Source organism: Manis javanica, chromosome 3, assembly GCF_040802235.1.
Source record: "Manis javanica isolate MJ-LG chromosome 3, MJ_LKY, whole genome shotgun sequence".
NCBI lineage: Eukaryota > Metazoa > Chordata > Mammalia > Pholidota > Manidae > Manis > Manis javanica.
Genome location: NC_133158.1, coordinates 188,311,766 through 188,455,944, shown reverse-complemented (window position 1 = coordinate 188,455,944; position 144,179 = coordinate 188,311,766).

Here is a 144,179-nt window from a genome sequence, read left to right as displayed (position 1 = left end):
TCCAGAGGAGATCACATATTAGGACAGAAAAATGTCCCCATGAATTTAAGAAGACTGAAAGTGTATGAAGCACCTTTTCCCATCAAAATGGTATGAAACAAGGAATTAAGGACATGAAGAAAACCTTAGAAAACACACAGATGGAAGCTACACAACGTGCTTGTCAATAATCAGTGATTCAATGCAGAAACCGAAGAGGAAAAGAGACAATGCATGGAAGCAAATAAAACAGAAACCCAATGGATCAAAGTATGTGCAATGGACCTAGAGTGGTTCTAAGAGGGACGTACATAGCAGTGGAAGCCTCCCTTAAGAAAGAAGGACAATCCCAAACGAACAACATCCTGTCACAGGGAAAGGAACTAGAAAAAGAGGTACAGACCGGTATAGGTTCCCATTTTTGTGTCACCATAGCACAGGGAGGAAGAGCAGAGTCTGTCCAGTCAGACTGTCTCAGCTTGTTTCCATCATCTCTCTGAATTTGGGCAAAGTCACCTGTGAGGATGTCCCTTTCTCCGTCTGTGTCATGGTGGGGATACTAAATATGCTACCTCAGAGATTGTGGGGAGTGCAAAGTGCTTGTAAAGGACCTTGCGCATAGGGTTTAACCAATCTCTGGATGAATGTTTCTACAGGCCTACCTGTGTTACATATGTAACTCAGGAGAATACACTAAAACGTATTTCACATATTAAACCAAGAAAGAATAACGAATCCATTTGTTTCACATGCTGTAGGGAAAGGGAGTTGTCATGGCCAGGCTGCACGCCTGACCGCGACCTTCTTGCCCAGGGCTCAAACGCAGTGCTGTCTCCTGACAGCCTGCATTGTGATCTCAGCCCCGTTTACTGCGCATGCGCAGCTCGGGGAATGCTTGACAGAGGGTCCCTACCATCTGAGTTGCTGAGAAGGGACCTCTAAAGCTGCTCTATGCCGCTTGGGGATCTCAGAGCCGTTGCGTGCAGCGGCAGCGGATGTAATCTCAGCACTCGATCGACCTGCTGCCACGAAAGTAAAGCTGGGTGGGAAAATCGGAGCCTCGCCGTTTTCCACTCTCACCGAACCCGGTAGGAAATACGCAGGGACTCCTGTGCTACAGCGTCTTCTCAAGTTCATAGTAGGTGTTAAGGTAGCAGAGATGTAAAATTTGAATTGTCCTGACATTTTGGCTTCTCATGCCGATTGAAAACACCCCCACTGCCATGGCCTCCTAAAGGACTAGCAAGAGAGGTAAGCGCTTGGATCTATGTCCGGGTCACGGACACAGTGGAATGAATTCAGGGAATTGGTTACTTATCCACTTTTAATGAAGGATATGGCTAACTGAGAAAAGTCAGACTGAGTGATATTTTTTTCCATATCAAGTACTGGATTTCATACCATTTAAAACGGTTGACATACATTTTAATATGGAATATATTCTGGAATTTTCATAGAGCAGACATTTTGTAGATTTTAAACGTCAGTTTTGTTCCCATTTCACTTCCTCACCAGGAATAACTCATTATAATTATATATATATATATATATATATATATATATATATGTATATATATATATATATATATATATATATGTATATATATATATGTTCATATATGTAAGGAAAGAACAAAGCTGAAGAATAAGTTTATGGTCTCTGGATTTCACGTTCATTTTCACAGACGTGCTTCCTGAAAATGAGCCGTGTTCTAAACACATCAGATGTAGTCTGGAATTCCCAGAAAACATAACTGTCTGAACTGTCTAGTTATTCTAGTTATTTCTGATACCCTTACGGGCACATGAGGTATGTTTAAAAGTATCTGGACGATTCTACCCAGTCTGGCTTACATGTGGAAAAGATAAATTCAACTGTAACCTGAGGTCTAGAGCAGATACCGGACAAGCGGAGAGAAGCAGGTTCTTGCGGGAGTAAGAGGTATGGAATTTGATGGCTTGTCTGATTTGCAAGGAGGAAGTAGATATTGTTCAGGTCCAATTTTTTTTGTCAAAATAGGTTATCTGCACATGAAAAGGTGGAAATACTACAATATACAAGGATGCTATGTCCATGGGAGAACGCATGGGATCTTTTGTTCCCTGTAATCGTTCAAGGTAGTACTCTGTGATTATGCATGAGAATAATTTCATTATTTCAGCCATTCACAGGGCCTCACTTTCATACTTTTGAAAGTTATATGAGTAATTGCTTTCAATTTAAAGGGACTAGAATTGGGGTGGCTGAAGGGATTAAGAGGCGATACCCACCATTATGTTGACTCTGGTAGTCTCATTTTAGACCAAAAGTCACACAGAAACTGAAAGGGAAGGGATGTTAAAAGATATTTTATGCAAGTTAAAGAGAGCAAAGAGCAGGATGAACAAATCTTGTGTGAAACAAATTGGACATGGAACAATGTAATGAGAACATCAAGGACATTACGTCAATATGAAGGAATTAGTCCGAGGAGAAGGCAATAACAATTGGGTAAGTGACTGTGCACCCAACACAGATGGACTTTCATAGGCAAAGAACCATTTATACATAAGTATGTTAGTATTTGGCACTTACTAACAGAAATAAAGGGAGCAGTAGAGAGCAGAACAATAATACTATGAGATTTTAACACTCATTTCATCAATGGTTAGAACACCAAGAGAGAAAATAAATGAGGAAACTGTGGCGTTTTATGACACAGCAGACCAGACAGATCACAGAACATTGCAGCCCAAAGCAGCATTATACACATTCTTTCCAGGTACACTTGGAATGCTCTCCAGAGGAGATCACATATTAGGACAGAAATATGTCCCCATGAATTTAAGAAGACTGAAAGTGTATGAAGCACCTTTTCCCATCAAAATGGTATGAAACTAGGAATTAAGGACATGAAGAAAACCTGAGAAAACACACAGATGGAAGCTACACAACGTGCTTGTCAATAATGAGTGATTCAATGCAGAAACCGAAGTGGAAATGAGACAATGCATGGAAGCAAATAAAACAGAAACCCAATGGATCAAAGTATGTGCAATGGACCTAGAGTGGTTCTAAGAGGGCTGTACATAGCAGTGGAAGCCTCCCTTAAGAAAGAAGGACAATCCCAAACGAACAATATCCTGTCACAGGGAAAGTAACTAGAAAAAGAGGTACAGACCGGTATAGGTTCCCATTTTTGTGTCACCATAGCACAGGGAGGAAGAGCAGAGTCTGTCCAGTCAGACTGTCTCAGCTTGTTTCCATCATGTCTCTGAATTTGGGCAAAGTCACCTGTGAGGATGTCCCTTTCTCCGTCTGTGTCAGGGTGGGGATACTAAATAAGCTAGCTCAGTGATTGTGGGGAGAGCAAAGTGCTTGTAAAGGACCTTGCGCATAGGGTTTAACCAATCTCTGGATGAATGTTTCTACAGGCCTACCTGTGTTATATATGTAACTCAGGAGAATACACTAAAACGTATTTCACATATTAAACCAAGAAAGAATAACGAATCCATTTGTTTCACATGCTGTAGGAAAGGGAGTAGCCATGGCCAGGCTGCACGCCTGACCGCGACCTTCTTGCCCAGGGCTCAAACGCAGTGCTGTCTCCTGACAGCCTGCATTGTGATCTCAGCCCCGTTTACTGCGCATGCGCAGCTCGAGGAATGCTTGACAGAGGGTCCCGACCGTCTGATTTGCTGAGAAGGGACCTCTAAAGCGTGCTCTATGCAGCTTGGGGATCTCAGAGCTGTTGCGTGCAGCGGCAGCGGATGTAATCTCAGCACTCGATCGACCTGCTGCCACGAAAGTAAAGCTGGGTATGAAAAGCGGAGCCTCGCCGTTTTCCACTCTCACCGAACCCGGTAGGAAATACGCAGGGACTCCTGTGCTACATGTCTTCTCAAGTTCATAGTAGGTGTTAAGGTAGCAGAGATGCAAAATTTGAATTGTCCTGACATTTTGGCTTCTCATGCCGATTGAAAACACCCCCACTGCCATGGCCTCCTAAAGGACTAGCAAGAGAGGTAAGCGCTTGGATCTAAGTCCGGGTCACGGACACAGTGGAATGCATTCAGTGAAGGCGTTACTTATCCACTTTTAATGAAAGATATGTCTAAATGAGTAAAGTCAGACTGAGTGATATTTTTTTCCATATCAAGTACTGGATTTCATACCATTTAAAACAGTTGACATACATTTTAATATGGAATATATTCTGGAATTTTCATAGAGCAGACATTTTCTGGATTTTAAACGTCAGTTTTGTTCCCATTTCACTTCCTCACCAGGAATAACTCATTATAATTATATATGTATATATATATATATATATATATATATATATATATATATATTCATATATGTAAGGAAATAGCAAAGCTGAAGAATAAGCTTATGGTCTCTGGATTTCACGTTCATTTTCACAGACGTGCTTCCTGAAAATGAGCCGTGCTCTAAACACATCAGGTGTAGTCTGGAATTCCCAGAAAACATAACTGTCTGAACTGTCTAGTTATTCTTGTTATTTTTGATTCCCTTACGGGCACATGAGGTATGTTTAAAAGTATCTGGACGATCCTACCCAGTCTGGCTTACATGTGGAAAAGATAAATTCAACTGTAACCTGAGGTCTAGAGCAGATACCGGACAAGCGGAGAGAAGCAGGTTCTTGCGGGAGTAAGAGGTATGGATTTTGATGGCTTGTCTGATTTGCAAGGATGAAGTAGATATTGTTCAGGTCCAATTTTTTTTGTCAAAATAGGTTATCTGCACATGAAAAGGTGGAAATACTACGATATACAAGGATGCTATGTCCATGGGAGAACACATGGGATCTTTTGTTCCGTGTAATCATTCAAGGTAGTACTCTGTGAGTATGCATGAGAATAATTTCATTATTTCAGCCATTCACAGGGCCTCACTTTCATACTTTTGAAAGTTATATGAGTAATTGCTTTCAATTTAAATGGACTAGAATTGGGGTGGCTGAAGGTATTAAGAGGCGAGACCCACCATTATGTTGCCTCTGGTAGTCTCATTTTAGACCTAAAGTCACACAGAAACTGAAAGGGAAGGGATGTGAAAACATATTTTATGCAAGTTAAAGAGAGCAAAGAGCAGGATGAACAAATCTTGTGTGAAACAAATTGGACATGGAACAATGTAATGAGAACATCAAGGACATTACGTCAATATGAAGGAATCAGTCCGAGGAGAAGGCAATAACAATTGGGTAAGTGACTGTGCACCCAACACAGATGGACTTTCATAGGCAAAGAACCATTTATACATAAGTATGTTAGTATTTGGCACTTACTAACAGAACTAAAGGCAGCAGTAGAGAGCAGAACTATAATACTATGAGATTTTAACACTCATTTCATCAATGGTTAGAACACCAAGAGAGAAAATAAATGAGGAAACTGTGGCGTTTTATGACACAGCAGACCTGACAGATCACAGAACATTGCAGCCCAAAGCACCCTTATACACATTCTTTCCAGGTACACTTGGAATGCTCTCCAGAGGAGATCACATATTAGGACAGAAAAATGTCCCCATGAATTTAAGAAGACTGAAAGTGTATGAAGCACCTTTTCCCATCAAAATGGTATGAAACTAGGAATTAAGGACATGAAGAAAACCAGAGAAAACACACAGATGGAAGCTACACAACGTGCTTGTCAATAATCAGTGATTCAATGCAGAAACCGAAGAGGAAAAGAGACAATGCATGGAAGCAAATAAAACAGAAACCCAATGGATCAAAGTATGTGAAATGGACCTAGAGTGGTTCTAAGAGGGACATACATAGCAGTGGAAGCCTCCCTTAAGAAAGAAGGACAATCCCAAACGAACAACCTCCTGTCACAGGGAAAGGAACTAGAAAAAGAGGTACAGACCGGTATAGGTTCCCATTTTTGTGTCACCATAGCACAGGGAGGAAGAGCAGAGTCTGTCCAGTCAGACTGTCTCAGCTTGTTTCCATCATCTCTCTGAATTTGGGCAAAGTCACCTGTGAGGATGTCCCTTTCTCCGTCTGTGTCATGGTGGGGATACTAAATAAGCTAGCTCAGTGATTGTGGGGAGTGCAAAGTGCTTGTAAAGGACCTTGCGCATAGGGTTTAACCAATCTCTGGATGAATGTTTCTGCAGGCCTACCTGTGTTACATATGTAACTCAGGAGAATACACTAAAACGTATTTCACATATTAAACCAAGAAAGAATAACGAATCCATTTGTTTCACATGCTGTAGGGAAAGGGAGTTGCCATGGCCAGGCTGCACGCCTGACCGCGACCTTCTTGCCCAGGGCTCAAACGCAGTGCTGTCTCCTGACAGCCTGCATTGTGATCTCAGCCCCGTTTACTGCGCATGCGCAGCTCGGGGAATGCTTGACAGAGGGTCCCGACCGTCTGAGTTGCTGAGACGGGACCTCTAAAGCGTGCTCTATGCCGCTTGGGGATCTCAGAGCCGTTGCGTGCAGCGGCAGCGGATGTAATCTCAGCACTCGATCGACCTGCTGCCACGAAAGTAAAGCTGGGTAGGAAAAGCGGAGCCTCGCCGTTTTCCACTCTCACCGAACCCGGTAGGAAATACGCTGGGACTCCTGTGCCACAGCGTCTTCTCAAGTTCATAGTAGGTGTTAAGGTAGCAGAGATGTAAAATTTGAATTGTCCTGACATTTTGGCTTCTCATGCCGATTGAAAACACCCCCACTGCCATGTCCTTCTAAAGGACTAGCAAGAGAGGTAAGCGCTTGGATCTAAGTCCGGGTCACGGACACAGTGGAATGCATTCAGGGAAGGGGTTACTTATCCATTTTTAATGAAGGATATATCTAACTGAGAAAAGTCAGACTGAGTGATATTTTTTTCCATATCAAGTACTGGATTTCATACCATTTAAAACGGTTGACATACATTTTAATACGGAATATATTCTGGAATTTTCATAGAGCAGACATTTTGTAGATTTTAAACGTCAGTTTTGTTCCCATTTCACTTCCTCACCAGGAATAACTCATTATTATTATATATATGAATATATATATATATTCATATATGTAAGGAAAGAGCAAAGCTGAAGAATAAGCTTATGGTCTCTGGATTTCACGTTCATTTTCACAGACGTGCTTCCTGAAAATGAGCCGTGCTCTAAACACATCAGGTGTAGTCTGGAATTCCCAGAAAACATAACTGTCTGAACTGTCTAGTTATTCCTGTTATTTTTGATACCCTTACGGGCACATGAGATATGTTTAAAAGTATCTGGACGATCCTACCCAGTCTGGCTTACATGTGGAAAAGATAAATTCAACTGTAACCTGGGGTCTAGAGCAGATACCGGACAAGCGGAGAGAAGCAGGTTCTTGCGGGAGTAAGAGGTATGGAATTTGATGGCTTGTCTGATTTGCAAGGAGGAAGTAGATATTGTTCAGGTCCATTTTTTTTGTCAAAATAGGTTATCTGCACATGAAAAGGTGGAAATACCACAATATACAAGGATGCTATGTCCATGGGAGAACACATGGGATCTTTTGTTCCCTGTAATCGTTCAAGGTAGTACTCTGTGAGTATGCATGAGAATAATTTCATTATTTCAGCCATTCACAGGGCCTCACTTTCATACTTTTGAAAGTTATATGAGTAATTGCTTTCAATTTAAATGGACTAGAATTGGGGTGGCTGAAGGGATTAAGAGGCGAGACCCACCATTATGTTGCCTCTGGTAGTCTCATTTTAGACCTAAAGTCACACAGAAACTGAAAGGGAAGGGATGTTAAAAGATATTTTATGCAAGTTAAAGAGAGCAAAGAGCAGGATGAACAAATCTTGTGTGAAACAAATTGGACATGGCACAATGTAATGAGAACATCAAGGACATTACGTCAATATGAAGGAGTCAGTCCGAGGAGAAGGCAATAACAATTGGGTAAGTGACTGTGCACCCAACACAGATGGACTTTCATAGGCAAAGAACCATTTATACATAAGTATGTTAGGATTTGGCACTTACTAACAGAACTGAAGGGAGCAGTAGAGAGCAGAACAATAATACTATGAGATTTTAACACTCATTTCATCAATGGTTAGAACATCAAGAGAGAAAATAAATGAGGAAACTGTGGCGTTTTATGACACAGCAGACCAGACAGATCACAGAACATTGCAGCCCAAAGCAGCATTATACACATTCTTTCCAGGTACACTTGGAATGTTCTCCAGAGGAGATCACATATTAGGACAGAAAAATGTCCCCATGAATTTAAGAAGAGTGAAAGTGTATCAAGCACCTTTTCCCATCAAAATGGTATGAAACTAGGAATTAAGGACATGAAGAAAACCAGAGAAAACACACAGATGTAAGCTACACAACGTGCTTGTCAATAATCAGTGATTCAATGCAGAAACCGAAGAGGAAAAGAGACAATGCATGGAAGCAAATAAAACAGAAACCCAATGGATCAAAGTATGTGCAATGGACCTAGAGTGGTTCTAAGAGGGACGTACATAGCAGTGGAAGCCTCCCTAAAGAAAGAAGGACAATCCCAAACGAACAACCTCCTGTCACAGGAAAAGGAACTAGAAAAAGAGGTACAGACCGGTATAGGTTCCCATTTTTGTGTCACCATAGCACAGGGAGGAAGAGCAGAGTCTGTCCAGTCAGACTGTCTCAGCTTGTTTCCATCATCTCTCTGAATTTGGTCAAAGTCACCTGGGAGGATGTCCCTTTCTCCGTCTGTGTCATGGTGGGGATACTAAATAAGCTACCTCAGAGATTGTGTGGAGTGCAAAGTGCTTGTAAAGGACCTTGCGCATAGGGTTTAACCAATCTCTGGATGAATGTTTCTACAGGCCTACCTGTGTTACATATGTAACTCAGGAGAATACACTAAAACGTATTTCACATATTAAACCAAGAAAGAATAACGAATCCATTTGTTTCACATGCTGTAGGGAAAGGGAGTTGCCATGGCCAGGCTGCACGCCTGACCGCGACCTTCTTGCCCAGGGCTCAAACGCAGTGCTGTCTCCTGACAGCCTGCATTGTGATCTCAGCCCCGTTTACTGCGCATGCGCAGCTAGGGGAATGCTTGACAGAGGGTCCAGACCGTCTGAGTTGCTGAGAAGGGACCTCTAAAGCGTGCTCTATGCCGCTTGGGGATCTCAGAGCCGTTGCGTGCAGCGGCAGCGGATGTAATCTCAGCACTCGATCGACCTGCTGCCACGAAAGTAAAGCTGGGTAGGAAAAGCGGAGCCTCGCCGTTTTCCACTCTCACCGAACCCGCTAGGAAATACGCAGGGACTCCTGTGCTACAGCGTCTTCTCAAGTTCATAGTAGGTGTTAAGGTAGCAGAGATGTAAAATTTGAATTGTCCTGACATTTTGGCTTCTCATGCCGATTGAAAACACCCCCACTGCCATGGCCTCCTAAAGGACTAGCAAGAGAGGTAAGCGCTTGGATCTAAGTCCGGGTCATGGACACAGTGGAATGCATTCAGGGAAGGGGTTACGTATCCACTTTTAATGAAGGATATGTCTAACTGAGAAAAGTCAGACTGAGTGATATTTTTTTCCATATCAAGTACTGGATTTCATACCATTTAAAACGGTTTCATACATTTTAATACGGAATATATTCTGGAATTTTCATAGAGCAGACATTTTGTAGATTTTAAACGTCAGTTTTGTTCCCATTTCACTTCCTCACCAGGAATAACTCATTATTATTATATATATGAATACATATATATATATATATATATATATATATATTCATATAAGTAAGGAAAGAGCAAAGCTGAAGAATAAGCTTATGGTCTCTGGATTTCACGTTCATTTTCACAGACGTGCTTCCTGAAAATGAGCCGTGCTCTAAACACATCAGGTGTAGTCTGGAATTCCCAGAAAACATAACTGTCTGAACTGTGTAGTCATTCCTGTTATTTTTGATACCCTTACGGGCACATGAGGTATGTTTAAAAGTATCTGGACGATCCTACCCAGTCTGGCTTACATGTGGAAAAGATAAATTCAACTGTAACCTGAGTTCTAGAGCAGATACCGGACAAGCGGAGAGAAGCAGGTTCTTGCGGGAGTAAGAGGTATGGAATTTGATGGCTTGTCTGATTTGCAAGGAGGATGTAGATATTGTTCAGGTCCATTTTTTTTGTCAAAATAGTTTATCTGCACATGAAAAGGTGGAAATACCACAATATACAAGGATGCTATGTCCATGGGAGAACACATGGGATCTTTTGTTCCCTGTAATCGTTCAAGGTAGTACTCTGTGAGTATGCATGAGAATAATTTCATTATTTCAGCCATTCACAGGGCCTCACTTTCATACTTTTGAAAGTTATATGAGTAATTGCTTTCAATTTAAATGGACTAGAATTGGGGTGGCTGAAGGGTTTAAGAGGCGAGACCCACCATTATGTTGCCTCTGGTAGTCTCATTTTAGACCTAAAGTCACACAGAAACTGAAAGGGAAGGGATGTTAAAAGATATTTTATGCAAGTTAAAGAGAGCAAAGAGCAGGATGAACAAATCTTGTGTGAAACAAATTGGACATGGAACAATGTAAAGAGAACATCAAGGACATTACGTCAATATGAAGGAATCAGTCCGAGGAGAAGGCAATAACAATTGGGTAAGTGACTGTGCACCCAACACAGATGGAATTTCATAGGCAAAGAACCATTTATACATAAGTATGTTAGGATTTGGCACTTACTAACAGAACTGAAGGGAGCAGTAGAGAGCAGAACAATAATACTATGAGATTTTATCACTCATTTCATCAATGGTTAGAACTTCAAGAGAGAAAATAAATGAGGAAACTGTGGCGTTTTATGACACAGCAGACCAGACAGATCACAGAACATTGCAGCCCAAAGCAGCATTATACACATTCTTTCCAGGTACACTTGGAATATTCTCCAGAGGAGATCACATATTAGGACAGAAAAATGTCCCCATGAATTTAAGAAGACTGAAAGTGTATCAAGCACCTTTTCCCATCAAAATGGTATGAATCTAGGAATAAAGGACATGAAGAAAACCAGAGAAAACACACAGATGGAAGCTACACAACGTGCTTTGTCAATAATCAGTGATTCAGTGCAGAAACCGAAGAGGAAAAGAGACAATGCATGGAAGCAAATAAAACAGAAACCCAATGGATCAAAGTATGTGCAATGGACCTAGAGTGGTTCTAAGAGGGACGTACATAGCAGTGGAAGCCTCCCTTAAGAAGGAAGGACAATAACAAACGAACAACCTCCTGTCACAGGGAAAGGAACTAGAAAAAGAGGTACAGACCGGTATAGGTTCCCATTTTTGTGTCACCATAGCACAGGGAGGAAGAGCAGAGTCTGTCCAGTCAGACTGTCTCAGCTTGTTTCCATCATCTCTCTGAATTTGGGCAAAGTCACCTGTGAGGATGTCCCTTTCACCGTCTGTGTCATGGTGGGGATACTAAATAAGCTAGCTCAGTGATTGTGGGGAGTGCAAAGTGCTTGTAAAGGACCTTGCGCATAGGGTTTAACCAATCTCTGGATGAATGTTTCTACAGGCTTACCAGTGTTACATATGTAACTCAGGAGAATACACTAAAACGTATTTCACATATTAAACCAAGAAAGAATAACGAATCCATTTGTTACACATGCTGTAGGGAAAGGGAGTTGCCATGGCCAGGCTGCACGCCTGACCGCGACCTTCTTGCCCAGGGCTCAAAGGCAGTGCTGTCTCCTGACAGCCTGCATTGTGATCTCAGCCCCGTTTACTGCACATGCGCAGCTCGGGGAATGCTTGACAGAGGGCCCCGACCGTCTGAGTTGCTGAGAAGGGACCTCTAAAGCGTGCTCTATGCCGCTTGGGGATCTCAGAGCCGTTGCGTGCAGCGGCAGCGGATGTAATCTCAGCACTCGATCGACCTGCTGCCACGAAAGTAAAGCTGGGTAGGAAAAGCGGAGCCTCGCCGTTTTCCACTCTCACCGAACCCGGTAGGAAATACGCAGGGACTCCTGTGGTACAGCGTCTTCTCAAGTTCATAGTAGGTGTTAAGGTAGCAGAGATGTAAAATTTGAATTGTCCTGACATTTTGGCTTCTCATGCCGATTGAAAACACCCCCACTGCCATGGCCTCCTAAAGGTCTAGCAAGAGAGGTAAGCGCTTGGATCTAAGTCCGGGTCACGGACACAGTGGAATGCATTCTGCGAAGGGGTTATTTATCCACTTTTAATGAAGGATATTCTAACTGAGAAAAGTCAGACTGAGTGATATTTTCTTCCATATCAAGTACTGGATTTCATACAATTTAAAACGGTTAACATACATTTTAATACGGAATATATTCTGGAATTTTCATAGAGCAGACATTTTGTAGATTTTAAACGTCAGTTTTGTTCCCATTTCACTTCCTCACCAGGAATAACTCATTATTATTATATATATGAATATATATATATATATATATATTCATATATGTAAGGAAAGAGCAAAGCTGAAGAATAAGCTTATGGTCTCTAGATTTCACGTTCATTTTCACAGACGTGCTTCCTGAAAATGAGCCGTGCTCTAAACACATCAGGTGTAGTCTGGAATTACCAGAAAACATAACTGTCTGAACTGTCTAGTTATTCCTGTTATTTTTGATACCCTTACGGGCACATGAGGTATGTTTAAAAGTATCTGGACGATTCTACCCAGTCTGGCTTACATGTGGAAAAGATAAATTCAACTGTAACCTGAGTTCTAGAGCCGATACCGGACAAGCGGAGAGAAGCAGGTTCTTACGGGAGTAAGAGGTATGGAATTTGATGGCTTGTCTGATTTGCAAGGAGGATGTAGATATTGTTGAGGTCCATTTTCTTTTTCAAAATAGGTTATCTGCACATTAAAAGGTGGAAATACCACAATATACAAGGATGCTATGTCCATGGGAGAACACATGGGATCTTTAGTTCGCTGTAATCGTTCAAGGTAGTACTCTGTGAGTATGCATGAGAATAATTTCATTATTTCAGCCATTCACAGGGCCTCACTTTCATACTTTTGAAAGTTATATGAGTAATTGCTTTCAATTTAAATGGACTAGAATTGGGGTGGCTGAAGGGATTAAGAGGCGAGACCCACCATTATGTTGCCTCTGGTAGTCTCATTTTAGACCTAAAGTCACACAGAAACTGAAAGGGAAGGGATGTTAAAAGATATTTTATGCAAGTTAAAGAGAGCAAAGAGCAGGATGAACAAATCTTGTGTGAAACAAATTGGACATGGAACAATGTAATGAGAACATCAAGGACATTACGTCAATATGAAGGAATCAGTCCGAGGAGAAGGTAATAACAATTGGGTAAGTGACTGTGCACCCAACACAGATGGACTTTCATAGGCAAAGAACCATTTATACATAAGTATGTTAGTATTTGGCACTTACTAACAGAACCGAAGGGAGCAGTAGAGAGCAGAACAATAATACTATGAGATTTTAACACTCATTTCGTCAATGGTTAGAACATCAAGAGAGAAAATAAATGAGGAAACTGTGGCGTTTTATGACACAGCAGACCAGACAGATCACAGAACATTGCAGCCCAAAGCAGCATTATACACATTCTTTCCAGGTACACTTGGAATGTTCTCCAGAGGAGATCACATATTAGGACAGAAAAATGTCCCCATGAATTTAAGAAGACTGAAAGTGTATCAAGCACCTTTTCCCATCAAAATGGTGTGAAACTAGGAATTAAGGACATGAAGAAAACCAGAGAAAACACAAAGATAGAAGCTACACAACGTGCTTTGTCAATAATCAGTGATTCAATGCAGAAACCGAAGAGGAAAAGAGACAATGCATGGAAGCAAATAAAACAGAAACCCAATGGATCAAAGCATGTGCAATGGACCTAGAGTGGTTCTAAGAGGGACGTACATAGCAGTGGAAGCCTCCCTTAAGAAAGAAGGACAATCCCAAACGAACAACCTCCTGTCACAGGGAAGGGAACTAGAAAAAGAGGTACAGACCGGTATAGGTTCCCATTTTTGTGTCACCATAGCACAGTGAGGAAGAGCAGAGTCTGTCCAGTCAGACTGTCTCAGCTTGTTTCCATAATCTCTCTGAATTTGGGCAAAGTCACCTGTGAGGATGTCCCTTTCTCCGTCTGTGTCATGGTGGGGATACTAAATAAGCTAGCTCAGTGATTGTGGAGAGTGCAAAGTGCTTGTAAAGGACCTTGCGCATAGGGTTTAACCAATCTCTGGATGAATGTTTCTACAGGCCTACCTGTGTTACATATGTAACTCAGGAGAATACACTAAAACGTATTTCACATATTAAACCAAGAAAGAATAACGAATCCATTTGTTTCACATGCTGTAGGGAAAGGGAGTTGCCATGGCCAGGCTGCACGCCTGACCGCGACCTTCTTGCCCAGGGCTCAAACGCAGTGCTGTCTCCTGACAGCCTGCATTGTGATCTCAGCCCCGTTTACTGCGCATGCGCAGCTCGGGGAATGCTTGACACAGGGTCCCGACCGTCTGAGTTGCTGAGAAGGGACCTCTAAAGCGTGCTCTATGCCGCTTGGGGATCTCAGAGCCGTTGCACGCAGCGGCAGCGGATGTAATCTCAGCACTCGATCGACCTGCTGCCACGAAAGTAAAGCTGGGTAGGAAAAGCGGAGCCTCGCCGTTTTCCACTCTCACCGAACCCGGTAGGAAATACGCAGGGACTCCTGTGCTACAGCGTCTTCTCAAGTTCATAGTAGGTGTTAAGGTAGCAGAGATGTAAAATTTGAATTGTCCTGACATTTTGGCTTCTCATGCCGATTGAAAACACCCCCACTGCCATGGCCTCCTAAAGGACTAGCAAGAGAGGTAAGCGCTTGGATCTAAGTCCGGGTCACGGACACAGTGGAATGCATTCAGGGAAGGGGTTACTTATCCACTTTTAATGAAGGATATGTCTAACTGAGAAAAGTCAGACTGAGTGATATTTTTTTCCATATCAAGTACTGGATTTCATACAATTTAAAACGGTTGACATACATTTTAATACGGAATATATTCTGGAATTTTCATAGAGCAGACATTTTGTAGATTTTAAACGTCAGTTTTGTTCCCATTTCACTTCCTCACCAGGAATAACTCATTATTATTATATATATGAATATATATATATATATATATATATATATATATATATATTCATATATGTAAGGAAAGAGCAAAGCTGAAGAATAAGCTTATGGTCTCTGGATTTCACGTTCATTTTCACAGACGTGCTTCCTGAAAATGAGCCGTGCTCTAAACACATCAGGTGTAGTCTGGAATTCCCAGAAAACATAACTGTCTGAACTGTCTAGTTATTCCTGTTATTTTTGATTCCCTTACGGGCACATGAGGTATGTTTAAAAGTATCTGGACGATCCTACCCAGTCTGGCTTACATGTGGAAAAGATAAATTCAACTGTAACCTGAGGTCCAGAGCAGATACCGGACAAGCGGAGAGAAGCAGGTTCTTGCGGGAGTAAGAGGTATGGAATTTGATGGCTTGTCTGATTTGCAAGGAGGAAGTAGATATTGTGCAGGTCCATTTTTTTGGTCAAAATAGGTTATCTGCACATGAAAAGGTGGAAATACCACAATATACAAGGATGCTATGGCCATGGGAGAACACATGGGATCTTTTGTTCCCTGTAATCGTTCAAGGTAGTACTCTGTGAGTACGCATGAGAATAATTTCATTATTTCAGCCATTCACAGGGCCTCACTTTCATACTTTTGAAAGTTATATGAGTAATTGCTTTCAATTTAAATGGACTAGAATTGGGGTGGCTGAAGGGATTAAGAGGCGAGACCCACCATTATGTTGCCTCTGGTAGTCTCATTTTAGACCTAAAGTCACACAGAAACTGAAAGGGAAGGGATGTTAAAAGATATTTTATGCAAGTTAAAGAGAGCAAAGAGCAGGATGAACAAATCTTGTGTGAAACAAATTGGACATGGAACAATGTAATGAGAACATCAAGGACATTACGTCAATATGAAGGAATCAGTCCGAGGAGAAGGTAATAACAATTGGGTAAGTGACTGTGCACCCAACACAGATGGACTTTCATAGGCAAAGAACCATTTATACATAAGTATGTTAGTATTTGGCACTTACTAACAGAACCGAAGGGAGCAGTAGAGAGCAGAACAATAATACTATGAGATTTTAACACTCATTTCGTCAATGGTTAGAACATCAAGAGAGAAAATAAATGAGGAAACTGTGGCGTTTTATGACACAGCAGACCAGACAGATCACAGAACATTGCAGCCCAAAGCAGCATTATACACATTCTTTCCAGGTACACTTGGAATGTTCTCCAGAGGAGATCACATATTAGGACAGAAAAATGTCCCCATGAATTTAAGAAGACTGAAAGTGTATCAAGCACCTTTTCCCATCAAAATGGTGTGAAACTAGGAATTAAGGACATGAAGAAAACCAGAGAAAACACAAAGATAGAAGCTACACAACGTGCTTTGTCAATAATCAGTGATTCAATGCAGAAACCGAAGAGGAAAAGAGACAATGCATGGAAGCAAATAAAACAGAAACCCAATGGATCAAAGCATGTGCAATGGACCTAGAGTGGTTCTAAGAGGGACGTACATAGGAGTGGAAGCCTCCCTTAAGAAAGAAGGACAATCCCAAACGAACAACCTCCTGTCACAGGGAAGGGAACTAGAAAAAGAGGTACAGACCGGTATAGGTTCCCATTTTTGTGTCACCATAGCACAGTGAGGAAGAGCAGAGTCTGTCCAGTCAGACTGTCTCAGCTTGTTTCCATCATCTCTCTGAATTTGGGCAAAGTCACCTGTGAGGATGTCCCTTTCTCCGTCTGTGTCATGGTGGGGATACTAAATAAGCTAGCTCAGTGATTGTGGAGAGTGCAAAGTGCTTGTAAAGGACCTTGCGCATAGGGTTTAACCAATCTCTGGATGAATGTTTCTACAGGCCTACCTGTGTTACATATGTAACTCAGGAGAATACACTAAAACGTATTTCACATATTAAACCAAGAAAGAATAACGAATCCATTTGTTTCACATGCTGTAGGGAAAGGGAGTTGCCATGGCCAGGCTGCACGCCTGACCGCGACCTTCTTGCCCAGGGCTCAAACGCAGTGCTGTCTCCTGACAGCCTGCATTGTGATCTCAGCCCCGTTTACTGCGCATGCGCAGCTCGGGGAATGCTTGACAGAGGGTCCCGACCGTCTGAGTTGCTGAGAAGGGACCTCTAAAGCGTGCTCTATGCCGCTTGGGGATCTCAGATCCGTTGCGTGCAGCGGCAGCGGATGTAATCTCAGCACTCGATCGACCTGCTGCCACGAAAGTAAAGCTGGGTAGGAAAAGCGGAGCCTCGCCGTTTTCCACTCTCACCGAACCCGGTAGGAAATACGCAGGGACTCCTGTGCCACAGCGTCTTCTCAAGTTCATAGTAGGTGTTAAGGTAGCATAGATGTAAAATTTGAATTGTCCTGACATTTTGGCTTCTCATGCCGTTTGCAAACACCCCCACTGCCATGGCCTCCTAATGGACTAGCAAGAGAGGTAAGCGCTTGGATCTAAGTCCGGGTCACGGACACAGTGGAATGCATTCAGGGAAGGGGTTACTTATCCATTTTTAATGAAGGATATATCTAACTGAGAAAAGTCAGACTGAGTGATATTTTTTTCCATATCAAGTACTGGATTTCATACCATTTAAAACGGTTGACATACATTTTAATACGGAATATATTCTGGAATTTTCATAGAGCAGACATTTTGTAGATTTTAAACGTCAGTTTTGTTCCCATTTCACTTCCTCACCAGGAATAACTCATTATTATTATATATATGAATATATATATATATATATATATATATATATATTCATATATGTAAGGAAAGAGCAAAGCTGAAGAATAAGCTTATGGTCTCTTGGATTTCACGTTCATTTTCACAGACGTGCTTCCTGAAAATGAGCCGTGCTCTAAACACATCAGGTGTAGTCTGGAATTCCCAGAAAACATAACTGTCTGAACTGTCTAGTTATTCCTCTTATTTTTGATGCCCTTACGGGCACATGAGGTATGTTTAAAAGTATCTGTACGATCCTACCCAGTCTGGCTTACATGTGGAAAAGATAAATTCAACTGTAACCTGAGGTCCAGAGCAGATACCGGACAAGCGGAGAGAAGCAGGTTCTTGCGGGAGTAAGAGGTATGGAATTTGATGGCTTGTCTGATTTGCAAGGAGGAAGTAGATATTGTGCAGGTCCATTTTTTTGGTCAAAATAGGTTATCTGCACATGAAAAGGTGGAAATACCACAATATACAAGGATGCTATGGCCATGGGAGAACACATGGGATCTTTTGTTCCCTGTAATCGTTCAAGGTAGTACTCTGTGAGTACGCATGAGAATAATTTCATTATTTCAGCCATTCACAGGGCCTCACTTTCATACTTTTGAAAGTTATATGAGTAATTGCTTTCAATTTAAATGGACTAGAATTGGGGTGGCTGAAGGGATTAAGAGGCGAGACCCACCATTATGTTGCCTCTGGTAATCTCATTTTAGACCTAAAGTCACACAGAAACTGAAAGGGAAGGGATGTTAAAAGATATTTTATGCAAGTTAAAGAGAGCAAAGAGCAGGATGAACAAATCTTGTGTGAAACAAATTGGACATGGAACAATGTAATGAGAACATCAAGGACATTACGTCAATATGAAGGAATCAGTCCGAGGAGAAGGCAATAACAATTGGGTAAGTGACTGTGCACCCAACACAGATGGACTTTCAAAGGCAAAGAACCATTTATACATAAGTATGTTAGTATTTGGCACTTACTAACAGAACTAAAGGGAGCAGTAGAGAACAGAACAATAATACTATGAGATTTTAACACTCATTTCATCAATGGTTAGAACATCAAGAGAGAAAATAAATGAGGAAACTGTGGCGTTTTATGACACAGCAGACCAGACAGATCACAGAACATTGCAGCCCAAAGCAGCATTATACACATTCTTTCCAGGTACACTTGGAATGTTCTCCAGAGGAGATCACATATTAGGACAGAAAAATGTCCCCATGAATTTAAGAAGACTGAAAGTGTATCAAGCACCTTTTCCCATCAAAATGGTATGAAACTAGGAATTAAGGACATGAAGAAAAACAGAGAAAACACACAGATGGAAGCTACACAACGTGCTTGTCAATAATCAGTGATTCAATGCAGAAACCGAAGAGGAAAAGAGACAATGCATGGAAGCAAATAAAACAGAAACCCAATGGATCAAAGCATGTGCAATGGACCTAGAGTGCTTCTAAGAGTGACGTACATAGCAGTGGAAGCCTCCCTTAAGAAAGAAGGACAATCCCAATCGAACAACCTCCTGTCACAGGGAAAGGAACTAGAAAAAGAGGTACAGACCGGTATAGGTTCCCATTTTTGGTCACCATAGCACAGGGAGGAAGAGCAGAGTCTCTCCAGTCAGACTGTCTCAGCTTGTTTCCATCATCTCTCTGAATTTGGGCAAAGTCACCTGTGAGGATGTCCCTTTCTCCGTCTGTGTCATGGTGGGGATACTAAATAAGCTAGCTCAGTGATTGTGGGGAGTGCAAAGTGCTTGTAAAGGACCTTGCGCATAGGGTTTAACCAATCTCTGGATGAATGTTTCTACAGGCCTACCTGTGTTACATATGTAACTCAGGAGAATACACTACAACGTATTTCACATATTAAACCAAGAAAGAATAACGAATCCATTTGTTTCACATGCTGTAGGGAAAGGGAGTTGCCATGGCCAGGCTGCACGCCTGACCGCGACCTTCTTGCCCAGGACTCAAACGCAGTGCTGTCTCCTGACAGCCTGCATTGTGATCTCAGCCCCGTTTACTGCGCATGCGCAGCTCGGGGAATGCTTGACAGAGGGTCCCGACCGTCTGAGTTGCTGAGAAGGGACCTCTAAAGCGTGCTCTATGCCGCTTGGTGATCTCAGAGCCGTTGCGTGCAGCGGCAGCGGATGTAATCTCAGCACTCGATCGACCTGCTGCCACGAAAGTAAAGCTGGGTAGGAAAAGCGGAGCCTCGCCGTTTTCCACTCTCACCGAACCCGGTAGGAAATACGCAGGGACTCCTGTGCTACAGCGTCTTCTCAAGTTCATAGTAGGTGTTAAGGTAGCAGAGATGTAAAATTTGAATTGTCCTGACATTTTGGCTTCTCATGCCGATTGAAAACACCTCCACTGCCATGGCCTCCTAAAGGACTAGCAAGAGAGGTAAGCGCTTGTATCTAAGTCCGGGTCACGGACACAGTGGAATGCATTCAGGGAAGGGGTTACTTATCCACTTTTAATGAAGGATATGTCTAACTGAGAAAAGTCAGACTGAGTGATATTTTCTTCCATATCAAGTACTGGATTTCATACCATTTAAAACGGTTGACATACATTTTAATATGGAATATATTCTGGAATATTCATAGAGCAGCATTTTGTAGATTTTAAATGTCAGTTTTGTTCCCATTTCACTTCCTCACCAGGAATAACTCATTATAATTATATATATATATATATATATATATATATATATATATATATATATATATATATATATATATATATATATATGTTCATATATGTAAGGAAAGAGCAAAGCTGAAGAATAAGCTTATGGTCTCTGGATTTCACGTTCATTTTCACAGACGTGCTTCCTGAAAATGAGCCGTGCTCTAAACACATCAGGTGTAGTCTGGAATTCCCAGAAAACATAACTGTCGGAACTGTCTAGTTATTCTTGTTATTTTTGATACCCTTACGGGCACATGAGCTATGTTTAAAAGTATCTGGACGATCCTACCCAGTCTGGCTTACATGTGGAAAAGATAAATTCAACTGTAACCTGAGGTCTAGAGCAGATACCGGACAAGCGGAGAGAAGCAGGTTCTTGCGGGAGTAAGAGGTATGGAATTTGATGGCTTGTCTGATTTGCAAGGAGGAAGTAGATATTGTTCAGGTCCAATTTTTTTTGTCAAAATAGGTTATCTGCACATGAAAAGGTGGAAATACCACAATATACAAGGATGCTATGTCCATGGGAGAACACATGGGATCTTTTGTTCCCTGTAATCGTTCAAGGTAGTACTCTGTGAGTATGCATGAGAATAATTTCATTATTTCAGCCATTCACAGGGCCCCACTTTTATACTTTTGAAAGTGTATATGAGTAATTGCTTTCAATTTAAATGGACTAGAATTGGGGTGGCTGAAGGTATTAAGAGGCGAGACCCACCATTATGTTGCCTCTGGTAGTCTCATTTTAGACCTAAAGTCACACAGAAACTGAAAGGGAAGGGATGTTAAAAGATATTTTATGCAAGTTAAAGAGAGCAAAGAGCAGGATGAACAAATCTTGTGTGAAACAAATTGGACATGGAACAATGTAATGAGAACATCAAGGACATTACGTCAATATGAAGGAATCAGTCCGAGGAGAAGGCAATAACAATTGGGTAAGTGACTGTGCACCCAACACAGATGGACTTTCATAGGCAAAGAACCATTTATACCTAAGTATGTTAGTATTTGGCACTTACTAACAGAACTAAAGGGAGCAGTAGAGAGCAGAACAATAATACTATGAGATTTTAACACTCATTTCATCAATGGTTAGAACATCAAGAGAGAAAATAAATGAGGAAACTGTGGCGTTTTATGACACAGCAGACCAGACAGATCACAGAACATTGCAGCCCAAAGCAGCATTATACACATTCTTTCCAGGTACACTTGGAATGTTCTCCAGAGGAGATCACATATTAGGACAGAAAAATGTCCCCATGAATTTAAGAAGACTGAAAGTGTATCAAGCACCTTTTCCCATCAAAATGGTATGAAACTAGGAATTAAGGACATGAAGAAAACCAGAGAAAACACACAGATGGAAGCTACACAACGTGCTTGTCAATAATCAGTGATTCAATGCAGAAACCGAAGAGGAAAAGAGACAATGCATGGAAGCAAATAAAACAGAAACCCAATGGATCAAAGTATGTGCAATGGACCTAGAGTGGTTCTAAGAGGGACGTACATAGCAGTGGAAGCCTCCCTTAAGAAAGAAGGACAATCCCAAACGAACAACCTCCTGTCACAGGGAAAGGAACTAGAAAAAGAGGTACAGACCGGTATAGGTTCCCATTTTTGTGTCACCATAGCACAGGGAGGAAGAGCAGAGTCTGTCCAGTCAGACTGTCTCAGCTTGTTTCCATCATCTCTCTGAATTTGGGCAAAGTCACCTGTGAGGATGTCCCTTTCTCCGTCTGTGTCATGGTGGGGATACTAAATAAGCTAGCTCAGTGATTGTGGGGAGTGCAAAGTGCTTGTAAAGGACCTTGCGCATAGGGTTTAACCAATCTCTGGATGAATGTTTCTACAGGCCTACCTGTGTTACATATGTAACTCAGGAGAATACACTAAAACGTATTTCACATATTAAACCAAGAAAGAATAACGAATCCATTTGTTTCACATGCTGTAGGGAAAGGGAGTTGCCATGGCCAGGCTGCACGCCTGACCGCGACCTTCTTGCCCAGGGCTCAAACGCAGTGCTGTCTCCTGACAGCCTGCATTGTGATCTCAGCCCCGTTTACTGCGCATGCGCAGCTCGGGGAATGCTTGACAGAGGGTCCCGACCGTCTGAGTTGCTGAGAAGGGACCTCTAAAGCGTGCTCTATGCCGCTTGGGGATCTCAGAGCCGTTGCGTGCAGCGGCAGCGGATGTAATCTCAGCACTCGATCGACCTGCTGCCACGAAAGTAAAGCTGGGTAGGAAAAGCGGAGCCTCGCCGTTTTCCACTCTCACCGAACCCGGTAGGAAATACGCAGGGACTCCTGTGCTACAGCGTCTTCTCAAGTTCATAGTAGGTGTTAAGGTAGCAGAGATGTAAAATTTGAATTGTCCTGACATTTTGGCTTCTCATGCCGATTGAAAACACCCCCACTGCCATGGCCTCCTAAAGGACTAGCAAGAGAGGTAAGCGCTTGGATCTAAGTCCGGGTCACGGACACAGTGGAATGCATTCAGGGAAGGGGTTACTTATCCACTTTTAATGAAGGATATGTCTAACTGAGAAAAGTCAGACTGAGTGATATTTTTTTCCATATCAAGTACTGGATTTCATACCATTTAAAACGGTTGACATACATTTTAATATGGAATATATTCTGGAATTTTCATAGAGCAGACATTTTGTAGATTTTAAACGTCAGTTTTGTTCCCATTTCACTTCCTCACCAGGAATAACTCATTATTATTATATATATGATTATTATATATATGAATATATATATATATATATTCATATATGTAAGGAAAGAGCAAAGCTGAAGAATAAGCTTATGGTCTCTGGATTTCACGTTCATTTTCACAGACGTGCTTCCTGAAAATGAGCCGTGCTCTAAACACATCAGGTGTAGTCTGGAATTCCCAGAAAACATAACTGTCTGAACTGTCTAGTTATTCTCATTATTTTTGATTCCCTTACGGGCACATGAGGTATGTTTAAAAGTATCTGGACGATCCTACCCAGTCTGGCTTACATGTGGAAAAGATAAATTCAACTGTAACCTGAGGTCTAGAGCAGATACCGGACAAGCGGAGAGAAGCAGGTTCTTGCGGGAGTAAGAGGTATGGAATTTGATGGCTTGTCTGATTTGCAAGGAGGAAGTAGATATTGTTCAGGTCCAATTTTTTTTTGTCAAAATAGGTTATCTGCACATGAAAAGGTGGAAATACCACAATATACAAGGATGCTATGACCATGGGAGAACACATGGGATCTTTTGTTCCCTGTAATCGTTCAAGGTAGTACTCTGTGAGTATGCATGAGAATAATTTCATTATTTCAGCCATTCACAGGGCCTCACTTTCATACTTTTGAAAGTTATATGAGTAATTGCTTTCAATTTAAATGGACTAGAATTGGGGTGGCTGAAGGGATTAAGAGGCGAGACCCACCATTATGTTGCCTCTGGTAGTCTCATTTTAGACCTAAAGTCACACAGAAACTGAAAGGGAAGGGATGTTAAAAGATATTTTATGCAAGTTAAAGAGAGCAAAGAGCAGGATGAACAAATCTTGTGTGAAACAAATTGGACATGGAACAATGTAATGAGAACATCAAGGACATTACGTCAATATGAAGGAATCAGTCCGAGGAGAAGGCAATAACAATTGGGTAAGTGACTGTGCACCCAACACAGATGGACTTTCAAAGGCAAAGAACCATTTATACATAAGTATGTTAGTATTTGGCACTTACTAACAGAACTAAAGGGAGCAGTAGAGAGCAGAACAATAATACTATGAGATTTTAACACTCATTTCATCAATGGTTAGAACATCAAGAGAGAAAATAAATGAGGAAACTGTGGCGTTTTATGACACAGCAGACCAGACAGATCACAGAACATTGCAGCCCAAAGCAGCATTATACACATTCTTTCCAGGTACACTTGGAATGTTCTCCAGAGGAGATCACATATTAGGACAGAAAAATGTCCCCATGAATTTAAGAAGACTGAAAGTGTATCAAGCACCTTTTCCCATCAAAATGGTATGAAACTAGGAATTAAGGACATGAAGAAAACCAGAGAAAACACACAGATGGAAGCTACACAACGTGCTTGTCAATAATCAGTGATTCAATGCAGAAACCGAAGAGGAAAAGAGACAATGCATGGAAGCAAATAAAACAGAAACCCAATGGATCAAAGTATGTGCAATGGACCTAGAGTGGTTCTAAGAGGGACGTACATAGCAGTGGAAGCCTCCCTTAAGAAAGAAGGACAATCCCAAACGAACAACCTCCTGTCACAGGGAAAGGAACTAGAAAAAGAGGTACAGACCGGTAGAGGTTCCCATTTTTGCGTCACCATAGCACAGGGAGGAAGAGCAGAGTCTGTCCAGTCAGACTGTCTCAGCTTGTTTCCATCATCTCTCTGAATTTGGGCAAAGTCACCTGTGAGGATGTCCCTTTCTCCGTCTGTGTCATGGTGGGGATACTAAATAAGCTAGCTCAGTGATTGTGGGGAGTGCAAAGTGCTTGTAAAGGACCTTGCGCATAGGGTTTAACCAATCTCTGGATGAATGTTTCTACAGGCCTACCTGTGTTACATATGTAACTCAGGAGAATACACTAAAACGTATTTCACATATTAAACCAAGAAAGAATAACGAATCCATTTGTTTCACATGCTGTAGGGAAAGGGAGTTGCCATGGCCAGGCTGCACGCCTGACCGCGACCTTCTTGCCCAGGGCTCAAACGCAGTGCTGTCTCCTGACAGCCTGCATTGTGATCTCAGCCCCGTTTACTGCGCATGCGCAGCTCGGGGAATGCTTGACAGAGGGTCCCGACCGTCTGAGTTGCTGAGAAGGGACCTCTAAAGCGTGCTCTATGCCGCTTGGGGATCTCAGAGCCGTTGCGTGCAGCGGCAGCGGATGTAATCTCAGCACTCGATCGACCTGCTGCCACGAAAGTAAAGCTGGGTAGGAAAAGCGGAGCCTCGCCGTTTTCCACTCTCACCGAACCCGGTAGGAAATACGCAGGGACTCCTGTGCTACAGTGTCTTCTCAAGTTCATAGTAGGTGTTAAGGTAGCAGAGATGTAAAATTTGAATTGTCCTGACATTTTGGCTTCTCATGCCGATTGAAAACACCCCCACTGCCATGGCCTCCTAAAGGACTAGCAAGAGAGGTAAGCGCTTGGATCTAAGTCCGGGTCACGGACACAGTGGAATGCATTCAGGGAAGGGGTTACTTATCCACTTTTAATGAAGGATATGTCTAACTGAGAAAAGTCAGACTGAGTGATATTTTTTTCCATATCAAGTACTGTATTTCATACCATTTAAAATGGTTGACATACATTTTAATATGGAATATATTCTGGAATTTTCATTGAGCAGACATTTTGTAGATTTTAAATGTCAGTTTTGTTCCCATTTCACTTCCTCACCAGGAATAACTCATTATATATATATATATATATATATATATATATATATATATATATATATATATATATATATATATATATATATATATATGTTCATATATGTAAGGAAAGAGCAAAGCTGAAGAATAAGCTTATGGTCTCTGGATTTCACGTTCATTTTCACAGACGTGCTTCCTGAAAATGAGCCGTGCTCTAAACACATCAGGTGTAGTCTGGAATTCCCAGAAAACATAACTGTCTGAACTGTCTAGTTATTCTTGTTATTTTTGATACCCTTACGGGCACATGAGCTATGTTTAAAAGTATCTGGACGATCCTACCCAGTCTGGCTTACATGTGGAAAAGATAAATTCAACTGTAACCTGAGGTCTAGAGCAGATACCGGACAAGCGGAGAGAAGCAGGTTCTTGCGGGAGTAAGAGGTATGGAATTTGATGGCTTGTCTGATTTGCAAGGAGGAAGTAGATATTGTTCAGGTCCAATTTTTTTTGTCAAAATAGGTTATCTGCACATGAAAAGGTGGAAATACCACAATATACAAGGATGCTATGTCCATGGGAGAACACATGGGATCTTTTGTTCCCTGTAATCGTTCAAGGTAGTACTCTGTGAGTATGCATGAGAATAATTTCATTATTTCAGCCATTCACAGGGCCTCACTTTCATACTTTTGAAAGTTATATGAGTAATTGCTTTCAATTTAAATGGACTAGAATTGGGGTGGCTGAAGGGATTAAGAGGCGAGACCCACCATTATGTTGCCTCTGGTAGTCTCATTTTAGACCTAAAGTCACACAGAAACTGAAAGGGAAGGGATGTTAAAAGATATTTTATGCAAGTTAAAGAGAGCAAAGAGCAGGATGAACAAATCTTGTGTGAAACAAATTGGACATGGAACAATGTAATGAGAACATCAAGGACATTACGTCAATATGAAGGAATCAGTCCGAGGAGAAGGCAATAACAATTGGGTAAGTGACTGTGCACCCAACACAGATGGACTTTCATAGGCAAAGAACCATTTATACCTAAGTATGTTAGTATTTGGCACTTACTAACAGAACTAAAGGGAGCAGTAGAGAGCAGAACAATAATACTATGAGATTTTAACACTCATTTCATCAATGGTTAGAACATCAAGAGAGAAAATAAATGAGGAAACTGTGGCGTTTTATGACACAGCAGACCAGACAGATCACAGAACATTGCAGCCCAAAGCAGCATTATACACATTCTTTCCAGGTACACTTGGAATGTTCTCCAGAGGAGATCACATATTAGGACAGAAAAATGTCCCCATGAATTTAAGAAGACTGAAAGTGTATCAAGCACCTTTTCCCATCAAAATGGTATGAAACTAGGAATTAAGGACATGAAGAAAACCAGAGAAAACACACAGATGGAAGCTACACAACGTGCTTGTCAATAATGAGTGATTCAATGCAGAAACCGAAGAGGAAAAGAGACAATGCATGGAAGCAAATAAAACAGAAACCCAATGGATCAAAGTATGTGCAATGGACCTAGAGTGGTTCTAAGAGGGACGTACATAGCAGTGGAAGCCTCCCTTAAGAAAGAAGGACAATCCCAAACGAACAACCTCCTGTCACAGGGAAAGGAACTAGAAAAAGAGGTACAGACCGGTATAGGTTCCCATTTTTGTGTCACCATAGCACAGGGAGGAAGAGCAGAGTCTGTCCAGTCAGACTGTCTCGGCTTGTTTCCATCATCTCTCTGAATTTGGGCAAAGTCACCTGTGAGGATGTCCCTTTCTCCATCTGTGTCATGGTGGGGATACTAAATAAGCTAGCTCAGTGATTGTGGGGAGTGCAAAGTGCTTGTAAAGGACCTTGCGCATAGGGTTTAACCAATCTCTGGATGAATGTTTCTACAGGCCTACCTGTGTTACATATGTAACTCAGGAGAATACACTAAAACGTATTTCACATATTAAACCAAGAAAGAATAACGAATCCATTTGTTTCACATGCTGTAGGGAAAGGGAGTTGCCATGGCCAGGCTGCACGCCTGACCGCGACCTTCTTGCCCAGGGCTCAAACGCAGTGCTGTCTCCTGACAGCCTGCATTGTGATCTCAGCCCCGTTTACTGCGCATGCGCAGCTCGGGGAATGCTTGACAGAGGGTCCCGACCGTCTGAGTTGCTGAGAAGGGACCTCTAAAGCGTGCTCTATGCCGCTTGGGGATCTCAGAGCCGTTGCGTGCAGCGGCAGCGGATGTAATCTCAGCACTCGATCGACCTGCTGCCACGAAAGTAAAGCTGGGTAGGAAAAGCGGAGCCTCGCCGTTTTCCACTCTCACCGAACCCGGTAGGAAATACGCAGGGACTCCTGTTCTACAGCGTCTTCTGAAGTTCATAGTAGGTGTTAAGGTAGCAGAGATGTAAAATTTGAATTGTCCTGACATTTTGGCTTCTCATGCCGATTGAAAACACCCCCACTGCCATGGCCTCCTAAAGGACTAGCAAGAGAGGTAAGCGCTTGGATCTAAGTTCGGGTCACGGACACAGTGGAATGCATTCAGGGAAGGCGTTACTTATCCACTTTTAATGAAGGATATGTCTAACTGAGAAAAGTCAGACTGAGTGATATTTTTTTCCATACCAAGTACTGGATTTCATACCATTTAAAACGGTTGATATACATTTTAATATGGAATATATTCTGGAATTTTCATAGAGCAGACATTTTGTAGATTTTAAACGTCAGTTTTGTTCCCATTTCACTTCCTCACCAGGAATAACTCATTATAATTATATATATATGTATGTATATATATATATATATATGTTCATATATGTAAGGAAAGAGCAAAGCTGAAGAATAAGTTTATGGTCTCTGGATTTTACGTTCATTTTCACAGACGTGCTTCCTGAAAATGAGCCGTGCTCTAAACACATCAGGTGTAGTCTGGAATTCCCAGAAAACATAACTGTCTGAACTGTCTAGTTATTCTTGTTATTTTTGATACCCTTACGGGCACATGAGCTATGTTTAAAAGTATCTCGACGATCCTACCCAGTCTGGCTTACATGTGGAAAAGATAAATTCAACTGTAACCTGAGGTCTAGAGCAGATACCGGACAAGCGTAGAGAAGCAGGTTCTTGCGGGAGTAAGAGGTATGGAATTTGATGGCTTCTCTGATTTGCGAGGAGGAAGTAGATATTGTTCAGGTCCAATTTTTTTTGTCAAAATAGGTTATCTGCACATGAAAAGGTGGAAATACTACAATATACAAGGATGCTATGTACATGGGAGAACACATGGGATCTTTTGTTCCCTGTAATCGTTCAAGGTAGTACTCTGTGAGTATGCATGAGATTAATTTCATTATTTCAGCCATTCACAGGGCCTCACTTTCATACTTTTGAAAGTTATATGAGTAATTGCTTTCAATTTAAATGGACTAGAATTGGGGTGGCTGAAGGGATTAAGAGGCGAGACCCACCATTATGTTGCCTCTGGTTGTCTCATTTTAGACCTAAAGTCACACAGAAACTGAAAGGGAAGGGATGTTAAAAGATATTTTATGCAAGTTAAAGAGAGCAAAGAGCAGGATGAACAAATCTTGTGTGAAACAAATTGGACATGGAACAATGTAATGAGAACATCAAGGACATTACGTCAATATGAAGGAATCAGTCCGAGGAGAAGGCAATAACAATTGGGTAAGTGACTATGCACCCAACACAGATGGACTTTCATAGGCAAAGAACCATTTATACCTAAGTATGTTAGTATTTGGCACTTACTAACAGAACTAAAGGGAGCAGTAGAGAGCTGAACAATAATACTATGAGATTTTAACACTCATTTCATCAATGGTTAGAACATCAAGAGAGAAAATAAATGAGGAAACTGTGACGTTTTATGACACAGCAGACCAGACAGATCACAGAACATTGCAGGCCAAAGCAGCATTATACACATTCTTTCCAGGTACACTTGGAATGTTCTCCAGAGGAGATCACATATTAGGACAGAAAAATGTCCCCATGAATTTAAGAAGACTGAAAGTGTATAAAGCACCTTTTCCCATCAAAATGGTATGAAACTAGGAATTAAGGACATGAAGAAAACCAGAGAAAACACACAGATGGAAGCTACACAACGTGCTTGTCAATAATCAGTGATTCAATGCAGAAACCGAAGAGGAAAAGAGACAATGCATGGAAGCAAATAAAACAGAAACCCAATGGATCAAAATATGTGCAATGGACCTAGAGTGGTTCTAAGGGGGACGTACATAGCAGTGGAAGCCTCCCTTAAGATAGAAGGACAATCCCAAACGAACAACCTCCTGTCACAGGGAAAGGAACTAGAAAAAGAGGTACAGACCGGTATAGGTTCCCATTTTTGTGTCACCATAGCACAGGGAGGAAGAGCAGAGTCTGTCCAGTCAGACTGTCTCAGATTGTTTCCATCATCTCTCTGAATTTGGGCAAAGTCACCTGTGAGGATGTCCCTTTCTCCGTCTGTGTCATGGTGGGGATACTAAATAAGCTAGCTCAGTGATTGTGGGGAGTGCAAAGTGCTTGTAAAGGACCTTGCGCATAGGGTTTAACCAGTCTCTGGATGAATGTTTCTACAGGCCTACCTGTGTTACATATGTAACTCAGGAGAATACACTAAAACGTATTTCACATATTAAACCAAGAAAGAATAACGAATCCATTTGTTTCACATGCTGTAGGGAAAGGGAGTTGCCATGGCCAGGCTGCACGCCTGACCGCGACCTTCTTGCCCAGGGCTCAAACGCAGTGCTGTCTCCTGACAGCCTGCATTGTGATCTCAGCCCCGTTTACTGCACATGCGCAGCTCGGGGAATGCTTGACAGAGGGTCCCGACCGTCTGAGTTGCTGAGAAGGGACCTCTAAAGCGTGCTCTATGCCGCTTGGCGATCTCAGAGCCGTTGCGTGCAGCGGCAGCGGATGTAATCTCAGCACTCGATCGACCTGCTGCCACGAAAGTAAAGCTGGGTAGGAAAAGCGGAGCCTCGCCGTTTTCCACTCTCACCGAACCCGGTAGGAAATACGCAGGGACTCCTGTGCTACAGCGTCTTCTCAAGGTCATAGTAGGTGTTAAGGTAGCAGAGATGTAAAATTTGAATTGTCCTGATATTTTGGCTTCTCATGCCGATTGAAAACACCCCCACTGCCATGGCCTACTAAAGGACTAGCAAGAGAGGTAAGCGCTTGGATCTAAGTCCGGGTCACGGACACAGTGGAATGCATTCAGGGAAGAGGTTACTTATCAACTTTAAATGAAGGATATGTCTAACTGAGAAAAGTCAGACTGAGTGATATTTTTTTCCATATCAAGTACTGGATTTCATACCATTTAAAACGGTTGACATACATTTTAATATGGAATATATTCTGGAATTTTCATAGAGCAGACATTTTGTAGATTTTAAACGTCAGTTTTGTTCCCATTTCACTTCCTCACCAGGAATAACTCATTATAATTATATATATATGTATGTATAAATATATATATATATGTTCATATATGTAAGGAAAGAGCAAAGCTGAAGAATAAGTTTATGGTCTCTGGATTTCACGTTCATTTTCACAGACGTGCTTCCTGAAAATGAGCCGTGCTCTAAACACATCAGGTGTAGTCTGGAATTCGCAGAAAATATAACTGTCTGAACTGTCTAGTTATTCTTGTTATTTTTGATATCTTTACGGGCACATGAGGTATGTTTAAAAGTATCTGGACGATCCTACCCAGTCTGGCTTACATGTGAAAAAGATAAATTCAACTGTAACCTGAGGTCTAGAGCAGATACCGGACAAGCGGAGAGAAGCAGGTTCTTGCGGGAGTAAGAGGTATGGATTTTGATGGCTTGTCTGATTTGCAAGGAGGAAGTAGATATTGTTCAGGTCCAATTTTTTTTGTCAAAATAGGTTATCTGCAAATGAAAAGGTGTAAATACTACAATATACAAGGATGCTATGTCCATGGGAGGACACATGGGATCTTTTGTTCCCTGTAATCGTTCAAGGTAGTACTCTGTGAGTATGCATGAGAATAATTTCATTATTTCAGCCATTCACAGGGCCTCACTTTCATACTTTTGAAAGTTATATGAGTAATTGCTTTCAATTTAAAGTGACTAGAATTGGGGTGGCTGAAGGGATTAAGAGGCAATACCCACCATTATGTTGACTCTGGTAGTCTCATTTTAGACCTAAAGTCACACAGAAACTGAAAGGGAAGGGATGTTAAAAGATATTTTATGCAAGTTAAAGAGAGCAAAGAGCAGGATGAACAAATCTTGTGTGAAACAAATTGGACATGGAACAATGTAATGAGAACATCAAGGACATTACGTCAATATGAAGGAATCAGTCCGAGGAGAAGGCAATAACAATTGGGTAAGTGACTGTGCACCCAACACAGATGGACTTTCATAGGCAAAGAACCATTTATACCTAAGTATGTTAGTATTTGGCACTTACTAACAGAACTAAAGGGAGCAGTAGAGAGCAGAACAATAATACTATGAGATTTTAACACTCATTTCATCAATGGTTAGAACATCAAGAGAGAAAATAAATGAGGAAACTGTGGCGTTTTATGACACAGCAGACCAGACAGATCACAGAACTTTGCAGCCCAAAGCAGCATTATACACATTCTTTCCAGGTACACTTGGAATGCTCTCCAGAGGAGATCACATATTAGGACAGAAAAATGTCCCCATGAATTTAAGAAGACTGAAAGTGTATCAAGCACCTTTTCCCATCAAAATGGTATGAAACTAGGAATTAAGGACATGAAGAAAACCAGAGAAAACACACAGATGGAAGCTACACAACGTGCTTGTCAATAATGAGTGATTCAATGCAGAAACCGAAGAGGAAAAGAGACAATGCATGGAAGCAAATAAAACAGAAACCCAATGGATCAAAGTATGTGCAATGGACCTAGAGTGGTTCTAAGAGGGACGTACATAGCAGTGGAAGCCTCCCTTAAGAAAGAAGGACAATCCCAAACGAACAACCTCCTGTCACAGGGAAAGGAACTAGAAAAAGAGGTACAGACCGGTATAGGTTCCCATTTTTGTGTCACCATAGCACAGGGAGGAAGAGCAGAGTCTGTCCAGTCAGACTGTCTCAGATTGTTTCCATCATCTCTCTGAATTTGGGCAAAGTCACCTGTGAGGATGTCCCTTTCTCCGTCTGTGTCATGGTGGGGATACTAAATAAGCTAGCTCAGTGATTGTGGGGAGTGCAAAGTGCTTGTAAAGGACCTTGCGCTTAGGGTTTAACCAGTCTCTGGATGAATGTTTCTACAGGCCTACCTGTGTTACATATGTAACTCAGGAGAATACACTAAAACGTATTTCACATATTAAACCAAGAAAGAATAACGAATCCATTTGTTTCACATGCTGTAGGGAAAGGGAGTTGCCATGGCCAGGCTGCACGCCTGACCGCGACCTTCTTGCCCAGGGCTCAAACGCAGTGCTGTCTCCTGACAGCCTGCATTGTGATCTCAGCCCCGTTTACTGCGCATGCGCAGCTCGGGGAATGCTTGGCAGAGGGTCCCGACCGTCTGAGTTGCTGAGAAGGGACCTCTAAAGCGTGCTCTATGCTGCTTGGGGATCTCAGAGCCGTTGCGTGCAGCGGCAGCGGATGTAATATCAGCACTCGATCGACCTGCTGCCATGAAAGTAAAGCTGGGTAGGAAAAGCGGAGCCTCGCCGTTTTCCACTCTCACCGAACCCGGTAGGAAATACGCAGGGACTCCTGTGCTACAGCGTTTTCTCAAGTTCATAGTAGGTGTTAAGGTAGCAGAGATGTAAAATTTGAATTGTCCTGACATTTTGGCTTCTCATGCCGATTGAAATCACCCCCACTGCCATGGCCTCCTAAAGGACTAGCAAGAGAGGTAAGCGCTTGGATCTAAGTTCGGGTCACGGACACAGTGGAATGCATTCAGGGAAGGCGTTACTTATCCACTTTTAATGAAGGATATGTCTAACTGAGAAAAGTCAGACTGAGTGATATTTTTTTCCATACCAAGTACTGGATTTCATACCATTTAAAACGGTTGATATACATTTTAATATGGAATATATTCTGGAATTTTCATAGAGCAGACATTTTGTAGATTTTAAACGTCAGTTTTGTTCCCATTTCACTTCCTCACCAGGAATAACTCATTATAATTATATATATATGTATGTATATATATATATATATGTTCATATATGTAAGGAAAGAGCAAAGCTGAAGAATAAGTTTATGGTCTCTGGATTTCACGTTCATTTTCACAGACGTGCTTCCTGAAAATGAGCCGTGCTCTAAACACATCAGGTGTAGTCTGGAATTCCCAGAAAACGTAACTGTCTGAACTGTCTAGTTATTCTTGTTATTTTTGATACCCTTACGGGCACATGAGCTATGTTTAAAAGTATCTCGACGATCCTACCCAGTCTGGCTTACATGTGGAAAAGATAAATTCAACTGTAACCTGAGGTCTAGAGCAGATACCGGACAAGCGGAGAGAAGCAGGTTCTTGCGGGAGTAAGAGGTATGGAATTTGATGGCTTCTCTGATTTGCAAGGAGGAAGTAGATATTGTTCAGGTCCAATTTTTTTTGTCAAAATAGGTTATCTGCACATGAAAAGGTGGAAATACTACAATATACAAGGATGCTATGTCCATGGGAGAACACATGGGATCTTTTGTTCCCTGTAATCGTTCAAGGTAGTACTCTGTGAGTATGCATGAGATTAATTTCATTATTTCAGCCATTCACAGGGCCTCACTTTCATACTTTTGAATGTTATATGAGTAATTGCTTTCAATTTAAATGGACTAGAATTGGGGTGGCTGAAGGGATTAAGAGGCGAGACCCACCATTATGTTGCCTCTGGTTGTCTCATTTTAGACCTAAAGTCACACAGAAACTGAAAGGGAAGGGATGTTAAAAGATATTTTATGCAAGTTAAAGAGAGCAAAGAGCAGGATGAACAAATCTTGTGTGAAACAAATTGGACATGGAACAATGTAATGAGAACATCAAGGACATTACGTCAATATGAAGGAATCAGTCCGAGGAGAAGGCAATAACAATTGGGTAAGTGACTATGCACCCAACACAGATGGACTTTCATAGGCAAAGAACCATTTATACCTAAGTATGTTAGTATTTGGCACTTACTAACAGAACTAAAGGGAGCAGTAGAGAGCAGAACAATAATACTATGAGATTTTAACACTCATTTCATCAATGGTTAGAACATCAAGAGAGAAAATAAATGAGGAAACTGTGGCGTTTTATGACACAGCAGACCAGACAGATCACAGAACATTGCAGGCCAAAGCAGCATTATACACATTCTTTCCAGGTACACTTGGAATGTTCTCCAGAGGAGATCACATATTAGGACAGAAAAATGTCCCCATGAATTTAAGAAGACTGAAAGTGTATCAAGCACCTTTTCCATCAAAATGGTATGAAACTAGGAATTAAGGACATGAAGAAAACCAGAGAAAACACACAGATGGAAGCTACACAACGTGCTTGTCAATAATCAGTGATTCAATGCAGAAACCGAAGAGGAAAAGAGACAATGCATGGAAGCAAATAAAACAGAAACCCAATGGATCAAAGTATGTGCAATGGACCTAGAGTGGTTCTAAGGGGGACGTACATAGCAGTGGAAGCCTCCCTTAAGAAAGAAGGACAATCCCAAATGAACAACCTCCTGTCACAGGGAAAGGAACTAGAAAAAGAGGTACAGACCGGTATAGGTTCCCATTTTTGTGTCACCATAGCACAGGGAGGAAGAGCAGAGTCTGTCCAGTCAGACTGTCTCAGATTGTTTCCATCATCTCTCTGAATTTGGGCAAAGTCACCTGTGAGGATGTCCCTTTCTCCGTCTGTGTCATGGTGGGGATACTAAATAAGCTAGCTCAGTGATTGTGGGGAGTGCAAAGTGCTTGTAAAGGACCTTGCGCATAGGGTTTAACCAGTCTCTGGATGAATGTTTCTACAGGCCTACCTGTGTTACATATGTAACTCAGGAGAATACACTAAAACGTATTTCACATATTAAACCAAGAAAGAATAACGAATCCATTTGTTTCACATGCTGTAGGGAAAGGGAGTTGCCATGGCCAGGCTGCACGCCTGACCGCGACCTTCTTGCCCAGGGCTCAAACGCAGTGCTGTCTCCTGACAGCCTGCATTGTGATCTCAGCCCCGTTTACTGCGCATGCGCAGCTCGGGGAATGCTTGACAGAGGGTCGCGACCGTCTGAGTTGCTGAGAAGGGACCTCTAAAGCGTGCTCTATGCCGCTTGGGGATCTCAGAGCCGTTGCATGCAGCGGCAGCGGATGTAATCTCAGCACTCGATCGACCTGCTGCCACGAAAGTAAAGCTGGGTAGGAAAAGCGGAGCCTCGCCGTTTTCCACTCTCACCGAACCCGGTAGGAAATACGCAGGGACTCCTGTGCTACAGCGTCTTCTCAAGGTCATAGTAGGTGTTAAGGTAGCAGAGATGTAAAATTTGAATTGTCCTGATATTTTGGCTTCTCATGCCGATTGAAAACACCCCCACTGCCATGGCCTACTAAAGGACTAGCAAGAGAGGTAAGCGCTTGGATCTAAGTCCGGGTCACGGACACAGTGGAATGCATTCAGGGAAGGGGTTACTTATCCACTTTTAATGAAGGATATGTCTAACTGAGAAAAGTCAGACTGAGTGATATTTTTTACCATATCAAGTACTGGATTTCATACCATTTAAAACCGTTGACATACATTTTAATATGGAATATATTCTGGAATTTTCATAGAGCAGACATTTTGTAGATTTTAAACATCAGTTTTGTTCCCATTTCACTTCCTCACCAGGAATAACTCATTATAATTATATATATATATATATGTATATATATATATATACACATATAGATATATGTTCATATATGTAAGGAAAGAGCAAAGCTGAAGTATAAGCTTATGGTCTCTGGATTTACGTTCATTTTCACAGACATGCTTCCTGAAAATGAGCCGTGCTCTAAACACATGAGGTGTTGTCTGGAATTCGCAGAAAATATAACTGTCTGAACTGTCTAGTTATTCTTGTTATTTTTGATACCCTTACGGGCACATGAGGTATGTTTAAAAGTATCTGGACGATCCTACCCAGTCTGGCTTACATGTGGAAAAGATAAATTCAACTGTAACCTGAGGTCTAGAGCAGATACCGGACAAGCGGAGAGAAGAAGGTTCTTGCGGGAGTAAGTGGTATGGATTTTGATGGCTTGTCTGATTTGCAATGAGGAAGTAGATATTGTTCAGGTCCAATTTTTTTTGTCAAAATAGGTTATCTGCAAATGAAAAGGTGTAAATACTACAATATACAAGGATGCTATGTCCATGGGAGGACACATGGGATCTTTTGTTCCCTGTAATCGTTCAAGGTAGTACTCTTTGAGTATGCATGAGAATAATTTCATTATTTCAGCCATTCACAGGGCCTCACTTTCATACTTTTGAAAGTTATATGAGTAATTGCTTTCAATATAAAGTGACTAGAATTGGGGTGGCTGAAGGGATTAAGAGGCAATACCCACCATTATGTTGACTCTGGTAGTCTCATTTTAGACCTAAAGTCACACAGAAACTGAAAGGGAAGGGATGTTAAAAGATATTTTATGCAAGTTAAAGAGAGCAAAGAGCAGGATGAACAAATCTTGTGTGAAACAAATTGGACATGGAACAATGTAATGATAACATCAAGGACATTACGTCAATATGAAGGAATTAGTCCGAGGAGAAGGCAATAACAATTGGGTAAGTGACTGTGCACCCAACACAGATGGACTTTTATAGGCAAAGAACCATTTATACATAAGTATGTTAGTATTTGGCACTTACTAACAGAAATAAAGGGAGCAGTAGAGAGCAGAACAATAATACTATGAGATTTTAACACTCATTTCATCAATGGTTAGAACACCAAGAGAGAAAATAAATGAGGAAACTGTGGCGTTTTATGACACAGCAGACCAGACAGATCACAGAACATTGCAGCCCAAAGCAGCATTATACACATTCTTTCCAGGTACACTTGGAATGCTCTCCAGAGGAGATCACATATTAGGACAGAAAAATGTCCCCATGAATTTAAGAAGACTGAAAGTGTATGAAGCACCTTTTCCCATCAAAATTGTATGAAACTAGGAATTAAGGACATGAAGAAAACCTGAGAAAACACACAGATGGAAGCTACACAACATGCTTGTCAATAATGAGTGATTCAATGCAGAAACCGAAGAGGAAATGAGACAATGCATGGAAGCAAATAAAACAGAAACCCAATGGATCAAAGTATGTGCAATGGACCTAGAGTGGTTCTAAGAGGGACGTACATAGCAGTGGAAGCCTCCCTTAAGAAAGAAGGACAATCCCAAACGAACAACCTCCTGTCACAGGGAAAGGAACTAGAAAAAGAGGTACAGACCGGTATAGGTTCCCATTTTTGTGTCACCATAGCACAGGGAGGAAGAGCAGAGTCTGTCCAGTCAGACTGTCTCAGTTTCTTTCCATCATCTCTCTGAATTTGGGCAAAGTCACCTGTGAGGATGTCCCTTTCTCCGTCTGTGTCATGGTGGGGATACTAAATAAGCTAGCTCAGTGATTGTGGGGAGTGCAAAGTGCTTGTAAAGGACCTTGCGCATAGGGTTTAACCAATCTCTGGATGAATGTTTCTACAGGCCTACCTGTGTTACATATGTAACTCAGGAGAATACACTAAAACGTATTTCACATATTAAACCAAGAAAGAATAACGAATCCATTTGTTTCACATGCTGTAGGGAAAGGGAGTTGCCATGGCCAGGCTGCACGCCTGACCGCGACCTTCTTGCCCAGGGCTCAAACGCAGTGCTGTCTCCTGACAGCCTGCATTGTGATCTCAGCCCCGTTTACTGCGCATGCGCAGCTCGGGGAATGCTTGACAGAGGGTCCCGACCGTCTGAGTTGCTGAGAAGGGACCTCTAAAGCGTGCTCTATGCCGCTTGGGGATCTCAGAGCCGTTGCGTGCAGCGGCAGCGGATGTAATCTCAGCACTCGATCGACCTGCTGCCACGAAAGTAAAGCTGGGTAGGAAAAGCGGAGCCTCGCCGTTTTCCACTCTCACCGAACCCGGTAGGAAATACGCAGGGACTCCTGTGCTACAGCGTTTTCTCAAGTTCATAGTAGGTGTTAAGGTAGCAGAGATGTAAAATTTGAATTGTCCTGACATTTTGGCTTCTCATGCCGATTGAAATCACCCCCACTGCCATGGCCTCCTAAAGGACTAGCAAGAGAGGTAAGCGCTTGGATCTAAGTTCGGGTCATGGACACAGTGGAATACATTCAGGGAAGGCGTTACTTATCCACTTTTAATGAAGGATATGTCTAACTGAGAAAAGTCAGACTGAGTGATATTTTTTTCCATATCAAGTACTGGATTTCATACCATTTAAAACGGATGACATACATTTTAATATGGAATATATTCTGGAATTTTCATAGAGCAGACGTTTTGTAGAATTTAAATGTCAGCTTTGTTCCCATTTCACTTCCTCACCAGGAATAACTCATTATAATTATATATATATGTATGTATATATATATATATATGTTCATATATGTAAGGAAAGAGCAAAGCTGAAGAATAAGTTTATGGTCTCTGGATTTCACGTTCATTTTCACAGACGTGCTTCCTGAAAATGAGCCGTGCTCTAAACACATCAGGTGTAGTCTGGAATTCCCAGAAAACATAACTGTCTGAACTGTCTAGTTATTCTTGTTATTTTTGATACCCTTACGGGCACATGAGCTATGTTTAAAAGTATCTCGACGATCCTACCCAGTCTGGCTTACATGTGGAAAAGATAAATTCAACTGTAACCTGAGGTCTAGAGCAGATACCGGACAAGCGGAGAGAAGCAGTTTCTTGCGGGAGTAAGAGGTATGGAATTTGATGGCTTGTCTGGTTTGCAAGGAGGAAGTAGATATTGTTCAGGTCCAATTTTTTTTGTCAAAAAAGGTTATCTGCACATGAAAAGGTGGAAATACTACAATATACAAGGATGCTATGTCCATGGGAGAACACATGGGATCTTTTGTTCCCTGTAATCGTTCAAGGTAGTACTCTGTGACTATGCATGATATTAATTTCATTATTTCAGCCATTCACAGGGCCTCACTTTCATACTTTTGAAAGTTATATGAGTAATTGCTTTCAATTTAAATGGACTAGAATTGGGGTGGCTGAAGGGATTAAGAGGCGAGACCCACCATTATGTTGCCTCTGGTAGTCTCATTTTAGACCTAAAGTCACACAGAAACTGAAAGGGAAGGGATGTTAAAAGATATTTTATGCAAGTTAAAGAGAGCAAAGAGCAGGATGAACAAATCTTGTGTGAAACAAATTGGACATGGAACAATGTAATGAGAACATCAAGGACATTACGTCAATATGAAGGAATCAGTCCGAGGAGCAGGCAATAACAATTGGGTAAGTGACTGTGCACCCAACACAGATGGACTTTCATAGGCAAAGAACCATTTATACATAAGTATGTTAGTATTTGGTACTTACTAACAGAACTGAAGGGAGCAGTAGAGAGCAGAACAATAATACTATGAGATTTTAACACTCATTTCATCAATGGTTAGAACACCAAGAGAGAAAATAAATGAGGAAACTGTGGCGTTTTATGACACAGCCGACCTGACAGATCACAGAACATTGCAGCCCAAAGCAGCATTATACACATTCTTTGCAGGTACACTTGGAATGTTCTCCAGAGGAGATCACATATTAGGACAGAAAAATGTCCCCATGAATTTTAGAAGACTGAAAGTGTATGAAGCACCTTTTCCCATCAAAATGGTATGAAACTAGGAATTAAGGACATGAAGAAAACCTGAGAAAACACACAGATGGAAGCTACACAACGTGCTTGTCAATAATGAGTGATTCAATGCAGAAACCGAAGAGGAAATGAGACAATGCATGGAAGCAAATAAAACAGAAACCCAATGGATCAAAGTATGTGCAATGGACCTAGAGTGGTTCTAAGAGGGACGTACATAGCAGTGGAAGCCTCCCTTAAGAAAGAAGGACAATCCCAAACGAACAACATCCTGTCACAGGGAAAGGAACTAGAAAAAGAGGTACAGACCGGTATAGGTTCCCATTTTTGTGTCACCATAGCAGAGGGAGGAAGAGCAGAGTCTGTCCAGTGAGACTGTCTCACCTTGTTTCCATCATCTCTCTGAATTTGGGCAAAGTCACCTGTGAGGATGTCCCTTTCTCCGTCTCAGTCATGGTGGGGATACTAAATAAGCTAGCTCAGTGATTGTGGGGAGTGCCAGGTGCTTGTAAAGGACCTTGCGCATAGGGTTTAACCAATCTCTGGATGAATGTTTCTACAGGTCTACCTGTGTTACATATGTAACTCAGGAGAATACACTAAAACTTATTTCACATATTAAACCAAGAAAGAATAACGAATCCATTTGTTTCACATGCTGTAGGGAAAGGGAGTTGCCATGGCCAGGCTGCACGCCTGACCGCGACCTTCTTGCCCAGGGCTCAAACGCAGTGCTGTCTCCTGACAGCCTGCATTGTGATCTCAGCCCCGTTTACTGCGCATGCGCAGCTCGGGGAATGCTTGACAGAGTGTCCCGACCGTCTGAGTTGCTGCGAAGGGACCTCTAAAGCGTGCTCTATGCCGCTTGGGGATCTCAGAGCCGTTGCGTGCGGCGGCAGCGGATGTAATCTCAGCACTCGATCGACCTGCTGCCACGAAAGTAAAGCTGTGTAGGAAAAGCGGGGCCTCGCCGTTTTCCACTCTCACCGAACCCGGTAGGAAATACGCAGGGACTCCTGTGCTACAGCGTCTTCTCAAGTTCATAGTAGGTGTTAAGGTAGCAGAGATGTAAAATTTGAATTGTCCTGACATTTTGGCTTCTCATGCCGATTGAAAACACCCCCACTGCCATGGCCTCCTAAAGGACTAGCAAGAGAGGTAAGCGCTTGGATCTAAGTCCGGGTCACGGACACAGTGGAATGCATTCAGGGAAGGCGTTACTTATCCACTTTTAATGAAGGATATGGCTAACTGAGAAAAGAAAGACTGAGTGATATTTTTTTCCATATCAAGTACTGGATTTCATACCATTTAAAACGGTTGACATACATTTTAATATGGAATATATTCTGGAATTTTCATAGAGCAGACATTTTGTAGATTTTAAATGTCAGTTTTGTTCCCATTTCACTTCCTCACCAGGAATAACTCATTATAATAATATATATATGTATGTATATATATATATGTTCATATATATATATATGTTCATATATGTAAGGAAAGAGCAAAGCTGAAGAATAAGCTTATGGTCTCTGGATTTCACGTTCATTTTCACAGACGTGCTTCCTGAAAATGAGCCGTGCTCTAAACACATGAGGTGTTATTTGGAATTCGCAGATAATATAACTGTCTGAACTGTCTAGTTATTCTTGTTATTTTTGATACCTTTACGGGCACATGAGGTATGTTTAAAAGTATCTGGACGATCTTACCCAGTCTGGCTTACATGTGGAAAAGATAAATTCAACTGTAACCTGAGGTTTAGAGCAGATACCGGACAAGCGGAGAGAAGCAGGTTCTTGCGGGAGTAAGAGGTATGGATTTTGATGGCTTGTCTGATTTGCAAGGAGGAAGTAGATATTGTTCAGGTCCAATTTTTTTTGTCAAAATAGGTTATCTGCACATGAAAAGGTGGAAATACTACAATATACAAGGATGCTATGTCCATGGGAGAACACATGGGATCTTTTGTTCCCTGTAATCGTTCAAGGTAGTACTCTGTGAGTATGCATGAGAATAATTTCATTATGTCAGCCATTCACAGGTCCTCACTTTCATACTTTTGAAAGTTATATGAGTAATTGCTTTCAATTTAAATGGACTAGAATTGGGGTGGCTGAATGGATTAAGAGGCGAGACCCACCATTATGTTGACTCTGGTAGTCTCATTTTAGACCTAAAGTCACACAGAAACTGAAAGGGAAGGGATGTTAAAAGATATTTTATGCAAGTTAAAGAGAGCAAAGAGCAGGATGAACAAATCTTGTGTGTAACAAATTGGACATGGAACAATGTAATGAGAACATCAAGGACATTACGTCAATATGAAGGAATCAGTCCGAGGAGAAGGCAATAACAATTGGGTAAGTGACTGTGCACCCAACACAGATGGAATTTCATAGGCAAAGAACCATTTATACATAAGTATGTTAGTATTTGGCACTTACTAAGAGAAGTAAAGGGAGCAGTAGAGAGCAGAACAATAATACTATGAGATTTTAACACTCATTTCATCAATGGTTAGAACATCCAGAGAGAAAATAAATGAGGAAACTGTGGCGTTTTATGACACCGCAGACCAGACAGATCACTGAACATTGCAGCACAAAGCAGCATTATACACATTCTTTGCAGGTACACTTGGAATGTTCTCCAGAGGAGATCACATATTAGGACAGAAAAATGTCCCCATGAATTTAAGAAGACTGAAAGTGTATCAAGCACCTTTTCCCATCAAAATGGTATGAAACTAGGAATTAAGGACATGAAAAAAACCAAAGAAAACACACTGATGGAAGCTACACAACGTGCTTGTCAATAATCAGTGATTCAATGCTGAAACCGAAGAGGAAAAGAGACAATGCATGGAAGCAAATAAAACAGAAACCCAATGGATTAAGTATGTGCAATGGACCTAGAGAGGTTCTAAGAGGGACGTACATAGCAGTGGAAGCCTCCCTTAAGAAAGAAGGACAATCCCAAACGAACAACATCCTGTCACAGGGATAGGAACTGGAAAAAGAGGTACAGACCGGTATAGGTTCCCATTTTTGTGTCACCATAGCACAGGGAGAAGAGCAGAGTCTGTCCAGTCAGACTGTCTCAGCTTGTTTCCATCATCTCTCTGAATTTGGGCAAAGTCACCTGTGAGGATGTCCCTTTCTCCGTCTGTGTCATGGTGGGGATACTAAATAAGCTAGCTCAGTGATTGTGGGGAGTGCAAAGTGCTTGTAAAGGACCTTGCGCATAGGGTTTAACCAATCTCTGGATGAATGTTTCTACAGGCCTACCTGTGTTACATATGTAACTCAGGAGAATACACTAAAACGTATTTCACACGCCTGACCGCGACCTTCTTGCCCAGGGCTCAAACGCAGTGCTGTCTCCTGACAGCCTGCATTGTGATCTCAGCCCCGTTTACTGCGCATGCGCAGCTCGGGGAATGCTTGACAGAGGGTCCCGACCGTCTGAGTTGCTGAGAAGGGACCTCTAAAGCGTGCTCTATGCCGCTTGGGGATCTCAGAGCCGTTGCGTGCAGCGGCAGCGGATGTAATCTCAGCACTCGATCGACGGCTTCTCATGCCGATTGAAAACACCCCCACTGCCATGGCCTCCTAAAGGACTAGCAAGAGAGGTAAGCGCTTGGATCTAAGTCCGGGTCACGGACACAGTGGAATGCATTCAGGGAAGGGGTTACTTATCCACTTTTAATGAAGGATATGTCTAACTGAGAAAAGTCAGACTGATTGATATTTTTTTCCATATCAAGTACTGGATTTCATACCATTTAAAACGGTTGACATACATTTTAATATGGAATATATTCTGGAATTTTCATAGAGCAGACATTTTGTAGATTTTAAACGTCAGTTTTGTTCCCATTTCACTTCCTCACCAGGAATAACTCATTATATATATATATATATATATATATATATATATATATATATATATATATATATATATATATATATATATTCATATATGTAAGGAAAGAGCAAAGCTGAAGAATAAGCTTATGGTCTCTGGATTTCACGTTCATTTTCACAGACGTGCTTCCTGAAAATGAGCCGTGCTCTAAACACATCAGGTGTAGTCTGGAATTCCCAGAAAACATAACTGTCTGAACTGTCTAGTTATTCTTGTTATTTTTGATACCCTTACGGGCACATGAGCTATGTTTAAAAGTATCTGGACGATCTTACCCAGTCTGGCTTACATGTGGAAAAGATAAATTCAACTGTAACCTGAGGTCTAGAGCAGATACCGGACAAGCGGAGAGAAGCAGGTTCTTGCGGGAGTAAGAGGTATGGAATTTGATGGCTTGTCTGATTTGCAAGGAGGAAGTAGATATTGTTCAGGTCCAATTTTTTTTGTCAAAATAGGTTATCTGCACATGAAAAGGTGGAAATACCACAATATACAAGGATGCTATGTCCATGGGAGAACACATGGGATCTTTTGTTCCCTGTAATCGTTCAAGGTAGTACTCTGTGAGTATGCATGAGAATAATTTCATTATTTCAGCCATTCACAGGGCCTCACTTTCATACTTTTGAAAGTTATATGAGTAATTGCTTTCAATTTAAATGGACTAGAATTGGGGTGGCTGAAGGGATTAAGAGGCGAGACCCACCATTATGTTGCCTCTGGTAGTCTCATTTTAGACCTAAAGTCACACAGAAACTGAAAGGGAAGGGATGTTAAAGATATTTTATGCAAGTTAAAGAGAGCAAAGAGCAGGATGAACAAATCTTGTGTGAAACAAATTGGACATGGAACAATGTAATGAGAACATCAAGGACATTACGTCAATATGAAGGAATCAGTCCGAGGAGAAGGCAATAACAATTGGGTAAGTGACTGTGCACCCAACACAGATGGACTTTCATAGGCAAAGAACCATTTATACCTAAGTATGTTAGTATTTGGCACTTACTAACAGAACTAAAGGGAGCAGTAGAGAGCAGAACAATAATACTATGAGATTTTAACACTCATTTCATCAATGGTTAGAACATCAAGAGAGAAAATAAATGAGGAAACTGTGGCGTTTTATGACACAGCAGACCAGACAGATCACAGAACATTGCAGCCCAAAGCAGCATTATACACATTCTTTCCAGGTACACTTGGAATGTTCTCCAGAGGAGATCACATATTAGGACAGAAAAATGTCCCCATGAATTTAAGAAGACTGAAAGTGTATCAAGCACCTTTTCCCATCAAAATGGTATGAAACTAGGAATTAAGGACATGAAGAAAACCAGAGAAAACACACAGATGGAAGCTACACAACGTGCTTGTCAATAATCAGTGATTCAATGCAGAAACCGAAGAGGAAAAGAGACAATGCATGGAAGCAAATAAAACAGAAACCCAATGGATCAAAGTATGTGCAATGGACCTAGAGTGGTTCTAAGAGGGACGTACATAGCAGTGGAAGCCTCCCTTAAGAAAGAAGGACAATCCCAAACGAACAACCTCCTGTCACAGGGAAAGGAACTAGAAAAAGAGGTACAGACCGGTATAGGTTCCCATTTTTGTGTCACCATAGCACAGGGAGGAAGAGCAGAGTCTGTCCAGTCAGACTGTCTCAGCTTGTTTCCATCATCTCTCTGAAGTTGGGCAAAGTCACCTGTGAGGATGTCCCTTTCTCCGTCTGTGTCATGGTGGGGATACTAAATAAGCTAGCTCAGTGATTGTGGGGAGTGCAAAGTGCTTGTAAAGGACCTTGCGCATAGGGTTTAACCAATCTCTGGATGAATGTTTCTACAGGCCTACCTGTGTTACATATGTAACTCAGGAGAATACACTAAAACGTATTTCACATATTAAACCAAGAAAGAATAACGAATCCATTTGTTTCACATGCTGTAGGGAAAGGGAGTTGCCATGGCCAGGCTGCACGCCTGACCGCGACCTTCTTGCCCAGGGCTCAAACGCAGTGCTGTCTCCTGACAGCCTGCATTGTGATCTCAGCCCCGTTTACTGCGCATGCGCAGCTCGGGGAATGCTTGACAGAGTGTCCCGACCGTCTGAGTTGCTGCGAAGGGACCTCTAAAGCGTGCTCTATGCCGCTTTGGGATCTCAGAGCCGTTGCGTGCAGCGGCAGCGGATGTAATCTCAGCACTCGATCGACCTGCTGCCACGAAAGTAAATCTGGGTAGGAAAAGCAGAGCCTCGCCGTTTTCCACTCTCACCGAACCCGGTAGGAAATACGCAGGGATTCCTGTGCCACAGCGTCTTCTCAAGTTCATAGTAGGTGTTAAGGTAGCAGAGATGTAAAATTTGAATTGTCCTGACATTTTGGCTTCTCATGCCGATTGAAAACACCCCCACTGCCATGGCCTCCTAAAGGACTAGCAAGAGAGGTAAGCGCTTGGATCTAAGTCCGGGTCACGGACACAGTGGAATGCATTCAGGGAAGGGGTTACTAATCCACTTTTAATGAAGGATATGTCTAACTGAGAAAAGTCAGACTGAGTGATATTTTTTTCCATATCAAGTACTGGTTTTCATACAATTTAAAACGGTTGACATACATTTTAATATGGAACATATTCTGGAATTTTCATAGAGCAGACATTTTGTAGATTTTAAACGTCAGTTTTGTTCCCATTTCACTTCCTCACCAGGAATAACTCATTATAATTATATATGTATATATATATATATATATATATATATATATATATATATATATATTCATATATGTAAGGAAAGAGCAAAGCTGAAGAATAAGCTTATGGTCTCTGGATTTCACGTTCATTTTCACAGACGTGCTTCCTGAAAATGAGCCGTGCTCTAAACACATCAGGTGTAGTCTGGAATTCCCAGAAAACATAACTGTCTGAACTGTCTAGTTATTCTTGTTATTTTTGATACCCTTACGGGCACATGAGCTATGTTTAAAAGTATCTGGACGATCTTACCCAGTCTGGCTTACATGTGGAAAAGATAAATTCAACTGTAACCTGAGGTCTAGAGCAGATACCGGACAAGCGGAGAGAAGCAGGTTCTTGCGGGAGTAAGAGGTATGGAATTTGATGGCTTGTCTGATTTGCAAGGAGGAAGTAGATATTGTTCAGGTCCAATTTTTTTTGTCAAAATAGGTTATCTGCACATGAAAAGGTGGAAATACCACAATATACAAGGATGCTATGTCCATGGGAGAACACATGGGATCTTTTGTTCCCTGTAATCGTTCAAGGTAGTACTCTGTGAGTATGCATGAGAATAATTTCATTATTTCAGCCATTCACAGGGCCTCACTTTCATACTTTTGAAAGTTATATGAGTAATTGCTTTCAATTTAAATGTACTAGAATTGGGGTGGCTGAAGGGATTAAGAGGCGAGACCCACCATTATGTTGCCTCTGGTAGTCTCATTTTAGACCTAAAGTCACACAGAAACTGAAAGGGAAGGGATGTTAAAGATATTTTATGCAAGTTAAAGAGAGCAAAGAGCAGGATGAACAAATCTTGTGTGAAACAAATTGGACATGGAACAATGTAATGAGAACATCAAGGACATTACGTCAATATGAAGGAATCAGTCCGAGGAGAAGGCAATAACAATTGGGTAAGTGACTGTGCACCCAACACAGATGGACTTTCATAGGCAAAGAACCATTTATACCTAAGTATGTTAGTATTTGGCACTTACTAACAGAACTAAAGGGAGCAGTAGAGAGCAGAACAATAATACTATGAGATTTTAACACTCATTTCATCAATGGTTAGAACATCAAGAGAGAAAATAAATGAGGAAACTGTGGCGTTTTATGACACAGCAGACCAGACAGATCACAGAACATTGCAGCCCAAAGCAGCATTATACACATTCTTTCCAGGTACACTTGGAATGTTCTCCAGAGGAGATCACATATTAGGACAGAAAAATGTCCCCATGAATTTAAGAAGACTGAAAGTGTATCAAGCACCTTTTCCCATCAAAATGGTATGAAACTAGGAATTAAGGACATGAAGAAAACCAGAGAAAACACACAGATGGAAGCTACACAACGTGCTTGTCAATAATCAGTGATTCAATGCAGAAACCGAAGAGGAAAAGAGACAATGCATGGAAGCAAATAAAACAGAAACCCAATGGATCAAAGTATGTGCAATGGACCTAGAGTGGTTCTAAGAGGGACGTACATAGCAGTGGAAGCCTCCCTTAAGAAAGAAGGACAATCCCAAACGAACAACCTCCTGTCACAGGGAAAGGAACTAGAAAAAGAGGTACAGACCGGTATAGGTTCCCATTTTTGTGTCACCATAGCACAGGGAGGAAGAGCAGAGTCTGTCCAGTCAGACTGTCTCAGCTTGTTTCCATCATCTCTCTGAAGTTGGGCAAAGTCACCTGTGAGGATGTCCCTTTCTCCGTCTGTGTCATGGTGGGGATACTAAATAAGCTAGCTCAGTGATTGTGGGGAGTGCAAAGTGCTTGTAAAGGACCTTGCGCATAGGGTTTAACCAATCTCTGGATGAATGTTTCTACAGGCCTACCTGTGTTACATATGTAACTCAGGAGAATACACTAAAACGTATTTCACATATTAAACCAAGAAAGAATAACGAATCCATTTGTTTCACATGCTGTAGGGAAAGGGAGTTGCCATGGCCAGGCTGCACGCCTGACCGCGACCTTCTTGCCCAGGGCTCAAACGCAGTGCTGTCTCCTGACAGCCTGCATTGTGATCTCAGCCCCGTTTACTGCGCATGCGCAGCTCGGGGAATGCTTGACAGAGTGTCCCGACCGTCTGAGTTGCTGCGAAGGGACCTCTAAAGCGTGCTCTATGCCGCTTGGGGATCTCAGAGCCGTTGCGTGCAGCGGCAGCGGATGTAATCTCAGCACTCGATCGACCTGCTGCCACGAAAGTAAATCTGGGTAGGAAAAGCAGAGCCTCGCCGTTTTCCACTCTCACCGAACCCGGTAGGAAATACGCAGGGACTCCTGTGCCACAGCGTCTTCTCAAGTTCATAGTAGGTGTTAAGGTAGCAGAGATGTAAAATTTGAATTGTCCCGACATTTTGGCTTCTCATGCCGATTGAAAACACCCCCACTGCCATGGCCTCCTAAAGGACTAGCAAGAGAGGTAAGCGCTTGGATCTAAGTCCGGGTCACGGACACAGTGGAATGCATTCAGGGAAGGGGTTACTTATCCACTTTTAATGAAGGATATGTCTAACTGAGAAAAGTCAGACTGAGTGATATTTTTTTCCATATCAAGTACTGGATTTCATACAATTTAAAACGGTTGACATACATTCTAATATGGAATATATTCTGGAATTTTCATAGAGCAGACATTTTGTAGATTTTAAACGTCAGTTTTGTTCCCATTTCACTTCCTCACCAGGAATAACTCATTATTATTATATATGTATATATATATATATATATATATATATATATATATATATATATTCATATATGTAAGGAAAGAGCAAAGCTGAAGAATAAGCTTATGGTCTCTGGATTTCACGTTCATTTTCACAGACGTGCTTCCTGAAAATGAGCCGTGCTCTAAACACATCAGGTGTAGTCTGGAATTCCCAGAAAACATAACTGTCTGAACTGTCTAGTTATTCTTGTTATTTTTGATACCCTTACGGGCACATGAGCTATGTTTAAAAGTATCTGGACGATCCTACCCAGTCTGGCTTACATGTGGAAAAGATAAATTCAACTGTAACCTGAGGTCTAGAGCAGATACCGGACAAGCGGAGAGAAGCAGGTTCTTGCGGGAGTAAGAGGTATGGAATTTGATGGCTTGTCTGATTTGCAAGGAGGAAGTAGATATTGTTCAGGTCCAATTTTTTTTGTCAAAATAGGTTATCTGCACATGAAAAGGTGGAAATACCACAATATACAAGGATGCTATGTCCATGGGAGAACACATGGGATCTTTTGTTCCCTGTAATCGTTCAAGGTAGTACTCTGTGAGTATGCATGAGAATAATTTCATTATTTCAGCCATTCACAGGGCCTCACTTTCATACTTTTGAAAGTTATATGAGTAATTGCTTTCAATTTAAATGTACTAGAATTGGGGTGGCTGAAGGGATTAAGAGGCGAGACCCACCATTATGTTGCCTCTGGTAGTCTCATTTTAGACCTAAAGTCACACAGAAACTGAAAGGGAAGGGATGTTAAAGATATTTTATGCAAGTTAAAGAGAGCAAAGAGCAGGATGAACAAATCTTGTGTGAAACAAATTGGACATGGAACAATGTAATGAGAACATCAAGGACATTACGTCAATATGAAGGAATCAGTCCGAGGAGAAGGCAATAACAATTGGGTAAGTGACTGTGCACCCAACACAGATGGACTTTCATAGGCAAAGAACCATTTATACCTAAGTATGTTAGTATTTGGCACTTACTAACAGAACTAAAGGGAGCAGTAGAGAGCAGAACAATAATACTATGAGATTTTAACACTCATTTCATCAATGGTTAGAACATCAAGAGAGAAAATAAATGAGGAAACTGTGGCGTTTTATGACACAGCAGACCAGACAGATCACAGAACATTGCAGCCCAAAGCAGCATTATACACATTCTTTCCAGGTACACTTGGAATGTTCTCCAGAGGAGATCACATATTAGGACAGAAAAATGTCCCCATGAATTTAAGAAGACTGAAAGTGTATCAAGCACCTTTTCCCATCAAAATGGTATGAAACTAGGAATTAAGGACATGAAGAAAACCAGAGAAAACACACAGATGGAAGCTACACAACGTGCTTGTCAATAATCAGTGATTCAATGCAGAAACCGAAGAGGAAAAGAGACAATGCATGGAAGCAAATAAAACAGAAACCCAATGGATCAAAGTATGTGCAATGGACCTAGAGTGGTTCTAAGAGGGACGTACATAGCAGTGGAAGCCTCCCTTAAGAAAGAAGGACAATCCCAAACGAACAACCTCCTGTCACAGGGAAAGGAACTAGAAAAAGAGGTACAGACCGGTATAGGTTCCCATTTTTGTGTCACCATAGCACAGGGAGGAAGAGCAGAGTCTGTCCAGTCAGACTGTCTCAGCTTGTTTCCATCATCTCTCTGAAGTTGGGCAAAGTCACCTGTGAGGATGTCCCTTTCTCCGTCTGTGTCATGGTGGGGATACTAAATAAGCTAGCTCAGTGATTGTGGGGAGTGCAAAGTGCTTGTAAAGGACCTTGCGCATAGGGTTTAACCAATCTCTGGATGAATGTTTCTACAGGCCTACCTGTGTTACATATGTAACTCAGGAGAATACACTAAAACGTATTTCACATATTAAACCAAGAAAGAATAACGAATCCATTTGTTTCACATGCTGTAGGGAAAGGGAGTTGCCATGGCCAGGCTGCACGCCTGACCGCGACCTTCTTGCCCAGGGCTCAAACGCAGTGCTGTCTCCTGACAGCCTGCATTGTGATCTCAGCCCCGTTTACTGCGCATGCGCAGCTCGGGGAATGCTTGACAGAGGGTCCCGACCGTCTGAGTTGCTGAGAAGGGACCTCTAAAGCGTGCTCTATGCCGCTTGGGGATCTCAGAGCCGTTGCGTGCAGCGGCAGCGGATGTAATCTCAGCACTCGATCGACCTGCTGCCACGAAAGTAAAGCTGGGTAGGAAAAGCGGAGCCTCGCCGTTTTCCACTCTCACCGAACCCGGTAGGAAATACGCAGGGACTCCTGTGCTACAGCGTCTTCTCAAGTTCATAGTAGGTGTTAAGGTAGCAGAGATGTAAAATTTGAATTGTCCTGACATTTTGGCTTCTCATGCCGATTGAAAACACCCCCACTGCCATGGCCTCCTAAAGGACTAGCAAGAGAGGTAAGCGCTTGGATCTAAGTCCGGGTCACGGACACAGTGGAATGCATTCAGGGAAGGGGTTACTTATCCACTTTTAATGAAGGATATGTCTAACTGAGAAAAGTCAGACTGATTGATATTTTTTTCCATATCAAGTACTGGATTTCATACCATTTAAAACGGTTGACATACATTTTAATATGGAATATATTCTGGAATTTTCATAGAGCAGACATTTTGTAGATTTTAAACGTCAGTTTTGTTCCCATTTCACTTCCTCACCAGGAATAACTCATTATAATTATATATATATATATATATATATATATATATATATTTATATATATTGTGTATATATATATATATATATATATGTTCATATATGTAAGGAAAGAGCAAAGCTGAAGAATAAGCTTATGGTCTCTGGATTTCACGTTCATTTTCACAGACGTGCTTCCTGAAAATGAGCCGTGCTCTAAACACATCAGGTGTAGTCTGGAATTCCCAGAAAACATAACTGTCTGAACTGTCTAGTTATTCTTGTTATTTTTGATACCCTTACGGGCACATGAGCTATGTTTAAAAGTATCTGGACGATCCTACCCAGTCTGGCTTACATGTGGAAAAGATAAATTCAACTGTAACCTGAGGTCTAGAGCAGATACCGGACAAGCGGAGAGAAGCAGGTTCTTGCGGGAGTAAGAGGTATGGAATTTGATGGCTTGTCTGATTTGCAAGGAGGAAGTAGATATTGTTCAGGTCCAATTTTTTTTGTCAAAATAGGTTATCTGCACATGAAAAGGTGGAAATACCACAATATACAAGGATGCTATGTCCATGGGAGAACACATGGGATCTTTTGTTCCCTGTAATCGTTCAAGGTAGTACTCTGTGAGTATGCATGAGAATAATTTCATTATTTCAGCCATTCACAGGGCCTCACTTTCATACTTTTGAAAGTTATATGAGTAATTGCTTTCAATTTAAATGTACTAGAATTGGGGTGGCTGAAGGGATTAAGAGGCGAGACCCACCATTATGTTGCCTCTGGTAGTCTCATTTTAGACCTAAAGTCACACAGAAACTGAAAGGGAAGGGATGTTAAAGATATTTTATGCAAGTTAAAGAGAGCAAAGAGCAGGATGAACAAATCTTGTGTGAAACAAATTGGACATGGAACAATGTAATGAGAACATCAAGGACATTACGTCAATATGAAGGAATCAGTCCGAGGAGAAGGCAATAACAATTGGGTAAGTGACTGTGCACCCAACACAGATGGACTTTCATAGGCAAAGAACCATTTATACCTAAGTATGTTAGTATTTGGCACTTACTAACAGAACTAAAGGGAGCAGTAGAGAGCAGAACAATAATACTATGAGATTTTAACACTCATTTCATCAATGGTTAGAACATCAAGAGAGAAAATAAATGAGGAAACTGTGGCGTTTTATGACACAGCAGACCAGACAGATCACAGAACATTGCAGCCCAAAGCAGCATTATACACATTCTTTCCAGGTACACTTGGAATGTTCTCCAGAGGAGATCACATATTAGGACAGAAAAATGTCCCCATGAATTTAAGAAGACTGAAAGTGTATCAAGCACCTTTTCCCATCAAAATGGTATGAAACTAGGAATTAAGGACATGAAGAAAACCAGAGAAAACACACAGATGGAAGCTACACAACGTGCTTGTCAATAATCAGTGATTCAATGCAGAAACCGAAGAGGAAAAGAGACAATGCATGGAAGCAAATAAAACAGAAACCCAATGGATCAAAGTATGTGCAATGGACCTAGAGTGGTTCTAAGAGGGACGTACATAGCAGTGGAAGCCTCCCTTAAGAAAGAAGGACAATCCCAAACGAACAACCTCCTGTCACAGGGAAAGGAACTAGAAAAAGAGGTACAGACCGGTATAGGTTCCCATTTTTGTGTCACCATAGCACAGGGAGGAAGAGCAGAGTCTGTCCAGTCAGACTGTCTCAGCTTGTTTCCATCATCTCTCTGAAGTTGGGCAAAGTCACCTGTGAGGATGTCCCTTTCTCCGTCTGTGTCATGGTGGGGATACTAAATAAGCTAGCTCAGTGATTGTGGGGAGTGCAAAGTGCTTGTAAAGGACCTTGCGCATAGGGTTTAACCAATCTCTGGATGAATGTTTCTACAGGCCTACCTGTGTTACATATGTAACTCAGGAGAATACACTAAAACGTATTTCACATATTAAACCAAGAAAGAATAACGAATCCATTTGTTTCACATGCTGTAGGGAAAGGGAGTTGCCATGGCCAGGCTGCACGCCTGACCGCGACCTTCTTGCCCAGGGCTCAAACGCAGTGCTGTCTCCTGACAGCCTGCATTGTGATCTCAGCCCCGTTTACTGCGCATGCGCAGCTCGGGGAATGCTTGACAGAGTGTCCCGACCGTCTGAGTTGCTGCGAAGGGACCTCTAAAGCGTGCTCTATGCCGCTTGGGGATCTCAGAGCCGTTGCGTGCAGCGGCAGCGGATGTAATCTCAGCACTCGATCGACCTGCTGCCACGAAAGTAAATCTGGGTAGGAAAAGCAGAGCCTCGCCGTTTTCCACTCTCACCGAACCCGGTAGGAAATACGCAGGGATTCCTGTGCCACAGCGTCTTCTCAAGTTCATAGTAGGTGTTAAGGTAGCAGAGATGTAAAATTTGAATTGTCCTGACATTTTGGCTTCTCATGCCGATTGAAAACACCCCCACTGCCATGGCCTCCTAAAGGACTAGCAAGAGAGGTAAGCGCTTGGATCTAAGTCCGGGTCACGGACACAGTGGAATGCATTCAGGGAAGGGGTTACTTATCCACTTTTAATGAAGGATATGTCTAACTGAGAAAAGTCAGACTGAGTGATATTTTTTTCCATATCAAGTACTGGTTTTCATACAATTTAAAACGGTTGACATACATTTTAATATGGAACATATTCTGGAATTTTCATAGAGCAGACATTTTGTAGATTTTAAACGTCAGTTTTGTTCCCATTTCACTTCCTCACCAGGAATAACTCATTATTATTATATATATGAATATATATATATATATATATATATATATATATATATATATTCATATATGTAAGGAAAGAGCAAAGCTGAAGAATAAGCTTATGGTCTCTGGATTTCACGTTCATTTTCACAGACGTGCTTCCTGAAAATGAGCCGTGCTCTAAACACATCAGGTGTAGTCTGGAATTCCCAGAAAACATAACTGTCTGAACTGTCTAGTTATTCTTGTTATTTTTGATACCCTTACGGGCACATGAGCTATGTTTAAAAGTATCTGGACGATCTTACCCAGTCTGGCTTACATGTGGAAAAGATAAATTCAACTGTAACCTGAGGTCTAGAGCAGATACCGGACAAGCGGAGAGAAGCAGGTTCTTGCGGGAGTAAGAGGTATGGAATTTGATGGCTTGTCTGATTTGCAAGGAGGAAGTAGATATTGTTCAGGTCCAATTTTTTTTGTCAAAATAGGTTATCTGCACATGAAAAGGTGGAAATACCACAATATACAAGGATGCTATGTCCATGGGAGAACACATGGGATCTTTTGTTCCCTGTAATCGTTCAAGGTAGTACTCTGTGAGTATGCATGAGAATAATTTCATTATTTCAGCCATTCACAGGGCCTCACTTTCATACTTTTGAAAGTTATATGAGTAATTGCTTTCAATTTAAATGTACTAGAATTGGGGTGGCTGAAGGGATTAAGAGGCGAGACCCACCATTATGTTGCCTCTGGTAGTCTCATTTTAGACCTAAAGTCACACAGAAACTGAAAGGGAAGGGATGTTAAAGATATTTTATGCAAGTTAAAGAGAGCAAAGAGCAGGATGAACAAATCTTGTGTGAAACAAATTGGACATGGAACAATGTAATGAGAACATCAAGGACATTACGTCAATATGAAGGAATCAGTCCGAGGAGAAGGCAATAACAATTGGGTAAGTGACTGTGCACCCAACACAGATGGACTTTCATAGGCAAAGAACCATTTATACCTAAGTATGTTAGTATTTGGCACTTACTAACAGAACTAAAGGGAGCAGTAGAGAGCAGAACAATAATACTATGAGATTTTAACACTCATTTCATCAATGGTTAGAACATCAAGAGAGAAAATAAATGAGGAAACTGTGGCGTTTTATGACACAGCAGACCAGACAGATCACAGAACATTGCAGCCCAAAGCAGCATTATACACATTCTTTCCAGGTACACTTGGAATGTTCTCCAGAGGAGATCACATATTAGGACAGAAAAATGTCCCCATGAATTTAAGAAGACTGAAAGTGTATCAAGCACCTTTTCCCATCAAAATGGTATGAAACTAGGAATTAAGGACATGAAGAAAACCAGAGAAAACACACAGATGGAAGCTACACAACGTGCTTGTCAATAATCAGTGATTCAATGCAGAAACCGAAGAGGAAAAGAGACAATGCATGGAAGCAAATAAAACAGAAACCCAATGGATCAAAGTATGTGCAATGGACCTAGAGTGGTTCTAAGAGGGACGTACATAGCAGTGGAAGCCTCCCTTAAGAAAGAAGGACAATCCCAAACGAACAACCTCCTGTCACAGGGAAAGGAACTAGAAAAAGAGGTACAGACCGGTATAGGTTCCCATTTTTGTGTCACCATAGCACAGGGAGGAAGAGCAGAGTCTGTCCAGTCAGACTGTCTCAGCTTGTTTCCATCATCTCTCTGAAGTTGGGCAAAGTCACCTGTGAGGATGTCCCTTTCTCCGTCTGTGTCATGGTGGGGATACTAAATAAGCTAGCTCAGTGATTGTGGGGAGTGCAAAGTGCTTGTAAAGGACCTTGCGCATAGGGTTTAACCAATCTCTGGATGAATGTTTCTACAGGCCTACCTGTGTTACATATGTAACTCAGGAGAATACACTAAAACGTATTTCACATATTAAACCAAGAAAGAATAACGAATCCATTTGTTTCACATGCTGTAGGGAAAGGGAGTTGCCATGGCCAGGCTGCACGCCTGACCGCGACCTTCTTGCCCAGGGCTCAAACGCAGTGCTGTCTCCTGACAGCCTGCATTGTGATCTCAGCCCCGTTTACTGCGCATGCGCAGCTCGGGGAATGCTTGACAGAGTGTCCCGACCGTCTGAGTTGCTGCGAAGGGACCTCTAAAGCGTGCTCTATGCCGCTTGGGGATCTCAGAGCCGTTGCGTGCAGCGGCAGCGGATGTAATCTCAGCACTCGATCGACCTGCTGCCACGAAAGTAAATCTGGGTAGGAAAAGCAGAGCCTCGCCGTTTTCCACTCTCACCGAACCCGGTAGGAAATACGCAGGGATTCCTGTGCCACAGCGTCTTCTCAAGTTCATAGTAGGTGTTAAGGTAGCAGAGATGTAAAATTTGAATTGTCCTGACATTTTGGCTTCTCATGCCGATTGAAAACACCCCCACTGCCATGGCCTCCTAAAGGACTAGCAAGAGAGGTAAGCGCTTGGATCTAAGTCCGGGTCACGGACACAGTGGAATGCATTCAGGGAAGGGGTTACTAATCCACTTTTAATGAAGGATATGTCTAACTGAGAAAAGTCAGACTGAGTGATATTTTTTTCCATATCAAGTACTGGTTTTCATACAATTTAAAACGGTTGACATACATTTTAATATGGAACATATTCTGGAATTTTCATAGAGCAGACATTTTGTAGATTTTAAACGTCAGTTTTGTTCCCATTTCACTTCCTCACCAGGAATAACTCATTATAATTATATATATATATATATATATATATATATATATATATATATATATATATATATATATATATATATATATATATATTCATATATGTAAGGAAAGAGCAAAGCTGAAGAATAAGCTTATGGTCTCTGGATTTCACGTTCATTTTCACAGACGTGCTTCCTGAAAATGAGCCGTGCTCTAAACACATCAGGTGTAGTCTGGAATTCCCAGAAAACATAACTGTCTGAACTGTCTAGTTATTCTTGTTATTTTTGATACCCTTACGGGCACATGAGCTATGTTTAAAAGTATCTGGACGATCCTACCCAGTCTGGCTTACATGTGGAAAAGATAAATTCAACTGTAACCTGAGGTCTAGAGCAGATACCGGACAAGCGGAGAGAAGCAGGTTCTTGCGGGAGTAAGAGGTATGGAATTTGATGGCTTGTCTGATTTGCAAGGAGGAAGTAGATATTGTTCAGGTCCAATTTTTTTTGTCAAAATAGGTTATCTGCACATGAAAAGGTGGAAATACCACAATATACAAGGATGCTATGTCCATGGGAGAACACATGGGATCTTTTGTTCCCTGTAATCGTTCAAGGTAGTACTCTGTGAGTATGCATGAGAATAATTTCATTATTTCAGCCATTCACAGGGCCTCACTTTCATACTTTTGAAAGTTATATGAGTAATTGCTTTCAATTTAAATGTACTAGAATTGGGGTGGCTGAAGGGATTAAGAGGCGAGACCCACCATTATGTTGCCTCTGGTAGTCTCATTTTAGACCTAAAGTCACACAGAAACTGAAAGGGAAGGGATGTTAAAGATATTTTATGCAAGTTAAAGAGAGCAAAGAGCAGGATGAACAAATCTTGTGTGAAACAAATTGGACATGGAACAATGTAATGAGAACATCAAGGACATTACGTCAATATGAAGGAATCAGTCCGAGGAGAAGGCAATAACAATTGGGTAAGTGACTGTGCACCCAACACAGATGGACTTTCATAGGCAAAGAACCATTTATACCTAAGTATGTTAGTATTTGGCACTTACTAACAGAACTAAAGGGAGCAGTAGAGAGCAGAACAATAATACTATGAGATTTTAACACTCATTTCATCAATGGTTAGAACATCAAGAGAGAAAATAAATGAGGAAACTGTGGCGTTTTATGACACAGCAGACCAGACAGATCACAGAACATTGCAGCCCAAAGCAGCATTATACACATTCTTTCCAGGTACACTTGGAATGTTCTCCAGAGGAGATCACATATTAGGACAGAAAAATGTCCCCATGAATTTAAGAAGACTGAAAGTGTATCAAGCACCTTTTCCCATCAAAATGGTATGAAACTAGGAATTAAGGACATGAAGAAAACCAGAGAAAACACACAGATGGAAGCTACACAACGTGCTTGTCAATAATCAGTGATTCAATGCAGAAACCGAAGAGGAAAAGAGACAATGCATGGAAGCAAATAAAACAGAAACCCAATGGATCAAAGTATGTGCAATGGACCTAGAGTGGTTCTAAGAGGGACGTACATAGCAGTGGAAGCCTCCCTTAAGAAAGAAGGACAATCCCAAACGAACAACCTCCTGTCACAGGGAAAGGAACTAGAAAAAGAGGTACAGACCGGTATAGGTTCCCATTTTTGTGTCACCATAGCACAGGGAGGAAGAGCAGAGTCTGTCCAGTCAGACTGTCTCAGCTTGTTTCCATCATCTCTCTGAAGTTGGGCAAAGTCACCTGTGAGGATGTCCCTTTCTCCGTCTGTGTCATGGTGGGGATACTAAATAAGCTAGCTCAGTGATTGTGGGGAGTGCAAAGTGCTTGTAAAGGACCTTGCGCATAGGGTTTAACCAATCTCTGGATGAATGTTTCTACAGGCCTACCTGTGTTACATATGTAACTCAGGAGAATACACTAAAACGTATTTCACATATTAAACCAAGAAAGAATAACGAATCCATTTGTTTCACATGCTGTAGGGAAAGGGAGTTGCCATGGCCAGGCTGCACGCCTGACCGCGACCTTCTTGCCCAGGGCTCAAACGCAGTGCTGTCTCCTGACAGCCTGCATTGTGATCTCAGCCCCGTTTACTGCGCATGCGCAGCTCGGGGAATGCTTGACAGAGGGTCCCGACCGTCTGAGTTGCTGAGAAGGGACCTCTAAAGCGTGCTCTATGCCGCTTGGGGATCTCAGAGCCGTTGCGTGCAGCGGCAGCGGATGTAATCTCAGCACTCGATCGACCTGCTGCCACGAAAGTAAAGCTGGGTAGGAAAAGCGGAGCCTCGCCGTTTTCCACTCTCACCGAACCCGGTAGGAAATACGCAGGGACTCCTGTGCTACAGCGTCTTCTCAAGTTCATAGTAGGTGTTAAGGTAGCAGAGATGTAAAATTTGAATTGTCCTGACATTTTGGCTTCTCATGCCGATTGAAAACACCCCCACTGCCATGGCCTCCTAAAGGACTAGCAAGAGAGGTAAGCGCTTGGATCTAAGTCCGGGTCACGGACACAGTGGAATGCATTCAGGGAAGGGGTTACTTATCCACTTTTAATGAAGGATATGTCTAACTGAGAAAAGTCAGACTGAGTGATATTTTTTTCCATATCAAGTACTGGATTTCATACCATTTAAAACGGTTGACATACATTTTAATATGGAATATATTCTGGAATTTTCATAGAGCAGACATTTTGTAGATTTTAAACGTCAGTTTTGTTCCCATTTCACTTCCTCACCAGGAATAACTCATTATAATTATATATATGAATATATATATTATATATATATATATATATATATATATATATATATATATATATATATATGTTCATATATGTAAGGAAAGAGCAAAGCTGAAGAATAAGCTTATGGTCTCTGGATTTCACGTTCATTTTCACAGACGTGCTTCCTGAAAATGAGCCGTGCTCTAAACACATCAGGTGTAGTCTGGAATTCCCAGAAAACATAACTGTCTGAACTGTCTAGTTATTCTTGTTATTTTTGATACCCTTACGGGCACATGAGCTATGTTTAAAAGTATCTGGACGATCCTACCCAGTCTGGCTTACATGTGGAAAAGATAAATTCAACTGTAACCTGAGGTCTAGAGCAGATACCGGACAAGCGGAGAGAAGCAGGTTCTTGCGGGAGTAAGAGGTATGGAATTTGATGGCTTGTCTGATTTGCAAGGAGGAAGTAGATATTGTTCAGGTCCAATTTTTTTTGTCAAAATAGGTTATCTGCACATGAAAAGGTGGAAATACCACAATATACAAGGATGCTATGTCCATGGGAGAACACATGGGATCTTTTGTTCCCTGTAATCGTTCAAGGTAGTACTCTGTGAGTATGCATGAGAATAATTTCATTATTTCAGCCATTCACAGGGCCTCACTTTCATACTTTTGAAAGTTATATGAGTAATTGCTTTCAATTTAAATGGACTAGAATTGGGGTGGCTGAAGGGATTAAGAGGCGAGACCCACCATTATGTTGCCTCTGGTAGTCTCATTTTAGACCTAAAGTCACACAGAAACTGAAAGGGAAGGGATGTTAAAGATATTTTATGCAAGTTAAAGAGAGCAAAGAGCAGGATGAACAAATCTTGTGTGAAACAAATTGGACATGGAACAATGTAATGAGAACATCAAGGACATTACGTCAATATGAAGGAATCAGTCCGAGGAGAAGGCAATAACAATTGGGTAAGTGACTGTGCACCCAACACAGATGGACTTTCATAGGCAAAGAACCATTTATACCTAAGTATGTTAGTATTTGGCACTTACTAACAGAACTAAAGGGAGCAGTAGAGAGCAGAACAATAATACTATGAGATTTTAACACTCATTTCATCAATGGTTAGAACATCAAGAGAGAAAATAAATGAGGAAACTGTGGCGTTTTATGACACAGCAGACCAGACAGATCACAGAACATTGCAGCCCAAAGCAGCATTATACACATTCTTTCCAGGTACACTTGGAATGTTCTCCAGAGGAGATCACATATTAGGACAGAAAAATGTCCCCATGAATTTAAGAAGACTGAAAGTGTATCAAGCACCTTTTCCCATCAAAATGGTATGAAACTAGGAATTAAGGACATGAAGAAAACCAGAGAAAACACACAGATGGAAGCTACACAACGTGCTTGTCAATAATCAGTGATTCAATGCAGAAACCGAAGAGGAAAAGAGACAATGCATGGAAGCAAATAAAACAGAAACCCAATGGATCAAAGTATGTGCAATGGACCTAGAGTGGTTCTAAGAGGGACGTACATAGCAGTGGAAGCCTCCCTTAAGAAAGAAGGACAATCCCAAACGAACAACCTCCTGTCACAGGGAAAGGAACTAGAAAAAGAGGTACAGACCGGTATAGGTTCCCATTTTTGTGTCACCATAGCACAGGGAGGAAGAGCAGAGTCTGTCCAGTCAGACTGTCTCAGCTTGTTTCCATCATCTCTCTGAAGTTGGGCAAAGTCACCTGTGAGGATGTCCCTTTCTCCGTCTGTGTCATGGTGGGGATACTAAATAAGCTAGCTCAGTGATTGTGGGGAGTGCAAAGTGCTTGTAAAGGACCTTGCGCATAGGGTTTAACCAATCTCTGGATGAATGTTTCTACAGGCCTACCTGTGTTACATATGTAACTCAGGAGAATACACTAAAACGTATTTCACATATTAAACCAAGAAAGAATAACGAATCCATTTGTTTCACATGCTGTAGGGAAAGGGAGTTGCCATGGCCAGGCTGCACGCCTGACCGCGACCTTCTTGCCCAGGGCTCAAACGCAGTGCTGTCTCCTGACAGCCTGCATTGTGATCTCAGCCCCGTTTACTGCGCATGCGCAGCTCGGGGAATGCTTGACAGAGTGTCCCGACCGTCTGAGTTGCTGCGAAGGGACCTCTAAAGCGTGCTCTATGCCGCTTGGGGATCTCAGAGCCGTTGCGTGCAGCGGCAGCGGATGTAATCTCAGCACTCGATCGACCTGCTGCCACGAAAGTAAATCTGGGTAGGAAAAGCAGAGCCTCGCCGTTTTCCACTCTCACCGAACCCGGTAGGAAATACGCAGGGATTCCTGTGCCACAGCGTCTTCTCAAGTTCATAGTAGGTGTTAAGGTAGCAGAGATGTAAAATTTGAATTGTCCTGACATTTTGGCTTCTCATGCCGATTGAAAACACCCCCACTGCCATGGCCTCCTAAAGGACTAGCAAGAGAGGTAAGCGCTTGGATCTAAGTCCGGGTCACGGACACAGTGGAATGCATTCAGGGAAGGGGTTACTTATCCACTTTTAATGAAGGATATGTCTAACTGAGAAAAGTCAGACTGAGTGATATTTTTTTCCATATCAAGTACTGGATTTCATACCATTTAAAACGGTTGACATACATTTTAATATGGAACATATTCTGGAATTTTCATAGAGCAGACATTTTGTAGATTTTAAACGTCAGTTTTGTTCCCATTTCACTTCCTCACCAGGAATAACTCATTATAATTATATATGTATATATATATATATATATATATATATATATATATATATATATATATATATATATATATTCATATATGTAAGGAAAGAGCAAAGCTGAAGAATAAGCTTATGGTCTCTGGATTTCACGTTCATTTTCACAGACGTGCTTCCTGAAAATGAGCCGTGCTCTAAACACATCAGGTGTAGTCTGGAATTCCCAGAAAACATAACTGTCTGAACTGTCTAGTTATTCTTGTTATTTTTGATACCCTTACGGGCACATGAGCTATGTTTAAAAGTATCTGGACGATCTTACCCAGTCTGGCTTACATGTGGAAAAGATAAATTCAACTGTAACCTGAGGTCTAGAGCAGATACCGGACAAGCGGAGAGAAGCAGGTTCTTGCGGGAGTAAGAGGTATGGAATTTGATGGCTTGTCTGATTTGCAAGGAGGAAGTAGATATTGTTCAGGTCCAATTTTTTTTGTCAAAATAGGTTATCTGCACATGAAAAGGTGGAAATACCACAATATACAAGGATGCTATGTCCATGGGAGAACACATGGGATCTTTTGTTCCCTGTAATCGTTCAAGGTAGTACTCTGTGAGTATGCATGAGAATAATTTCATTATTTCAGCCATTCACAGGGCCTCACTTTCATACTTTTGAAAGTTATATGAGTAATTGCTTTCAATTTAAATGTACTAGAATTGGGGTGGCTGAAGGGATTAAGAGGCGAGACCCACCATTATGTTGCCTCTGGTAGTCTCATTTTAGACCTAAAGTCACACAGAAACTGAAAGGGAAGGGATGTTAAAGATATTTTATGCAAGTTAAAGAGAGCAAAGAGCAGGATGAACAAATCTTGTGTGAAACAAATTGGACATGGAACAATGTAATGAGAACATCAAGGACATTACGTCAATATGAAGGAATCAGTCCGAGGAGAAGGCAATAACAATTGGGTAAGTGACTGTGCACCCAACACAGATGGACTTTCATAGGCAAAGAACCATTTATACCTAAGTATGTTAGTATTTGGCACTTACTAACAGAACTAAAGGGAGCAGTAGAGAGCAGAACAATAATACTATGAGATTTTAACACTCATTTCATCAATGGTTAGAACATCAAGAGAGAAAATAAATGAGGAAACTGTGGCGTTTTATGACACAGCAGACCAGACAGATCACAGAACATTGCAGCCCAAAGCAGCATTATACACATTCTTTCCAGGTACACTTGGAATGTTCTCCAGAGGAGATCACATATTAGGACAGAAAAATGTCCCCATGAATTTAAGAAGACTGAAAGTGTATCAAGCACCTTTTCCCATCAAAATGGTATGAAACTAGGAATTAAGGACATGAAGAAAACCAGAGAAAACACACAGATGGAAGCTACACAACGTGCTTGTCAATAATCAGTGATTCAATGCAGAAACCGAAGAGGAAAAGAGACAATGCATGGAAGCAAATAAAACAGAAACCCAATGGATCAAAGTATGTGCAATGGACCTAGAGTGGTTCTAAGAGGGACGTACATAGCAGTGGAAGCCTCCCTTAAGAAAGAAGGACAATCCCAAACGAACAACCTCCTGTCACAGGGAAAGGAACTAGAAAAAGAGGTACAGACCGGTATAGGTTCCCATTTTTGTGTCACCATAGCACAGGGAGGAAGAGCAGAGTCTGTCCAGTCAGACTGTCTCAGCTTGTTTCCATCATCTCTCTGAAGTTGGGCAAAGTCACCTGTGAGGATGTCCCTTTCTCCGTCTGTGTCATGGTGGGGATACTAAATAAGCTAGCTCAGTGATTGTGGGGAGTGCAAAGTGCTTGTAAAGGACCTTGCGCATAGGGTTTAACCAATCTCTGGATGAATGTTTCTACAGGCCTACCTGTGTTACATATGTAACTCAGGAGAATACACTAAAACGTATTTCACATATTAAACCAAGAAAGAATAACGAATCCATTTGTTTCACATGCTGTAGGGAAAGGGAGTTGCCATGGCCAGGCTGCACGCCTGACCGCGACCTTCTTGCCCAGGGCTCAAACGCAGTGCTGTCTCCTGACAGCCTGCATTGTGATCTCAGCCCCGTTTACTGCGCATGCGCAGCTCGGGGAATGCTTGACAGAGGGTCCCGACCGTCTGAGTTGCTGAGAAGGGACCTCTAAAGCGTGCTCTATGCCGCTTGGGGATCTCAGAGCCGTTGCGTGCAGCGGCAGCGGATGTAATCTCAGCACTCGATCGACCTGCTGCCACGAAAGTAAAGCTGGGTAGGAAAAGCGGAGCCTCGCCGTTTTCCACTCTCACCGAACCCGGTAGGAAATACGCAGGGACTCCTGTGCTACAGCGTCTTCTCAAGTTCATAGTAGGTGTTAAGGTAGCAGAGATGTAAAATTTGAATTGTCCTGACATTTTGGCTTCTCATGCCGATTGAAAACACCCCCACTGCCATGGCCTCCTAAAGGACTAGCAAGAGAGGTAAGCGCTTGGATCTAAGTCCGGGTCACGGACACAGTGGAATGCATTCAGGGAAGGGGTTACTTATCCACTTTTAATGAAGGATATGTCTAACTGAGAAAAGTCAGACTGAGTGATATTTTTTTCCATATCAAGTACTGGATTTCATACCATTTAAAACGGTTGACATACATTTTAATATGGAATATATTCTGGAATTTTCATAGAGCAGACATTTTGTAGATTTTAAACGTCAGTTTTGTTCCCATTTCACTTCCTCACCAGGAATAACTCATTATAATTATATATATATATATATATATATATATATATATATATATATATATATATATATATATATATATATATGTTCATATATGTAAGGAAAGAGCAAAGCTGAAGAATAAGCTTATGGTCTCTGGATTTCACGTTCATTTTCACAGACGTGCTTCCTGAAAATGAGCCGTGCTCTAAACACATCAGGTGTAGTCTGGAATTCCCAGAAAACATAACTGTCTGAACTGTCTAGTTATTCTTGTTATTTTTGATACCCTTACGGGCACATGAGCTATGTTTAAAAGTATCTGGACGATCCTACCCAGTCTGGCTTACATGTGGAAAAGATAAATTCAACTGTAACCTGAGGTCTAGAGCAGATACCGGACAAGCGGAGAGAAGCAGGTTCTTGCGGGAGTAAGAGGTATGGAATTTGATGGCTTGTCTGATTTGCAAGGAGGAAGTAGATATTGTTCAGGTCCAATTTTTTTTGTCAAAATAGGTTATCTGCACATGAAAAGGTGGAAATACCACAATATACAAGGATGCTATGTCCATGGGAGAACACATGGGATCTTTTGTTCCCTGTAATCGTTCAAGGTAGTACTCTGTGAGTATGCATGAGAATAATTTCATTATTTCAGCCATTCACAGGGCCTCACTTTCATACTTTTGAAAGTTATATGAGTAATTGCTTTCAATTTAAATGGACTAGAATTGGGGTGGCTGAAGGGATTAAGAGGCGAGACCCACCATTATGTTGCCTCTGGTAGTCTCATTTTAGACCTAAAGTCACACAGAAACTGAAAGGGAAGGGATGTTAAAGATATTTTATGCAAGTTAAAGAGAGCAAAGAGCAGGATGAACAAATCTTGTGTGAAACAAATTGGACATGGAACAATGTAATGAGAACATCAAGGACATTACGTCAATATGAAGGAATCAGTCCGAGGAGAAGGCAATAACAATTGGGTAAGTGACTGTGCACCCAACACAGATGGACTTTCATAGGCAAAGAACCATTTATACCTAAGTATGTTAGTATTTGGCACTTACTAACAGAACTAAAGGGAGCAGTAGAGAGCAGAACAATAATACTATGAGATTTTAACACTCATTTCATCAATGGTTAGAACATCAAGAGAGAAAATAAATGAGGAAACTGTGGCGTTTTATGACACAGCAGACCAGACAGATCACAGAACATTGCAGCCCAAAGCAGCATTATACACATTCTTTCCAGGTACACTTGGAATGTTCTCCAGAGGAGATCACATATTAGGACAGAAAAATGTCCCCATGAATTTAAGAAGACTGAAAGTGTATCAAGCACCTTTTCCCATCAAAATGGTATGAAACTAGGAATTAAGGACATGAAGAAAACCAGAGAAAACACACAGATGGAAGCTACACAACGTGCTTGTCAATAATCAGTGATTCAATGCAGAAACCGAAGAGGAAAAGAGACAATGCATGGAAGCAAATAAAACAGAAACCCAATGGATCAAAGTATGTGCAATGGACCTAGAGTGGTTCTAAGAGGGACGTACATAGCAGTGGAAGCCTCCCTTAAGAAAGAAGGACAATCCCAAACGAACAACCTCCTGTCACAGGGAAAGGAACTAGAAAAAGAGGTACAGACCGGTATAGGTTCCCATTTTTGTGTCACCATAGCACAGGGAGGAAGAGCAGAGTCTGTCCAGTCAGACTGTCTCAGCTTGTTTCCATCATCTCTCTGAAGTTGGGCAAAGTCACCTGTGAGGATGTCCCTTTCTCCGTCTGTGTCATGGTGGGGATACTAAATAAGCTAGCTCAGTGATTGTGGGGAGTGCAAAGTGCTTGTAAAGGACCTTGCGCATAGGGTTTAACCAATCTCTGGATGAATGTTTCTACAGGCCTACCTGTGTTACATATGTAACTCAGGAGAATACACTAAAACGTATTTCACATATTAAACCAAGAAAGAATAACGAATCCATTTGTTTCACATGCTGTAGGGAAAGGGAGTTGCCATGGCCAGGCTGCACGCCTGACCGCGACCTTCTTGCCCAGGGCTCAAACGCAGTGCTGTCTCCTGACAGCCTGCATTGTGATCTCAGCCCCGTTTACTGCGCATGCGCAGCTCGGGGAATGCTTGACAGAGTGTCCCGACCGTCTGAGTTGCTGCGAAGGGACCTCTAAAGCGTGCTCTATGCCGCTTGGGGATCTCAGAGCCGTTGCGTGCAGCGGCAGCGGATGTAATCTCAGCACTCGATCGACCTGCTGCCACGAAAGTAAATCTGGGTAGGAAAAGCAGAGCCTCGCCGTTTTCCACTCTCACCGAACCCGGTAGGAAATACGCAGGGATTCCTGTGCCACAGCGTCTTCTCAAGTTCATAGTAGGTGTTAAGGTAGCAGAGATGTAAAATTTGAATTGTCCTGACATTTTGGCTTCTCATGCCGATTGAAAACACCCCCACTGCCATGGCCTCCTAAAGGACTAGCAAGAGAGGTAAGCGCTTGGATCTAAGTCCGGGTCACGGACACAGTGGAATGCATTCAGGGAAGGGGTTACTTATCCACTTTTAATGAAGGATATGTCTAACTGAGAAAAGTCAGACTGAGTGATATTTTTTTCCATATCAAGTACTGGTTTTCATACAATTTAAAACGGTTGACATACATTTTAATATGGAACATATTCTGGAATTTTCATAGAGCAGACATTTTGTAGATTTTAAACGTCAGTTTTGTTCCCATTTCACTTCCTCACCAGGAATAACTCATTATAATTATATATGTATATACATATATATATATATATATATTCATATATGTAAGGAAAGAGCAAAGCTGAAGAATAAGCTTATGGTCTCTGGATTTCACGTTCATTTTCACAGACGTGCTTCCTGAAAATGAGCCGTGCTCTAAACACATCAGGTGTAGTCTGGAATTCCCAGAAAACATAACTGTCTGAACTGTCTAGTTATTCTTGTTATTTTTGATACCCTTACGGGCACATGAGCTATGTTTAAAAGTATCTGGACGATCCTACCCAGTCTGGCTTACATGTGGAAAAGATAAATTCAACTGTAACCTGAGGTCTAGAGCAGATACCGGACAAGCGGAGAGAAGCAGGTTCTTGCGGGAGTAAGAGGTATGGAATTTGATGGCTTGTCTGATTTGCAAGGAGGAAGTAGATATTGTTCAGGTCCAATTTTTTTTGTCAAAATAGGTTATCTGCACATGAAAAGGTGGAAATACCACAATATACAAGGATGCTATGTCCATGGGAGAACACATGGGATCTTTTGTTCCCTGTAATCGTTCAAGGTAGTACTCTGTGAGTATGCATGAGAATAATTTCATTATTTCAGCCATTCACAGGGCCTCACTTTCATACTTTTGAAAGTTATATGAGTAATTGCTTTCAATTTAAATGTACTAGAATTGGGGTGGCTGAAGGGATTAAGAGGCGAGACCCACCATTATGTTGCCTCTGGTAGTCTCATTTTAGACCTAAAGTCACACAGAAACTGAAAGGGAAGGGATGTTAAAGATATTTTATGCAAGTTAAAGAGAGCAAAGAGCAGGATGAACAAATCTTGTGTGAAACAAATTGGACATGGAACAATGTAATGAGAACATCAAGGACATTACGTCAATATGAAGGAATCAGTCCGAGGAGAAGGCAATAACAATTGGGTAAGTGACTGTGCACCCAACACAGATGGACTTTCATAGGCAAAGAACCATTTATACCTAAGTATGTTAGTATTTGGCACTTACTAACAGAACTAAAGGGAGCAGTAGAGAGCAGAACAATAATACTATGAGATTTTAACACTCATTTCATCAATGGTTAGAACATCAAGAGAGAAAATAAATGAGGAAACTGTGGCGTTTTATGACACAGCAGACCAGACAGATCACAGAACATTGCAGCCCAAAGCAGCATTATACACATTCTTTCCAGGTACACTTGGAATGTTCTCCAGAGGAGATCACATATTAGGACAGAAAAATGTCCCCATGAATTTAAGAAGACTGAAAGTGTATCAAGCACCTTTTCCCATCAAAATGGTATGAAACTAGGAATTAAGGACATGAAGAAAACCAGAGAAAACACACAGATGGAAGCTACACAACGTGCTTGTCAATAATCAGTGATTCAATGCAGAAACCGAAGAGGAAAAGAGACAATGCATGGAAGCAAATAAAACAGAAACCCAATGGATCAAAGTATGTGCAATGGACCTAGAGTGGTTCTAAGAGGGACGTACATAGCAGTGGAAGCCTCCCTTAAGAAAGAAGGACAATCCCAAACGAACAACCTCCTGTCACAGGGAAAGGAACTAGAAAAAGAGGTACAGACCGGTATAGGTTCCCATTTTTGTGTCACCATAGCACAGGGAGGAAGAGCAGAGTCTGTCCAGTCAGACTGTCTCAGCTTGTTTCCATCATCTCTCTGAAGTTGGGCAAAGTCACCTGTGAGGATGTCCCTTTCTCCGTCTGTGTCATGGTGGGGATACTAAATAAGCTAGCTCAGTGATTGTGGGGAGTGCAAAGTGCTTGTAAAGGACCTTGCGCATAGGGTTTAACCAATCTCTGGATGAATGTTTCTACAGGCCTACCTGTGTTACATATGTAACTCAGGAGAATACACTAAAACGTATTTCACATATTAAACCAAGAAAGAATAACGAATCCATTTGTTTCACATGCTGTAGGGAAAGGGAGTTGCCATGGCCAGGCTGCACGCCTGACCGCGACCTTCTTGCCCAGGGCTCAAACGCAGTGCTGTCTCCTGACAGCCTGCATTGTGATCTCAGCCCCGTTTACTGCGCATGCGCAGCTCGGGGAATGCTTGACAGAGGGTCCCGACCGTCTGAGTTGCTGAGAAGGGACCTCTAAAGCGTGCTCTATGCCGCTTGGGGATCTCAGAGCCGTTGCGTGCAGCGGCAGCGGATGTAATCTCAGCACTCGATCGACCTGCTGCCACGAAAGTAAAGCTGGGTAGGAAAAGCGGAGCCTCGCCGTTTTCCACTCTCACCGAACCCGGTAGGAAATACGCAGGGACTCCTGTGCTACAGCGTCTTCTCAAGTTCATAGTAGGTGTTAAGGTAGCAGAGATGTAAAATTTGAATTGTCCTGACATTTTGGCTTCTCATGCCGATTGAAAACACCCCCACTGCCATGGCCTCCTAAAGGACTAGCAAGAGAGGTAAGCGCTTGGATCTAAGTCCGGGTCACGGACACAGTGGAATGCATTCAGGGAAGGGGTTACTTATCCACTTTTAATGAAGGATATGTCTAACTGAGAAAAGTCAGACTGATTGATATTTTTTTCCATATCAAGTACTGGATTTCATACCATTTAAAACGGTTGACATACATTTTAATATGGAATATATTCTGGAATTTTCATAGAGCAGACATTTTGTAGATTTTAAACGTCAGTTTTGTTCCCATTTCACTTCCTCACCAGGAATAACTCATTATAATTATATATGTATATATATATATATATATATATATATGTATGTTCATATATGTAAGGAAAGAGCAAAGCTGAAGAATAAGCTTATGGTCTCTGGATTTCACGTTCATTTTCACAGACGTGCTTCCTGAAAATGAGCCGTGCTCTAAACACATCAGGTGTAGTCTGGAATTCCCAGAAAACATAACTGTCTGAACTGTCTAGTTATTCTTGTTATTTTTGATACCCTTACGGGCACATGAGCTATGTTTAAAAGTATCTGGACGATCCTACCCAGTCTGGCTTACATGTGGAAAAGATAAATTCAACTGTAACCTGAGGTCTAGAGCAGATACCGGACAAGCGGAGAGAAGCAGGTTCTTGCGGGAGTAAGAGGTATGGAATTTGATGGCTTGTCTGATTTGCAAGGAGGAAGTAGATATTGTTCAGGTCCAATTTTTTTTGTCAAAATAGGTTATCTGCACATGAAAAGGTGGAAATACCACAATATACAAGGATGCTATGTCCATGGGAGAACACATGGGATCTTTTGTTCCCTGTAATCGTTCAAGGTAGTACTCTGTGAGTATGCATGAGAATAATTTCATTATTTCAGCCATTCACAGGGCCTCACTTTCATACTTTTGAAAGTTATATGAGTAATTGCTTTCAATTTAAATGTACTAGAATTGGGGTGGCTGAAGGGATTAAGAGGCGAGACCCACCATTATGTTGCCTCTGGTAGTCTCATTTTAGACCTAAAGTCACACAGAAACTGAAAGGGAAGGGATGTTAAAGATATTTTATGCAAGTTAAAGAGAGCAAAGAGCAGGATGAACAAATCTTGTGTGAAACAAATTGGACATGGAACAATGTAATGAGAACATCAAGGACATTACGTCAATATGAAGGAATCAGTCCGAGGAGAAGGCAATAACAATTGGGTAAGTGACTGTGCACCCAACACAGATGGACTTTCATAGGCAAAGAACCATTTATACCTAAGTATGTTAGTATTTGGCACTTACTAACAGAACTAAAGGGAGCAGTAGAGAGCAGAACAATAATACTATGAGATTTTAACACTCATTTCATCAATGGTTAGAACATCAAGAGAGAAAATAAATGAGGAAACTGTGGCGTTTTATGACACAGCAGACCAGACAGATCACAGAACATTGCAGCCCAAAGCAGCATTATACACATTCTTTCCAGGTACACTTGGAATGTTCTCCAGAGGAGATCACATATTAGGACAGAAAAATGTCCCCATGAATTTAAGAAGACTGAAAGTGTATCAAGCACCTTTTCCCATCAAAATGGTATGAAACTAGGAATTAAGGACATGAAGAAAACCAGAGAAAACACACAGATGGAAGCTACACAACGTGCTTGTCAATAATCAGTGATTCAATGCAGAAACCGAAGAGGAAAAGAGACAATGCATGGAAGCAAATAAAACAGAAACCCAATGGATCAAAGTATGTGCAATGGACCTAGAGTGGTTCTAAGAGGGACGTACATAGCAGTGGAAGCCTCCCTTAAGAAAGAAGGACAATCCCAAACGAACAACCTCCTGTCACAGGGAAAGGAACTAGAAAAAGAGGTACAGACCGGTATAGGTTCCCATTTTTGTGTCACCATAGCACAGGGAGGAAGAGCAGAGTCTGTCCAGTCAGACTGTCTCAGCTTGTTTCCATCATCTCTCTGAAGTTGGGCAAAGTCACCTGTGAGGATGTCCCTTTCTCCGTCTGTGTCATGGTGGGGATACTAAATAAGCTAGCTCAGTGATTGTGGGGAGTGCAAAGTGCTTGTAAAGGACCTTGCGCATAGGGTTTAACCAATCTCTGGATGAATGTTTCTACAGGCCTACCTGTGTTACATATGTAACTCAGGAGAATACACTAAAACGTATTTCACATATTAAACCAAGAAAGAATAACGAATCCATTTGTTTCACATGCTGTAGGGAAAGGGAGTTGCCATGGCCAGGCTGCACGCCTGACCGCGACCTTCTTGCCCAGGGCTCAAACGCAGTGCTGTCTCCTGACAGCCTGCATTGTGATCTCAGCCCCGTTTACTGCGCATGCGCAGCTCGGGGAATGCTTGACAGAGGGTCCCGACCGTCTGAGTTGCTGAGAAGGGACCTCTAAAGCGTGCTCTATGCCGCTTGGGGATCTCAGAGCCGTTGCGTGCAGCGGCAGCGGATGTAATCTCAGCACTCGATCGACCTGCTGCCACGAAAGTAAAGCTGGGTAGGAAAAGCGGAGCCTCGCCGTTTTCCACTCTCACCGAACCCGGTAGGAAATACGCAGGGACTCCTGTGCTACAGCGTCTTCTCAAGTTCATAGTAGGTGTTAAGGTAGCAGAGATGTAAAATTTGAATTGTCCTGACATTTTGGCTTCTCATGCCGATTGAAAACACCCCCACTGCCATGGCCTCCTAAAGGACTAGCAAGAGAGGTAAGCGCTTGGATCTAAGTCGGGGTCACGGACACAGTGGAATGCATTCAGGGAAGGGGTTACTTATCCACTTTTAATGAAGGATATGTCTAACTGAGAAAAGTCAGACTGATTGATATTTTTTTCCATATCAAGTACTGGATTTCATACCATTTAAAACGGTTGACATACATTTTAATATGGAATATATTCTGGAATTTTCATAGAGCAGACATTTTGTAGATTTTAAATGTCAGTTTTGTTCCCATTTCACTTCCTCACCAGGAATAACTCATTATAATTATATATGTATATATATAGTATATGTATATATATATGTTCATATATGTAAGGAAAGAGCAAAGCTGAAGAATAAGCTTATGGTCTCTGGATTTCACGTTCATTTTCACAGACGTGCTTCCTGAAAATGAGCCGTGCTCTAAACACATCAGGTGTAGTCTGGAATTCCCAGAAAACATAACTGTCTGAACTGTCTAGTTATTCTTGTTATTTTTGATACCCTTACGGGCACATGAGCTATGTTTAAAAGTATCTGGACGATCTTACCCAGTCTGGCTTACATGTGGAAAAGATAAATTCAACTGTAACCTGAGGTCTAGAGCAGATACCGGACAAGCGGAGAGAAGCAGGTTCTTGCGGGAGTAAGAGGTATGGAATTTGATGGCTTGTCTGATTTGCAAGGAGGAAGTAGATATTGTTCAGGTCCAATTTTTTTTGTCAAAATAGGTTATCTGCACATGAAAAGGTGGAAATACCACAATATACAAGGATGCTATGTCCATGGGAGAACACATGGGATCTTTTGTTCCCTGTAATCGTTCAAGGTAGTACTCTGTGAGTATGCATGAGAATAATTTCATTATTTCAGCCATTCACAGGGCCTCACTTTCATACTTTTGAAAGTTATATGAGTAATTGCTTTCAATTTAAATGTACTAGAATTGGGGTGGCTGAAGGGATTAAGAGGCGAGACCCACCATTATGTTGCCTCTGGTAGTCTCATTTTAGACCTAAAGTCACACAGAAACTGAAAGGGAAGGGATGTTAAAGATATTTTATGCAAGTTAAAGAGAGCAAAGAGCAGGATGAACAAATCTTGTGTGAAACAAATTGGACATGGAACAATGTAATGAGAACATCAAGGACATTACGTCAATATGAAGGAATCAGTCCGAGGAGAAGGCAATAACAATTGGGTAAGTGACTGTGCACCCAACACAGATGGACTTTCATAGGCAAAGAACCATTTATACCTAAGTATGTTAGTATTTGGCACTTACTAACAGAACTAAAGGGAGCAGTAGAGAGCAGAACAATAATACTATGAGATTTTAACACTCATTTCATCAATGGTTAGAACATCAAGAGAGAAAATAAATGAGGAAACTGTGGCGTTTTATGACACAGCAGACCAGACAGATCACAGAACATTGCAGCCCAAAGCAGCATTATACACATTCTTTCCAGGTACACTTGGAATGTTCTCCAGAGGAGATCACATATTAGGACAGAAAAATGTCCCCATGAATTTAAGAAGACTGAAAGTGTATCAAGCACCTTTTCCCATCAAAATGGTATGAAACTAGGAATTAAGGACATGAAGAAAACCAGAGAAAACACACAGATGGAAGCTACACAACGTGCTTGTCAATAATCAGTGATTCAATGCAGAAACCGAAGAGGAAAAGAGACAATGCATGGAAGCAAATAAAACAGAAACCCAATGGATCAAAGTATGTGCAATGGACCTAGAGTGGTTCTAAGAGGGACGTACATAGCAGTGGAAGCCTCCCTTAAGAAAGAAGGACAATCCCAAACGAACAACCTCCTGTCACAGGGAAAGGAACTAGAAAAAGAGGTACAGACCGGTATAGGTTCCCATTTTTGTGTCACCATAGCACAGGGAGGAAGAGCAGAGTCTGTCCAGTCAGACTGTCTCAGCTTGTTTCCATCATCTCTCTGAAGTTGGGCAAAGTCACCTGTGAGGATGTCCCTTTCTCCGTCTGTGTCATGGTGGGGATACTAAATAAGCTAGCTCAGTGATTGTGGGGAGTGCAAAGTGCTTGTAAAGGACCTTGCGCATAGGGTTTAACCAATCTCTGGATGAATGTTTCTACAGGCCTACCTGTGTTACATATGTAACTCAGGAGAATACACTAAAACGTATTTCACATATTAAACCAAGAAAGAATAACGAATCCATTTGTTTCACATGCTGTAGGGAAAGGGAGTTGCCATGGCCAGGCTGCACGCCTGACCGCGACCTTCTTGCCCAGGGCTCAAACGCAGTGCTGTCTCCTGACAGCCTGCATTGTGATCTCAGCCCCGTTTACTGCGCATGCGCAGCTCGTGGAATGCTTGACAGAGTGTCCCGACCGTCTGAGTTGCTGCGAAGGGACCTCTAAGCGTGCTCTATGCCGCATGGGGATCTCAGAGCCGTTGCGTGCAGCGGCAGCGGATGTAATCTCAGCACTCGATCGACCTGCTGCCACGAAAGTAAAGCTGGGTAGGAAAAGCGGAGCCTCGCCGTTTTCCACTCTCACCGAACCCGGTAGGAAATACGCAGGGACTCCTGTGCTACAGCGTCTTCTCAAGTTCATAGTAGGTGTTAAGGTAGCAGAGATGTAAAATTTGAATTGTCCTGACATTTTGGCTTCTCATGCCGATTGAAAACACCCCCACTGCCATGGCCTCCTAAAGGACTAGCAAGAGAGGTAAGCGCTTGGATCTAAGTCCGGGTCACGGACACAGTGGAATGCATTCAGGGAAGGGGTTACTTATCCACTTTTAATGAAGGATATGTCTAACTGAGAAAAGTCAGACTGAGTGATATTTTTTTCCATATCAAGTACTGGATTTCATACCATTTAAAACGGTTGACATACATTTTAATATGGAATATATTCTGGAATTTTCATTGAGCAGACATTTTGTAGATTTTAAATGTCAGTTTTGTTCCCATTTCACTTCCTCACCAGGAATAACTCATTATAATTATATATGTATATACATATATATATATATATATATATATATATATATATATATATATATTCATATATGTAAGGAAAGAGCAAAGCTGAAGAATAAGCTTATGGTCTCTGGATTTCACGTTCATTTTCACAGACGTGCTTCCTGAAAATGAGCCGTGCTCTAAACACATCAGGTGTAGTCTGGAATTCCCAGAAAACATAACTGTCTGAACTGTCTAGTTATTCTTGTTATTTTTGATACCCTTACGGGCACATGAGCTATGTTTAAAAGTATCTGGACGATCCTACCCAGTCTGGCTTACATGTGGAAAAGATAAATTCAACTGTAACCTGAGGTCTAGAGCAGATACCGGACAAGCGGAGAGAAGCAGGTTCTTGCGGGAGTAAGAGGTATGGAATTTGATGGCTTGTCTGATTTGCAAGGAGGAAGTAGATATTGTTCAGGTCCAATTTTTTTTGTCAAAATAGGTTATCTGCACATGAAAAGGTGGAAATACCACAATATACAAGGATGCTATGTCCATGGGAGAACACATGGGATCTTTTGTTCCCTGTAATCGTTCAAGGTAGTACTCTGTGAGTATGCATGAGAATAATTTCATTATTTCAGCCATTCACAGGGCCTCACTTTCATACTTTTGAAAGTTATATGAGTAATTGCTTTCAATTTAAATGGACTAGAATTGGGGTGGCTGAAGGGATTAAGAGGCGAGACCCACCATTATGTTGCCTCTGGTAGTCTCATTTTAGACCTAAAGTCACACAGAAACTGAAAGGGAAGGGATGTTAAAGATATTTTATGCAAGTTAAAGAGAGCAAAGAGCAGGATGAACAAATCTTGTGTGAAACAAATTGGACATGGAACAATGTAATGAGAACATCAAGGACATTACGTCAATATGAAGGAATCAGTCCGAGGAGAAGGCAATAACAATTGGGTAAGTGACTGTGCACCCAACACAGATGGACTTTCATAGGCAAAGAACCATTTATACCTAAGTATGTTAGTATTTGGCACTTACTAACAGAACTAAAGGGAGCAGTAGAGAGCAGAACAATAATACTATGAGATTTTAACACTCATTTCATCAATGGTTAGAACATCAAGAGAGAAAATAAATGAGGAAACTGTGGCGTTTTATGACACAGCAGACCAGACAGATCACAGAACATTGCAGCCCAAAGCAGCATTATACACATTCTTTCCAGGTACACTTGGAATGTTCTCCAGAGGAGATCACATATTAGGACAGAAAAATGTCCCCATGAATTTAAGAAGACTGAAAGTGTATCAAGCACCTTTTCCCATCAAAATGGTATGAAACTAGGAATTAAGGACATGAAGAAAACCAGAGAAAACACACAGATGGAAGCTACACAACGTGCTTGTCAATAATCAGTGATTCAATGCAGAAACCGAAGAGGAAAAGAGACAATGCATGGAAGCAAATAAAACAGAAACCCAATGGATCAAAGTATGTGCAATGGACCTAGAGTGGTTCTAAGAGGGACGTACATAGCAGTGGAAGCCTCCCTTAAGAAAGAAGGACAATCCCAAACGAACAACCTCCTGTCACAGGGAAAGGAACTAGAAAAAGAGGTACAGACCGGTATAGGTTCCCATTTTTGTGTCACCATAGCACAGGGAGGAAGAGCAGAGTCTGTCCAGTCAGACTGTCTCAGCTTGTTTCCATCATCTCTCTGAAGTTGGGCAAAGTCACCTGTGAGGATGTCCCTTTCTCCGTCTGTGTCATGGTGGGGATACTAAATAAGCTAGCTCAGTGATTGTGGGGAGTGCAAAGTGCTTGTAAAGGACCTTGCGCATAGGGTTTAACCAATCTCTGGATGAATGTTTCTACAGGCCTACCTGTGTTACATATGTAACTCAGGAGAATACACTAAAACGTATTTCACATATTAAACCAAGAAAGAATAACGAATCCATTTGTTTCACATGCTGTAGGGAAAGGGAGTTGCCATGGCCAGGCTGCACGCCTGACCGCGACCTTCTTGCCCAGGGCTCAAACGCAGTGCTGTCTCCTGACAGCCTGCATTGTGATCTCAGCCCCGTTTACTGCGCATGCGCAGCTCGGGGAATGCTTGACAGAGTGTCCCGACCGTCTGAGTTGCTGCGAAGGGACCTCTAAAGCGTGCTCTATGCCGCTTGGGGATCTCAGAGCCGTTGCGTGCAGCGGCAGCGGATGTAATCTCAGCACTCGATCGACCTGCTGCCACGAAAGTAAATCTGGGTAGGAAAAGCAGAGCCTCGCCGTTTTCCACTCTCACCGAACCCGGTAGGAAATACGCAGGGATTCCTGTGCCACAGCGTCTTCTCAAGTTCATAGTAGGTGTTAAGGTAGCAGAGATGTAAAATTTGAATTGTCCTGACATTTTGGCTTCTCATGCCGATTGAAAACACCCCCACTGCCATGGCCTCCTAAAGGACTAGCAAGAGAGGTAAGCGCTTGGATCTAAGTCCGGGTCACGGACACAGTGGAATGCATTCAGGGAAGGGGTTACTAATCCACTTTTAATGAAGGATATGTCTAACTGAGAAAAGTCAGACTGAGTGATATTTTTTTCCATATCAAGTACTGGTTTTCATACAATTTAAAACGGTTGACATACATTTTAATATGGAACATATTCTGGAATTTTCATAGAGCAGACATTTTGTAGATTTTAAACGTCAGTTTTGTTCCCATTTCACTTCCTCACCAGGAATAACTCATTATAATTATATATGTATATACATATATATATATATATATATATATATATATATATATTCATAAATGTAAGGAAAGAGCAAAGCTGAAGAATAAGCTTATGGTCTCTGGATTTCACGTTCATTTTCACAGACGTGCTTCCTGAAAATGAGCCGTGCTCTAAACACATCAGGTGTAGTCTGGAATTCCCAGAAAACATAACTGTCGGAACTCTCTAGTTATTCTTGTTATTTTTGATACCCTTACGGGCACATGAGCTATGTTTAAAAGTATCTGGACGATCCTACCCAGTCTGGCTTACATGTGGAAAAGATAAATTCAACTGTAACCTGAGGTCTAGAGCAGATACCGGACAAGCGGAGAGAAGCAGGTTCTTGCGGGAGTAAGAGGTATGGAATTTGATGGCTTGTCTGATTTGCAAGGAGGAAGTAGATATTGTTCAGGTCCAATTTTTTTTGTCAAAATAGGTTATCTGCACATGAAAAGGTGGAAATACCACAATATACAAGGATGCTATGTCCATGGGAGAACACATGGGATCTTTTGTTCCCTGTAATCGTTCAAGGTAGTACTCTGTGAGTATGCATGAGAATAATTTCATTATTTCAGCCATTCACAGGGCCTCACTTTCATACTTTTGAAAGTTATATGAGTAATTGCTTTCAATTTAAATGTACTAGAATTGGGGTGGCTGAAGGGATTAAGAGGCGAGACCCACCATTATGTTGCCTCTGGTAGTCTCATTTTAGACCTAAAGTCACACAGAAACTGAAAGGGAAGGGATGTTAAAGATATTTTATGCAAGTTAAAGAGAGCAAAGAGCAGGATGAACAAATCTTGTGTGAAACAAATTGGACATGGAACAATGTAATGAGAACATCAAGGACATTACGTCAATATGAAGGAATCAGTCCGAGGAGAAGGCAATAACAATTGGGTAAGTGACTGTGCACCCAACACAGATGGACTTTCATAGGCAAAGAACCATTTATACCTAAGTATGTTAGTATTTGGCACTTACTAACAGAACTAAAGGGAGCAGTAGAGAGCAGAACAATAATACTATGAGATTTTAACACTCATTTCATCAATGGTTAGAACATCAAGAGAGAAAATAAATGAGGAAACTGTGGCGTTTTATGACACAGCAGACCAGACAGATCACAGAACATTGCAGCCCAAAGCAGCATTATACACATTCTTTCCAGGTACACTTGGAATGTTCTCCAGAGGAGATCACATATTAGGACAGAAAAATGTCCCCATGAATTTAAGAAGACTGAAAGTGTATCAAGCACCTTTTCCCATCAAAATGGTATGAAACTAGGAATTAAGGACATGAAGAAAACCAGAGAAAACACACAGATGGAAGCTACACAACGTGCTTGTCAATAATCAGTGATTCAATGCAGAAACCGAAGAGGAAAAGAGACAATGCATGGAAGCAAATAAAACAGAAACCCAATGGATCAAAGTATGTGCAATGGACCTAGAGTGGTTCTAAGAGGGACGTACATAGCAGTGGAAGCCTCCCTTAAGAAAGAAGGACAATCCCAAACGAACAACCTCCTGTCACAGGGAAAGGAACTAGAAAAAGAGGTACAGACCGGTATAGGTTCCCATTTTTGTGTCACCATAGCACAGGGAGGAAGAGCAGAGTCTGTCCAGTCAGACTGTCTCAGCTTGTTTCCATCATCTCTCTGAAGTTGGGCAAAGTCACCTGTGAGGATGTCCCTTTCTCCGTCTGTGTCATGGTGGGGATACTAAATAAGCTAGCTCAGTGATTGTGGGGAGTGCAAAGTGCTTGTAAAGGACCTTGCGCATAGGGTTTAACCAATCTCTGGATGAATGTTTCTACAGGCCTACCTGTGTTACATATGTAACTCAGGAGAATACACTAAAACGTATTTCACATATTAAACCAAGAAAGAATAACGAATCCATTTGTTTCACATGCTGTAGGGAAAGGGAGTTGCCATGGCCAGGCTGCACGCCTGACCGCGACCTTCTTGCCCAGGGCTCAAACGCAGTGCTGTCTCCTGACAGCCTGCATTGTGATCTCAGCCCCGTTTACTGCGCATGCGCAGCTCGGGGAATGCTTGACAGAGTGTCCCGACCGTCTGAGTTGCTGAGAAGGGACCTCTAAAGCGTGCTCTATGCCGCTTGGGGATCTCAGAGCCGTTGCGTGCAGCGGCAGCGGATGTAATCTCAGCACTCGATCGACCTGCTGCCACGAAAGTAAAGCTGGGTAGGAAAAGCCAAGCCTCGCCGTTTTCCACTCTCACCGAACCCGGTAGGAAATACGCAGGGATTCCTGTGCCACAGCGTCTTCTCAAGTTCATAGTAGGTGTTAAGGTAGCAGAGATGTAAAATTTGAATTGTCCTGACATTTTGGCTTCTCATGCCGATTGAAAACACCCCCACTGCCATGGCCTCCTAAAGGACTAGCAAGAGAGGTAAGCGCTTGGATCTAAGTCCGGGTCACGGACACAGTGGAATGCATTCAGGGAAGGGGTTACTTATCCACTTTTAATGAAGGATATGTCTAACTGAGAAAAGTCAGACTGATTGATATTTTTTTCCATATCAAGTACTGGATTTCATACCATTTAAAACGGTTGACATACATTTTAATATGGAATATATTCTGGAATTTTCATAGAGCAGACATTTTGTAGATTTTAAACGTCAGTTTTGTTCCCATTTCACTTCCTCACCAGGAATAACTCATTATATATATATATATATATATATATATATATATATATGTTCATATATGTAAGGAAAGAGCAAAGCTGAAGAATAAGCTTATGGTCTCTGGATTTCACGTTCATTTTCACAGACGTGCTTCCTGAAAATGAGCCGTGCTCTAAACACATCAGGTGTAGTCTGGAATTCCCAGAAAACATAACTGTCTGAACTGTCTAGTTATTCTTGGTATTTTTGATACCCTTACGGGCACATGAGCTATGTTTAAAAGTATCTGGACGATCCTACCCAGTCTGGCTTACATGTGGAAAAGATAAATTCAACTGTAACCTGAGGTCTAGAGCAGATACCGGACAAGCGGAGAGAAGCAGGTTCTTGCGGGAGTAAGAGGTATGGAATTTGATGGCTTGTCTGATTTGCAAGGAGGAAGTAGATATTGTTCAGGTCCAATTTTTTTTGTCAAAATAGGTTATCTGCACATGAAAAGGTGGAAATACCACAATATACAAGGATGCTATGTCCATGGGAGAACACATGGGATCTTTTGTTCCCTGTAATCGTTCAAGGTAGTACTCTGTGAGTATGCATGAGAATAATTTCATTATTTCAGCCATTCACAGGGCCTCACTTTCATACTTTTGAAAGTTATATGAGTAATTGCTTTCAATTTAAATGTACTAGAATTGGGGTGGCTGAAGGGATTAAGAGGCGAGACCCACCATTATGTTGCCTCTGGTAGTCTCATTTTAGACCTAAAGTCACACAGAAACTGAAAGGGAAGGGATGTTAAAGATATTTTATGCAAGTTAAAGAGAGCAAAGAGCAGGATGAACAAATCTTGTGTGAAACAAATTGGACATGGAACAATGTAATGAGAACATCAAGGACATTACGTCAATATGAAGGAATCAGTCCGAGGAGAAGGCAATAACAATTGGGTAAGTGACTGTGCACCCAACACAGATGGACTTTCATAGGCAAAGAACCATTTATACCTAAGTATGTTAGTATTTGGCACTTACTAACAGAACTAAAGGGAGCAGTAGAGAGCAGAACAATAATACTATGAGATTTTAACACTCATTTCATCAATGGTTAGAACATCAAGAGAGAAAATAAATGAGGAAACTGTGGCGTTTTATGACACAGCAGACCAGACAGATCACAGAACATTGCAGCCCAAAGCAGCATTATACACATTCTTTCCAGGTACACTTGGAATGTTCTCCAGAGGAGATCACATATTAGGACAGAAAAATGTCCCCATGAATTTAAGAAGACTGAAAGTGTATCAAGCACCTTTTCCCATCAAAATGGTATGAAACTAGGAATTAAGGACATGAAGAAAACCAGAGAAAACACACAGATGGAAGCTACACAACGTGCTTGTCAATAATCAGTGATTCAATGCAGAAACCGAAGAGGAAAAGAGACAATGCATGGAAGCAAATAAAACAGAAACCCAATGGATCAAAGTATGTGCAATGGACCTAGAGTGGTTCTAAGAGGGACGTACATAGCAGTGGAAGCCTCCCTTAAGAAAGAAGGACAATCCCAAACGAACAACCTCCTGTCACAGGGAAAGGAACTAGAAAAAGAGGTACAGACCGGTATAGGTTCCCATTTTTGTGTCACCATAGCACAGGGAGGAAGAGCAGAGTCTGTCCAGTCAGACTGTCTCAGCTTGTTTCCATCATCTCTCTGAATTTGGGCAAAGTCACCTGTGAGGATGTCCCTTTCTCCGTCTGTGTCATGGTGGGGATACTAAATAAGCTAGCTCAGTGATTGTGGGGAGTGCAAAGTGCTTGTAAAGGACCTTGCGCATAGGGTTTAACCAATCTCTGGATGAATGTTTCTACAGGCCTACCTGTGTTACATATGTAACTCAGGAGAATACACTAAAACGTATTTCACATATTAAACCAAGAAAGAATAACGAATCCATTTGTTTCACATGCTGTAGGGAAAGGGAGTTGCCATGGCCAGGCTGCACGCCTGACCGCGACCTTCTTGCCCAGGGCTCAAACGCAGTGCTGTCTCCTGACAGCCTGCATTGTGATCTCAGCCCCGTTTACTGCGCATGCGCAGCTCGGGGAATGCTTGACAGAGGGTCCCGACCGTCTGAGTTGCTGAGAAGGGACCTCTAAAGCGTGCTCTATGCCGCTTGGGGATCTCAGAGCCGTTGCGTGCAGCGGCAGCGGATGTAATCTCAGCACTCGATCGACCTGCTGCCACGAAAGTAAAGCTGGGTAGGAAAAGCGGAGCCTCGCCGTTTTCCACTCTCACCGAACCCGGTAGGAAATACGCAGGGACTCCTGTGCTACAGCGTCTTCTCAAGTTCATAGTAGGTGTTAAGGTAGCAGAGATGTAAAATTTGAATTGTCCTGACATTTTGGCTTCTCATGCCGATTGAAAACACCCCCACTGCCATGGCCTCCTAAAGGACTAGCAAGAGAGGTAAGCGCTTGGATCTAAGTCGGGGTCACGGACACAGTGGAATGCATTCAGGGAAGGGGTTACTTATCCACTTTTAATGAAGGATATGTCTAACTGAGAAAAGTCAGACTGATTGATATTTTTTTCCATATCAAGTACTGGATTTCATACCATTTAAAACGGTTGACATACATTTTAATATGGAATATATTCTGGAATTTTCATAGAGCAGACATTTTGTAGATTTTAAATGTCAGTTTTGTTCCCATTTCACTTCCTCACCAGGAATAACTCATTATATATATATATATATATATTATAATTATATATATATATATATATATATATATGTTCATATATGTAAGGAAAGAGCAAAGCTGAAGAATAAGCTTATGGTCTCTGGATTTCACGTTCATTTTCACAGACGTGCTTCCTGAAAATGAGCCGTGCTCTAAACACATCAGGTGTAGTCTGGAATTCCCAGAAAACATAACTGTCGGAACTCTCTAGTTATTCTTGGTATTTTTGATACCCTTACGGGCACATGAGCTATGTTTAAAAGTATCTGGACGATCCTACCCAGTCTGGCTTACATGTGGAAAAGATAAATTCAACTGTAACCTGAGGTCTAGAGCAGATACCGGACAAGCGGAGAGAAGCAGGTTCTTGCGGGAGTAAGAGGTATGGAATTTGATGGCTTGTCTGATTTGCAAGGAGGAAGTAGATATTGTTCAGGTCCAATTTTTTTTGTCAAAATAGGTTATCTGCACATGAAAAGGTGGAAATACCACAATATACAAGGATGCTATGTCCATGGGAGAACACATGGGATCTTTTGTTCCCTGTAATCGTTCAAGGTAGTACTCTGTGAGTATGCATGAGAATAATTTCATTATTTCAGCCATTCACAGGGCCTCACTTTCATACTTTTGAAAGTTATATGAGTAATTGCTTTCAATTTAAATGTACTAGAATTGGGGTGGCTGAAGGGATTAAGAGGCGAGACCCACCATTATGTTGCCTCTGGTAGTCTCATTTTAGACCTAAAGTCACACAGAAACTGAAAGGGAAGGGATGTTAAAGATATTTTATGCAAGTTAAAGAGAGCAAAGAGCAGGATGAACAAATCTTGTGTGAAACAAATTGGACATGGAACAATGTAATGAGAACATCAAGGACATTACGTCAATATGAAGGAATCAGTCCGAGGAGAAGGCAATAACAATTGGGTAAGTGACTGTGCACCCAACACAGATGGACTTTCATAGGCAAAGAACCATTTATACCTAAGTATGTTAGTATTTGGCACTTACTAACAGAACTAAAGGGAGCAGTAGAGAGCAGAACAATAATACTATGAGATTTTAACACTCATTTCATCAATGGTTAGAACATCAAGAGAGAAAATAAATGAGGAAACTGTGGCGTTTTATGACACAGCAGACCAGACAGATCACAGAACATTGCAGCCCAAAGCAGCATTATACACATTCTTTCCAGGTACACTTGGAATGTTCTCCAGAGGAGATCACATATTAGGACAGAAAAATGTCCCCATGAATTTAAGAAGACTGAAAGTGTATCAAGCACCTTTTCCCATCAAAATGGTATGAAACTAGGAATTAAGGACATGAAGAAAACCAGAGAAAACACACAGATGGAAGCTACACAACGTGCTTGTCAATAATGAGTGATTCAATGCAGAAACCGAAGAGGAAAAGAGACAATGCATGGAAGCAAATAAAACAGAAACCCAATGGATCAAAGTATGTGCAATGGACCTAGAGTGGTTCTAAGAGGGACGTACATAGCAGTGGAAGCCTCCCTTAAGAAAGAAGGACAATCCCAAACGAACAACCTCCTGTCACAGGGAAAGGAACTAGAAAAAGAGGTACAGACCGGTATAGGTTCCCATTTTTGTGTCACCATAGCACAGGGAGGTAGAGCAGAGTCTGTCCAGTCAGACTGTCACAGCTTGTTTCCATCATCTCTCTGAATTTGGGCAAAGTCACCTGTGAGGATGTCCCTTTCTCCGTCTGTGTCATGGTGGGGATACTAAATAAGCTAGCTCAGTGATTGTGGGGAGTGCAAAGTGCTTGTAAAGGACCTTGCGCATAGGGTTTAACCAATCTCTGGATGAATGTTTCTACAGGCCTACCTGTGTTACATATGTAACTCAGGAGAATACACTAAAACGTATTTCACATATTAAACCAAGAAAGAATAACGAATCCATTTGTTTCACATGCTGTAGGGAAAGGGAGTTGCCATGGCCAGGCTGCACGCCTGACCGCGACCTTCTTGCCCAGGGCTCAAACGCAGTGCTGTCTCCTGACAGCCTGCATTGTGATCTCAGCCCCGTTTACTGCGCATGCGCAGCTCGGGGAATGCTTGACAGAGGGTCCCGACCGTCTGAGTTGCTGAGAAGGGACCTCTAAAGCGTGCTCTATGCCGCTTGGGGATCTCAGAGCCGTTGCGTGCAGCGGCAGCGGATGTAATCTCAGCACTCGATCGACCTGCTGCCACGAAAGTAAAGCTGGGTAGGAAAAGCGGAGCCTCGCCGTTTTCCACTCTCACCGAACCCGGTAGGAAATACGCAGGGACTCCTGTGCTACAGCGTCTTCTCAAGTTCATAGTAGGTGTTAAGGTAGCAGAGATGTAAAATTTGAATTGTCCTGACATTTTGGCTTCTCATGCCGATTGAAAACACCCCCACTGCCATGGCCTCCTAAAGGACTAGCAAGAGAGGTAAGCGCTTGGATCTAAGTCGGGGTCACGGACACAGTGGAATGCATTCAGGGAAGGGGTTACTTATCCACTTTTAATGAAGGATATGTGTAACTGAGAAAAGTCAGACTGATTGATATTTTTTTCCATATCAAGTACTGGATTTCATACCATTTAAAACGGTTGACATACATTTTAATGTGGAATATATTCTGGAATTTTCATAGAGCAGACATTTTGTAGATTTTAAACGTCAGTTTTGTTCCCATTTCACTTCCTCACCAGGAATAACTCATTATAATTATATATGTATATATATATATATATATGTTCATATATGTAAGGAGAGAGCAAAGCTGAAGAATAAGCTTATGGTCTCTGGATTTCACGTTCATTTTCAAAGACGTGCTTCCTGAAAATGAGCCGTGCTCTAAACACATCAGGTGTAGTCTGGAATTCCCAGAAAACATAACTGTCGGAACTCTCTAGTTATTCTTGGTATTTTTGATACCCTTACGGGCACATGAGCTATGTTTAAAAGTATCTGGACGATCCTACCCAGTCTGGCTTACATGTGGAAAAGATAAATTCAACTGTAACCTGAGGTCTAGAGCAGATACCGGACAAGCGGAGAGAAGCAGGTTCTTGCGGGAGTAAGAGGTATGGAATTTGATGGCTTGTCTGATTTGCAAGGAGGAAGTAGATATTGTTCAGGTCCAATTTTTTTTGTCAAAATAGGTTATCTGCACATGAAAAGGTGGAAATACCACAATATACAAGGATGCTATGTCCATGGGAGAACACATGGGATCTTTTGTTCCCTGTAATCGTTCAAGGTAGTACTCTGTGAGTATGCATGAGAATAATTTCATTATTTCAGCCATTCACAGGGCCTCACTTTCATACTTTTGAAAGTTATATGAGTAATTGCTTTCAATTTAAATGGACTAGAATTGGGGTGGCTGAAGGGATTAAGAGGCGAGACCCACCATTATGTTGCCTCTGGTAGTCTCATTTTAGACCTAAAGTCACACAGAAACTGAAAGGGAAGGGATGTTAAAGATATTTTATGCAAGTTAAAGAGAGCAAAGAGCAGGATGAACAAATCTTGTGTGAAACAAATTGGACATGGAACAATGTAATGAGAACATCAAGGACATTACGTCAATATGAAGGAATCAGTCCGAGGAGAAGGCAATAACAATTGGGTAAGTGACTGTGCACCCAACACAGATGGACTTTCATAGGCAAAGAACCATTTATACCTAAGTATGTTAGTATTTGGCACTTACTAACAGAACTAAAGGGAGCAGTAGAGAGCAGAACAATAATACTATGAGATTTTAACACTCATTTCATCAATGGTTAGAACATCAAGAGAGAAAATAAATGAGGAAACAGTGGCGTTTTATGACACAGCAGACCAGACAGATCACAGAACATTGCAGCCCAAAGCAGCATTATACACATTCTTTCCAGGTACACTTGGAATGTTCTCCAGAGGAGATCACATATTAGGACAGAAAAATGTCCCCATGAATTTAAGAAGACTGAAAGTGTATCAAGCACCTTTTCCCATCAAAATGGTATGAAACTAGGAATTAAGGACATGAAGAAAACCAGAGAAAACACACAGATGGAAGCTACACAACGTGCTTGTCAATAATGAGTGATTCAATGCAGAAACCGAAGAGGAAAAGAGACAATGCATGGAAGCAAATAAAACAGAAACCCAATGGATCAAAGTATGTGCAATGGACCTAGAGTGGTTCTAAGAGGGACGTACATAGCAGTGGAAGCCTCCCTTAAGAAAGAAGGACAATCCCAAACGAACAACCTCCTGTCACAGGGAAAGGAACTAGAAAAAGAGGTACAGACCGGTATAGGTTCCCATTTTTGTGTCACCATAGCACAGGGAGGAAGAGCAGAGTCTGTCCAGTCAGACTGTCTCAGCTTGTTTCCATCATCTCTCTGAAGTTGGGCAAAGTCACCTGTGAGGATGTCCCTTTCTCCGTCTGTGTCATGGTGGGGATACTAAATAAGCTAGCTCAGTGATTGTGGGGAGTGCAAAGTGCTTGTAAAGGACCTTGCGCATAGGGTTTAACCAATCTCTGGATGAATGTTTCTACAGGCCTACCTGTGTTACATATGTAACTCAGGAGAATACACTAAAACGTATTTCACATATTAAACCAAGAAAGAATAACGAATCCATTTGTTTCACATGCTGTAGGGAAAGGGAGTTGCCATGGCCAGGCTGCACGCCTGACCGCGACCTTCTTGCCCAGGGCTCAAACGCAGTGCTGTCTCCTGACAGCCTGCATTGTGATCTCAGCCCCGTTTACTGCGCATGCGCAGCTCGGGGAATGCTTGACAGAGTGTCCCGACCGTCTGAGTTGCTGCGAAGGGACCTCTAAAGCGTGCTCTATGCCGCTTGGGGATCTCAGAGCCGTTGCGTGCAGCGGCAGCGGATGTAATCTCAGCACTCGATCGACCTGCTGCCACGAAAGTAAATCTGGGTAGGAAAAGCAGAGCCTCGCCGTTTTCCACTCTCACCGAACCCGTTAGGAAATACGCAGGGATTCCTGTGCCACAGCGTCTTCTCAAGTTCATAGTAGGTGTTAAGGTAGCAGAGATGTAAAATTTGAATTGTCCTGACATTTTGGCTTCTCATGCCGATTGAAAACACCCCCACTGCCATGGCCTCCTAAAGGACTACCAAGAGAGGTAAGCGCTTGGATCTAAGTCCGGGTCACGGACACAGTGGAATGCATTCAGGGAAGGGGTTACTAATCCACTTTTAATGAAGGATATGTCTAACTGAGAAAAGTCAGACTGAGTGATATTTTTTTCCATATCAAGTACTGGTTTTCATACAATTTAAAACGGTTGACATACATTTTAATATGGAACATATTCTGGAATTTTCATAGAGCAGACATTTTGTAGATTTTAAACGTCAGTTTTGTTCCCATTTCACTTCCTCACCAGGAATAACTCATTATAATTATATATGTATATACATATATATATATATATATATATATATATATATATATATATATATATATATTCATATATGTAAGGAAAGAGCAAAGCTGAAGAATAAGCTTATGGTCTCTGGATTTCACGTTCATTTTCACAGACGTGCTTCCTGAAAATGAGCCGTGCTCTAAACACATCAGGTGTAGTCTGGAATTCCCAGAAAACATAACTGTCGGAACTCTCTAGTTATTCTTGTTATTTTTGATACCCTTACGGGCACATGAGCTATGTTTAAAAGTATCTGGACGATCCTACCCAGTCTGGCTTACATGTGGAAAAGATAAATTCAACTGTAACCTGAGGTCTAGAGCAGATACCGGACAAGCGGAGAGAAGCAGGTTCTTGCGGGAGTAAGAGGTATGGAATTTGATGGCTTGTCTGATTTGCAAGGAGGAAGTAGATATTGTTCAGGTCCAATTTTTTTTGTCAAAATAGGTTATCTGCACATGAAAAGGTGGAAATACCACCATATACAAGGATGCTATGTCCATGGGAGAACACATGGGATCTTTTGTTCCCTGTAATCGTTCAAGGTAGTACTCTGTGAGTATGCATGAGAATAATTTCATTATTTCAGCCATTCACAGGGCCTCACTTTCATACTTTTGAAAGTTATATGAGTAATTGCTTTCAATTTAAATGTACTAGAATTGGGGTGGCTGAAGGGATTAAGAGGCGAGACCCACCATTATGTTGCCTCTGGTAGTCTCATTTTAGACCTAAAGTCACACAGAAACTGAAAGGGAAGGGATGTTAAAGATATTTTATGCAAGTTAAAGAGAGCAAAGAGCAGGATGAACAAATCTTGTGTGAAACAAATTGGACATGGAACAATGTAATGAGAACATCAAGGACATTACGTCAATATGAAGGAATCAGTCCGAGGAGAAGGCAATAACAATTGGGTAAGTGACTGTGCACCCAACACAGATGGACTTTCATAGGCAAAGAACCATTTATACCTAAGTATGTTAGTATTTGGCACTTACTAACAGAACTAAAGGGAGCAGTAGAGAGCAGAACAATAATACTATGAGATTTTAACACTCATTTCATCAATGGTTAGAACATCAAGAGAGAAAATAAATGAGGAAACTGTGGCGTTTTATGACACAGCAGACCAGACAGATCACAGAACATTGCAGCCCAAAGCAGCATTATACACATTCTTTCCAGGTACACTTGGAATGTTCTCCAGAGGAGATCACATATTAGGACAGAAAAATGTCCCCATGAATTTAAGAAGACTGAAAGTGTATCAAGCACCTTTTCCCATCAAAATGGTATGAAACTAGGAATTAAGGACATGAAGAAAACCAGAGAAAACACACAGATGGAAGCTACACAACGTGCTTGTCAATAATCAGTGATTCAATGCAGAAACCGAAGAGGAAAAGAGACAATGCATGGAAGCAAATAAAACAGAAACCCAATGGATCAAAGTATGTGCAATGGACCTAGAGTGGTTCTAAGAGGGACGTACATAGCAGTGGAAGCCTCCCTTAAGAAAGAAGGACAATCCCAAACGAACAACCTCCTGTCACAGGGAAAGGAACTAGAAAAAGAGGTACAGACCGGTATAGGTTCCCATTTTTGTGTCACCATAGCACAGGGAGGTAGAGCAGAGTCTGTCCAGTCAGACTCTCACAGCTTGTTTCCATCATCTCTCTGAATTTGGGCAAAGTCACCTGTGAGGATGTCCCTTTCTCCGTCTGTGTCATGGTGGGGATACTAAATAAGCTAGCTCAGTGATTGTGGGGAGTGCAAAGTGCTTGTAAAGGACCTTGCGCATAGGGTTTAACCAATCTCTGGATGAATGTTTCTACAGGCCTACCTGTGTTACATATGTAACTCAGGAGAATACACTAAAACGTATTTCACATATTAAACCAAGAAAGAATAACGAATCCATTTGTTTCACATGCTGTAGGGAAAGGGAGTTGCCATGGCCAGGCTGCACGCCTGACCGCGACCTTCTTGCCCAGGGCTCAAACGCAGTGCTGTCTCCTGACAGCCTGCATTGTGATCTCAGCCCCGTTTACTGCGCATGCGCAGCTCGGGGAATGCTTGACAGAGGGTCCCGACCGTCTGAGTTGCTGAGAAGGGACCTCTAAAGCGTGCTCTATGCCGCTTGGGGATCTCAGAGCCGTTGCGTGCAGCGGCAGCGGATGTAATCTCAGCACTCGATCGACCTGCTGCCACGAAAGTAAAGCTGGGTAGGAAAAGCGGAGCCTCGCCGTTTTCCACTCTCACCGAACCCGGTAGGAAATACGCAGGGACTCCTGTGCTACAGCGTCTTCTCAAGTTCATAGTAGGTGTTAAGGTAGCAGAGATGTAAAATTTGAATTGTCCTGACATTTTGGCTTCTCATGCCGATTGAAAACACCCCCACTGCCATGGCCTCCTAAAGGACTAGCAAGAGAGGTAAGCGCTTGGATCTAAGTCGGGGTCACGGACACAGTGGAATGCATTCAGGGAAGGGGTTACTTATCCACTTTTAATGAAGGATATGTGTAACTGAGAAAAGTCAGACTGATTGATATTTTTTTCCATATCAAGTACTGGATTTCATACCATTTAAAACGGTTGACATACATTTTAATGTGGAATATATTCTGGAATTTTCATAGAGCAGACATTTTGTAGATTTTAAATGTCAGTTTTGTTCCCATTTCACTTCCTCACCAGGAATAACTCATTATAATTATATATGTATATATATATATATATATGTTCATATATGTAAGGAGAGAGCAAAGCTGAAGAATAAGCTTATGGTCTCTGGATTTCACGTTCATTTTCAAAGACGTGCTTCCTGAAAATGAGCCGTGCTCTAAACACATCAGGTGTAGTCTGGAATTCCCAGAAAACATAACTGTCGGAACTCTCTAGTTATTCTTGGTATTTTTGATACCCTTACGGGCACATGAGCTATGTTTAAAAGTATCTGGACGATCCTACCCAGTCTGGCTTACATGTGGAAAAGATAAATTCAACTGTAACCTGAGGTCTAGAGCAGATACCGGACAAGCGGAGAGAAGCAGGTTCTTGCGGGAGTAAGAGGTATGGAATTTGATGGCTTGTCTGATTTGCAAGGAGGAAGTAGATATTGTTCAGGTCCAATTTTTTTTGTCAAAATAGGTTATCTGCACATGAAAAGGTGGAAATACCACCATATACAAGGATGCTATGTCCATGGGAGAACACATGGGATCTTTTGTTCCCTGTAATCGTTCAAGGTAGTACTCTGTGAGTATGCATGAGAATAATTTCATTATTTCAGCCATTCACAGGGCCTCACTTTCATACTTTTGAAAGTTATATGAGTAATTGCTTTCAATTTAAATGTACTAGAATTGGGGTGGCTGAAGGGATTAAGAGGCGAGACCCACCATTATGTTGCCTCTGGTAGTCTCATTTTAGACCTAAAGTCACACAGAAACTGAAAGGGAAGGGATGTTAAAGATATTTTATGCAAGTTAAAGAGAGCAAAGAGCAGGATGAATAAATCTTGTGTGAAACAAATTGGACATGGAACAATGTAATGAGAACATCAAGGACATTACGTCAATATGAAGGAATCAGTAAGAGGAGAAGGCAATAACAATTGGGTAAGTGACTGTGCACCCAACACAGATGGACTTTCATAGGCAAAGAACCATTTATACCTAAGTATGTTAGTATTTGGCACTTACTAACAGAACTAAAGGGAGCAGTAGAGAGCAGAACAATAATACTATGAGATTTTAACACTCATTTCATCAATGGTTAGAACATCAAGAGAGAAAATAAATGAGGAAACAGTGGCGTTTTATGACACAGCAGACCAGACAGATCACAGAACATTGCAGCCCAAAGCAGCATTATACACATTCTTTCCAGGTACACTTGGAATGTTCTCCAGAGGAGATCACATATTAGGACAGAAAAATGTCCCCATGAATTTAAGAAGACTGAAAGTGTATCAAGCACCTTTTCCCATCAAAATGGTATGAAACTAGGAATTAAGGACATGAAGAAATCCAGAGAAAACACACAGATGGAAGCTACACAACGTGCTTGTCAATAATGAGTGATTCAATGCAGAAACCGAAGAGGAAAAGAGACAATGCATGGAAGCAAATAAAACAGAAACCCAATGGATCAAAGTATGTGCAATGGACCTAGAGTGGTACTAAGAGGGACGTACATAGCAGTGGAAGCCTCCCTTAAGAAAGAAGGACAATCCCAAACGAACAACCTCCTGTCACAGGGAAAGGAACTAGAAAAAGAGGTACAGACCGGTATAGGTTCCCATTTTTGTGTCACCAAAGCACAGGGAGTTAGAGCAGAGTCTGTCCAGTCAGACTGTCACAGCTTGTTTCCATCATCTCTCTGAATTTGGGCAAAGTCACCTGTGAGGATGTCCCTTTCTCCGTCTGTGTCATGGTGGGGATACTAAATAAGCTAGCTCAGTGATTGTGGGGAGTGCAAAGTGCTTGTAAAGGACCTTGCGCATAGGGTTTAACCAATCTCTGGTTGAATGTTTCTACAGGCCTACCTGTGTTACATATGTAACTCAGGAGAATACACTAAAACGTATTTCACATATTAAACCAAGAAAGAATAACGAATCCATTTGTTTCACATGCTGTAGGGAAAGGGAGTTGCCATGGCCAGGCTGCACGCCTGACCGTGACCTTCTTGCCCAGGGCTCAAACGCAGTGCTGTCTCCTGACAGCCTGCATTGTGATCTCAGCCCCGTTTACTGCGCATGCGCAGCTCGGGGAATGCTTGACAGAGGGTCCCGACCGTCTGAGTTGCTGAGAAGGGACCTCTAAAGCGTGCTCTATGCCGCTTGGGGATCTCAGAGCCGTTGCGTGCAGCGGCAGCGGATGTAATCTCAGCACTCGATGGACCTGCTGCCACGAAAGTAAAGCTGGGTAGGAAAAGCGGAGCCTCGCCGTTTTCCACTCTCACCGAACCCGGTAGGAAATACGCAGGGACTCCTGTGCTACAGCGTCTTCTCAAGTTCATAGTAGGTGTTAAGGTAGCAGAGATGTAAAATTTGAATTGTCCTGACATTTTGGCTTCTCATGCCGATTGAAAACACCCCCACTGCCATCGCCTCCTAAAGGACTAGCAAGAGAGGTAAGCGCTTGGATCTAAGTCGGGGTCACGGACACAGTGGAATGCATTCAGGGAAGGGCTTACTTATCCACTTTTAATGAAGGATATGTGTAACTGAGAAAAGTCAGACTGATTGATATTTTTTTCCATATCAAGTACTGGATTTCATACCATTTAAAACGGTTGACATACATTTTAATGTGGAATATATTCTGGAATTTTCATAGAGCAGACATTTTGTAGATTTTAAATGTCAGTTTTGTTCCCATTTCACTTCCTCACCAGGAATAACTTATTATAATTATATATGTATATATATATATATATATGTTCATATATGTAAGGAGAGAGCAAAGCTGAAGAATAAGCTTATGGTCTCTGGATTTCACGTTCATTTTCAAAGACGTGCTTCCTGAAAATGAGCCGTGCTCTAAACACATCAGGTGTAGTCTGGAATTCCCAGAAAACATAACTGTCGGAACTCTCTAGTTATTCTTGGTATTTTTGACACCCTTACGGGCACATGAGCTATGTTTAAAAGTATCTGGACGATCCTACCCAGTCTGGCTTACATGTGGACAAGATAAATTCAACTGTAACCTGAGGTCTAGAGCAGATACCGGACAAGCGGAGAGAAGCAGGTTCTTGCGGGAGTAAGAGGTATGGAATTTGATGGCTTGTCTGATTTGCAAGGAGGAAGTAGATATTGTTCAGGTCCAATTTTTTTTGTCAAAATAGGTTATCTGCACATGAAAAGGTGGAAATACCACAATATACAAGGATGCTATGTCCATGGGAGAACACATGGGATCTTTTGTTCCCTGTATTCGTTCAAGGTAGTACTCTGTGAGTATGCATGAGAATAATTTCATTATTTCAGCCATTCACAGGGCCTCACTTTCATACTTTTGAAAGTTATATGAGTAATTGCTTTCAATTTAAATGTACTAGAATTGGGGTGGCTGAAGGGATTAAGAGGCGAGACCCACCATTATGTTGCCTCTGGTAGTCTCATTTTAGACCTAAAGTCACACAGAAACTGAAAGGGAAGGGATGTTAAAGATATTTTATGCAAGTTAAAGAGAGCAAAGAGCAGGATGAACAAATCTTGTGTGAAACAAATTGGACATGGAACAATGTAATGAGAACATCAAGGACATTACGTCAATATGAAGGAATCAGTCCGAGGAGAAGGCAATAACAATTGCGTAAGTGACTGTGCACCCAACACAGATGGACTTTCATAGGCAAAGAACCATTTATACCTAAGTATGTTAGTATTTGGCACTTACTAACAGAACTAAAGGGAGCAGTAGAGAGCAGAACAATAATACTATGAGATTTTAACACTCATTTCATCAATGGTTAGAACATCAAGAGAGAAAATAAATGAGGAAACTGTGGCGTTTTATGACACAGCAGACCAGACAGATCACAGAACATTGCAGCCCAAAGCAGCATTATACACATTCTTTCCAGGTACACTTGGAATGTTCTCCAGAGGAGATCACATATTAGGACAGAAAAATGTCCCCATGAATTTAAGAAGACTGAAAGTGTATCAAGCACCTTTTTCCATCAAAATGGTATGAAACTAGGAATTAAGGACATGAAGAAAACCAGAGAAAACACACAGATGGAAGCTACACAACGTGCTTGTCAATAATGAGTGATTCAATGCAGAAACCGAAGAGGAAAAGAGACAATGCATGGAAGCAAATAAAACAGAAACCCAATGGATCAAAGTATGTGCAATGGACCTAGAGTGGTTCTAAGAGGGATGTACATAGCAGTGGAAGCCTCCCTTAAGAAAGAAGGACAATCCCAAACGAACAACCTCCTGTCACAGGGAAAGGAACTAGATAAAGAGGTACAGACCGGTATAGGTTCCCATTTTTGTGTCACCATAGCACAGGGAGGTAGAGCAGAGTCTGTCCAGTCAGACTGTCACAGCTTGTTTCCATCATCTCTCTGAATTTGGGCAAAGTCACCTGTGAGGATGTCCCTTTCTCCGTCTGTGTCATGGTGGGGATACTAAATAAGCTAGCTCAGTGATTGTGGGGAGTGCAAAGTGCTTGTAAAGGACCTTGCGCATAGGGTTTAACCAATCTCTGGATGAATGTTTCTACAGGCCTACCTGTGTTACATATGTAACTCAGGAGAATACACTAAAACGTATTTCACATATTAAACCAAGAAAGAATAACGAATCCATTTGTTTCACATGCTGTAGGGAAAGGGAGTTGCCATGGCCAGGCTGCACGCCTGACCGCGACCTTCTTGCCCAGGGCTCAAACGCAGTGCTGTCTCCTGACAGCCTGCATTGTGATCTCAGCCCCGTTTACTGCGCATGCGCAGCTCGGGGAATGCTTGACAGAGGGTCCCGATCGTCTGAGTTGCTGAGAAGGGACCTCTAAAGCGTGCTCTATGCCGCTTGGGGATCTCAGAGCCGTTGCGTGCAGCGGCAGCGGATGTAATCTCAGCACTCGATCGACCTGCTGCCACGAAAGTAAAGCTGGGTAGGAAAAGCGGAGCCTCGCCGTTTTCCACTCTCACCGAACCCGGTAGGAAATACGCAGGGACTCCTGTGCTACAGCGTCTTCTCAAGTTCATAGTAGGTGTTAAGGTAGCAGAGATGTAAAATTTGAATTGTCCTGACATTTTGGCTTCTCATGCCGATTGAAAACACCCCCACTGCCATGGCCTCCTAAAGGACTAGCAAGAGAGGTAAGCGCTTGGATCTAAGTCGGGGTCACGGACACAGTGGAATGCATTCAGGGAAGGGGTTACTTATCCACTTTTAATGAAGGATATGTGTAACTGAGAAAAGTCAGACTGATTGATATTTTTTTCCATATCAAGTACTGGATTTCATACCATTTAAAACGGTTGACATACATTTTAATGTGGAATATATTCTGGAATTTTCATAGAGCAGACATTTTGTAGATTTTAAACGTCAGTTTTGTTCCCATTTCACTTCCTCACCAGGAATAACTCATTATAATTATATATGTATATATATATATATGTTCATATATGTAAGGAGAGAGCAAAGCTGAAGAATAAGCTTATGGTCTCTGGATTTCACGTTCATTTTCAAAGACGTGCTTCCTGAAAATGAGCCTTGCTCTAAACACTTCAGGTGTAGTCTGGAATTCCCAGAAAACATAACTGTCGGAACTCTCTAGTTATTCTTGGTATTTTTGATACCCTTACGGGCACATGAGCTATGTTTAAAAGTATCTGGACGATCCTACCCAGTCTGGCTTACATGTGGAAAAGATAAATTCAACTGTAACCTGAAGTCTAGAGCAGATACCGGACAAGCGGAGAGAAGCAGGTTCTTGCGGGAGTAAGAGGTATGGAATTTGATGGCTTGTCTGATTTGCAAGGAGGAAGTAGATATTGTTCAGGTCCAATTTTTTTTGTCAAAATAGGTTATCTGCACATGAAAATGTGGAAATACCACAATATACAAGGATGCTATGTCCATGGGAGAACACATGGGATCTTTTGTTCCCTGTAATCGTTCAAGGTAGTACTCTGTGAGTATGCATGAGAATAATTTCATTATTTCAGCCATTCACAGGGCCTCACTTTCATACTTTTGAAAGTTATATGAGTAATTGCTTTCAATTTAAATGGACTAGAATTGGGGTGGCTGAAGGGATTAAGAGGCGAGACCCACCATTATGTTGCCTCTGGTAGTCTCATTTTAGACCTAAAGTCACACAGAAACTGAAAGGGAAGGGATGTTAAAGATATTTTATGCAAGTTAAAGAGAGCAAAGAGCAGGATGAACAAATCTTGTGTGAAACAAATTGGACATGGAACAATGTAATGAGAACATCAAGGACATTACGTCAATATGAAGGAATCAGTCCGAGGAGAAGGCAATAACAATTGGGTAAGTGACTGTGCACCCAACACAGATGGACTTTCATAGGCAAAGAACCATTTATACCTAAGTATGTTAGTATTTGGCACTTACTAACAGAACTAAAGGGAGCAGTAGAGAGCAGAACAATAATACTATGAGATTTTAACACTCATTTCATCAATGGTTAGAACATCAAGAGAGAAAATAAATGAGGAAACAGTGGCGTTTTATGACACAGCAGACCAGACAGATCACAGAACATTGCAGCCCAAAGCAGCATTATACACATTCTTTCCAGGTACACTTGGAATGTTCTCCAGAGGAGATCACATATTAGGACAGAAAAATGTCCCCATGAATTTAAGAAGACTGAAAGTGTATCAAGCACCTTTTCCCATCAAAATGGTATGAAACTAGGAATTAAGGACATGAAGAAATCCAGAGAAAACACACAGATGGAAGCTACACAACGTGCTTGTCAATAATGAGTGATTCAATGCAGAAACCGAAGAGGAAAAGAGACAATGCATGGAATCAAATAAAACAGAAACCCAATGGATCAAAGTATGTGCAATGGACCTAGAGTGGTTCTAAGAGGGACGTACATAGCAGTGGAAGCCTCCCTTAAGAAAGAAGGACAATCCCAAACGAACAACCTCCTGTCACAGGGAAAGGAACTAGAAAAAGAGGTACAGACCGGTATAGGTTCCCATTTTTGTGTCACCATAGCACAGGGAGGTAGAGCAGAGTCTGTCCAGTCAGACTGTCACAGCTTGTTTCCATCATCTCTCTGAATTTGTGCAAAGTCACCTGTGAGGATGTCCCTTTCTCCGTCTGTGTCATGGTGGGGATACTAAATAAGCTAGCTCAGTGATTGTGGGGAGTGCAAAGTGCTTGTAAAGGACCTTGCGCATAGGGTTTAACCAATCTCTGGATGAATGTTTCTACAGGCCTACCTGTGTTACATATGTAACTCAGGAGAATACACTAAAACGTATTTCACATATTAAACCAAGAAAGAATAACGAATCCATTTGTTTCACATGCTGTAGGGAAAGGGAGTTGCCATGGCCAGGCTGCACGCCTGACCGCGACCTTCTTGCCCAGGGCTCAAACGCAGTGCTGTCTCCTGACAGCCTGCATTGTGATCTCAGCCCCGTTTACTGCGCATGCGCAGCTCGGGGAATGCTTGACAGAGGGTCCCGACCGTCTGAGTTGCTGAGAAGGGACCTCTAAAGCGTGCTCTATGCCGCTTGGGGATCTCAGAGCCGTTGCGTGCAGCGGCAGCGGATGTAATCTCAGCACTCGATCGACCTGCTGCCACGAAAGTAAAGCTGGGTAGGAAAAGCGGAGCCTCGCCGTTTTCCACTCTCACCGAACCCGGTAGGAAATACGCAGGGACTCCTGTGCTACAGCGTCTTCTCAAGTTCATAGTAGGTGTTAAGGTAGCAGAGATGTAAAATTTGAATTGTCCTGACATTTTGGCTTCTCATGCCGATTGAAAACACCCCCACTGCCATGGCCTCCTAAAGGACTAGCAAGAGAGGTAAGCGCTTGGATCTAAGTCGGGGTCACGGACACAGTGGAATGCATTCAGGGAAGGGGTTACTTATCCACTTTTAATGAAGGATATGTGTAACTGAGAAAAGTCAGACTGATTGATATTTTTTTCCATATCAAGTACTGGATTTCATACCATTTAAAACGGTTGACATACATTTTAATATGGAATATATTCTGGAATTTTCATAGAGCAGACATTTTGTAGATTTTAAACGTCAGTTTTGTTCCCATTTCACTTCCTCACCAGGAATAACTCATTATAATTTTATATATATATATATATATATATATATATATATATATATATATATATGTATATATGTATGTTCATATATGTAAGGAGAGAGCAAAGCTGAAGAATAAGCTTATGGTCTCTGGATTTCACGTTCATTTTCAAAGACGTGCTTCCTGAAAATGAGCCGTGCTCTAAACACATCAGGTGTAGTCTGGAATTCCCAGAAAACATAACTGTCGGAACTGTCTAGTTATTCTTGGTATTTTTGATACCCTTACGGGCACATGAGCTATGTTTAAAAGTATCTGGACGATCCTACCCAGTCTGGCTTACATGTGGAAAAGATAAATTCAACTGTAACCTGAGGTCTAGAGCAGATACCGGACAAGCGGAGAGAAGCAGGTTCTTGCGGGAGTAAGAGGTATGGAATTTGATGGCTTGTCTGATTTGCATGGAGGAAGTAGATATTGTTCAGGTCCAATTTTTTTTGTCAAAATAGGTTATCTGCACATGAAAAGGTGGAAATACCACAATATACAAGGATGCTATGTCCATGGGAGAACACATGGGATCTTTTGTTCCCTGTAATCGTTCAAGGTAGTACTCTGTGAGTATGCATGAGAATAATTTCATTATTTCAGCCATTCACAGGGCCTCACTTTCATACTTTTGAAAGTTATATGAGTAATTGCTTTCAATTTAAATGGACTAGAATTGGGGTGGCTGAAGGGATTAAGAGGCGAGACCCACCATTATGTTGCCTCTGGTAGTCTCATTTTAGACCTAAAGTCACACAGAAACTGAAAGGGAAGGGATGTTAAAAGATATTTTATGCAAGTTAAAGAGAGCAAAGAGCAGGATGAACAAATCTTGTGTGAAACAAATTGGACATGGAACAATGTAATGAGAACATCAAGGACATTACGTCAATATGAAGGAATCAGTCCGAGGAGAAGGCAATAACAATTGGGTAAGTGACTGAGCACCCAACACAGATGGACTTTCATAGGCAAAGAACCATTTATACCTAAGTATGTTAGTATTTGGCACTTACTAACAGAACTAAAGGGAGCAGTAGAGAGCAGAACAATAATACTATGAGATTTTAACACTCATTTCATCAATGGTTAGAACATCAAGAGAGAAAATAAATGAGGAAACTGTGGCGTTTTATGACACAGCAGACCAGACAGATCACAGAACATTGCAGCCCAAAGCAGCATTATACACATTCTTTCCAGGTACACTTGGAATGTTCTCCAGAGGAGATCACATATTAGGACAGAAAAATGTCCCCATGAATTTAAGAAGACTGAAAGTGTATCAAGCACCTTTTCCCATCAAAATGGTATGAAACTAGGAATTAAGGACATGAAGAAAACCAGAGAAAACACACAGATGGAAGCTACACAACGTGCTTGTCAATAATGAGTGATTCAATGCAGAAACCGAAGAGGAAAAGAGACAATGCATGGAAGCAAATAAAACAGAAACCCAATGGATCAAAGTATGTGCAATGGACCTAGAGTGGTTCTAAGAGGGACGTACATAGCAGTGGAAGCCTCCCTTAAGAAAGAAGGACAATCCCAAACGAACAACCTCCTGTCACAGGGAAAGGAACTAGAAAAAGAGGTACAGACCGGTATAGGTTCCCATTTTTGTGTCACCATAGCACAGGGAGGTAGAGCAGAGTCTGTCCAGTCAGACTGTCACAGCTTGTTTCCATCATCTCTCTGAATTTGGGCAAAGTCACCTGTGAGGATGTCCCTTTCTCCGTCTGTGTCATGGTGGGGATACTAAATAAGCTAGCTCAGTGATTGTGGGGAGTGCAAAGTGCTTGTAAAGGACCTTGCGCATAGGGTTTAACCAATCTCTGGATGAATGTTTCTACAGGCCTACCTGTGTTACATATGTAACTCAGGAGAATACACTAAAACGTATTTCACATATTAAACCAAGAAAGAATAACGAATCCATTTGTTTCACATGCTGTAGGGAAAGGGAGTTGCCATGGCCAGGCTGCACGCCTGACCGCGACCTTCTTGCCCAGGGCTCAAACGCAGTGCTGTCTCCTGACAGCCTGCATTGTGATCTCAGCCCCGTTTACTGCGCATGCGCAGCTCGGGGAATGCTTGACAGAGGGTCCCGACCGTCTGAGTTGCTGAGAAGGGACCTCTAAAGCGTGCTCTATGCCGCTTGGGGATCTCAGAGCCGTTGCGTGCAGCGGCAGCGGATGTAATCTCAGCACTCGATCGACCTGCTGCCACGAAAGTAAAGCTGGGTAGGAAAAGCGGAGCCTCGCCGTTTTCCACTCTCACCGAACCCGGTAGGAAATACGCAGGGACTCCTGTGCCACAGCGTCTTCTCAAGTTCATAGTAGGTGTTAAGGTAGCAGAGATGTAAAATTTGAATTGTCCTGACATTTTGGCTTCTCATGCCGATTGAAAACACCCCCACTGCCATGGCCTCCTAAAGGACTAGCAAGAGAGGTAAGCGCTTGGATCTAAGTCCGGGTCACGGACACAGTGGAATGCATTCAGGGAAGGGGTTACTTATCCACTTTTAATGAAGGATATGTCTAACTGAGAAAAGTCAGACTGATTGATATTTTTTTCCATATCAAGTACTGGATTTCATACCATTTAAAACGGTTGACATACATTTTAATGTGGAATATATTCTGGAATTTTCATAGAGCAGACATTTTGTAGATTTTAAACGTCAGTTTTGTTCCCATTTCACTTCCTCACCAGGAATAACTCATTATTAATATATATATGAATATATATATATATATATATATATATGTTCATATATGTAAGGAGAGAGCAAAGCTGAAGAATAAGCTTATGGTCTCTGGATTTCACGTTCATTTTCAAAGACGTGCTTCCTGAAAATGAGCCGTGCTCTAAACACATCAGGTGTAGTCTGGAATTCCCAGAAAACATAACTGTCGGAACTCTCTAGTTATTCTTGGTATTTTTGATACCCTTACGGGCACATGAGCTATGTTTAAAAGTATCTGGACGATCCTACCCAGTCTGGCTTACATGTGGAAAAGATAAATTCAACTGTAACCTGAGGTCTAGAGCAGATACCGGACAAGCGGAGAGAAGCAGGTTCTTGCGGGAGTAAGAGGTATGGAATTTGATGGCTTGTCTGATTTGCAAGGAGGAAGTAGATATTGTTCAGGTCCAATTTTTTTTGTCAAAATAGGTTATCTGCACATGAAAAGGTGGAAATACCACAATATACAAGGATGCTATGTCCATGGGAGAACACATGGGATCTTTTGTTCCCTGTAATCGTTCAAGGTAGTACTCTGTGAGTATGCATGAGAATAATTTCATTATTTCAGCCATTCACAGGGCCTCACTTTCATACTTTTGAAAGTTATATGAGTAATTGCTTTCAATTTAAATGGACTAGAATTGGGGTGGCTGAAGGGATTAAGAGGCGAGACCCACCATTATGTTGCCTCTGGTAGTCTCATTTTAGACCTAAAGTCACACAGAAACTGAAAGGGAAGGGATGTTAAAAGATATTTTATGCAAGTTAAAGAGAGCAAAGAGCAGGATGAACAAATCTTGTGTGAAACAAATTGGACATGGAACAATGTAATGAGAACATCAAGGACATTACGTCAATATGAAGGAATCAGTCCGAGGAGAAGGCAATAACAATTGGGTAAGTGACTGTGCACCCAACACAGATGGACTTTCATAGGCAAAGAAACATTTATACATAAGTATGTTAGTATTTGGCACTTACTAACAGAACTGAAGGGAGCAGTAGAGAGCAGAACAATAATACTATGAGATTTTAACACTCATTTCATCAATGGTTAGAACATCAAGAGAGAAAATAAATGAGGAAACTGTGGCGTTTTATGACACAGCAGACCAGACAGATCACAGAACATTGCAGCCCAAAGCAGCATTATACACATTCTTTCCAGGTACACTTGGAATGTTCTCCAGAGGAGATCACATATTAGGACAGAAAAATGTCCCCATGAATTTAAGAAGACTGAAAGTGTATCAAGCACCTTTTCCCATCAAAATGGTATGAAACTAGGAATTAAGGACATGAAGAAAACCAGAGAAAACACACAGATGGAAGCTACACAACGTGCTTGTCAATAATGAGTGATTCAATGCAGAAACCGAAGAGGAAAAGAGACAATGCATGGAAGCAAATAAAACAGAAACCCAAAGGATCAAAGTATGTGCAATGGACCTAGAGTGGTTCTAAGAGGGACGTACATAGCAGTGGAAGCCTCCCTTAAGAAAGAAGGACAATCCCAAACGAACAACCTCCTGTCACAGGGAAAGGAACTAGAAAAAGAGGTACAGACCGGTATAGGTTCCCATTTTTGTGTCACCATAGCACAGGGAGGTAGAGCAGAGTCTGTCCAGTCAGACTGTCTCAGCTTGTTTCCATCATCTCTCTGAATTTGGGCAAAGTCACCTGTGAGGATGTCCCTTTCTCCGTCTGTGTCATGGTGGGGATACTAAATAAGCTAGCTCAGTGATTGTGGGGAGTGCAAAGTGCTTGTAAAGGACCTTGCGCATAGGGTTTAACCAATCTCTGGATGAATGTTTCTACAGGCCTACCTGTGTTACATATGTAACTCAGGAGAATACACTAAAACGTATTTCACATATTAAACCAAGAAAGAATAACGAATCCATTTGTTTCACATGCTGTAGGGAAAGGGAGTTGCCATGGCCAGGCTGCACGCCTGACCGCGACCTTCTTGCCCAGGGCTCAAACGCAGTGCTGTCTCCTGACAGCCTGCATTGTGATCTCAGCCCCGTTTACTGCGCATGCGCAGCTCGGGGAATGCTTGACAGAGGGTCCCGACCGTCTGAGTTGCTGAGAAGGGACCTCTAAAGCGTGCTCTATGCCGCTTGGGGATCTCAGAGCCGTTGCGTGCAGCGGCAGCGGATGTAATCTCAGCACTCGATCGACCTGCTGCCACGAAAGTAAAGCTGGGTAGGAAAAGCGGAGCCTCGCCGTTTTCCACTCTCACCGAACCCGGTAGGAAATACGCAGGGACTCCTGTGCCACAGCGTCTTCTCAAGTTCATAGTAGGTGTTAAGGTAGCAGAGATGTAAAATTTGAATTGTCCTGACATTTTGGCTTCTCATGCCGATTGAAAACACCCCCACTGCCATGGCCTCCTAAAGGACTAGCAAGAGAGGTAAGCGCTTGGATCTAAGTCCGGGTCACGGACACAGTGGAATGCATTCAGGGAAGGGGTTACTTATCCACTTTTAATGAAGAATATGTCTAACTGAGAAAAGTCAGACTGATTGATATTTTTTTCCATATCAAGTACTGGATTTCATACCATTTAAAACGGTTGACATACATTTTAATATGGAATATATTCTGGAATTTTCATAGAGCAGACATTTTGTAGATTTTAAACGTCAGTTTTGTTCCCATTTCACTTCCTCACCAGGAATAACTCATTATAATTTTATATATATATATATATATATATATATATATATATATATATATATATATGTATATATGTATGTTCATATATGTAAGGAGAGAGCAAAGCTGAAGAATAAGCTTATGGTCTCTGGATTTCACGTTCATTTTCAAAGACGTGCTTCCTGAAAATGAGCCGTGCTCTAAACACATCAGGTGTAGTCTGGAATTCCCAGAAAACATAACTGTCGGAACTGTCTAGTTATTCTTGGTATTTTTGATACCCTTACGGGCACATGAGCTATGTTTAAAAGTATCTGGACGATCCTACCCAGTCTGGCTTACATGTGGAAAAGATAAATTCAACTGTAACCTGAGGTCTAGAGCAGATACCGGACAAGCGGAGAGAAGCAGGTTCTTGCGGGAGTAAGAGGTATGGAATTTGATGGCTTGTCTGATTTGCAAGGAGGAAGTAGATATTGTTCAGGTCCAATTTTTTTTGTCAAAATAGGTTATCTGCACATGAAAAGGTGGAAATACCACAATATACAAGGATGCTATGTCCATGGGAGAACACATGGGATCTTTTGTTCCCTGTAATCGTTCAAGGTAGTACTCTGTGAGTATGCATGAGAATAATTTCATTATTTCAGCCATTCACAGGGCCTCACTTTCATACTTTTGAAAGTTATATGAGTAATTGCTTTCAATTTAAATGGACTAGAATTGGGGTGGCTGAAGGGATTAAGAGGCGAGACCCACCATTATGTTGCCTCTGGTAGTCTCATTTTAGACCTAAAGTCACACAGAAACTGAAAGGGAAGGGATGTTAAAAGATATTTTATGCAAGTTAAAGAGAGCAAAGAGCAGGATGAACAAATCTTGTGTGAAACAAATTGGACATGGAACAATGTAATGAGAACATCAAGGACATTACGTCAATATGAAGGAATCAGTCCGAGGAGAAGGCAATAACAATTGGGTAAGTGACTGTGCACCCAACACAGATGGACTTTCATAGGCAAAGAACCATTTATACCTAAGTATGTTAGTATTTGGCACTTACTAACAGAACTAAAGGGAGCAGTAGAGAGCAGAACAATAATACTATGAGATTTTAACACTCATTTCATCAATGGTTAGAACATCAAGAGAGAAAATAAATGAGGAAACTGTGGCGTTTTATGACACAGCAGACCAGACAGATCACAGAACATTGCAGCCCAAAGCAGCATTATACACATTCTTTCCAGGTACACTTGGAATGTTCTCCAGAGGAGATCACATATTAGGACAGAAAAATGTCCCCATGAATTTAAGAAGACTGAAAGTGTATCAAGCACCTTTTCCCATCAAAATGGTATGAAACTAGGAATTAAGGACATGAAGAAAACCAGAGAAAACACACAGATGGAAGCTACACAACGTGCTTGTCAATAATGAGTGATTCAATGCAGAAACCGAAGAGGAAAAGAGACAATGCATGGAAGCAAATAAAACAGAAACCCAAAGGATCAAAGTATGTGCAATGGACCTAGAGTGGTTCTAAGAGGGACGTACATAGCAGTGGAAGCCTCCCTTAAGAAAGAAGGACAATCCCAAACGAACAACCTCCTGTCACAGGGAAAGGAACTAGAAAAAGAGGTACAGACCGGTATAGGTTCCCATTTTTGTGTCACCATAGCACAGGGAGGAAGAGCAGAGTCTGTCCAGTCAGACTGTCTCAGCTTGTTTCCATCATCTCTCTGAATTTGGGCAAAGTCACCTGTGAGGATGTCCCTTTCTCCGTCTGTGTCATGGTGGGGATACTAAATAAGCTAGCTCAGTGATTGTGGGGAGTGCAAAGTGCTTGTAAAGGACCTTGCGCATAGGGTTTAACCAATCTCTGGATGAATGTTTCTACAGGCCTACCTGTGTTACATATGTAACTCAGGAGAATACACTAAAACGTATTTCACATATTAAACCAAGAAAGAATAACGAATCCATTTGTTTCACATGCTGTAGGGAAAGGGAGTTGCCATGGCCAGGCTGCACGCCTGACCGCGACCTTCTTGCCCAGGGCTCAAACGCAGTGCTGTCTCCTGACAGCCTGCATTGTGATCTCAGCCCCGTTTACTGCGCATGCGCAGCTCGGGGAATGCTTGACAGAGGGTCCCGACCGTCTGAGTTGCTGAGAAGGGACCTCTAAAGCGTGCTCTATGCCGCTTGGGGATCTCAGAGCCGTTGCGTGCAGCGGCAGCGGATGTAATCTCAGCACTCGATCGACCTGCTGCCACGAAAGTAAAGCTGGGTAGGAAAAGCGGAGCCTCGCCGTTTTCCACTCTCACCGAACCCGGTAGGAAATACGCAGGGACTCCTGTGCTACAGCGTCTTCTCAAGTTCATAGTAGGTGTTAAGGTAGCAGAGATGTAAAATTTGAATTGTCCTGACATTTTGGCTTCTCATGCCGATTGAAAACACCCCCACTGCCATGGCCTCCTAAAGGACTAGCAAGAGAGGTAAGCGCTTGGATCTAAGTCCGGGTCACGGACACAGTGGAATGCATTCAGGGAAGGGGTTACTTATCCACTTTTAATGAAGGATATGTCTAACTGAGAAAAGTCAGACTGAGTGATATTTTCTTCCATATCAAGTACTGGATTTCATACAATTTAAAACGGTTGACATACATTTTAATACGGAATATATTCTGGAATTTTCGTAGAGCAGACATTTTGTAGATTTTAAACGTCAGTTTTGTTCCCATTTCACTTCCTCACCAGGAATAACTCATTATTAATATATATATGATGAATATATATATATATATATATATATATATTCATATATGTAAGGAAAGAGCAAAGCTGAAGAATAAGCTTATGGTCTCTGGATTTCACGTTCATTTTCACAGACGTGCTTCCTGAAAATGAGCCGTGCTCTAAACACATCAGGTGTAGTCTGGAATTCCCAGAAAACATAACTGTCTGAACTCTCTAGTTATTCCTGTTATTTTTGATACCCTTACGGGCACATGAGGTATGTTTAAAAGTATCTGGACGATCCTACCCAGTCTGGCTTACATGTGGAAAAGATAAATTCAACTGTAACCTGAGGTCTAGAGCAGATACCGGACAAGCGGAGAGAAGCAGGTTCTTGCGGGAGTAAGAGGTATGGAATTTGATGGCTTGTCTGATTTGCAAGGAGGAAGTAGATATTGTTCAGGTCCATTTTTTTTGTCAAAATAGGTTATCTGCACATGAAAAGGTGGAAATACCACAATATACAAGGATGCTATGGCCATGGGAGAACACTTGGGATCTTTTGTTCCCTGTAATCGTTCAAGGTAGTACTCTGTGAGTATGCATGAGATTAATTTCATTATTTCAGCCATTCACAGGGTCTCACTTTCATACTTTTGAAAGTTATATGAGTAATTGCTTTCAATTTAAATGGACTAGAATTGTGGTGGCTGAAGGGATTAAGAGGCGAGACCCACCATTATGTTGCCTCTGGTAGTCTCATTTTAGACCTAAAGTCACACAGAAACTGAAAGGGAAGGGATGTTAAAAGATATTTTATGCAAGTTAAAGAGAGCAAAGTGCAGGATGAACAAATCTTGTGTGAAACAAATTGGACATGGAACAATGTAATGAGAACATCAAGGACATTACGTCAATATGAAGGAATCAGTCCGAGGAGAAGGCAATAACAATTGGGTAAGTGACTGTGCACCCAACACAGATGGACTTTCATAGGCAAAGAACCATTTATACATAAGTATGTTAGTATTTGGCACTTACTAACAGAACTAAAGGGAGCAGTAGAGAGCAGAACAATAATACTATGAGATTTTAACACTCATTTCATCAATGGTTAGAACATCAAGAGAGAAAATAAATGAGGAAACTGTGGCGTTTTATGACACAGCAGACCAGACAGATCACAGAACATTGCAGCCCAAAGCAGCATTATACACATTCTTTCCAGGTACACTTGGAATGTTCTCCAGAGGAGATCACATATTAGGACAGAAAAATGTCCCCATGAATTTAAGAAGACTGAAAGTGTATCAAGCACCTTTTCCCATCAAAATGGTATGAAACTAGGAAATAAGGACATGAAGAAAACCAGAGAAAACACACAGATGGAAGCTACACAACGTGCTTGTCAATAATCAGTGATTCAATGCAGAAACCGAAGAGGAAAAGAGACAATGCTTGGAAGCAAATAAAACAGAAAGCCAATGGATCAAAGTATGTGCAATGGACCTAGAGTGGTTCTAGGAGGGACATACATAGCAGTGGAAGCCTCCCTTAAGAAAGAAGGACAATCCCAAACAAACAACCTCCTGTCACAGGGAAAGGAACTAGAAAAAGAGGTACAGACCGGTATAGGTTCCCATTTTTGTGTCACCATAGCACAAGGAGGAAGAGCAGAGTCTGTCCAGTCAGACTGTCTCAGCTTGTTTCCATCATCTCTCTGAATTTGGGCAAAGTCACCTGTGAGGATGTCCCTTTCTCCGTCTGTGTCATGGTGGGGATACTAAATAAGCTAGCTCAGTGATTGTGGGGAGTGCAAAGTGCTTGTAAAGGACCTTGCGCATAGGGTTTAACCAATCTCTGGATGAATGTTTCTACAGGCCTACCTGTGTTACATATGTAACTCAGGAGAATACACTAAAACGTATTTCACATATTAAACCAAGAAAGAATAACGAATCCATTTGTTTCACATGCTGTAGGGAAAGGGAGTTGCCATGGCCAGGCTGCACGCCTGACCGCGACCTTCTTGCCCAGGGCTCAAACGCAGTGCTGTCTCCTGACAGCCTGCATTGTGATCTCAGCCCCGTTTACTGTGCATGCGCAGCTCGGGGAATGCTTGACAGAGGGTCCCGACCGTCTGAGTTGCTGAGAAGGGACCTCTAAAGCGTGCTCTATGCCGCTTGGGGATCTCAGAGCCGTTGCGTGCAGCGGCAGCGGATGTAATCTCAGCACTCGATCGACCTGCTGCCACGAAAGTAAAGCTGGGTAGGAAAAGCGGAGCCTCGCCGTTTTCCACTCTCACCGAACCCGGTAGGAAATACGCAGGGACTCCTGTGCCACAGCGTCTTCTCAAGTTCATAGTAGGTGTTAAGGTAGCAGAGATGTAAAATTTGAATTGTCCTGACATTTTGGCTTCTCATGCCGATTGAAAACACCCCCACTGCCATGGCCTCCTAAAGGACTAGCAAGAGAGGTAAGCGCTTGGATCTAAGTCCGGGTCACGGACACAGTGGAATGCATTCAGGGAAGGGGTTACTTATCCACTTTTAATGAAGGATATGTCTAACTGAGAAAAGTCAGACTGAGTGATATTTTCTTCCATATCAAGTACTGGATTTCATACAATTTAAAACGGTTGACATACATTTTAATACGGAATATATTCTGGAATTTTCATAGAGCAGACATTTTGTAGATTTTAAACGTCAGTTTTGTTCCCATTTCACTTCCTCACCAGGAATAACTCATTATTATTATATATATGAATATATATATATATATATATATATATATTCATATATGTAAGGAAAGAGCAAAGCTGAAGAATAAGCTTATGGTCTCTGGATTTCACGTTCATTTTCACAGACGTGCTTCCTGAAAATGAGCCGTGCTCTAAACACATCAGGTGTAGTCTGGAATTCCCAGAAAACATAACTGTCTGAACTCTCTAGTTATTCCTGTTATTTTTGATACCCTTACGGGCACATGAGGTATGTTTAAAAGTATCTGGACGATCCTACCCAGTCTGGCTTACATGTGGAAAAGATAAATTCAACTGTAACCTGAGGTCTAGAGCAGATACCGGACAAGCGGAGAGAAGCAGGTTCTTGCGGGAGTAAGAGGTATGGAATTTGATGGCTTGTCTGATTTGCAAGGAGGAAGTAGATATTGTTCAGGTCCAATTTTTTTTGTCAAAATAGGTTATCTGCACATGAAAAGGTGGAAATACCACAATATACAAGGATGCTATGTCCATGGGAGAACACATGGGATCTTTTGTTCCCTGTAATCGTTCAAGGTAGTACTCTGTGAGTATGCATGAGAATAATTTCATTATTTCAGCCATTCACAGGGCCTCACTTTCATACTTTTGAAAGTTATATGAGTAATTGCTTTCAATTTAAATGGACTAGAATTGGGGTGGCTGAAGGGATTAAGAGGCGAGACCCACCATTATGTTGCCTCTGGTAGTCTCATTTTAGACCTAAAGTCACACAGAAACTGAAAGGGAAGGGATGTTAAAAGATATTTTATGCAAGTTAAAGAGAGCAAAGAGCAGGATGAACAAATCTTGTGTGAAACAAATTGGACATGGAACAATGTAATGAGAACATCAAGGACATTACGTCAATATGAAGGAATCAGTCCGAGGAGAAGGCAATAACAATTGGGTAAGTGACTGTGCACCCAACACAGATGGACTTTCATAGGCAAAGAACCATTTATACATAAGTATGTTAGTATTTGGCACTTACTAACAGAACTGAAGGGAGCAGTAGAGAGCAGAACAATAATACTATGAGATTTTAACACTCATTTCATCAATGGTTAGAACATCAAGAGAGAAAATAAATGAGGAAACTGTGGCGTTTTATGACACAGCAGACCAGACAGATCACAGAACATTGCAGCCCAAAGCAGCATTATACACATTCTTTCCAGGTACACTTGGAATGTTCTCCAGAGGAGATCACATATTAGGACAGAAAAATGTCCCCATGAATTTAAGAAGAGTGAAAGTGTATCAAGCACCTTTTCCCATCAAAATGGTATGAAACTAGGAATTAAGGACATGAAGAAAACCAGAGAAAACACACAGATGGAAGCTACACAACGTGCTTGTCAATAATCAGTGATTCAACTCAGAAACCGAAGAGGAAAAGAGTCAATGCATGGAAGCAAATAAAACAGAAACCCAAAGGATCAAAGTATGTGCAATGGACCTAGAGTGGTTCTAAGAGGGACATACATAGCAGTGGAAGCCTCCCTTAAGAAAGAAGGACAATCCCAAACGAACAACCTCCTGTCACAGGGAAAGGAACTAGAAAAAGAGGTACAGACCGGTATAGGTTCCCATTTTTGTGTCACCATAGCACAGGGAGAAAGAGCAGAGTCTCTCCAGTCAGACTGTCTCAGCTTGTTTCCATCATCTCTCTGAATTTGGGCAAAGTCACCTGTGAGGATGTCCCTTTCTCCGTCTGTGTCATGGTGGGGATACTAAATAAGCTACCTCAGAGATTGTGGGGAGTGCAAAGTGCTTGTAAAGGACCTTGCGCATAGGGTTTAACCAATCTCTGGATGAATGTTTCTACAGGCCTACCTGTGTTACATATGTAACTCAGGAGAATACACTAAAACGTATTTCACATATTAAACCAAGAAAGAATAACGAATCCATTTGTTTCACATGCTGTAGGGAAAGGGAGTTGCCATGGCCAGGCTGCACGCCTGACCGCGACCTTCTTGCCCAGGGCTCAAACGCAGTGCTGTCTCCTGACAGCCTGCATTGTGATCTCAGCCCCGTTTACTGTGCATGCGCAGCTCGGGGAATGCTTGACAGAGGGTCCCGACCGTCTGAGTTGCTGAGAAGGGACCTCTAAAGCGTGCTCTATGCCGCTTGGGGATCTCAGAGCCGTTGCGTGCAGCGGCAGCGGATGTAATCTCAGCACTCGATCGACCTGCTGCCACGAAAGTAAAGCTGGGTAGGAGAAGCGGAGCCTCGCCGTTTTCCACTCTCACCGAACCCGGTAGGAAATACGCAGGGACTCCTGTGCTACAGCGTCTTCTCAAGTTCATAGTAGGTGTTAAGGTAGCAGAGATGTAAAATTTGAATTGTCCTGACATTTTGGCTTCTCATGCCGATTGAAAACACCCCCACTGCCATGGCCTCCTAAAGGACTAGCAAGAGAGGTAAGCGCTTGGATCTAAGTCCGGGTCACGGACACAGTGGAATGCATTCAGGGAAGGGGTTACTTATCCACTTTTAATGAAGGATATGTCTAACTGAGAAAAGTCAGACTGAGTGATATTTTCTTCCATATCAAGTACTGGATTTCATACAATTTAAAACGGTTGACATACATTTTAATACGGAATATATTCTGGAATTTTCGTAGAGCAGACATTTTGTAGATTTTAAACGTCAGTTTTGTTCCCATTTCACTTCCTCACCAGGAATAACTCATTATTATTATATATATGAATATATATATATATATATATTCATATATGTAAGGAAAGAGCAAAGGTGAAGAATAAGCTTATGGTCTCTGGATTTCACGTTCATTTTCACAGACGTGCTTCCTGAAAATGAGCCGTGCTCTAAACACATCAGGTGTAGTCTGGAATTCCCAGAAAACATAACTGTCTGAACTCTCTAGTTATTCCTGTTATTTTTGATACCCTTACGGGCACATGAGGTATGTTTAAAAGTATCTGGACGATCCTACCCAGTCTGGCTTACATGTGGAAAAGATAAATTCAACTGTAACCTGAGGTCTAGAGCAGATACCGGACAAGCGGAGAGAAGCAGGTTCTTGCGGGAGTAAGAGGTATGGAATTTGATGGCTTGTCTGATTTGCAAGGAGGAAGTAGATATTGTTCAGGTCCATTTTTTTTGTCAAAATAGGTTATCTGCACATGAAAAGGTGGAAATACCACAATATACAAGGATGCTATGGCCATGGGAGAACACTTGGGATCTTTTGTTCCCTGTAATCGTTCAAGGTAGTACTCTGTGAGTATGCATGAGAATAATTTCATTATTTCAGCCATTCACAGGGCCTCACTTTCATACTTTTGAAAGTTATATGAGTAATTGCTTTCAATTTAAATGGACTAGAATTGTGGTGGCTGAAGGGATTAAGAGGCGAGACCCACCATTATGTTGCCTCAGGTAGTCTCATTTTAGACCTAAAGTCACACAGAAACTGAAAGGGAAGGGATGTTAAAAGATATTTTATGCAAGTTAAAGAGAGCAAAGAGCAGGATGAACAAATCTTGTGTGAAACAAATTGGACATGGAACAATGTAATGAGAACATCACGGACATTACGTCAATATGAAGGAATCAGTCCGAGGAGAAGGCAATAACAATTGGGTAAGTGACTGTGCACCCAACACAGATGGACTTTCATAGGCAAAGAACCATTTATACATAAGTATGTTAGTATTTGGCACTTACTAACAGAACTGAAGGGAGCAGTAGAGAGCAGAACAATAATACTATGAGATTTTAACACTCATTTCATCAATGGTTAGAACATCAAGAGAGAAAATAAATGAGGAAACTGTGGCGTTTTATGACACAGCAGACCAGACAGATCACAGAACATTGCAGCCCAAAGCAGCATTATACACATTCTTTCCAGGTACACTTGGAATGTTCTCCAGAGGAGATCACATATTAGGACAGAAAAATGTCCCCATGAATTTAAGAAGAGTGAAAGTGTATCAAGCACCTTTTCCCATCAAAATGGTATGAAACTAGGAATTAAGGACATGAAGAAAACCAGAGAAAACACACAGATGGAAGCTACACAACGTGCTTGTCAATAATCAGTGATTCAACTCAGAAACCGAAGAGGAAAAGAGTCAATGCATGGAAGCAAATAAAACAGAAACCCAAAGGATCAAAGTATGTGCAATGGACCTAGAGTGGTTCTAAGAGGGACATACATAGCAGTGGAAGCCTCCCTTAAGAAAGAAGGACAATCCCAAACGAACAACCTCCTGTCACAGGGAAAGGAACTAGAAAAAGAGGTACAGACCGGTATAGGTTCCCATTTTTGTGTCACCATAGCACAGGGAGGAAGAGCAGAGTCTCTCCAGTCAGACTGTCTCAGCTTGTTTCCATCATCTCTCTGAATTTGGGCAAAGTCACCTGTGAGGATGTCCCTTTCTCCGTCTGTGTCATGGTGGGGATACTAAATAAGCTACCTCAGAGATTGTGGGGAGTGCAAAGTGCTTGTAAAGGACCTTGCGCATAGGGTTTAACCAATCTCTGGATGAATGTTTCTACAGGCCTACCTGTGTTACATATGTAACTCAGGAGAATACACTAAAACGTATTTCACATATTAAACCAAGAAAGAATAACGAATCCATTTGTTTCACATGCTGTAGGGAAAGGGAGTTGCCATGGCCAGGCTGCACGCCTGACCGCGACCTTCTTGCCCAGGGCTCAAACGCAGTGCTGTCTCCTGACAGCCTGCATTGTGATCTCAGCCCCGTTTACTGTGCATGCGCAGCTCGGGGAATGCTTGACAGAGGGTCCCGACCGTCTGAGTTGCTGAGAAGGGACCTCTAAAGCGTGCTCTATGCCGCTTGGGGATCTCAGAGCCGTTGCGTGCAGCGGCAGCGGATGTAATCTCAGCACTCGATCGACCTGCTGCCACGAAAGTAAAGCTGGGTAGGAAAAGCGGAGCCTCGCCGTTTTCCACTCTCACCGAACCCGGTAGGAAATACGCAGGGACTCCTGTGCCACAGCGTCTTCTCAAGTTCATAGTAGGTGTTAAGGTAGCAGAGATGTAAAATTTGAATTGTCCTGACATTTTGGCTTCTCATGCCGATTGAAAACACCCCCACTGCCATGGCCTCCTAAAGGACTAGCAAGAGAGGTAAGCGCTTGGATCTAAGTCCGGGTCACGGACACAGTGGAATGCATTCAGGGAAGGGGTTACTTATCCACTTTTAATGAAGGATATGTCTAACTGAGAAAAGTCAGACTGAGTGATATTTTCTTCCATATCAAGTACTGGATTTCATACAATTTAAAACGGTTGACATACATTTTAATACGGAATATATTCTGGAATTTTCGTAGAGCAGACATTTTGTAGATTTTAAACGTCAGTTTTGTTCCCATTTCACTTCCTCACCAGGAATAACTCATTATTATTATATATATGAATATATATATATATATATATATATTCATATATGTAAGGAAAGAGCAAAGCTGAAGAATAAGCTTATGGTCTCTGGATTTCACGTTCATTTTCACAGACGTGCTTCCTGAAAATGAGCCGTGCTCTAAACACATCAGGTGTAGTCTGGAATTCCCAGAAAACATAACTGTCTGAACTGTCTAGTTATTCCTGTTATTTTTGATACCCTTACGGGCACATGAGGTATGTTTAAAAGTATCTGGACGATCCTACCCAGTCTGGCTTACATGTGGAAAAGATAAATTCAACTGTAACCTGAGGTCTAGAGCAGATACCGGACAAGCGGAGAGAAGCAGGTTCTTGCGGGAGTAAGAGGTATGGAATTTGATGGCTTGTCTGATTTGCAAGGAGGAAGTAGATATTGTTCAGGTCCATTTTGTTTTGTCAAAATAGGTTATCTGCACATGAAAAGGTGGAAATACCACAATATACAAGGATGCTATGTCCATGGGAGAACACATGGGATCTTCTGTTCCCTGTAATCGTTCAAGGTAGTACTCTGTGAGTATGCATGAGAATAATTTCATTATTTCAGCCATTCACAGGGCCTCACTTTCATACTTTTGAAAGTTATATGAGTAATTGCTTTCAATTTAAATGGACTAGAATTGGGGTGGCTGAAGGGATTAAGAGGCGAGACCCACCATTATGTTGCCTCTGGTAGTCTCATTTTAGACCTAAAGTCACACAGAAACTGAAAGGGAAGGGATGTTAAAAGATATTTTATGCAAGTTAAAGAGAGCAAAGAGCAGGATGAACAAATCTTGTGTGAAACAAATTGGACATGGAACAATGTAATGAGAACATCAAGGACATTACGTCAATATGAAGGAATCAGTCCGAGGAGAAGGCAATAACAATTGGGTAAGTGACTGTGCACCCAACACAGATGGACTTTCATAGGCAAAGAACCATTTATACATAAGTATGTTAGTATTTGGCACTTACTAACAGAACTGAAGGGAGCAGTAGAGAGCAGAACAATAATACTATGAGATTTTAACACTCATTTCATCAATGGTTAGAACATCAAGAGAGAAAATAAATGAGGAAACTGTGGCGTTTTATGACACAGCAGACCAGACAGATCACAGAACATTGCAGCCCAAAGCAGCATTATACACATTCTTTCCAGGTACACTTGGAATGTTCTCCAGAGGAGATCACATATTAGGACAGAAAAATGTCCCCATGAATTTAAGAAGAGTGAAAGTGTATCAAGCACCTTTTCCCATCAAAATGGTATGAAACTAGGAATTAAGGACATGAAGAAAACCAGAGAAAACACACAGATGGAAGCTACACAACGTGCTTGTCAATAATCAGTGATTCAACTCAGAAACCGAAGAGGAAAAGAGTCAATGCATGGAAGCAAATAAAACAGAAACCCAAAGGATCAAAGTATGTGCAATGGACCTAGAGTGGTTCTAAGAGGGACATACATAGCAGTGGAAGCCTCCCTTAAGAAAGAAGGACAATCCCAAACGAACAACCTCCTGTCACAGGGAAAGGAACTAGAAAAAGAGGTACAGACCGGTATAGGTTCCCATTTTTGTGTCACCATAGCACAGGGAGAAAGAGCAGAGTCTCTCCAGTCAGACTGTCTCAGCTTGTTTCCATCATCTCTCTGAATTTGGGCAAAGTCACCTGTGAGGATGTCCCTTTCTCCGTCTGTGTCATGGTGGGGATACTAAATAAGCTACCTCAGAGATTGTGGGGAGTGCAAAGTGCTTGTAAAGGACCTTGCGCATAGGGTTTAACCAATCTCTGGATGAATGTTTCTACAGGCCTACCTGTGTTACATATGTAACTCAGGAGAATACACTAAAACGTATTTCACATATTAAACCAAGAAAGAATAACGAATCCATTTGTTTCACATGCTGTAGGGAAAGGGAGTTGCCATGGCCAGGCTGCACGCCTGACCGCGACCTTCTTGCCCAGGGCTCAAACGCAGTGCTGTCTCCTGACAGCCTGCATTCTGATCTCAGCCCCGTTTACTGTGCATGCGCAGCTCGGGGAATGCTTGACAGAGGGTCCCGACCGTCTGAGTTGCTGAGAAGGGACCTCTAAAGCGTGCTCTATGCCGCTTGGGGATCTCAGAGCCGTTGCGTGCAGCGGCAGCGGATGTAATCTCAGCACTCGATCGACCTGCTGCCACGAAAGTAAAGCTGGGTAGGAGAAGCGGAGCCTCGCCGTTTTCCACTCTCACCGAACCCGGTAGGAAATACGCAGGGACTCCTGTGCTACAGCGTCTTCTCAAGTTCATAGTAGGTGTTAAGGTAGCAGAGATGTAAAATTTGAATTGTCCTGACATTTTGGCTTCTCATGCCGATTGAAAACACCCCCACTGCCATGGACTCCTAAAGGACTAGCAAGAGAGGTAAGCGCTTGGATCTAAGTCCGGGTCACGGACACAGTGGAATGCATTCAGGGAAGGGGTTACTTATCCACTTTTAATGAAGGATATGTCTAACTGAGAAAAGTCAGACTGAGTGATATTTTCTTCCATATCAAGTACTGGATTTCATACAATTTAAAACGGTTGACATACATTTTAATACGGAATATATTCTGGAATTTTCGTAGAGCAGACATTTTGTAGATTTTAAACGTCAGTTTTGTTCCCATTTCACTTCCTCACCAGGAATAACTCATTATTATTATATATATGAATATATATATATATATATATATATTCATATATGTAAGGAAAGAGCAAAGGTGAAGAATAAGCTTATGGTCTCTGGATTTCACGTTCATTTTCACAGACGTGCTTCCTGAAAATGAGCCGTGCTCTAAACACATCAGGTGTAGTCTGGAATTCCCAGAAAACATAACTGTCTGAACTCTCTAGTTATTCCTGTTATTTTTGATACCCTTACGGGCACATGAGGTATGTTTAAAAGTATCTGGACGATCCTACCCAGTCTGGCTTACATGTGGAAAAGATAAATTCAACTGTAACCTGAGGTCTAGAGCAGATACCGGACAAGCGGAGAGAAGCAGGTTCTTGCGGGAGTAAGAGGTATGGAATTTGATGGCTTGTCTGATTTGCAAGGAGGAAGTAGATATTGTTCAGGTCCATTTTTTTTTGTCAAAATAGGTTATCTGCACATGAAAAGGTGGAAATACCACAATATACAAGGATGCTATGGCCATGGGAGAACACTTGGGATCTTTTGTTCCCTGTAATCGTTCAAGGTAGTACTCTGTGAGTATGCATGAGAATAATTTCATTATTTCAGCCATTCACAGGGCCTCACTTTCATACTTTTGAAAGTTATATGAGTAATTGCTTTCAATTTAAATGGACTAGAATTGTGGTGGCTGAAGGGATTAAGAGGCGAGACCCACCATTATGTTGCCTCAGGTAGTCTCATTTTAGACCTAAAGTCACACAGAAACTGAAAGGGAAGGGATGTTAAAAGATATTTTATGCAAGTTAAAGAGAGCAAAGAGCAGGATGAACAAATCTTGTGTGAAACAAATTGGACATGGAACAATGTAATGAGAACATCACGGACATTACGTCAATATGAAGGAATCAGTCCGAGGAGAAGGCAATAACAATTGGGTAAGTGACTGTGCACCCAACACAGATGGACTTTCATAGGCAAAGAACCATTTATACATAAGTATGTTAGTATTTGGCACTTACTAACAGAACTGAAGGGAGCAGTAGAGAGCAGAACAATAATACTATGAGATTTTAACACTCATTTCATCAATGGTTAGAACATCAAGAGAGAAAATAAATGAGGAAACTGTGGCGTTTTATGACACAGCAGACCAGACAGATCACAGAACATTGCAGCCCAAAGCAGCATTATACACATTCTTTCCAGGTACACTTGGAATGTTCTCCAGAGGAGATCACATATTAGGACAGAAAAATGTCCCCATGAATTTAAGAAGAGTGAAAGTGTATCAAGCACCTTTTCCCATCAAAATGGTATGAAACTAGGAATTAAGGACATGAAGAAAACCAGAGAAAACACACAGATGGAAGCTACACAACGTGCTTGTCAATAATCAGTGATTCAACTCAGAAACCGAAGAGGAAAAGAGTCAATGCATGGAAGCAAATAAAACAGAAACCCAAAGGATCAAAGTATGTGCAATGGACCTAGAGTGGTTCTAAGAGGGACATACATAGCAGTGGAAGCCTCCCTTAAGAAAGAAGGACAATCCCAAACGAACAACCTCCTGTCACAGGGAAAGGAACTAGAAAAAGAGGTACAGACCGGTATAGGTTCCCATTTTTGTGTCACCATAGCACAGGGAGAAAGAGCAGAGTCTCTCCAGTCAGACTGTCTCAGCTTGTTTCCATCATCTCTCTGAATTTGGGCAAAGTCACCTGTGAGGATGTCCCTTTCTCCGTCTGTGTCATGGTGGGGATACTAAATAAGCTACCTCAGAGATTGTGGGGAGTGCAAAGTGCTTGTAAAGGACCTTGCGCATAGGGTTTAACCAATCTCTGGATGAATGTTTCTACAGGCCTACCTGTGTTACATATGTAACTCAGGAGAATACACTAAAACGTATTTCACATATTAAACCAAGAAAGAATAACGAATCCATTTGTTTCACATGCTGTAGGGAAAGGGAGTTGCCATGGCCAGGCTGCACGCCTGACCGCGACCTTCTTGCCCAGGGCTCAAACGCAGTGCTGTCTCCTGACAGCCTGCATTCTGATCTCAGCCCCGTTTACTGTGCATGCGCAGCTCGGGGAATGCTTGACAGAGGGTCCCGACCGTCTGAGTTGCTGAGAAGGGACCTCTAAAGCGTGCTCTATGCCGCTTGGGGATCTCAGAGCCGTTGCGTGCAGCGGCAGCGGATGTAATCTCAGCACTCGATCGACCTGCTGCCACGAAAGTAAAGCTGGGTAGGAGAAGCGGAGCCTCGCCGTTTTCCACTCTCACCGAACCCGGTAGGAAATACGCAGGGACTCCTGTGCTACAGCGTCTTCTCAAGTTCATAGTAGGTGTTAAGGTAGCAGAGATGTAAAATTTGAATTGTCCTGACATTTTGGCTTCTCATGCCGATTGAAAACACCCCCACTGCCATGGCCTCCTAAAGGACTAGCAAGAGAGGTAAGCGCTTGGATCTAAGTCCGGGTCACGGACACAGTGGAATGCATTCAGGGAAGGGGTTACTTATCCACTTTTAATGAAGGATATGTCTAACTGAGAAAAGTCAGACTGAGTGATATTTTTTCCATATCAAGTACTGGATTTCATACAATTTAAAACGGTTGACATACATTTTAATAAGGAATATATTCTGGAATTTTCATAGAGCAGACATTTTGTACATTTTAAACGTCAGTTTTGTTCCCATTTCACTTCCTCACCAGGAATAACTCATTATTATTATATATATGAATATATATATATATATTCATATATGTAAGGAAAGAGCAAAGCTGAAGAATAAGCTTATGGTCTCTGGATTTCACGTTCATTTTCACAGACGTGCTTCCTGAAAATGAGCCGTGCTCTAAACACATCAGGTGTAGTCTGGAATTCCCAGAAAACATAACTGTCTGAACTCTCTAGTTATTCCTGTTATTTTTGATACCCTTACGGGCACATGAGGTATGTTTAAAAGTATCTGGACGATCCTACCCAGTCTGGCTTACATGTGGAAAAGATAAATTCAACTGTAACCTGAGGTCTAGAGCAGATACCGGACAAGCGGAGAGAAGCAGGTTCTTGCGGGAGTAAGAGGTATGGAATTTGATGGCTTGTCTGATTTGCAAGGAGGAAGTAGATATTGTTCAGGTCCATTTTTTTTGTCAAAATAGGTTATCTGCACATGAAAAGGTGGAAATACCACAATATACAAGGATGCTATGGCCATGGGAGAACACTTGGGATCTTTTGTTCCCTGTAATCGTTCAAGGTAGTACTCTGTGAGTATGCATGAGAATAATTTCATTATTTCAGCCATTCACAGGGCCTCACTTTCATACTTTTGAAAGTTATATGAGTAATTGCTTTCAATTTAAATGGACTAGAATTGTGGTGGCTGAAGGGATTAAGAGGCGAGACCCACCATTATGTTGCCTCAGGTAGTCTCATTTTAGACCTAAAGTCACACAGAAACTGAAAGGGAAGGGATGTTAAAAGATATTTTATGCAAGTTAAAGAGAGCAAAGAGCAGGATGAACAAATCTTGTGTGAAACAAATTGGACATGGAACAATGTAATGAGAACATCACGGACATTACGTCAATATGAAGGAATCAGTCCGAGGAGAAGGCAATAACAATTGGGTAAGTGACTGTGCACCCAACACAGATGGACTTTCATAGGCAAAGAACCATTTATACATAAGTATGTTAGTATTTGGCACTTACTAACAGAACTGAAGGGAGCAGTAGAGAGCAGAACAATAATACTATGAGATTTTAACACTCATTTCATCAATGGTTAGAACATCAAGAGAGAAAATAAATGAGGAAACTGTGGCGTTTTATGACACAGCAGACCAGACAGATCACAGAACATTGCAGCCCAAAGCAGCATTATACACATTCTTTCCAGGTACACTTGGAATGTTCTCCAGAGGAGATCACATATTAGGACAGAAAAATGTCCCCATGAATTTAAGAAGAGTGAAAGTGTATCAAGCACCTTTTCCCATCAAAATGGTATGAAACTAGGAATTAAGGACATGAAGAAAACCAGAGAAAACACACAGATGGAAGCTACACAACGTGCTTGTCAATAATCAGTGATTCAACTCAGAAACCGAAGAGCAAAGGAGTCAATGCATGGAGGCAAATAAAACAGAAACCCAAAGGATCAATGTATGTGCAATGGACCTAGAGTGGTTCTAAGAGGGACATACATAGCAGTGGAAGCCTCCCTTAAGAAAGAAGGACAATCCCAAACGAACAACCTCCTGTCACAGGGAAAGGAACTAGAAAAAGAGGTACAGACCGGTATAGGTTCCCATTTTTGTGTCACCATAGCACAGGGAGGAAGAGCAGAGTCTCTCCAGTCAGACTGTCTCAGCTTGTTTCCATCATCTCTCTGAATTTGGGCAAAGTCACCTGTGAGGATGTCCCTTTCTCCGTCTGTGTCATGGTGGGGATACTAAATAAGCTACCTCAGAGATTGTGGGGAGTGCAAAGTGCTTGTAAAGGACCTTGCGCATAGGGTTTAACCAATCTCTGGATGAATGTTTCTACAGGCCTACCTGTGTTACATATGTAACTCAGGAGAATACACTAAAACGTATTTCACATATTAAACCAAGAAAGAATAACGAATCCATTTGTTTCACATGCTGTAGGGAAAGGGAGTTGCCATGGCCAGGCTGCACGCCTGACCGCGACCTTCTTGCCCAGGGCTCAAACGCAGTGCTGTCTCCTGACATCCTGCATTGTGACCTCGGCCCCGTTTACTGTGCATGCGCAGCTCAGGGAATGCTTGACAGAGGGTCCCGACCGTCTGAGTTGCTGTGAAGGGACCTCTAAAGCGTGCTCTATGCCGCTTGGGGATCTCAGAGCCGTTGCGTGCAGCGGCAGCGGATGTAATCTCAGCACTCGATCGACCTGCTGCCACGAAAGTAAAGCTGGGTAGGAAAAGCGGAGCCTCGCCGTTTTCCACTCTCACCGAACCCGGTAGGAAATACGCAGGGACTCCTGTGCTACAGCGTCTTCTCAAGTTCATAGTAGGTGTTAAGGTAGCAGAGATGTAAAATTTGAATTGTCCTGACATTTTGGCTTCTCATGCCGATTGAAAACACCCCCACTGCCATGGCCTCCTAAAGGACTAGCAAGAGAGGTAAGCGCTTGGATCTAAGTCCGGGTCACGGACACAGTGGAATGCATTCAGGGAAGGGGTTACTTATCCACTTTTAATGAAGGATATGTCTAACTGAGAAAAGTCAGACTGAGTGATATTTTCTTCCATATCAAGTACTGGATTTCATACAATTTAAAACGGTTGACATACATTTTAATACGGAATATATTCTGGAATTTTCATAGAGCAGACATTTTGTAGATTTTAAACGTCAGTTTTGTTCCCATTTCACTTCCTCACCAGGAATAACTCATTATTATTATATATATGAATATATATATATATATATATATATATATATTCATATATGTAAGGAAAGAGCAAAGCTGAAGAATAAGCTTATGGTCTCTGGATTTCACGTTCATTTTCACAGACGTGCTTCCTGAAAATGAGCCGTGCTCTAAACACATCAGGTGTAGTCTGGAATTCCCAGAAAACATAACTGTCTGAACTGTCTAGTTATTCCTGTTATTTTTGATACCCTTACGGGCACATGAGGTATGTTTAAAAGTATCTGGACGATCCTACCCAGTCTGGCTTACATGTGGAAAAGATAAATTCAACTGTAACCTGAGGTCTAGAGCAGATACCGGACAAGCGGAGAGAAGCAGGTTCTTGCGGGAGTAAGAGGTATGGAATTTGATGGCTTGTCTGATTTGCAAGGAGGAAGTAGATATTGTTCAGGTCCATTTTTTTTGTCAAAATAGGTTATCTGCACATGAAAAGGTGGAAATACCACAATATACAAGGATGCTATGTCCATGGGAGAACACATGGGATCTTTTGTTCCCTGTAATCGTTCAAGGTAGTACTCTGTGAGTATGCATGAGAATAATTTCATTATTTCAGCCATTCACAGGGCCTCACTTTCATACTTTTGAAAGTTATATGAGTAATTGCTTTCAATTTAAATGGACTAGAATTGGGGTGGCTGAAGGGATTAAGAGGCGAGACCCACCATTATGTTGCCTCTGGTAGTCTCATTTTAGACCTAAAGTCACACAGAAACTGAAAGGGAAGGGATGTTAAAAGATATTTTATGCAAGTTAAAGAGAGCAAAGAGCAGGATGAACAAATCTTGTGTGAAACAAATTGGACATGGAACAATGTAATGAGAACATCAAGGACATTACGTCAATATGAAGGAATCAGTCCGAGGAGAAGGCAATAACAATTGGGTAAGTGACTGTGCACCCAACACAGATGGACTTTCATAGGCAAAGAACCATTTATACATAAGTATGTTAGTATTTGGCACTTACTAACAGAACTGAAGGGAGCAGTAGAGAGCAGAACAATAATACTATGAGATTTTAACACTCATTTCATCAATGGTTAGAACATCAAGAGAGAAAATAAATGAGGAAACTGTGGCGTTTTATGACACAGCAGACCAGACAGATCACAGAACATTGCAGCCCAAAGCAGCATTATACACATTCTTTCCAGGTACACTTGGAATGTTCTCCAGAGGAGATCACATATTAGGAAAGAAAAATGTCCCCATGAATTTAAGAAGACTGAAAGTGTATCAAGCACCTTTTCCCATCAAAATGGTATGAAACTAGGAATTAAGGACATGAAGAAAACCAGAGAAAACACACAGATGGAAGCTACACAACGTGCTTGTCAATAATCAGTGATTCAACTCAGAAACCGAAGAGGAAAAGAGTCAATGCATGGAAGCAAATAAAACAGAAACCCAAAGGATCAAAGTATGTGCAATGGACCTAGAGTGGTTCTAAGAGGGACATACATAGCAGTGGAAGCCTCCCTTAAGAAAGAAGGACAATCCCAAACGAACAACCTCCTGTCACAGGGAAAGGAACTAGAAAAAGAGGTACAGACCGGTATAGGTTCCCATTTTTGTGTCACCATAGCACAGGGAGGAAGTGCAGAGTCTCTCCAGTCAGACTGTCTCAGCTTGTTTCCATCATCTCTCTGAATTTGGGCAAAGTCACCTGTGAGGATGTCCCTTTCTCCGTCTGTGTCATGGTGGGGATACTAAATAAGCTACCTCAGAGATTGTGGGGAGTGCAAAGTGCTTGTAAAGGACCTTGCGCATAGGGTTTAACCAATCTCTGGATGAATGTTTCTACAGGCCTACCTGTGTTACATATGTAAATCAGGAGAATACACTAAAACGTATTTCACATATTAAACCAAGAAAGAATAACGAATCCATTTGTTTCACATGCTGTAGGGAAAGGGAGTTGCCATGGCCAGGCTGCACGCCTGACCGCGACCTTCTTGCCCAGGGCTCAAACGCAGTGCTGTCTCCTGACAGCCTGCATTGTGATCTCAGCCCCGTTTACTGTGCATGCGCAGCTCGGGGAATGCTTGACAGAGGGTCCCGACCGTCTGAGTTGCTGAGAAGGGACCTCTAAAGCGTGCTCTATGCCGCTTGGGGATCTCAGAGCCATTGCGTGCAGCGGCAGCGGATGTAATCTCAGCACTCGATCGACCTGCTGCCACGAAAGTAAAGCTGGGTAGGAAAAGCGGAGCCTCGCCGTTTTCCACTCTCACCGAACCCGGTAGGAAATACGCAGGGACTCCTGTGCTACAGCGTCTTCTCAAGTTCATAGTAGGTGTTAAGGTAGCAGAGATGTAAAATTTGAATTGTCCTGACATTTTGGCTTCTCATGCCGATTGAAAACACCCCCACTGCCATGGACTCCTAAAGGACTAGCAAGAGAGGTAAGCGCTTGGATCTAAGTCCGGGTCACGGACACAGTGGAATGCATTCAGGGAAGGGGTTACTTATCCACTTTTAATGAAGGATATGTCTAACTGAGAAAAGTCAGACTGAGTGATATTTTCTTCCATATCAAGTACTGGATTTCGTACAATTTAAAACGGTTGACATACATTTTAATACGGAATATATTCTGGAATTTTCATAGAGCAGACATTTTGTAGATTTTAAACGTCAGTTTTGTTCCCATTTCACTTCCTCACCAGGAATAACTCATTATTATTATATATATGAATATATATATATATATATTCATATATGTAAGGAAAGAGCAAAGCTGAAGAATAAGCTTATGGTCTCTGGATTTCACGTTCATTTTCACAGACGTGCTTCCTGAAAATGAGCCGTGCTCTAAACACATCAGGTGTAGTCTGGAATTCCCAGAAAACATAACTGTCTGAACTGTCTAGTTATTCCTGTTATTTTTGATACCCTTACGGGCACATGAGGTATGTTTAAAAGTATCTGGACGATCCTACCCAGTCTGGCTTACATGTGGAAAAGATAAATTCAACTGTAACCTGAGGTCTAGAGCAGATACCGGACAAGCGGAGAGTAGCAGGTTCTTGCGGGAGTAAGAGGTATGGAATTTGATGGCTTGTCTGATTTGCAAGGAGGAAGTAGATATTGTTCAGGTCCATTTTTTTTGTCAAAATAGGTTATCTGCACATGAAAAGGTGGAAATACCACAATATACAAGGATGCTATGTCCATGGGAGAACACATGGGATTTTTTGTTCCCTGTAAACGTTCAAGGTAGTACTCTGTGAGTATGCATGAGAATAATTTCATTATTTCAGCCATTCACAGGGCCTCACTTTCATACTTTTGAAAGTTATATGAGTAATTGCTTTCAATTTAAATGGACTAGAATTGGGGTGGCTGAAGGGATTAAGAGGGGAGACCCACCATTATGTTGCCTCTGGTAGTCTCATTTTAGACCGAAAGTCACACAGAAACTGAAAGGGAAGGGATGTTAAAAGATATTTTATGCTAGTTAAAGAGAGCAAAGAGTAGGATGAACAAATCTTGTGTGAAACAAATTGGACATGGAACAATGTAATGAGAACATCAAGGACATTACGTCAATATGAAGGAATCAGTCCGAGGAGAAGGCAATAACAATTGGGTAAGTGACTGTGCACCCAACACAGATGGACTTTCATAGGCAAAGAACCATTTATACATAAGTATGTTAGTATTTGGCACTTACTAACAGAACTGAAGGGAGCAGTAGAGAGCAGAACAATAATACTATGAGATTTTAACACTCATTTCATCAATGGTTAGAACATAAAGAGAGAAAATAAATGAGGAAACTGTGGCGTTTTATGCACAGCAGACCAGACAGATCACAGAACATTGCAGCCCAAAGCAGCATTATACACATTCTTTCCAGGTACACTTGGAATGTTCTCCAGAGGAGATCACATATTAGGAAAGAAAAATGTCCCCATGAATTTAAGAAGACTGAAAGTGTATCAAGCACCTTTTCCCATCAAAATGGTATGAAATTAGGAATTAAGGACATGAAGAAAACCAGAGAAAACACACAGATGGAAGCTACACAACGTGCTTGTCAATAATCAGTGATTCAACTCAGAAACCGAAGAGGAAAAGAGTCAATGCATGGAAGCAAATAAAACAGAAACCCAAAGGATCAAAGTATGTGCAATGGACCTAGAGTGGTTCTAAGAGGGACATACATAGCAGTGGAAGCCTCCCTTAAGAAAGAAGGACAATCCCAAACGAACAACCTCCTGTCACAGGGAAAGGAACTAGAAAAAGAGGTACAGACCAGTATAGGTTCCCATTTTTGTGTCACCATAGCACAGGGAGGAAGTGCAGAGTCTCTCCAGTCAGACTGTCTCAGCTTGTTTCCATCATCTCTCTGAATTTGGGCAAAGTCACCTGTGAGGATGTCCCTTTCTCCGTCTGTGTCATGGTGGGGATACTAAATAAGCTACCTCAGAGATTGTGGGGAGTGCAAAGTGCTTGTAAAGGACCTTGCGCATAGGGTTTAACCAATCTCTGGATGAATGTTTCTACAGGCCTACCTGTGTTACATATGTAAATCAGGAGAATACACTAAAACGTATTTCACATATTAAACCAAGAAAGAATAACGAATCCATTTGTTTCACATGCTGTAGGGAAAGGGAGTTGCCATGGCCAGGCTGCACGCCTGACCGCGACCTTCTTGCCCAGGGCTCAAACGCAGTGCTGTCTCCTGACAGCCTGCATTGTGATCTCAGCCCCGTTTACTGCGCATGCGCAGCTCGGGGAATGCTTGACAGAGGGTCCCGACCGTCTGAGTTGCTGAGAAGGGACCTCTAAAGCGTGCTCTATGCCGCTTGGGGATCTCAGAGCCATTGCGTGCAGCGGCAGCGGATGTAATCTCAGCACTCGATCGACCTGCTGCCACGAAAGTAAAGCTGGGTAGGAAAAGCGGAGCCTCGCCGTTTTCCACTCTCACCGAACCCGGTAGGAAATACGCAGGGACTCCTGTGCTACAGCGTCTTCTCAAGTTCATAGTAGGTGTTAAGGTAGCACAGATGTAAAATTTGAATTGTCCTGACATTTTGGCTTCTCATGCCGATTGAAAACACCCCCACTGCCATGGCCTCCTAAAGGACTAGCAAGAGAGGTAAGCGCTTGGATCTAAGTCCGGGTCACGGACACAGTGGAATGCATTCAGGGAAGGGGTTACTTATCCACTTTTAATGAAGGATATGTCTAACTGAGAAAAGTCAGACTGAGTGATATTTTCTTCCATATCAAGTACTGGATTTCATACAATTTAAAACGGTTGACATACATTTTAATACGGAATATATTCTGGAATTTTCATAGAGCAGACATTTTGTAGATTTTAAACGTCAGTTTTGTTCCCATTTCACTTCCTCACCAGGAATAACTCATTATTATTATATATATGAATATATATATATATATATATATATATATTCATATATGTAAGGAAAGAGCAAAGATGAAGAATAAGCCTATGGTCTCTGGATTTCACGTTCATTTTCACAGACGTGCTTCCTGAAAATGAGCCGCGCTCTAAACACATCAGGTGTAGTCTGGAATTCCCAGAAAACATAACTGTGTGAACTGTCTAGTTATTCCTGTTATTTTTGATACCCTTACGGGCACATGAGGTATGTTTAAAAGTATCTGGACGATCCTACCCAGTCTGGCTTACATGTGGAAAAGATAAATTCAACTGTAACCTGAGGTCTAGAGCAGATACCGGACAAGCGGAGAGAAGCAGGTTCTTGCGGGAGTAAGAGGTATGGAATTTGATGGCTTGTCTGATTTGCAAGGAGGAAGTAGATATTGTTCAGGTCCAATTTTTTTTGTCAAAATAGGTTATCTGCACATGAAAAGGTGGAAATACCACAATATACAAGGATGCTATGTCCATGGGAGAACACATGGGATCTTTTGTTCCCTGTAATCGTTCAAGGTAGTACTCTGTGAGTATGCATGAGAATAATTTCATTATTTCAGCCATTCACAGGGCCTCACTTTCATACTTTTGAAAGTTATATGAGTAATTGCTTTCAATTTAAATGGACTAGAATTGGGGTGGCTGAAGGGTTTAAGAGGCGAGACCCACCATTATGTTGCCTCTGGTAGTCTCATTTTAGACCTAAAGTCACACAGAAACTGAAAGGAAAGGGATGTTAAAAGATATTTTATGCAAGTTAAAGAGAGCAAAGAGCAGGATGAACAAATCTTGTGTGAAAAAAATTGGACATGGAACAATGTAATGAGAACATCAAGGACATTACGTCAATATGAAGGAATCAGTCCGAGGAGAAGGCAATAACAATTGGGTAAGTGACTGTGCACCCAACACAGATGGACTTTCATAGGCAAAGAACCATTTATACATAAGTATGTTAGTATTTGGCACTTACTAACAGAACTGAAGGGAGCAGTAGAGAGCAGAACAATAATACTATGAGATTTTAACACTCATTTCATCAATGGTTAGAACATCAAGAGAGAAAATAAATGAGGAAACTGTGGCGTTTTATGACACAGCAGACCAGACAGATCACAGAACATTGCAGCCCAAAGCAGCATTATACACATTCTTTCCAGGTACACTTGGAATGTTCTCCAGAGGAGATCACATATTAGGACAGAAAAATGTCCCCATGAATTTAAGAAGAGTGAAAGTGTATCAAGCACCTTTTCCCATCAAAATGGTATGAAACTAGGAATTAAGGACATGAAGAAAACCAGAGAAAACACACAGATGGAAGCTGCACAACGTGCTTGTCAATAATCAGAGATTCAACTCAGAAACCGAAGAGGAAAAGAGTCAATGCATGGAGGCAAATAAAACAGAAACCCAAAGGATCAAAGTATGTGCAATGGACCTAGAGTGGTTCTAAGAGGGACATACATAGCAGTGGAAGCCTCCCTTAAGAAAGAAGGACAATCCCAAACGAACAACCTCCTGTCACAGGGAAAGGAACTAGAAAAAGAGGTACAGACCGGTATAGGTTCCCATTTTTGTGTCACCATAGCACAGGGAGGAAGAGCAGAGTCTCTCCAGTCAGACTGTCTCAGCTTGTTTCCATCATCTCTCTGAATTTGGGCAAAGTCACCTGTGAGGATGTCCCTTTCTCCGTCTGTGTCATGGTGGGGATACTAAATAAGCTACCTCAGAGATTGTGGGGAGTGCAAAGTGCTTGTAAAGGACCTTGCGCATAGGGTTTAACCAATCTCTGGATGAATGTTTCTACAGGCCTACCTGTGTTACATATGTAACTCAGGGAATACACTAAAACGTATTTCTCATATTAAACCAAGAAAGAATAACGAATCGATTTGTTTCACATGCTGTAGGGAAAGGGAGTTGCCATGGCCAGGCTGCACGCCTGACCGCGACCTTCTTGCCCAGGGCTCAAACGCAGTGCTGTCTCCTGACAGCCTGCATTGTGATCTCAGCCCCGTTTACCGTGCATGCGCAGCTCGGGGAATGCTTGACAGAGGGTCCCGACCGTCTGAGTTGCTGAGAAGGGACCTCTAAAGCGTGCTCTATGCCGCTTGGGGATCTCAGAGCCTTTGCTTGCAGCGGCAGCGGATGTAATCTCAGCACTCGATCGACCTGCTGCCACGAAAGTAAAGCTGGGTAGGAAAAGCGGAGCCTCGCCGTTTACCACTCTCACCGAACCCGGTAGGAAATACGCAGGGACTCCTGTGCCACAGCGTCTTCTCAAGTTCATAGTAGGTGTTAAGGTAGCAGAGATGTAAAATTTGAATTGTCCTGACATTTTGGCTTCTCATGCCGATTGAAAACACCCCCACTGCCATGGCCTCCTAAAGGACTAGCAAGAGAGGTAAGCGCTTGGATCTAAGTCCGGGTCACGGACACAGTGGAATGCATTCAGGGAAGGGGTTACTTATCCACTTTTAATGAAGGATATGTCTAACTGAGAAAAGTCAGACTGAGTGATATTTTCTTCCATATCAAGTACTGGATTTCGTACAATTTAAAACGGTTGACATACATTTTAATACGGAATATATTCTGGAATTTTCATAGAGCAGACATTTTGTAGATTTTAAACGTCAGTTTTGTTCCCATTTCACTTCCTCACCAGGAATAACTCATTATTATTATATATATGAATATATATATATATATATTCATATATGTAAGGAAAGAGCAAAGCTGAAGAATAAGCTTATGGTCTCTGGATTTCACGTTCATTTTCACAGACGTGCTTCCTGAAAATGAGCCGTGCTCTAAACACATCAGGTGTAGTCTGGAATTCCCAGAAAACATAACTGTCTGAACTGTCTAGTTATTCCTGTTATTTTTGATACCCTTACGGGCACATGAGGTATGTTTAAAAGTATCTGGACGATCCTACCCAGTCTGGCTTACATGTGGAAAAGATAAATTCAACTGTAACCTGAGGTCTAGAGCAGATACCGGACAAGCGGAGAGTAGCAGGTTCTTGCGGGAGTAAGAGGTATGGAATTTGATGGCTTGTCTGATTTGCAAGGAGGAAGTAGATATTGTTCAGGTCCATTTTTTTTGTCAAAATATTTTATCTGCACATGAAAAGGTGGAAATACCACAATATACAAGGATGCTATGTCCATGGGAGAACACATGGGATTTTTTGTTCCCTGTAAACGTTCAAGGTAGTACTCTGTGAGTATGCATGAGAATAATTTCATTATTTCAGCCATTCACAGGGCCTCACTTTCATACTTTTGAAAGTTATATGAGTAATTGCTTTCAATTTAAATGGACTAGAATTGGGGTGGCTGAAGGGATTAAGAGGGGAGACCCACCATTATGTTGCCTCTGGTAGTCTCATTTTAGACCGAAAGTCACACAGAAACTGAAAGGGAAGGGATGTTAAAAGATATTTTATGCTAGTTAAAGAGAGCAAAGAGCAGGATGAACAAATCTTGTGTGAAACAAATTGGACATGGAACAATGTAATGAGAACATCAAGGACATTACGTCAATATGAAGGAATCAGTCCGAGGAGAAGGCAATAACAATTGGGTAAGTGACTGTGCACCCAACACAGATGGACTTTCATAGGCAAAGAACCATTTATACATAAGTATGTTAGTATTTGGCACTTACTAACAGAACTGAAGGGAGCAGTAGAGAGCAGAACAATAATACTATGAGATTTTAACACTCATTTCATCAATGGTTAGAACATCAAGAGAGAAAATAAATGAGGAAACTGTGGCGTTTTATGCACAGCAGACCAGACAGATCACAGAACATTGCAGCCCAAAGCAGCATTATACACATTCTTTCCAGGTACACTTGGAATGTTCTCCAGAGGAGATCACATATTAGGAAAGAAAAATGTCCCCATGAATTTAAGAAGACTGAAAGTGTATCAAGCACCTTTTCCCATCAAAATGGTATGAAATTAGGAATTAAGGACATGAAGAAAACCAGAGAAAACACACAGATGGAAGCTACACAACGTGCTTGTCAATAATCAGTGATTCAACTCAGAAACCGAAGAGGAAAAGAGTCAATGCATGGAAGCAAATAAAACAGAAACCCAAAGGATCAAAGTATGTGCAATGGACCTAGAGTGGTTCTAAGAGGGACATACATAGCAGTGGAAGCCTCCCTTAAGAAAGAAGGACAATCCCAAACGAACAACCTCCTGTCACAGGGAAAGGAACTAGAAAAAGAGGTACAGACCAGTATAGGTTCCCATTTTTGTGTCACCATAGCACAGGGAGGAAGTGCAGAGTCTCTCCAGTCAGACTGTCTCAGCTTGTTTCCATCATCTCTCTGAATTTGGGCAAAGTCACCTGTGAGGATGTCCCTTTCTCCGTCTGTGTCATGGTGGGGATACTAAATAAGCTACCTCAGAGATTGTGGGGAGTGCAAAGTGCTTGTAAAGGACCTTGCGCATAGGGTTTAACCAATCTCTGGATGAATGTTTCTACAGGCCTACCTGTGTTACATATGTAAATCAGGAGAATACACTAAAACGTATTTCACATATTAAACCAAGAAAGAATAACGAATCCATTTGTTTCACATGCTGTAGGGAAAGGGAGTTGCCATGGCCAGGCTGCACGCCTGACCGCGACCTTCTTGCCCAGGGCTCAAACGCAGTGCTGTCTCCTGACAGCCTGCATTGTGATCTCAGCCCCGTTTACTGCGCATGCGCAGCTCGGGGAATGCTTGACAGAGGGTCCCGACCGTCTGAGTTGCTGAGAAGGGACCTCTAAAGCGTGCTCTATGCCGCTTGGGGATCTCAGAGCCGTTGCGTGCAGCGGCAGAGGATGTAATCTCAGCACTCGATCGACCTGCTGCCACGAAAGTAAAGCTGGGTAGGAAAAGCGGAGCCTCGCCGTTTTCCACTCTCACCGAACCCGGTAGGAAATACGCAGGGACTCCTGTGCTACAGCGTCTTCTCAAGTTCATAGTAGGTGTTAAGGTAGCACAGATGTAAAATTTGAATTGTCCTGACATTTTGGCTTCTCATGCCGATTGAAAACACCCCCACTGCCATGGCCTCCTAAAGGACTAGCAAGAGAGGTAAGCGCTTGGATCTAAGTCCGGGTCACGGACACAGTGGAATGCATTCAGGGAAGGGGTTACTTATCCACTTTTAATGAAGGATATGTCTAACTGAGAAAAGTCAGACTGAGTGATATTTTCTTCCATATCAAGTACTGGATTTCATACAATTTAAAACGGTTGACATACATTTTAATACGGAATATATTCTGGAATTTTCATAGAGCAGACATTTTGTAGATTTTAAACGTCAGTTTTGTTCCCATTTCACTTCCTCACCAGGAATAACTCATTATTATTATATATATGAATATATATATATATATATATATATTCATATATGTAAGGAAAGAGCAAAGCTGAAGAATAAGCCTATGGTCTCTGGATTTCACGTTCATTTTCACAGACGTGCTTCCTGAAAATGAGCCGCGCTCTAAACACATCAGGTGTAGTCTGGAATTCCCAGAAAACATAACTGTGTGAACTGTCTAGTTATTCCTGTTATTTTTGATACCCTTACGGGCACATGAGGTATGTTTAAAAGTATCTGGACGATCCTACCCAGTCTGGCTTACATGTGGAAAAGATAAATTCAACTGTAACCTGAGGTCTAGAGCAGATACCGGACAAGCGGAGAGAAGCAGGTTCTTGCGGGAGTAAGAGGTATGGAATTTGATGGCTTGTCTGATTTGCAAGGAGGAAGTAGATATTGTTCAGGTCCAATTTTTTTTGTCAAAATAGGTTATCTGCACATGAAAAGGTGGAAATACCACAATATACAAGGATGCTATGTCCATGGGAGAACACATGGGATCTTTTGTTCCCTGTAATCGTTCAAGGTAGTACTCTGTGAGTATGCATGAGAATAATTTCATTATTTCAGCCATTCACAGGGCCTCACTTTCATACTTTTGAAAGTTATATGAGTAATTGCTTTCAATTTAAATGGACTAGAATTGGGGTGGCTGAAGGGTTTAAGAGGCGAGACCCACCATTATGTTGCCTCTGGTAGTCTCATTTTAGACCTAAAGTCACACAGAAACTGAAAGGAAAGGGATGTTAAAAGATATTTTATGCAAGTTAAAGAGAGCAAAGAGCAGGATGAACAAATCTTGTGTGAAAAAAATTGGACATGGAACAATGTAATGAGAACATCAAGGACATTACGTCAATATGAAGGAATCAGTCCGAGGAGAAGGCAATAACAATTGGGTAAGTGACTGTGCACCCAACACAGATGGACTTTCATAGGCAAAGAACCATTTATACATAAGTATGTTAGTATTTGGCACTTACTAACAGAACTGAAGGGAGCAGTAGAGAGCAGAACAATAATACTATGAGATTTTAACACTCATTTCATCAATGGTTAGAACATCAAGAGAGAAAATAAATGAGGAAACTGTGGCGTTTTATGACACAGCAGACCAGACAGATCACAGAACATTGCAGCCCAAAGCAGCATTATACACATTCTTTCCAGGTACACTTGGAATGTTCTCCAGAGGAGATCACATATTAGGACAGAAAAATGTCCCCATGAATTTAAGAAGAGTGAAACTGTATCAAGCACCTTTTCCCATCAAAATGGTATGAAACTAGGAATTAAGGACATGAAGAAAACCAGAGAAAACACACAGATGGAAGCTGCACAACGTGCTTGTCAATAATCAGTGATTCAACTCAGAAACCGAAGAGGAAAAGAGTCAATGCATGGAGGCAAATAAAACAGAAACCCAAAGGATCAAAGTATGTGCAATGGACCTAGAGTGGTTCTAAGAGGGACATACATAGCAGTGGAAGCCTCCCTTAAGAAAGAAGGACAATCCCAAACGAACAACCTCCTGTCACAGGGAAAGGAACTAGAAAAAGAGGTCCAGACCGGTATAGGTTCCCATTTTTGTGTCACCATAGCACAGGGAGGAAGAGCAGAGTCTCTCCAGTCAGACTGTCTCAGCTTGTTTCCATCATCTCTCTGAATTTGGGCAAAGTCACCTGTGAGGATGTCCCTTTCTCCGTCTGTGTCATGGTGGGGATACTAAATAAGCTACCTCAGAGATTGTGGGGAGTGCAAAGTGCTTGTAAAGGACCTTGCGCATAGGGTTTAACCAATCTCTGGATGAATGTTTCTACAGGCCTACCTGTGTTACATATGTAAATCAGGAGAATACACTAAAACGTATTTCACATATTAAACCAAGAAAGAATAACGAATCCATTTGTTTCACATGCTGTAGGGAAAGGGAGTTGCCATGGCCAGGCTGCACGCCTGACCGCGACCTTCTTGCCCAGGGCTCAAACGCAGTGCTGTCTCCTGACAGCCTGCATTGTGATCTCAGCCCCGTTTACTGCGCATGCGCAGCTCGGGGAATGCTTGACAGAGGGTCCCGACCGTCTGAGTTGCTGAGAAGGGACCTCTAAAGCGTGCTCTATGCCGCTTGGGGATCTCAGAGCCGTTGCGTGCAGCGGCAGCGGATGTAATCTCAGCACTCGATCGACCTGCTGCCACGAAAGTAAAGCTGGGTAGGAAAAGCGGAGCCTCGCCGTTTTCCACTCTCACCGAACCCGGTAGGAAATACGCAGGGACTCCTGTGCTACAGCGTCTTCTCAAGTTCATAGTAGGTGTTAAGGTAGCACAGATGTAAAATTTGAATTGTCCTGACATTTTGGCTTCTCATGCCGATTGAAAACACCCCCACTGCCATGGCCTCCTAAAGGACTAGCAAGAGAGGTAAGCGCTTGGATCTAAGTCCGGGTCACGGACACAGTGGAATGCTTTCAGGGAAGGGGTTACTTATCCACTTTTAATGAAGGATATGTCTAACTGAGAAAAGTCAGACTGAGTGATATTTTTTTCCATATCAAGTACTGGATTTCATACAATTTAAAACCGTTTACATACATTTTAATACGGAATATATTCTGGAATTTTCATAGAGCAGACATTTTGTAGATTGTAAACGTCAGTTTTGTTCCCATTTCACTTCCTCACCAGGAATAACTCATTATTATTATATATATGAATATATATATATATACATATATATATATATTCATATATGTAAGGAAAGAGCAAAGCTGAAGAATAAGCTTATGGTCTCTGGATTTCACGTTCATTTTCACAGACGTGCTTCCTGAAAATGAGCCGCGCTCTAAACACATCAGGTGTAGTCTGGAATTCCCAGAAAACATAACTGTCTGAACTGTCTAGTTATTCCTGTTATTTTTGATACCCTTACGGGCACATGAGGTATGTTTAAAAGTATCTGGACGATCCTACCCAGTCTGGCTTACATGTGGAAAAGATAAATTCAACTGTAACCTGAGGTCTAGAGCAGATACCGGACAAGCGGAGAGAAGCAGGTTCTTGCGGGAGTAAGAGGTATGGAATTTGATGGCTTGTCTGATTTGCAAGGAGGATGTAGATATTGTTCAGGTCCATTTTTTTTGTCAAAATAGGTTATCTGCACATTAAAAGGTGGAAATACCACAATATACAAGGATGCTATGTCCATGGGAGAACACATGGGATCTTTTGATCCCTGTAATCGTTCAAGGTAGTACTCTGTGAGTATGCATGAGAATAATTTCATTATTTCAGCCATTCACAGGGCCTCAATTTCATACTTTTGAAAGTTATATGAGTAATTGCTTTCAATTTAAATGGACTAGAATTGGGGTGGCTGAAGGGATTAAGAGGCGAGACCCACCATTATGTTTCCTCTGGTAGTCTCATTTTAGACCTAAAGTCACACAGAAACTGAAAGGGAAGGGATGTTAAAAGATATTTTATGCAAGTTAAAGAGAGCAAAGAGCAGGATGAACAAATCTTGTGTGAAACAAATTGGACATGGAACAATGTAATGAGAACATCAAGGACATTACGTCAATATGAAGGAATCAGTCCTAGGAGAAGGCAATAACAATTGGGTAAGTGACTGTGCACCCAACACAGATGGACTTTCATAGGCAAAGAACCATTTATACATAAGTATGTTAGTATTTGGCACTTACTAACAGAACTGAAGGGAGCAGTAGAGAGCATAACAATAATACTATGAGATTTTAACACTCATTTCATCAATGGTTAGAACATCAAGAGAGAAAATAAATGAGGAAACTGTGGCGTTTTATGCACAGCAGACCAGACAGATCACAGAACATTGCAGCCCAAAGCAGCATTATACACATTCTTTCCAGGTACACTTGGAATGTTCTCCAGAGGAGATCACATATTAGGAAAGAAAAATGTCCCCATGAATTTAAGAAGACTGAAAGTGTATCAAGCACCTTTTCCCATCAAAATGGTATGAAACTAGGAATTAAGGACATGAAGAAAACCAGAGAAAACACACAGATGGAAGCTACACAACATGCTTGTCAATAATCAGTGATTCAACTCAGAAACCGAAGAGGAAAAGAGTCAATGCATGGAAGCAAATAAAACAGAAACCCAAAGGATCAAAGTATGTGCAATGGACCTAGAGTGGTTCTAAGAGGGACATACATAGCAGTGGAAGCCTCCCTTAAGAAAGAAAGACAATCCCAAACGAACAACCTCCTGTCACAGGGAAAGGAACTAGAAAAAGAGGTACAGAAAGGTATAGGTTCCCATTTTTGTGTCACCATATCACAGGGAGGAAGTGCAGAGTCTCTCCAGTCAGACTGTCTCAGCTTGTTTCCATCATCTCTCTGAATTTGGGCAAAGTCACCTGTGAGGATGTCCCTTTCTCCGTCTGTGTCATGGTGGGGATACTAAATAAGCTACCTCAGAGATTGTTGGGAGTGCAAAGTGCTTGTAAAGGACCTTGCGCATAGGGTTTAACCAATCTCTGGATGAATGTTTCTACAGGCCTACCTGTGTTACATATGTAAATCAGGAGAATACCCTAAAACGTATTTCACATATTAAACCAAGAAAGAATAACGAATCCATTTGTTTCACATGCTGTAGGGAAAGGGAGTTGCCATGGCCAGGCTGCACGCCTGACCGCGACCTTCTTGCCCAGGGCTCAAACGCAGTGCTGTCTCCTGACAGCCTGCATTGTGATCTCAGCCCCGTTTACTGTGCATGCGCAGCTCAGGGAATGCTTGACAGAGGGTCCCGACCGTCTGAGTTGCTGAGAAGGGACCTCTAAAGCGTGCTCTATGCCGCTTGGGGATCTCAGAGCCATTGCGTGCAGCGGCAGCGGATGTAATCTCAGCACTCGATCGACCTGCTGCCACGAAAGTAAAGCTGCGTAGGAAAAGCAGAGCCTCGCCGTTTTCCACTCTCACCGAACCCGAAAGGAAATACGCAGGGACTCCTGTGCTACAGCGTCTTCTCAAGTTCATAGTAGGTGTTAAGGTAGCAGAGATGTAAAATTTGAATTGTCCTGACATTTTGGCTTCTCATGCCGATTGAAAACACCCCCACTGCCATGGACTCCTAAAGGACTAGCAAGAGAGGTAAGCGCTTGGATCTAAGTCCGGGTCACGGACACAGTGGAATGCATTCAGGGAAGGGGTTACTTATCCACTTTTAATGAAGGATATGTCTAACTGAGAAAAGTCAGACTGAGTGATATTTTCTTCCATATCAAGTACTGGATTTCGTACAATTTAAAACGGTTGACATACATTTTAATACGGAATATATTCTGGAATTTTCATAGAGCAGACATTTTGTAGATTTTAAACGTCAGTTTTGTTCCCATTTCACTTCCTCACCAGGAATAACTCATTATTATTATATATATGAATATATATATATATATTCATATATGTAAGGAAAGAGCAAAGCTGAAGAATAAGCTTATGGTCTCTGGATTTCACGTTCATTTTCACAGACGTGCTTCCTGAAAATGAGCCGTGCTCTAAACACATCAGGTGTAGTCTGGAATTCCCAGAAAACATAACTGTCTGAACTGTCTAGTTATTCCTGTTATTTTTGATACCCTTACGGGCACATGAGGTATGTTTAAAAGTATCTGGACGATCCTACCCAGTCTGGCTTACAGGTGGAAAAGATAAATTCAACTGTAACCTGAGGTCTAGAGCAGATACCGGACAAGCGGAGAGTAGCAGGTTCTTGCGGGAGTAAGAGGTATGGAATTTGATGGCTTGTCTGATTTGCAAGGAGGAAGTAGATATTGTTCAGGTCCATTTTTTTTGTCAAAATAGGTTATCTGCACATGAAAAGGTGGAAATACCACAATATACAAGGATGCTATGTCCATGGGAGAACACATGGGATTTTTTGTTCCCTGTAAACGTTCAAGGTAGTACTCTGTGAGTATGCATGAGAATAATTTCATTATTTCAGCCATTCACAGGGCCTCACTTTCATACTTTTGAAAGTTATATGAGTAATTGCTTTCAATTTAAATGGACTAGAATTGGGGTGGCTGAAGGGATTAAGAGGGGAGACCCACCATTATGTTGCCTCTGGTAGTCTCATTTTAGACCGAAAGTCACACAGAAACTGAAAGGGAAGGGATGTTAAAAGATATTTTATGCTAGTTAAAGAGAGCAAAGAGTAGGATGAACAAATCTTGTGTGAAACAAATTGGACATGGAACAATGTAATGAGAACATCAAGGACATTACGTCAATATGAAGGAATCAGTCCGAGGAGAAGGCAATAACAATTGGGTAAGTGACTGTGCACCCAACACAGATGGACTTTCATAGGCAAAGAACCATTTATACATAAGTATGTTAGTATTTGGCACTTACTAACAGAACTGAAGGGAGCAGTAGAGAGCAGAACAATAATACTATGAGATTTTAACACTCATTTCATCAATGGTTAGAACATCAAGAGAGAAAATAAATGAGGAAACTGTGGCGTTTTATGCACAGCAGACCAGACAGATCACAGAACATTGCAGCCCAAAGCAGCATTATACACATTCTTTCCAGGTACACTTGGAATGTTCTCCAGAGGAGATCACATATTAGGAAAGAAAAATGTCCCCATGAATTTAAGAAGACTGAAAGTGTATCAAGCACCTTTTCCCATCAAAATGGTATGAAATTAG